Here is a 144,179-nt window from a genome sequence, read left to right on the forward strand (position 1 = left end):
AAGGAGAGGCGGTGGCCGGAGCTCGGAGGAGGCGGATCCAGCGCGGGAGGCGCGGCTCGCGGGCGCCGGAGCATGGCGCCGGTCGAGGCAACCTGCAACGGCGATGCGCCAGCGAGGCGACGGTGGAGGCAAGCCAGCGGCGGAGACAACAGACGGCGGCGGAGATCGAGCCGGGCGGCGCGGCTCGTGTGCTGGAGGCGCGGACGCACGGGCGCGCGGGCCGGCCGGGGGGCCTCCCGCGGGCTCGGGTGGGCCAGCGGCGGCGGGTGGCAGAGGGGCCAATGTGGCTCCCTCTGGTTGGTTGAGGGGGGCCGCGGACGCGTCCGGCCGGCGGCGGATGTGTCCGGCGGCGCAGAGGAGCGGGGCTAGGGTTTTGGACTGCGAATTTCGGAGGGGATCACCTATTTATAGATTCTGGGAGCTAGGAGAGTCCAAATGAGGTGCGGTTTTCGGCCACGCGATCGTGATCGAACGGCCGAGAAGATGGAGGGGGTTTGGATGGGTTTGGGGACACTTTGGAGGGGTGTTGGGCTGCAACACACACAAGGCCTTTACGGTACCCCGGTTAACCGTTGGAGTATCAAACGGACTCCAAATGGCGCGAAACTTGACAGGCGGTCTACCGGTGGTGTACCAAGGCCGCTTGGCAAATCTCGGTCCAATACGAGAACGTTTAACACCCGCACACGAAAGGAGACAAAAGGGGGCGCCGAAGGACGTAGGAGTGTCGGAATGCAAAATGGACAACGAGGAAAATGCTCGGATGCATGAGACGAACACGTATGCAAATGAGATGCACATGATGTATTGATATGCAATGCATGACATGGACAAAAAGCAAAACAAAGACAAAAGCCAACCATGAGGAGATCTCATAACTTAGAGCCAGAAATGGCAAGAGTTGGAGTACAAATATGGGAAGTTACATACGGGGCGTTACAACACTCCACCACTACGAAAGGATCTCGTCCCGAGATCTAGTACTAAAAGAACTCCAGATATTCAGAACGAAGGTGGTCCTCGTGTTCCTAGGTGCCTTCTCGGTCGGAATGATGTGACCACTTCACTTTTAGAAATTTGATAGACTTGTTGCGAGTCTTGCGCTCAGTTTCTTCAAGAATAGCAATGGGATGCTCAAGATAAGACAAGTCCTCTTGGAGATCAATCTCTTCGAAGTTGATGATGCGATCAGGAGTCTTGAAACACTTGCGAATCTGAGACACGTGGAACACATCATGCATGTTTGCAAAGTTGGATGGAAGCTCAAGTTGATAGGCGAGATCGCCTCTATTGCCCATGATCTTGAAAGGACCCACGTATCTAGGGGCAAGCTTCCCTTTGATACCGAAGCGACGAGTAACTTTCATTGGGGACACGCGGAGGTAGACATGGTCTCCGATCTCGAAAGCCAAGTCACGATTCTTGCTATCATAGTAACTCTTCTGGCGCGATTGCGCGGCTTTGAGATTTTCACGAATGACTTTGCACATTTCTTCAGCCTCTGTGATTAAGTCATTGCCAAGGAGTTGGCCTTCACCAGTCTCTGACCAATTAAGAGGAGTACGAGACTTTCTGCCATAGAGAATCTCGAATGGGGCCTTGCCCAAACTCGCTTGGAAGCTGTTGTTGTAGGAGAACTTGGCATATGGAAGACAATCTTCCCACTTCATACTGAAGGAAATGACACAAGCCCTGATCATATCTTCAAGAATTTGATTTACTCGCTCGACTTGTCCACTAGTTTGAGGATGAAAGGCTATGCTGAAGCGAATGTTGGTGCCCATGGCCTTCTGGAAGGAATCCCAGAACTTAGAAGTAAAGATGCTTCCACGATCTGAAGATATCAACTACGGAATGTCGTGTAAGGAGACAACCAGGAGGTATATAGCTCTGCCAACTGAGCTGCTGTGATAGATTCTTTGATAGGAAGAAAATGAGCCACTTTAGTAAGCTTGTCGATGACAACAAAGATAGCATCATTGCCACGCTTGGGCTTGGGAAATCCAGTCGCGAAGTCCATCTCAATATGGTCAAACTTCCATTCTGGAATGGCAAGAGGTTGGAGCAGACTAGCTGGCCGTTGGTGTTCTGCTTTCACTCTTCTGCAGACATCACATTCTTTCACGAACTGAGCAATCTTGCGCTTCATTCGAGTCCACCAATACGATTGCTTGAGGTCATGGTACATCTTTGTACATCCAGGATGAATAGATAGGAGTGGATTTTGAGCCTCGTTCATAATGACTTTACAAAGGTCACCTTTAGGAACAAAAATTCGATCCTTGAAGAATAGAGTATCTTTGTCATCAAGGCGATAGCACTTGTACTTGGGTTGGCTCTTGGCAATCCCATTCTTCACCTTCTTCACCATTGCATCAAGAAGTTGTGCCGCACGAATCTGATCTTCCAAAGTAGGAGAGACTTCGAGGTTGGCAAGGAATCCTTGAGGAACAACTTGGAGATTAAGTTTGCGGAAAGCTTCAAAAAGATCCGGTTGGAAAGGCTTGAGAATCAAACTGTTGCAGTAAGCCTTCCTGCTTAAAGCGTCTGCAATGACATTGGCCTTGCCTAGAGTATATTCAATACTCGGATTATACTCTTGAATCATTTCGACCCAACGAGTTTGCCTGAGGTTGAGGTTGGGTTGAGTGAAGATGTACTTGAGACTCTTATGATCAGTGAAGATGTCCACTTTCCTTCCCAACAAGAGATGTCTCCATGTTAAAAGAGCATGGACAACTGCCGCCAACTCGAGGTCATGAGTGGGGTAGTTCTTTTTGCTGGGCTTCAACTAGCGAGAGGTATAGGCCACAACTTTCTTCTCTTGCATCAACACATCACCGAGACCTTGCAGGGAAGCATCGCAGAAAACCTCAAATGATTTGGATTCATCGGGAGGATTCAGAACTGGAGCTGTGACTAACTTCTCTTGGAGGGTGTTGAAAGCGATGTCACATTCAGGAATCCAGACATACTTGACGTGCTTCTGGAGGAGGTTGGAAAGAGGCTTTGCAATCTTAGAGAAATTCTCAATGAATCTTCGACAATAGCTTGCAAGCCCAAGAAAGCTGTGGAGCTGCTTCACATTCTGAGGCGGTTCCCAATTCACAATTGCAGACACCTTCTTAGGATTAACAGCTATGCCCTTGGCAGAGATGATATGCCCAAGGTAGAGAACCTCATCGAGCCAAAACTCACACTTTGAAAACTTCGCATAGAACTGATGTTCTCTGAGTTTGTCCATTACCAATCTCAAATGCTTGGTATGATCCTCTTTGTTCTTGGAAAAGACCAAAATATCATCGAGATACACCAAGACGAAGTCATTTGTCTAAGGGTTGAAGATGAAGTTCATCATGCGAGAGAATGTTGGAGGAGCATTGACAAGGCCGAAAGACATGACAGTGTATTCAAAGGAACCATAGCTTGTTCTGAATGCTTTCTTGGGGATATCTTATTCACGAATGCGAATCTGATGATAGCCCATACAAAGGTCAAGCTTCGAGAATACTTGAGCACCTTTGAGTTGCTCGAAAAGCTCATTGATGTTGGGAAGTGGGTACTTGTTCTTTATGGTCTTCTTGCTCAATGGGCGGTAGTCGACACAAAGTCGGTCCGTGCCATCTTTCTTCTTGACAAAAAGAACACCACGACCCCATGGAGAAGAACTCGGTCGGATCAGACCCATACGCTCTTGTATATCGAGTTGTTTCTTCAGCTCCTTCAACTCTTCTGGTCCAAGCTTGTAAGGATGTTTGCAAATAGGTTCCGTGCCAGGCTCAAGATCGATGACGAATTCAACTGACCGGTGAGGAGGCATTCCTGGAAGCTCTTCTGGAAAGACATCTTGATATTCACAAACGACTGGAATCTGAGAGATGGCATTCAACTCGCCCTTCTCATTGAGAGAAAACAGTCGAATGGTATCCTCACGAGCGTCATAGATGATCACATCCTCAGACGAGTGTGTCAATTGAATCTGCCTGGAAGCACAATCAAGCTGAGCCTTGTGCTTAGAAAGCCAGTCCATGTCGAGAATTAGATCAATATATGATTCACCAAGAACAATAGGAGAAGACAGAAACTTATAGTCGCCCATCTTGATAGAAATATCCAGGACACAATTGTTAGATGTCATTTGCTTGCCCGGGGACACAATCTTCAACGGGAAAGGAATCTATTCGGTCACAAACTCATGCTTGGCAACAAAAGGTCTTGAAATGAAAGAAAGTGATGCACCAGTATCAAAAAGGACTTTTGTAGGAATATCATTAATAGGAAGATTACCCATGATCATTTATGAAGAGTTCTCTGCCTGAGCTGCGTTCATCATGTTGACCTTTGAAAACTTGGGATTATGCTTGACCACTGCATTGCTGGCAGATCTCACAGGAGGAGGAGGTGGAAGGTGCCTCTGGTTGAAGCATTTGTTTGCATAGTGACCCTTTTGCTGACACTTGTTGCACGTAACCTCTGAGAGTGGACGGTGATAAGGAGCACTTGACCTTGGAGCATGAGATGAAGCTTTGTTTTGATAGCCTGGGTTGGGTGGGTGGGAAGATCCATTGCCACCTTTACTCTTTTGCTGATAAGGCTGGCTGAACAGAGAAGGAGGAGGCAACCAGAACTTTTGCTGCTTAGCTGGCACTTGAGTTGAAGAAGAAGAAGAAGAAGGAGTTGCATCCCTGACTCTCTTATTGGAAGCATCGCACTTGAGCTGAGCGGCCTCTTGCTTTAGTGCCATGTTGTAGAAATCATCATACTTGGTCGGCTTAAAAAGCACGAGAGCTAGTTGCAGATCTTCTTTGAGGCCACCTCTGAATTGATAAATCATGCTCTTCTCATCAGGGACGTCTTGTTTGGCGAAGCGAGCGAGCCTCTGAAACATGATGTTGTATTGGTAAACAGACATACTGCCTTGCTTCAGATTACGGAACTCCTCATGCTTACTCTCAACAACACTTTGAGGAATGTCGTGAGCTTTGAAGTCTCGGGGGAAATCATCCCAGGTAATCACACGACCTCCTCTGGAATCTTTGTATTGTTCATACCACTCAGCAGCTTGGTCTTTGAGTTGGAACGAAACAAACTTGACAAAGTCCTCAGGCCTGACATTGCTACACTCAAAATGTTTGCAGATATCCATGAGCCAATCGTCAGCGTCTGTGGCCTCGACACAGTTACTGAAAGACTTTGGCTGGTTTGTGAGGAACTGGTTGAGGGTAGCAAACTGAGCTTGATTGTTGCCATGGCCTTGATTTCCTTGGTTGTGCTCTTGCAAGATTTGCATAAGCATCTGCGTGTTGGCGTTGGTGGCGGCCATGACAGCTTGCCATGCCTTCGGAAGTGGAGGTGGTGGCGGAGGTTCCGAATTCTGACGCGTTGGAGGAGCCATCCTGAAGAGGGTGACATCCATTAGCATCTTGAAAGACATATATTCAAGCTGAATCAAATGGATTGAAATTGCAACATATAGCCTTAACATTCGAACAAGAATGAATGAATGAATTCCAAATTAAATGATCACACTTCCATAAATTGAGAAGCCACTTAGATGGAGATAGATGCATAAAACAACAAGGTACGGATATGAACAAATAATTGGTAAGGATTACCCAATCACAAACCAAATATCTGCAGAAGAAATACTAGAGCTACAAGAATTCCCACCTATGAAACTCCCGAAATTTTCTGGTTATGCAATCAGGTGTTGGGGATACAAGGGAAGCATAATATCTCACCCAAAACTAGCAAATCCTACATCCAGTTGTATCCATCCTTCAACACATAACCAAGAAACCTTCGTAAATCATTTACCTCAACCTTCGAAAAGCATCCGTTATACGAGTTATGGCAATACTCCCGAACTCCCGCCGCAGTACTAGGTGGCATCGAGGTTATCTCACCAACAACTGCATAAAGGAGATTTTCGATGTCGGTGAACTCAGGTATTCCAGGACTGCAACGATAAAATTGTGATGACAACACCTCGGAGATCAACTCCCCGGGACACTGCCACAACCCCTAAATGTCAGGAGGCACCAAGAACAATGATCTTGTCACAAAACCATCGGAACGATTCCAAGATACCCGCGTGATCCTAAATTTTTTTAGTGAAATTTGAGAAGAGAAGAGTCAAAACTCTACGTCAGGAGGCCTCACCATTGCGACGAAGGGACTGTGGAGTAAAAATAATCCTACTCTCTGATATATATAATCCTATAAGACTCAAAACATTTTTCTAGACTCAACAATGCCAACGATTCTATCAAGAAGGGGGCTCCTAAGTCGGGGATGGCTGTGATTACCAACTTGTAACACCCACGATGCAGCTATATCTCCTATGTGTCAGAGCACGACTTAGAGGCATAGCCGCATAGTAGGCATGTCGCAAGAGGGGTAATCTTTACACATCCCGTGTACTGAATAAGAAAGAGATAAAGAGTTGGCTTACAATCGCCACTTCACACAATACATAAATATAGCATTACATCATCCAGAATACAATCAAGGTCCGACTACGGAACCAAAATAAAGACAACCCCAAATGCATAGATCCCCGATCGCCCCAACTTGGCTCCTCTACTGATCGTCTGGAAAGAAAACATAGTAACATCCTGAATCCTCGTTGAACTCCCACTTGAGTTCGGTCGCATCCCCTGGACTGGCATCATCGGCACCTGCATCTAGTTTTGGAAGTAATATGTGAGTCACGGGGACTCAGCAATCTCACACCCTCGCGATCAAGTCTATTTAAGCTTATGGGTAGGAAAAGGTAGTGAGGTGGAGCTGCAGCAAGCACTAGCATATATGGCGGCTAACTTACGCAAATGAGAGCGAGAAGAGAAGCAAAGCACGGTCAAGAAGCTACAAAGATCAAGAAGTGATCCTGAAACTACTTACGTTCAAGCATAACACGAGACCGTGTTCTCTTCCCGGACTCCGCCAAAAAGAGACCATCACGGCTACACACTCCGTTGATTCATTTTAATTAAGTTAAGTGTCAGGTTTTCTACAACCGGATATTAACAAATTCCCATCTGCCCATAACCGCGGGCACGGCTTTTGAAAGTTCAAAACCCTGTAGGGGTGTCCCAACTTAGCCTATCACAAGCTCTCACGGTCAACGAAGGATATTCCTTCACCCAGGACGGCCCGATCAGACTCAGAATCCCGGTTAAAAGACATTTCGACCATGGTAAAACAAGACCAGCAAAGCCGCCCGATGTGCCGACAAATCCTGATAGGAGCTGCACATATCTCGTTCTCAGGGCACACCGAATGAACACTACGTACAACTAAAACCAACCCTCATGTTTCCCTGAGGTGGCGCTGCAAGTGACTCTGTTTTCGATCAACACTTAGAGGAGCACTGGCCCGGGGGTTTAAAATAAAGATGACCCTTGAGTCCACTGATCCCAAGGGAAAAAGGCTTAGGTGGCAAATGGTAAAACGAAGGTTGGGCCTTCCTGGAGGAGTTTTATTCAAGGCAACCTGTCAAGGGGTTCCCATTATAACCCAACCGCGTAAGGAACGCAAAATCAAGGAACATAACACCGGTATGACGGAAACTAGGGCGGCAAGAGTGGAACAAAACACCAGGCATAAGGTCGAGCCTTCCACCCTTTACCAAGTATATAGGTGCATTAAAGTAAACAAGATATAATAATGATATCCCAATAATAATCATGTTCCAAACAAGGAACAAACTTCATCTCCACCTGCAACTAGCAACACTATAAGAGGGGCTGAGCAAGGCGGTAACATAGCCAAACAACGGTTTGCTAGGAAAGGTGGGTTAGAGGCTTGACATGGCAATATGGGAGGCATGATATAGCAAGTGGTAGGTATCGCGACATAGCAATAGAGCGAGCAACTAGCAAGCAAGGATAGAAGTGATTTCGAGGGTATGGTCATCTTGCCTGCAAAGTTCTCCGAGTTGACGTAAGCTTGATCCTCGCAAGCGTACTCAACGGGTTCCTCGATCACGTAATCGTCTCCCGGCACTACCCAAAGCAAGAACACAAGCAAAGGAAACCACAATCAACCATGGTGCAATGCGCAAACAACATGATGTGAAACATGGCATGATATGCGAGATGTGCTACGCAATGCATATGCGTGCTCCGGAAGAAAAAGATTGAACAAGGCCTCAACTTGGCAAACCAAGTGCGCCGCTGGAAAGATTAGTTGATTTCGGTCGAAATCAATATAAAGATCGCCGGAATCGGATGCACAGTTTTCAAATGGCAAGCAAAACAAGAATGGCACAATTCTGTGATTAACAGCACGATACCATCTAAAATGCAACAAGAAACTAAGCTACTGCACTCTAACATAGCAACAAAGCACATGGAAATGATCTACTCAAGATGCTTAACAAAAGATGAACACTGAGCTATGGCTAAATCACACAATAGAAGATCCAAACAAGCATGGCAAAAGTGCAAAAGATATCAGCTTCACAGACTTCGTGAAAATACTAACATGTCAGGAATTAACATCAGGAAGCAATGTTTAGAGCAAGATAACAACATGCTACAGGAACAGAACATAGCAAACAAAGGCATGACATGAATCTACTCAAGGCATATAACAAAAGTCCCTTACTGACCATAAGCCAAAAAGGACCAGAAAATAAGATGGCACCCATGTAAACATAGCAAGTTCCGTTAACAAATTCAGAATTAGCAGAAAAACTGGACATGGCATAAACAAAATTCTGAAGGCACGTTCGCGAGCTCGATGCACTCAACACAAGGCATTGCATGACAAACTAAGCATACTACCAGTAAGAAGACATGATCAAGAAGCTAACCATGGCAAGAACAATCTCATAGCATGCATGGATCTACTACAACAACCTTGGCAAAATTGATTAACACCCGAACAATCTGCCAGGAACATTTTTATAGCAAAAGTAGAGCAAGATTGAGTCATGCTAGTGTACTCCATAAATACAAACAAAGACATGGATGGATAAAGCACAACCATATGTCCAAATTATCCTTACTGAACATACTCAAAAGAAACCTGGATCTCTCTGTAGCGACATGAATACATGGCATTAAAATAACAGCAGGGAAATGACTTAGTGAAATTCTAAGTCCCTGAAATCAGCAATACTACGAGAGCTACTATGCATGCATGTGCTAGTCACCACATTGATCACAAAATTACATGTCATACACCCCTGTAAAGATGGCATTGCATAGCCCAAAACACATGTAGAGCTGAAGTCCATAGGAGGCACACAATAATCATGGCAAAAATGACAAATGCTCATAAACTGATAAGAATCAGGAACTAAAATTTATAGCACTCTTGCATCAGTCATTTGGGCATCAATGTGGACTCAAACTAGCATGGTGCAATGGAACAAAATAAAGAGGACATCCTGATGAACATTTTGGTATATGGCACGCTCAAAATGGAGCTACGGATGCGGAGTTATGGCATGATGAAAAGTGCTTTAGGATGTAGAAAAAAATGACTTAGAGATATTTCAAAGTCAACCTAGAGTTTCCAGATCCAGATCCGGGGAATGGACTTCCAGGTTCGCCAGATCTTCGCCGGGGACATGCCGGAGTGGAAGGAGAGGCGGTGGCCGGAGCTCGGAGGAGGCGGATCCGGCGCGGGAGGCGTAGCTCGCGGGCGCCGGAGCTCAGTGCGGCACGGCGCCGGTCGAGATGACCTGCAACGGCGACGCACCGGCGAGGCGACGGTGGAGGCGAGCCGGCGGCGAAGACAACGGAAGGCAGCGTTGATCAAGCCGGGCGGCGCTCCTCGCTGGCTGGAGGTGCGGACGCACGGGCGCTCGGGTGGGCCGGGGGGCCTCCCGCGGGCTCGGGCGGGCCGGCGGTGGATGGCAGTGAAGGGGCCCACGTGGCGCCCTTTGGTTGGTTGAGGGGGCCGGCGGACGCGTCCGGCCGGCGGCGGACGTGTCCGGCGGCGCGGAGGAGCGGGGCTAGGGTTTTGGACTGCGAATTTCGGAGGGGAGCACCTATTTATAGATTCTAGGAGCTTGGAGAGTCCAAATGAGGTGCGGTTTTCGGCCACGCGATCATGATCGAACGGCCGAGAGGATGGATGGGGTTTGGATGGGTTTTGGGCCACTTTGGAAGGGTGTTGGGCTGCAAGACACACGAGGCCTTTACGGTTCCCTGGTTAACCGTTGGAGTATCAAACGCACTCCAAATGGCACGAAACTTGATAGGCGGTCTACCGGTGGTGTACCAAGGCCGCTTGGCAAATCTCGGTCCAATCCAAGAACGTTTAACACCCGCACATGAAAGGAGACAAAAGGGGGCGCTGGAGGACGTAGGAGTGTCGGAATGCAAGTGGACAACAGGGAAAATGCTTGGATGCATGAGACGAACACGTATGCAAGTGAGATGCACATGATGACATGATATGCAATTCATGACATGGACAAAAAGCAAAACAAAGACAAAACCCAACCACGAGGAAATCTCATAACTTAGAGCCAGAAATGGAAGAGTCGGAGTACAAATACTGCAAGTTACATACGGGGCGTTACATTGTCCTCCCAAACCATCCAAGAAAAATGATGATGAGGATTTTGAGCGCTTTGCTGAAATGATTAGACCTATCTTTTTGCGTATGCGTTTGACTGATATGCTTAAAATGAACCCTCATGCTATGAAAGATATTGTTACTAATAAAATAAAGATACCGGAAGCTGAAATTTCCACCATGCTTGCTAATTACACTTTTAAAGGTGAAATACCAAAGAAACTAGGAGATCCAGGAGTACCAACTATACCATGCTCCATTAAAAGAAACTATGTTAAAACTTCTTTATGTGATCTTGGAGCAAGTGTTAGTGTTATGCCTCTCTCTTTATATCGTAGACTTGATTTGAATAAGTTGACATCTACTGAAATATCTTTGCAAATGGCCGATAAATCAACTGCTATACCTGTCGGTATTTGTGAGGATGTGCCCGTTGTGGTTGCAAACGTTACTATTTTAACGGACTTTGTTATTCTTGATATTCCCGAGGATGATAGTATGTCTATTATTCTTGGTAGACCCTTTTTGAATACTACAGGGGCTGTTATTAATTGCAACAAAGGCAATGTCACTTTTCATGTTAATGGTAATGAGCATACAGTACACTTTCCAAGGAAACAACCTCAAGTCCACAGTATCAATTCTATTGGAAAAAATCCAATGGTAACTATTGGAGGTTTTGAATTTCCTCTTCCTACTGTTAAGAAGAAATATGATATTCTTATTGTTGGGGACGTGCATATCCCGCTTGAGGTAACCTAGTGTTATTTGAAATTTCTCCAGTTTCATGCGAATCGGAATGAGTTTGTTAACAAGACTTCATCAACCTTGTTAGTGGATTCCTTTTGGTGAGCATGAGATGTATGAAATTAGAAAGCACAACTCTCTATACCCTCCTTTTACTTTCTGTTATTTAGATTAAATAAAGTAAAAATAGTATTTTCTGTCTGCTTTCTAAATTATCCTTGCAATAAAAAATACCCTGAAAATAAAAGTTCTCCAAATGCCCTAAAAATTTAATATGATTTTTTCTAGAATATTTAAGAATTATTGGCACTGAGAACACACCAGGGGGACCCACCATGTTCCCACGAGGGTGGAGGGCGTGCCCTACCCCCCTAGGCGCGCCCCTGCCTCGTGGACCCCACGTGGGCCCCCTCCACTTATTCTTGCACCCACACACTTCGTCTTCCTCCAGAAAAAATCATCCACCAGCTCAAATCCGTGTTCTAGCTCATCTTGCTGCCATTTTCGATCTCCTTGCTCAAAGCTTCATTCACAAAACTGCTTTGGGGGATTGTTCTTCAGTATGTGACTCCTCGAATGGTCCAATTAGTTTTTGTTCTAGTGCTTTATTTATCGAATTTTTTGCTGCTTAGGTGACCCTATTCTTGAGCTTGCATGTCAAATTTATGCGGTCAAAAGTAGTTTTAATGCATGATATAGCCTCTAGACACTTGTAGGAGTAGTTGCTATCAATTTTGTTGAGTTTGGTTCACTTTTATTTTAAGTTACTAAAAAATTCAGAAATTTTCAGGAAAAAGATGAAGAGATTTTTGAGGGGCTCATCGAGCCGAAGCTCGAAGGATAATCAAAGTGAAGAGAATAAGAAGCCCAGGTATAATCTCCCTCGTACCGCGAGGTTCGGCAGTGTGAATGGCCTTGTGATGAGTTCTTGAGAGAAGTTGGGATTTATGAAGATTTTTATTATTTGGCTGAGAATGCAGGCCTCACCGACTTCCTCCATGACCAGCGTGAACAGTATCTCCTACTCACTAATATTTTTGTGCAAAATTTTCATTTCCATGCTAGGAGGTCACCACCTTCAGTGGAATTTCATTTATATGATGAGGTTAAGGAGATGTCACTATATGATTTTTGCCGGGTGTGTAAGATACCCTTTGAGGGCAGCATAGAGGAACCACATCGTAGTGATGTGGAAGGATTTATTGATATGATTGCTATAGGGGAAACGAGGAAAGTTTCCAATGCAAGAATTACTAGCATACATTTTCCTGTTCTACGTTACTTCGCAATATTTGCTAGTAGATGCTTAATTGGTCGCGAGAACTGTGGAAATCTGAGTGCCCCTGATATTGTTATTTTGCGCCATGCTTTGTTTCATGATACCGTTAGTTTAGGCGCTATTGTTGCTAAACGGTTAAATCTGAACCGTACAAAGGTTCCCGTCTTAGGAGGCATCTTCACCTCGCGCCTTGCTGCACACTTTAACATACCTATTAGCATTATGAGAAATAGGAAAAGTTGCTGACTCATATTTTTCTAGATTATAAGAGTATGGTAGCACATGATTTTATTGTTAAGAATAAGAAGAAGATTCTTAACTATAGACTGATATTTGATAAGAACTACTTTGAGACTATTACCTTGCCTGCTCCCTCTTTGTTCAACAAATTTTCAGGCATGTACCTTGTTTTGTCGGAGGCCATTCAGGCATACCAGAGCCTGACATCAGCTCCAGAGCCGGAGCCACTATCTAATCCTCACCGTCAGTCTGTTTATCAGTGGGATCCGGAGGAGATCGCCAACCAGTGGCACCCCAAGGACCCTCCTCAGTACACCAGAGAGGGAAGTTTTGATCTGTGGCCATAGACAAACTTAGGCCAAAAGCCTAAGCTTGGGCGAGTACGTATTTCTCACCGACATTACATTCATGTTCACACACCCATGCCAGTTGTCGGTGCTCATACTTTTTATTGTATTATCCATGCTAGTTTATTTTCTTTTCTGGCATTCTTCTTGTGTGTTTGAAAAACCTTAAGAAAAAAACAAAAAAATAGTTGTAGCTTTTAGCTAGTTTACTTTCCATGCTTGTAGTAGTAGTAATAATTAACAGAAAACCCAAAAAGATTTCTCGTTCTTCTTTTGTTTGTTGGGAGCTTTCCCGTGTAAATAGTTTTTTCTTTTCTTTTCTTTGGGGGTCGAGAGGAGAAGACCTTGATGAGAATGTTGAGTGGCTGTCATATGCATTATTGTTGATCTAACAAAGAGCCCATATTACCTTGTCTTCTCCCTTGAATTGAATGCTTGCAGATTCCAGCTTAGTCCAATGCACGTGCACTATTATTATTATCCACACCGTTTGGTTGTGCAAGTGAAAGGCAATAATGACGATATATGATGAACTAATTGAGATGAGAAAAGCTGGTATGAACTCGACCTCTCTTGTTTTTGTAAATATGATTAGTTCATCATTCCTGATTCAGCCTATTATGAATGAAACATGTTTGCAATGACAATTAGAGATTATAGTTGCTCATGCCATGCTTAATTTGCTAGGAGATTATAATGGTTTACCTTGCGTACCAACATGCTATTAAAATGGTTGTGATGTGGTATGATAGGGTGGTATCCTCCTTTGAACGATTTGATTGGCTTGACTTGGCACATGTTCACGCATGTAGTTGAAACAAAATCAACATAGCCTCCAGGATATTTATGTTCATGGTGAATTATATCCTACTCATGCTTGCATTCAGTGTTGATTAATTTTAATGCATGTCCATGACTATTGTCGCTCTCTAGCTGGTCGCTTCCCAGTCTCTTTCTAGCCTTCACTTGTACTAAGCAAGAACACTGCTTGTGCATCCAACTCCATAAATCCCAAAATTTATTCCATATGAGTCCACCATACCTTCCTATATGTGGTATCTACCTGCCGTTCCAAGTAAATTTGTATGTGCCAAACTGTAAACCTTCAAATGAAATTTTTGTTTTGTATGCTTGAATAGCTCATGTATCAACTAGGGTTGTCTATATCTTCCATGCTAGGCGGGTTATTCTCAAGAGGAGTGGACTCCACTCCTCATGCATGAGAAAATGGTTGGTAACCGGGATGCCCAGTCCCATCCTCAAATCAAATCAAAATAATTGCAAACAAAACTCCCCTAGGATTGTTGTTATTTGGAGGCACCCGTTGTTCGGACAAGCCATGGATTGATGTTTATTGGTGGTAGGGGGAGTATAAACTTTACCATTCTGCTTGGGAACAACCTATAATGTGTGTAGCATGGAAGATATCAAGATCTCTCGGTTGTTATATTGACAATGAAAGTATACCACTCAAAATATTATTCATCTATATTTCAAAATCGAGCTCTGGCACCTCTACAAATCCATGCTTCCCTCTGTGAAGGGCCTATCTATTTACTTTTATGTTGAGTCATCATCCTCTTATTAAAAAGCACCAGTTGGAGAGCACCGCTGTCAATTGCATGCATTACTATTAGTTTATATTGAGTATGACTGTGACTGGATCTCCTTTACCATGAATTACAATTTCCAGTCAGCCCTTGATCTTCAGAGGTGCTCTGCATTTATGTTTTGCGGTCTCAGAAAGGGTTAGCGAGATGCCATCTTGTTATATCATATTATGACTGTTTTGAGAAAGCGTTTTCATCCGATATTTACTATTATTGATCGCTAGTTGATTATGTCATTGATATGAGTAAACATGGGACCTAAATGTTATTGTGAATATGGTTAGTTCATAATCTTTGCTGAAAATTTGAATGCTGGCTTTACATATTTACAACAACAAGAGCAAACAGAGTTTGTAAAAGTTTTTTCTTTATCACTTTCAGTTTGTCAACTGAATTGCTTGAGGACAAGCAAAGGTTTAAGCTTGGGGGAGTTGATACGTCTCCATCGTATCTACTTTTCCAAACACTTTTGCCCTTGTTTTGGACTCTAACTTGCATGATTTGAATGGAGCTAACCGGGACTGACGCTGTTTTCAGCAGAATTGACCTGAAATAAACGTTCTCAGAATGACCTGAAAATCAACGGAGAATATTTTTGGAATATATAAAAAATACTGGCGAAAGAATCAAGGCCAGGGGCCCACACCCTGTCCACGAGGGTGGGGGGAGCGCCTACCCTCCTGGGCGCGCCCCCTGCCTCGTGCCCCCCTGGTGCTCCACCGACCTCAACTCCAACTCTATATATTCATGTTCGGGGAGAAAAAAATCATAGAGAAGGATTCATCGCGTTTTACGATATGGAGCCGCCGCCAAGCCCTAATCTCTCTCGGGAGGGCTGATCTGGAGTCCGTTCGGGGCTTCGGAGAGGGGAATCCGTCGCCATCGTCATCATCAACCTTCCTCCATCACCAATTTGATGATGCTCACTGCCGTGCGTGAGTAATTCCATCATAGGCTTGCTGGACGGTGATGGGTTTGATGAGATTTATCATGTAATCAAGTTAGTTTTGTTAGGGTTTGATCCCTAGTATCCATTATGTTCTGAGATTGATGTTGCTATGACTTTGCTATGCTTAATGCTTGTCACTAGGGCACGAGTGCCATTATTTCATATCTGAACCTATTATGTTTTCCTGAATATATGTGAGTTCTTGATCCTATCTTGCAAGTCTATATTCACCTATTATGTGTTATGATCCGTTAACCCCGAAGTGACAATAATTGGGATACTTACCGGTGATGACCATAGTTTCAGGAGTTCATGTATTCACTAAGTGTTAATGCTTTGGTCCAGTACTCTATTAAAAGGAGGCCTTAATATCCCTTAGTTTCCAATAGGACCCCGCTGCCACGGGAGGGTAGGACAAAAGATGGCATACAAGTTCTTTTCCATAAGCACATATGACTATATTTGGAATACATGCCTACATTACATTGATGAACTGGAGCTAGTTCTGTGTCACCCTATGTTATAACTGTTGCATGAGGAATCGCATCCGACATAATTATCCATCACTGATCTGTTGCCTACGAGCTTTTAACATATTGTTCTTTGCTTAGTTACTTTTCCGTTGCCACTTTTACAATCACTACAAAACCAATACGGTTACTTTTGCCACCGTTATCATTACTATCATATTACTTTGCTACTAAATACTTTGCTGCAGTTATTAAGTCTTTCAGGTGCAGTTGAATTGGCAACTCAACTGTTAATACTTGAGAATATTCTTTGGCTCCCCTTATGTCGAATTAATAAATTTGGGTTGAATACTCTACCCTTGAAAACTGTTGCGATCCTCTATACTTGTGGGTTATCATTTCGTACCCTACAATAATCTCTTCGTTTGTTCTCCACTATTAGTGACTTTGGAGTGACTCTTTGTTGCATGTTGAGGGATAGTTATATGATCCAATTATGTTATTATTATTGAGAGAACTTGCACTAGTGAAAGTATGAACCCTAGGCCTTATTTCAACGCATTGCAATACCATTTTCGCTCACTTTTATCATTAGTTACCTTGTTGTTTTTATATTTTCAGATTACAAAAACCTTTATCTACCATCCATATTGCACTTGTATCACCATCTCTTCCCCGAACTAGTGCACCTGTACAATTTACCATTGTATTGGGTGTGTTGGGGACACAAGAGACTCTTTGCTATTTGCTTGCAGGGTTGTTTGAGAGAGACCATCTTCATCCTACGCCTCCCACGGATTGATAAACCTTAGGTCATCCACTTGAGGGAAATTTGCTACTGTCCTACAAACTCTGCACTTGGAGGCCCAAAAACATCTACAAGAAGAAGGTTGTGTAGTAGACATCACATCCTGAAGAATTGAACATCACATTTGTAGAATTGAACCAAACAGTTAACTGAAGATGACAACTAATTAACAAAATAGTTAATAAGTGAGCACCACACTGCACGACATATAGAACATATACACTAGAGGAACAGATTGCATGGTAAAATTAGATAGCAGAATTCACTAGAATTTGTGAAGGAAAGGCAGGAGTAGCACACACAACGGGTAAACCAAGCATGCTTAACCAGCGTAGCTAGCAAATGGCAAGGTGCTCCTCCAAGATTTGGGGTCGGCACGTATGGCAGCCATCGCGACCTCATCTGCATGTGCGGCCGCGATTTGCCTCTCCACTACCAAATGCTCATTGAGATCATGGCTATACTGCATGCACCATGGCTTAGGGCGGAGCTTATTTGGTGGAGGGGTCGGTTATTTGGGTGGAAGGTGTCGTGCCGGCGGTCGGGGCATGTGGTATGTGGAAGGAGGAGAAGGGTGGGGGCCGGGTGTGGTCTACCTGCCTGGACAGACGCGGCCGAGCAGCGTGAAGGAGGGTCGCCGGCGAGGGGGCGGCACTGCAAGCAAGGAGTGAAGGTTTCAACTTGGAAAGGAAGGCGGAAATAGGGGAAATGTGGCTTTTTGTAAGGGGGAGGGGGCGGGGAGGTAGATATTTCCACGGTAGCCGAAAATTTGGAATTGCTTCAGTGAAAAAACTGGCGTGCAAAGTGTCAGCAAACACGGTCCCTTATTCGGAACTTTGTATGATATGTGAACATCACAAACGATTCAAATAGCTTAACCCATGTGTGATGAGTTTGAACGTAAAAATTTTTGGTTCGAATTTCCCTGGTTACAGTGGTCATCCACGTCATTTCATAATTTGGCTACACAAAGGAGACTACAGCACACCCACACTTCTTAAGCGAGCAAGTTCAACAATTAAATAGAGCTAGCTGACCTAAACATTACTCTAACAAATTAAAGACTGGCGCTCTTAATTAAACAAAACAATCAGTACTACTACAGCAGGTGCTCGTCGATCTCCGCCGCTGCCTCTATGTCCAGCTCGCGCACGAGGGTCTCCTGGGGAAGGGGATCCATGGCATCCATCACACCATACTCGGCAAGCATCTTGCCATCTGCATCCGCCATCTCTTTGGAAAAGGCCGCCACGAGCTGGGCGTGTGCGGCCGTGATCTGGACTTGGACGGGCTCCATCGTCGCAAGGTACGCGGCAGAGGAACGGACGGCTGCTCGAACGCTCTCGGCGATTGCCAACTCTTCGGTTGTGGGTTGCCGACCATTGTCGGAGAAGCTTCGTTTGAATTGTGCGGTGACCACCACGAGCTGGGCGTGGGCGGCCTCGACATGGTCGTGGGCGGCCTCCATCAGGGCTAAGGCCGCCGCTGCGAAACGGACAGCTGTTGTGCCGCTCTCGCCAGTTGTTATCCCCGAGGCAGATGTTGCTTCCGCCACTTGGGAAGCAACAGCGACCGTTTGGGCTACCTTGGCCGCCCGGTCGCAGATTGCAGCTACGCTCATGCACCGTGTTAGCACGCGCATGGTGGCTGCGGCCGCCCTCTCGCTGGAGTGGGCCACCGAAGATGCCCTCAAGATGTGGGTCCATGTGCCCATCTTTCACAAGTGATGATTGAACAGTGAAATGATATTTGGGGAGCGAGCTAGTGTGCTTGAGATGCCGGTTGTGGACTGTAGCCGACGCACCTTCTCGCGTAAGCCATAGGTGTACTATACACCGACGGTGCTCCAGGATATTTTGTGATGCATCTCACACGGTTGGTGATAATAAACTGTGTGGAATCTACTTGATTTTTCATCTTGATTTGAATTACATAATGGGGTCACAGCGGCGATACACGGTGTTTGAATTGCTAGACCTTTTATCTGCGGTGAACATGCAACTATATGTGTGTCGTAAAAAAACTGGAATTATTCAGGGTTTGTTTTAACATTTTACACATTAAATTCTAGTAAATCCAAAGCTCGTCTAAAATTCATGAAACTTGGCATGCTGTCATGGAGCGACAGCAACATGCCTGGGTAATTTTTTGTCCCATTTGGGGAAGGTTTGGGGATATGCTTCTCACAAACCAGAGCTTCTCACAACAAGCCTGATGGTTTCGGTAGGGAATGTTTCACCTTTCTGGACAAAACGATATCCATTGCCTCTTCTTGATTTCAATTTTTTTCCTACTGTCAACATAGAACAACAGGAGTGTTGTGTCAATTTTTGGGATTTTTCGGAGTTCATTTGGACATTTTTATGCGTTAATTGAGTTTTCAATGCATTTATATGCATAATTCAAATTTGAACTAAATGCACATGCTTTAATGCATATAAATTGGTTGAAAATTCAAATATGTGTCCTTGGTTGCATGCTTTGGTCCTATGCAAGAAATGGGAATGAATGTCAAACACCCTACCACCGTCACTCGGCCAAAAAATTGACATACCTTGTTTTTAAGTTCTAGCAAATCCAAAACTCGTTTGAAATTCATGAAAATTGGCATGCTATCATGGAGCGGCATCAACATGTCGTGGTAAATTTTTTGTCCCATTTGTGGCAGGATTGGGTATATGCTTCTCACAAACCAGAGCTTCTAACAACAAGCCTGATGATTTCGGTAGGGAACGTCTCACCTTTCGGGATGAAATGATATCCATTGCCCCTTATTGCTTTCAAAAAAATTCTCATGTCAACTTAGAACAACAAGAGTATTGTGTCAATTTTTGTGATTTTTTGGGGTTCGTTTGGACATTTTTATGCATTAACTGAGTTTCAATGCATTCATGTGCATAATTAAAATTTGAACTACATGCACATGCTCTAATGCATATAAATTGGTTGAAACTTCAAATATGTGTTCTTTGTTGCATGCTTAGGTCCCATGCAAGAAATGAGAATGAATGTCAAACACCCTACCACCGTTACTAATCCGCAAACATTGAGATATCTGGTTTTAAATTCTTGTAAATCCAAAACTCATCTGAAATTCATGAAACTTGGCATGATATCATGGAGCAGCATCAACATGTCGTGGTAAATTTTTTGTCCCATTTGGGGCATGTTTGGGTATATGCTTCTCACAAACCAGAGCTTCTCACAACAAGCATGATGATTTCGGTAGGGAAGATCTCACCTTTGGGGACGAAACGATATCCATTGCCTCTTATTGATTTCAAAAAAATTCTCATGTCAACGTAGAACAACAGGAGTGTTGTGTCATTTTTTGTGATTTTGCGGGGTTCATTTGGACATTTGTATGCATTAACTGAGTTTTCAATGCATTCATGTGCATAATTCAAATTTGAACTACATGCACATGCTCTAATGCATATAAATTGGATGAAAATTCAAATCAGTGTTTTTGGTTGCATGCATAGGTCCCATGCAAGAAATGAGAATGAATGTCAAACACCCTACCACCGTCACTCGTCCGCAAACATTGAGATACCAGGTTTTTAAATTCTAGTAAATTGAAAGCTCATCTTAAATTCATGAAACTTGGCATGCTGTCATGGAGCGGCATCAACATGCCGTGGTAAAAATTTTGTCGCATTTCAGGCAGGTTTGGGTATATGCTTCTCACAAACCAGAGCATCTCACAACAAGCCTGTTGGTTTCGGTAGGGAACGTTTCACCTTTCTGGACGAAACGATATCCATTGCCTCTTCTCGATTTCAATTTTTTTCCTATTGTCAACATAGAACAACAACAGTGTTGTGTCAATTTTTGGGATTTTTAGAGGTTTGTTTGGACATTTTATGCATTAATTGAGTTTTCAATGCATTTATGTGCATAATTCAAATGTGAACTACATGCAAATGCTCTAATGCATATAAATTGGTTGAAAATTCAAATATGTGTCCTTGGTTGCATGCTTAGGTCCCATGCAAGAAAATAGGAATGAATGTCAAACACCCTACCACCATCACCCGGCCGCAAACATTCAGATACCTTGTTTTTAAATTCTAGTAAATCCAAAACTCGTCTTAAATTCATGAAACTTGGCATGCTATCATGGAGCGGCATCAACATGCTAGTAAACTTTTTGTCCATTTGGGGCAGGTTTGGGTATATGCTTCTCACAACAAGAATGATGGTTTCAGTAGGGAACATCCTACCTTTGGGGATGAAATGATATCCATTGCCTCTTATTACTTTCAAAAAATTTCTCGTGTCAACACAGAACAACATGAGTGTTGTGTCAATTTTTTTGATTTTTCAGGGTTCGTTTGGTCATTTTTGTGCATTAACTAAGTTTTCAATGCATTTATGTGCATAATTCAAATTTGAACTACATGCACATGCTCTGGTGCATATAAATTGGTTGAAAAATCAAATCTTTGTCCTTGGGTGCATGCTTAGGTCCAATGCAAGAAAGGGGAATGAATTTCAAACACTAGGGCACCGTTGATTGCCGGCAAAACATTGAGATACCTTGTTTTTAAATTCTAGTAAATCCAAAACTCGCCTGAAATTCATGAAACTTGGCATGCTATCATGGAATGGCACTCGACATGTTGTGGTATTTTTCGTGTCCATTTTGAGAGAAGGTGCACTTGAATAACAACAAACAAAGGCATTTTAAAAAATAGCTGCCACTTTAATATATCAAACGTTTGTATAATTCAAACCATGTGCGTTCTGTTAACCATTCACGTGACACCATGTGTCTTGGTTTTAATGGCTATAGGAGGTGCCGTGCGGACAATTGCTTGACCTTGACTGAACGGGAGGCGTGCGAGCGCAGTCCCATGCACAGGTTGACCCTGCAAGTTGTCCTCCAATGCGCAGGCTCAACAGGAAGCGTGCGAGCTGTACACTGTGCGGGCTCACCGGGAATCGAGCCCTTTGACTTCCATGGCCGCCCGCCTTCCTCTCCATTAATGGCACCCGAGCTGCTGCTTAATACGGGCGGCCTTTCTGTTTGCTTCACATTCCCCTCCCTCCCGCAGACCTCCACCAACACCATGGCGCAGAAGGATCATCTACCACTAGTCTTCAAGTTTGGTGAAGTCGACTCCGAGCCAGAGGAGATAGAAAATAAGGAGGAATGGGGCCTCATGGACATGGCCTAGAACGAGCTGGCCACGGCGGTTGCTGCCCCCACTCCCGTCCCAGCTCCCATCCCCGCGGCCGTGCCAGCGACCATCCCCGTAGCATTGACGGGCTGGTCGCCGAGAACTATTGCAGAGCTGGAAGCCACGGCGTCAGCGAGGTCTCCGCAGACCTACGCGATCTCGTGTACATGCCAGCGCCAGCGCCCGTGCCCGTGCGCGCCCCTCCACCCACCGCGGCGCCGGTCCCCATGCGTTTGGCTGCACCCGCCGCGCCCGTGCCTGCGCGCGTGCCCCCTCATCTGCATGGGACGCTGCCGTCGACTGCTACCTCTCAGCGCCACCAGCTTCCGCCCTCCCATGCCCCGCCCATCGATCGCACAACGACATGATGTTTGATTTACATGTGAAGAAAATTTTGTGCTGCATTGAAGACTTCAACAACGGCGTCCCGGAGGATGACAACGACAATGACGGTGCGGCACGCCGCCTCCACCGCTGTCGGAAGTAGTTTTTTTTTCTTGGGTTTAAAATTGTATCTCGATCATATGAATATAAATTCGCAGTATGACTAAACGAAAGATATGGTTTGAGCGAACTTGCATTTTTCTATCTTAATGTATAGACTTACCAAACGATTTTCTTTTGAAAAAACGTCAATGGTTTTTAAATATAAAACACTCATCGCAAACATTTTAGTTAGAACACCCGTATGCAAACCGTCAGCTTCCCCAGGAAGCCAAGGGAAAATGTGCCGAGTAGGATTTGTGCATCACTTGATCGCAGACATTTTAGATAGAACACCCCTATGCAAAGTGAGAGCAGGATTTGTGCAGCTCTTCAACGCAAACGGTTCTTTTGGATGACCCATGTGCAACCACTTACAAACAATTTGAGTATGTTGCCATTTGTCAAATAGGAAAGATTGGCATTTGTTGATCTAGTAATATTGCCATTTATCAACCTTGTAACACTGCGATTTGTCAAAATATGAAGCTAAAAATAACTAGCAGTATCTAATTTTTGCAATTAAAATTCAGTAATTAAGCATAGATTTCATTCATAGACTAAGGAGTCATTCTTAATTTATACAAACAGTTCAACTCGACAGCTGAACCGACCAAACTTTTCCTAAATTGTTGCCAACCACGTATTGAAATAGATAGTTCAAGTATATATACTAGCTAATTTTAAGTACGTTGTACAGTTCCACCACATCTATAGTTAGATGAACTGAACAAAATAGCCCCTAAATACTACTACTACTATACTACGGAGGGGCTTTATACTACTTCTGGCTGCCTCTCCTCTGCCGAGCTTGCTCAGTAAGAGGCAGAGGAGGAGGAGCCTACCGACGAGCTGGGCAACCGCAATACGGTGCCTGCCGCTACTGCAGATTCAGCGACGCTCACCTCGAACGCCCTCTGCCGCTCCAGACGACCCCTCTCGAAGCGGTGGTTCTCCTCGTAGATCTCCTGATTCCTCGCCTCTGAGGCAGCATGTGCTGCGGCCATGGCGATGGTAAGGCTCTTTGCGTGCTCGACGAGGCGCTCCTCCTCCTCCCGTAGGAACTTGGTGTAGCGCGCAGGGTCGGCGGAACACGTGCGGGCATCCATGTCCGCCTCCCGCCTTCGGGCGGTGGTGGCGCAGTGGGTGATGACCCTGGTGGTCGATGGTGGGCTGGCGGCCACAGCGGCCGATGATGGAGTGGCAGCCATGACCACCACCTCCCGCCTTCGGGCCGCGGTGGCGGAGCAGGTGATGGCCACGGTGGCCAGCAGTGGGGTGTCGGCCACGACGGCCACCTCCCGCCTTCGGGCCGCGACGATGGAGTGGGCTATGGCCTTGGCTTTCGACGCTGGTGTGGCGGCAATGGCGGCCGGCAACAGCTGCCGACGGGTAGCGGCGGCGGAGCATGTGGTGGCTGTTCCGCGCACGCCCAACAGGGACGCCACGCGCACTACACTACGCTAGGGACTACGTTGCCGCCGCAGTGTAGGCTGCCAGCTGGAGCTTTCCTCTGATGACGGCAGAGTGGTTGAGCGATGACGGCGGACCAGTGCCATTGCCGATTATGGGATAAGTAGACGAGATAAGCTACTAGGAGGGAGAGGAAAATGCAACGCAGGACTCGTCGGCCGTGAGGGTTTATATAGCAGGCCGGTAAGCATTGGGAATTTGGAGGATTTCACTGAGTCGGGCGGGAAGCTTGCGCGGGAACCTGCGAGGTTGCATGGGAACGAGCTCACCGATGATTCATTGGAACCACCGTTTGACCAAAATAACGCCCCTGCGCTCTGCACAAGTTTGCGCTGTAAGCTGTCAGCTGCAGCGGGGTTACAAGACGTGCAAGAGGAGGACAAAAGGCGTTTGTCAGCTGTACACATACGGTTAATACAAAAAACGTTTGCGGTTTAATTACCTACTATACCCATGTCCTGGTTTATAAGTAGGATTTAACTAATAAAATACAAATGCATGCCGCCAAAGATTATATAGTTGGATTCAGATTTGAACATAGTTTCCAATTATATAATTTTTATAACATGCATTAACATTTTGTTGGTTAAATTTAAGGGAAAAGTATGGCAGAGAAAATAAATGGGACTATAGACCAAGACAGAGGTAGTAGCACATGGCCGCTCTCTACGCAACGACGCAACTGTCGGCCGGCTTGTAGGCGACCATTTCCTACGTGTTCAACGGCTCTATGCATGTGGTTTCTTATGGTTGAGGCGGCCGCGTGGTGCTCTACTCGCACCACACCACGTGCGCTCTGCTCTCGCGTCTCTCCGGGTGCTCTGCCCTCATCCCTCCGCCCGCGCTGCCGGTGTTTGGGGCCGGCGCACGATCACGCACATTCGTGTGCATGCGGTTGCGGCGGGCGCGGCGCGACGATGTAGTTACCCGCTGCAAAAACTGCCATGCGGACGTGCTGAGAATCCATGCCGCCTGGCCCCCTTTTATTCCTATGGCCATTTACCTTCATCTATCATCTCACATGACACAATAAGCACACCCACGAGGACAAATACAGAGAGGACATCAAGCTATTCCAATGGCGCTCCACATGGCTCCTATGGCGCTCCCAGCGGCCGACAGCGAGAACGGCAGGCAGTTCACCATGCAACATGTCGTGGACACCCACGTGAGGGGGAAGGCTCTCTCGGTGGTGTACACGAACGATCCGGTCTCGGTGGAGAGCTCCATCCAAACTATGGAGCAGTTCCTTGCCGAGGACAAGTACCAAGTGGTCGGCTTCGACCTCGAGTACACCATGGGTTGTGCCAGGCACGATCAGAAGGTTGCGGTCGCCCAGTTGTGCATGCAACATGACGTCCTTGTCTACCACTACCACCTGGCCACAAGGCCTTGCGAGCGTTTCTCCAGGTTTGTCAATAGCTCCGACTATAGTTTCACTACGGTGGACACCACCAACGTTCTAAAAGCGCTAAAGGTTTCGGGCTTGAAATGCCCGAATCTTGTCAACATCCAGCACCACTACAAGGTCTGGGGGAGCGACAACAACAAACTGAACTCCCTGGTTGACCTCACCTCGGCCATCATCGACCCCTACTACGCAAAGATGAAGGAAGAGAGCAAGAAGGACAAGAACGCATGGCACAGTGTTTGGCATGAGAGACTGGATGAAGAACACGGCAAGTACACGGCCAAGGACGCGTACACAATCTACGAGATGTATAGGCAGGTCGTTGACATGAGGAACTGTCTTCTTCCTGCCCCAGACGAGGGATCGAGCCACATAGCAGTTGCAGGAGCGTCACAAGAAGTAGATGACTAGACGATTGTTTCTCCTACTTTAGAATGCATGCAATTGTTTATTGAGGTGTGTGCGAATGATCTGTATAGTCACTTATGTAATTGGATGTTTATTTCAGTTATATATATACATGTTATTCTTCTGTAGACGGAGCAAACCACACGGCTTATTAGTAGCAATCATATGTGTTATTATTGGTCTTCGCACACATATATGATTACGGACCTGTTTGCCGTGTATCACACACATCTTATTCAGTTGAACCGTTTCCATTGTGTTACCTAATCACACACACCGTTCATCCTAGTGAACCGTATGTTGCATATCGCACACACCTTCATCTGGTTGCCCGTTTCTTTTGTTCCTCCTCATCACAAACAGTTCATCCGAGTGAACCGTATGTTGTATATCGCACATGCCTTCATCTGGCTGCCCGTTTCTTTTGTTCCGTCTCATCACAAACAGTTCATTGAACGGAACCGTATGCCTTGCATCACACATGCAATTAAAATCATAACCATGTTTGATGCATCCGTCATCCCAAAAGTTTTGCACCTTTTTTGACGGTTTTTGTACACCACCGTTTGCGATTATGGCATCACACACAGTTTTGTCGAAGGGTCTCTGATCGTAATGTTGCGTTTGGACCATCTTGCAGTAGTGCATGATGCATGATCATGACATGCTAAGGTACCGAGTTCACCTAATGCAATAATTAACAATTTAATTGAAGTGGAGTTATTGGAAATATAACATTTCCAACTTCAAAACAAAAGAATAAATGTAATTTATATGTTTTGTCCTAAACAGTGGAGTCAACTTATTCAAACATGCGTGATCATGGCATAAGCAGATTCTTCATATTTTGTGATAATTTTTCACATATAAGTTATTTTATTTGCAGTTACGGTTGACTTATTATGAATTTTAGAAGTTTTGGCGATTTTGGGAATAAATAAATCATTTAATTTATCCAAATTCTAGAAAAACAATTATTCCATCTCGGTTGCGTCAACAAGTCAATAGGGTCAAACCTGACCGGTGGATCCCACTGGTCAGTGACCCATTGACTTAACATGTTTAACTAAACCCAATTCAAACTAAGTAGGGGCTTAATTAGCAGGGGGAGGGACCCAGTGTCAGTGACTTGGTGGGGAGGCAGATTAGTGGCTAAGTTAATTATGTGAAACAGGGGGCCCACATGGGAGTGACCCACCGGCGCTCAAGCATGGTGCCGCGCCGGCAGCGCACTTGGGACCTCGTTGGAAAAGTGCTGCCGGCATCAGTTTGACATGCGGGTGGTTGCGTTAGACCGCGTAGTGGCGCGTGTCGAACGATGCTGGTGGATGGCTTTGGGGTGGCCGGAGTCAGGCACGACGTTGACCGCGGCATTTTCCAAAGCACGGTGATGGCGCGGGCGGCCTCTACGGGGCACGAGAAGGTGAGCTAGGGGGTGTTTTCATCTTCTGCGATCATCCTGAGCACGATGCCATGCTCAGGTGCAAGCTACACATCTGTAGCCGCGGGGTGTCATGGTCGGCGGCATGGAGCTCTCGACTGACTCTGGCGAAAAGCACGTCTAGGGGATGCATACGACAATGAGAAGAGAGGGAAAGAAGGCGGGGCTCACAGCGATTCGGTCGAAGGGTTCAATGGGCTTGGGGACGACCTAGACAAAGGAAATCATTGCCAGCGAGCGGCGACATAGCCGATGAAGGCAGGGTCAATGCCGTCTACTAGATGCTCTTCCGGATGCGTTCTTCAATGTGAGATGAAGCGGAGCTTGACCGAACATCTGGACAAGCTGGCATGGCGAGGGGACGTCAGTGGCCATGTGGACGACGGCGGTGCACTCTGATGGCTCTCGGTGATGCTCAAAATCAGTAGGGGAAGAGGGATAGAGGAAGCAAAGAGGGAGGGAGAAGTTATAGGGGGTCTCGGGTGTCTCTAGGCACGGATCAGGGCGAGAGGAGGAAGTATGAGGTGGCGCGGGCAAGTGCGCATGTCACAGGCAGCAGCCTGCCTGCTCTGGCAGGAGGTAGAAGACGCATGTGCCCCAATGGGCTAGGCCGGCTACTATAGCAAGGTAAGCCTAGGTATAGTGCTTTCTCTTCTATTTCTGTTTCTGTTTTTCCTTTTATTTCTTTTGCCACTGTTTTGAATTCAAACCGAATTCAAACAAGTGCCAAATATTCTCTGAATATTTGTATGTTTTTCAATGGGCTTTTCCACAAGCACATAAAATATTTCATATTTATCTAGAATTATATTCTATATTATGCATATAATCCTCAAATACAATAGTGATTTAAATTCAAAGCCCAAAACAAATCTTAAAAATGTTCATAAATTTTGGTTTGATATATAGTTCCTGCGAAAATTCATAGAACTAATTTTAAGGCATTTTGGAATCATTGAATGCAATTTTAGGGTTATTTCCCTTTATTTAATATTTTTTGAGGCTTTTGAAAATTCCCTCAATTCAACTCCAGAAATTTAAATATGATGCGTGATGCTCACTGATGCAACTAATTACAACATTATTCTAGGATTGTGACAATGTGTTCCTAGAGAAAGAAAAGTTGAAATATGATGGAAGCAACTATGTGGACTGGGTTCGTAATATGAGGATTGAGGGAGTCCTGGATTAGGGGGTGTCCGGACAGCCGGACTATATCCTTTGGCCGGACTGTTGGACTATGGAGATACAAGACTGAAGACTTCGTCCCGTGTCCGGATGGGACTCTACTTGGCGTGGAAGGCAAGCTTGGCGATATGGATATGAAGATCTCCTACCATTGTAACCGACTTTGTGTAACCCTAGCCCTCTCCGGTGTCTATATAAACCGGAGGGTTTTAGTCCGTAAGACAACATACACATCAACAATCATACCATAGGTTAGCTTCTAGGGTTTAGCCTCTTCGATCTCATGATAGATCTACTCTTGTACTACCCATATCATCAATATTAATCAAGCAGGATGTAGGGTTTTACCTCCATCCAGAGGGCCCGAACCTGGTAAAACTCGTGTCCCTTGTCTCCTATTACCATCCGGCCTAGACGCACAGTTTGGGTCCCCCTACCTGAGATCCGCCGGTTTTGACACTGACATTGGTGCTTTCATTGAGAGTTCCTCTGTGTCGTCGCCATCAGGAAGGATGTCTCGCCCCGTCTTTAAAGACGACACTGTTGCTAAGGAAGCTTTGGCTGTCGGCCAAACCCTCCGGCTATGTGGTTTTCTTATGACCGCTTGTTTGGCTTCTGCGCCGACGATGACTTCTCGAGCCATCGAAAACAATCTTCATGTCAGCTCAGAACTCACCGAGCAGTTAGATCCGATGGAGCTCTCCTCCATAAACGACCTCTTGGATCGCTTCACCGCCCTGGGAGTCGCTACGGATTACGACCAGATTGGGCCTAAAACTGATCTGAGAGAGATTAACTCTCCCCAAGTCACCCATCACGTTGCAGTGGTAGAGGGACAGTGCGGCGACCCTTCATCTATCTTAAGGACTCGCTACGTCCGGATTCCCGATCCCTCCAAGCCGGATACCCGCGGAGGGGAGGATATCACTCAAGAGCTGAACTTAGGGTCAGGCGACGGGCTGGATTCATTAGACAACATCCAGGAATCCAAATTTTCGAGTTTTGAAATTCCTCGGCCTCTGAGCCTTAGATGGGATGAGGTTTTGGATTTAATTCCACCCACCCACCCCAACATAAGCGATCTATCCAAAATCAGGCAAAAGACCGATGAAACAGTACATCATTACTGGGCCGGATTCCTCCTGGTTAAGAACATGCTAAGGGACTGCCGTGAGGAAGACGCAATCTTAATCTTCTGCAATAATTGCACGGACAAGGGAATACTCAACGCCATAAGTCGTCGTGATATTACACACTTCACTGACTTGGCATCCATTGTACAAAAGTACTGTGCGATGGAAAGTGCCTGGAAAACCGAAATCAAATTTTGGGACAATCCAGCCCTGAATACAAACCCAGTCCGAAATAAAAGGGTGCATCATCGCCAGACACCTGGGTCAAGCACTAAAAAGCAAAAACCCTCTACAGGGCATGGAACCGTACTGGAAGGATGGCTTAATGGACCCTGTAAAATTCACAGTACAGAGGACGCCACACCAACTCACAGCCTTAGAGCATGTTGAATACTTCGGTAGGTGGCCTAAATTGGCGAAAATCTCCTAATTCCGGAGGCCACAGAAAGCCACCCCAGAGACACCAATATGGTATTAACAGTCCTCGAGACTTTCCCATCAAATAATATGTGAAAAAGGACACTCCGCAGCCTTGCCGAAATCTACCAAGTAGCAACAATAAACCCATGGAGTGACACGGCTATTACCTTTAACGCCAGTGATGAACCTAAATTCCGAACAGCCCGAGCACCAGCCGCATTGGTCCTCAGTCCAATAGTGGACGGATTTCGTCTTACCAAGGTACTCATGGACGGCGGCAGCGGATTGAACCTCATTTATGAGGAAACCCTTCAAAAAATGGAAATAGACTGGAACCGCATTGGGCGAAGCGGCACAACCTTTAGAGGAATAATCCCCAGTCGAGAAGCGTGCTGCACAGGAAAAATCACACTAGATGTGGTGTTCGGCATGCCGGATAATTACAGGACCGAAGAGGTCACGTTCCAGGTGGCTTCATTCAGCAGGGGTTATCACGCTCTGCTAGGGCGGGAAGCGTTTACAATCTTCAAGCAATACCCCATTACGGGTACATGAAGCTCAAGATGCCCGGGCCTAACGGGATCATCACTCTCGCTAGTGATCCGAACATAGCACTTCGTGCTGAAAACAAGACAGCCGCACTGGCCCTCGAGGCACTATCCGACGCCCTAGCGGCTGACGAACTGACTGCGCTGCGCTCTATGGTGAATAGGGACGATGTGGTACTCGACAAAAGATCCAAGTCCACCTCCTTTAAACCGGCGAACCAAATAGTCAAATTCCAAGTCCATCCAACGAACCCCAACAAAACAGCTTCCATCGGGGCACAGTTAAACCCTGATGTAGACGCTGCACTGCGAGAGTTCCTACAAGAGAACTGGGATATTTTCGACTGGCACCCTTCAGACATGCCAGGAATCCCATGCAGGCTGGCCGAGCACAGCTTAAATATCCAAACAGGATTCAAACCTGTCAAACAGGCTCTTCGGCGTTTCTCCGAACCTAAGAGACAGGCCATGGGAGAGGAGCTAACAAAGCTATTGGAGGCCAGATTCATCAGAGATATAAAACACCCAAACTGGCTAGCAAACCTGGTGATGGTACAAAAGAAGGACAAATCCTGGCGCCTGTGTGTTGATTTTAAAGCCTTAACAAGGCTTGCCCGAAGGATCCCTTCCCCCTCCCCCGCATCGATCAAATTATCGATGCTACCGCCGGACACGATTCGTTGTGTTTCCTCGACGCATATTCTAGCTACCATCAAATCAAGATGGCAGAACCAGACCAAGCCGCAACGGCATTTATCACACCATACGGCCCATTCTGCTTCAACACGATGCCCTTCGGGCTCAAAAACGCTGGCGCAACATATCAGTGCATGATTTAGACATGCCTGGCAAGCCAGATTGGCAAAACGGTGGAGGCATATGTGGATGATGTGGTCGTCAAAACAAGCCATGTTGAATCTCTAGTAGACGACTTGAGGCTCACATTTGATAACCTCCGAACATATGACATCAAGCTCAACCCGAGAAAATGCGTTTTCGGTGTTCCAGCCGGAAAACTCTTGGGCTTCATTGTATCCAGTAGAGGAATTGAAGCAAATCCAGCCAAGATCCAAGCTCTGTCGCAACTGGATATCCCAAAGGACCTCAAACAAATACAAAAGTTAATCGGATGTGTGGCGGCTCTAAGCCACTTCATCTCCCGCTTGGGAGAAAAGGCCCTACCCCTTTACCGCCTCCTTCGGCGCACCGAACACTTCAAATGGACGGATGCAGCCACGGCCGGACTCGACAAAATAAAAGCCATACTGGCAACAAACCCAGTCCTCGCCGTGCCAAACATTGGCGAACCAATGCTATTATACATTGCAGCAACACATCAGGTTGTAAGCGCAGTGCTCGTCGTCGAACGAGAAGCGGACGGACACAAATTCCCCCTTCAAAAGCCGGTCTATTATGTGTCCACTGTCCTCACTCCCTGCAAATCACGGTACCCGCATTATCAAAAGATGGCGTACGCGGTATTCATGGCATCCCGGAAGCTACGACACTACTTTCAAGAGTGTTAAATAACAGTAGCCTCAGAAGTACCACTTAACGATATCATAAACAACCGTGATGCAACAGGCTGGATTGCAAAATGGGCCATTGAGCTCCTCCCATTCGACATAACTTATAAGCCACGGTGAGCTATCAAGTCGCAAGTCTTGGCCGAATTCGTCGCAGAATGGACGGAAGCCGAACTCCCTAAAGAGTACGACACATATTCAAATTGGATCATGCATTTCGACGGCTCCAAGATGTTGGCCGGACTGGGGGCTGGCGTCGTCCTGATGTCCCCCACAGGAGACACAGTGCAATATGTACTCCAGATTATGTACACGGACTCCAACAATGCAGCCGAATATGAGGCCCTTTTACATGGCCTCCGGATGGCAGTATCCATGGGAATTCAACGCCTAGAGGTGCGCGGGGACTCAAACCTCGCAATATCCCAAATAAATGGTGACTTCGATGCCATGGATCCAAAAATGGCAGCTTACCACAACGCCGTCCTAAAAATGTCAGCTCGGTTTGAGGGGCTTGAATTTCACCATATAGCCCGAGAAAATAAACAGGCGGCAGATGTCCTGGCACGCATTGGTGCAAAACACGATGTAGTCCACCCCAACATCTTTTTGGAAAGGCTGTTCAAGCCATCCGTAGTATGGGAAGGGGAGCTGAACAATAGCAGCCCGGACTCAACCCCACTGCCCGACACCGAACATTCTGACACAATAGAAAGCTCTGCCAATGAAATAACACCTTCAGCCCACGTAATAATGGCCGTCATCGCCCCGTGGACAGAACCATTCCTCGCCTACCTTACTAGGCAGGAACTCCCCGAGGACCAAAATGAGGCACGCTGCATAGTGCGGCGATCCAAAGCCTACAGAGTCCACGAGGGAGAGCTTTATAAGAAAAGCACTACCGGAGTCCTTCAAAGGTGCATCTCCGAAGAGGAGGGGCGGAACCTCCTGGCTGAAATTCATGCCGGACTCGGCGGTCATCATGCTTCAGCTCGGTCCATTGTAAGCAATGCCTTCCGTACAGGCTTTTATTGGCCGACGGCCCGGGCAGACGTTTAGGACTTAGTCCAACGATGCACCGGTTGCCAGCTCTTTGCAAACCAAAGCCATATGCCACCCACCCCCCATCAAACTATCCCCATTACTTGGCCCTTCGTGGTCTGGGGGCTTGACATGGTTGGACCCCTTAAAGGCTGAACCCACAAGCAAAAATACTTACTAGTCATGGTGGATAAGTTCACAAAATGGATAGAAGCCAAGCCTGTTAAGACGGCCGAATCCGGACCGGTGATAGACTTTATATCCGGGGTTGTACATCATTACGACGTCCCCCACAGCATCATCACTGATAATGGCACGAACTTCATGGTCGACGAGGTAAAACTCTGGTGCAAAAACATGGGCATCAAGCTCGATTATGCTTCCGTCTATCACCCACAAACTAACGGCCAGGTCGAACGTGCAAATGGTCTTATCATGAGCGGCATCAAACCCAGATTAGTGCGGTCCCTCAAGGAATCTAACACGCACTGTGTAGAGGAGCTCGACTCCGTACTGTGGGGGCTGCGGACCATGCCGAATCGCACCACTGGATACACACCATTCTTTATTGTGTACGGGGCAAAGGCAGTTTTGCCTTGCGACATAATCCATGACTCACCTCGAGTGCGCATGTACGAAGAAAGAGAAGCCGAGCTCGATCGGCATGACAGCTTGGACGCATTGGAGGAGGAGAGTGACGTGGCAAAAGCCCGTTCCGCATTCTATCAACAACAGGCTCGAAGATACCAAAGCAGAGAAGTACGGGCTAAAAATTACAATGTTGGCGAATTAGTTCTAAGACTACCGGATAAGAAAAAGGACAAACTCAAGCCCAAGTCGGAAGGTCCCTTCATAATTGACCAAGTCCTGACTGGTGGAGCGTACCGCCTGTGGGATGCATCGGATAACCGACTCGAACCGAACCCATGGAATGCAGCCCGTCTCCGAAGATTCTATGCCTAGCACCGGACTCTGTGTTCGTCTCCTTCCTCTGTCCATTTTTTATATATTTTCTGTCTTACATTTCTCTTCTTCTCTCTCTATCTCTCCTATAACCTTTAAAGGCTTATAAAGTGACGCTCTATCCACGCTCATTAAACCTGGGGGCTTCTTTAAACAGAAGCTTATTCATACGGGCTTCATGCCCAATACATGTGTCACACTTCCGCATTAACCTTTTATTCACCATTATATGCATCGATATGACTTAAGTTTTGGCCAAGCTGGGTTGCCTGGCTCCTGTGCTTACCCCTACGTCCCCGATTGTTCGGCTAGGTGGTAAAGGGAGCACCTCTGCGATTGTTACTGCCGGGTCAGCCGGACGTGTACCTCAGACTAGGTGAAGCCGAAAGCTAGCGTTCTTAAGGGAATATTCGGTCGGTGAACTAAAGATGATCTTTTTTTATTTTTATCTATACGCCCCCAGATGTTTTTCCTGCGTTTCTTTTCGCAGCATGGACATGCACCTAAGGGAATGCCTCCCAGGGAAAGGAACCCCTAACGGAACTATTCTCCCTGGAAGATGTTTCTTACTAACCATGTAATATAACATAACTAGTCGAGCACTTGTCTGTTCAAGCACTAATGACCCCTACGCCTGGTCTCCATGCATTCCTCGGTTCCTATATAACCGCATGGGAATTCGGACACACTCCGGACCGTCAGGTCCCGAGGCTGAAGCAAAAAGGTCGGCCACGACAAATGATCGGCAATCCGACTAGAAGGCATTATAAATGTCAATTAAATTAAATAAGTCATTTTGACTGATTGTATTCCTCTTCAATACCATCTAACAGGCTGTCTAATTTACAGTCCTACTGGGAATACTTTGCAGCTAACTCTACTTGGTCGTATACTAAGCTTATAGGGATCTCCTTCCCATCGGGCCCTACAGGACCGACCTCGCCCATGTGGTTGGGGTCAGCCTTTGCGTACCGCGTCTTCACCATGGCCCAGGCCTCCCTAGCGCCTTGACGGCAAGCCGATATCTTCCACAATCGGAAGTGCCGCCGTGCTCCCTTTAGCTTCTCCGCAAGCTCTCCTAGACCTTTGGGCATGGAGATGGATGGCCACAGGGCCTGGGCGACGCCTTGCATCGCCTGCCGAACTCGATCGAGCAGTTGCGAGAGGTCGGGAAGAAGGTCACCCGTAGAACCGGGCATCTCCTCTGCAGAACGACCTGTTAGCACACCTACAGACATTGCTCTGTTAGTCGACTTCCCCGCCGAACTTTCTTTCAAAGGTTCGTTCAAGCACTTACTAAATATGCAGTGCCTAAGCCGCTGATTCTCCTTCACGGAGTCTGACAGCTGGGCACGAACATCTTTCAGCTCGATGCCCAGCTTGGTGTTGGCATCTTGGAGATCGTTCTTCTCCCGCCTCACCTTTGTCAGCACCTTCTCACCAGCCTTTAGCTGGCGTAGGAGGTGTTGCCTTTCCGGATTCAATCCAGCGCCATCTGCACTTTAATTTGTCAGATTCGCACCCATGTCGTGCTTCGCAAAATACTCATCTTTCGAAGTGTATGTTACCAGAGGGGGTCTCCTTGGGCTCCCCTGCCGCGGCTAGTGCGGCCTCTAGTTGGGCTTTGCACTCTTCTAGCTCCTTGGACGGTAGGGAATTCTTTTCTGTAAGAACCTGCATATCAAATGATCCTTAAATCAGTTATTCTAACTGTTTCAAGTCTCGGGGGCTACTGCTATATATATAATTACCAAAATTTTCTTACCCGTATGTCTTTTACATATTGCTCCATGGCTCTGGTAGACCATTTCGAGCGGCACAGAGGTACGCATCTCCCGAGTTGAAGGCATCTAACGCCCCTTGGGAGAAACAAGCATCGCAAAGAATTGTCCGGCGACGCCTGTGGTTCATGGAACTCTCCACCTCAGAGTTGGTGGCAGACAACCCATCCACATCCTCCGTCGGAGGAGCGTCTGGCGCGCGGCTTGCATTCGCCTCCGCCTCCAGACCAGGCTTTGGAGCCTGGCTGGTGGAGGCGCGATTGGCAGCCTCTCCGGGTATAGTCCGGTGAGGTCTCTTTGTCCTGAAGAGAGCACGAGTGTCAATGTGCCTCGAAGGTATAACACCTGGGATAAGGGGGCGCGCCATACCTTTGCGCTGACGCCTCGGTCCGGACTGCACTTCTTTTCGGCCCATGGGGCCCTACGGCCCCTCGTTGGCTTGTTGCCACAGGTTCGGCCTTTCGCCTTAAAAACCTCCCCTGCAAAGTTCGGTTGTAATCAGGAAACTGAAAACACGAGTGGGCGGACACCTATTCGGGGTACTGGGACTTCGATCTCAGTTACCTGGGGGATCAGGATTAGCCCTGGGTAATCGGCCGTAATGGCCACCAAGGCATTGTCCTTGCTCAATTGATGGAACACTCCATCAATCAGCTCCACAGATATGTCCGGATCCTCTTGAGAGGCCGGGTCCAGGGACCGTCCTGGGTCCTCGGGTTGTGGAGGAGGGCTGCTTATTTCCTTAACAGCCCGCGCAGTTCCTGCGTTGAAATCGTCAGAGTGAATATTTGACAATGGGAATACAAAACGGATGGGCAAGTAAATGCGACCGCTTACCCAGCTTGGGGGATTGTGCATAGAGAATCCACCCTATGGGTTGACGCAGAGAAATTCCTCCTCTTCTCCCTTATACAAAGTGGACAAGATCTTTAGTAGAATGGCAGCTGAATTCGGCCCCTTACGGCCGTAGCGGGTGGCGTCGTCCTCCCCGTTGAAGTCCCACATGGGGTGGCTTCCATACTGAAGCGGCTGCACCCCCCCGCATAATGGATTCGTCCATAACCCCGATCATGGTTAGTCCAGAATGGGCTAACAATCTTATTCGACCCATCAGGTAAATGATGTCCCTGTCACTTTCCCTCTGAGGGCTCCGCGGGTGCCAGCTTAGGCGCTTCTTTAAGGGAGCACTGTTGAATTCAAGGAGGTCAATCCGGACAGGATCCGGCAGCGGGACGTCTTCTATATAAAACCATTCCGAGGGCCAGTCTTCGGATGCCTTCTTTGGGGTTCCGGACAGATATCCGGTCCCAGCGATGCGCCACACTTCGGCTCCGCCCACTTGATACATTGACCTCTTCTTGGAATGGGGCACGAGGCAGAATAGCTCCTTCCACAGTCTGAAATGAGCTTCAACACCCAAGAACAGCTCGCAGAGGGCAACAAAGCCCGCGATATGCAATACTGAGGCAGGCGTGAGATGATGTAGCTAGAGGCCGTAGAACTCCAGCAACCCCCGGAGAAATGGGTGGATGGGAAATCCGAGCCCCCTTTCTCCTTTGGAGGGATTAGGGGCATTCTCTGCTTGCTCTCCGCCATTGTAGACGGCAAGACTGGCTCGAACCGGGACCATATAGGCCGGGGGGAGAAATCCCTTGGCCTGGAGCGTCACTAACTCGCTATGTGGGATGGAACATCTCTCCCAATATCCAGGCTTAGGGCTTGAAGGGCGAGGGGAGGAGTTGCGACGGCTGGCCATGGTGGAATGGACCTTTGTCAGATGCGCTCTCATGAACACTCGCGGAGGGGAGAAGGTGTGGATTGGATCTAAATCCTCGTCTCCTTAAATAGGGCAGCTCATTTATGCGGCTAGGGGTGTGAATGTAAAAACACTCAAAGATTTCATATTCGTTTGACACGTGGGAAGCGGCCATTATTGGGCGCAGAAGCCAAGGAGCGCAAACACCTACAAGAAACCGGACTTTATTCAACAGATACACGGAATTTGGAGGAGAACCCGCCTTGCAATGCCGAAGACAATCTGCGCACCGGACTCATCGTCATTGAAGCCTGGTTCGGGGGCTACTGAGGGAGTCCTGGATTAGGGGGTGTCCGGACAGCCAGACTATATCCTTTGGCCGGACTGTTGGACTATGGAGATACAAGATTGAAGACTTCGTCCCGTGTCCGGATGGGACTCTACTTGGCGTGGAAGGCAAGCTTGGCGATACGGATATGAAGATCTCCTACCATTGTAACCAACTTTGTGTAACCCTAGGCCTCTCCGGTGTTTATATAAACCGGAGGGTTTTAGTCCGTTGGACAACATACACATCAACAATCATACCATAGGCTAGCTTCTAGGGTTTAGCCTCTTCGATCTCTTGGTAGATCTACTCTTGTACTACCCATATCATCAATATTAATCAAACAGGACGTAGGGTTTTACCTCCATCGAGAGGGCCCGAACCTGGGTTAAACTTCGTGTCCCTTGTCTCCTGTTACCATCCGGCCTAGACGCACAGTTCGGGACCCCCTACCCGAGATCCGTCGGTTTTGACACCGACAAGGATTATCCTCACTACTGCATAGAAGGCTTATGTCCTTGATGCACGGCTAGGTGTGCCACCCGCTCCTGCCAATCTAGACGTTATGAATGTCTGATAGGCAAGAACTGACGACTACACGATAGTTCAGTGCGCCATACTTTACGACTTAGAACCAGGCCTCCAAAAGCGTTTTGAGCACCAAGGGGCATATGAGATGTTCCAAGAGCTAAAAATGATATTTCAGGCTCATGCTCATGTGGAGAGGTATGATGCCTCTGACAAGTTCTTTAGCTGTAAGATGGAGGAGAACAACTCCGTTAGCGAGCACTACTCAAATGTCTGGGTACTTCAACCGCTTGAATTAGTTGGGAATTAATCTTTCGGATGAAGTAGCGATTGACAGGGTTCTCCAGTCACTGCCACCAAGCTACAAGAGCTGAACTATAACATGCAAGGGATACTTAAGGCCACATAAGTGTTGATGGTAAAAAAGACCACCATTTTCAAGAAGGGCAAGGGAAAGAAAGGGAACTTCAAGAAGAATGGAATGCCAGTTGCCACTCTAGTGAACAAAATCCAAGCTAGAATCAGACCTGAGACTGAATGCTTCTATTGCAATGGGAATGGCCACTGAAAGTGGAACTGCCTCAAGTACTTGGCACATAGAAGGCTAGCAACGTCAACATAGGTATATTTGATATACATGTTATTAATGTGTACCTTACTAGTTCTCGTAGTAGTGCATGGGTATTTAATACTAATTCGGTTGCTAATATTTGTCACTAGAAATAGGAGCTGCGGAATAAACAGATGCTAGCTAAGGATGAGGTGACGATGCACATTAGAAATGGCTCCAAGGTTGATGTGATCGCTGTCGGCATGTCCCTCTACATTTACCTTTGGGATTAGTTTTAAAATTGAGTAATTATTATTTGGTGCCTACGTTGAGCATGAACATTATATCTGGATATTGTTTATTGAGGGATGGTTATTCATTTAAATCAAAGAATAATTATTGTTCAATTTATATGAATAATATCTTTTATGGTCATTGCTGCTTGAGAGCTGTGTTGGGATTTTCCCCAAAGAGGAGAGGAGATGCGACACTGTAGAGATAAGTATTTCCCTCAGTGAGGACCAAGGTATCAATCCAGTAGGAGAATCACGCAAAGCCCCATGAACAACACCTGCACACACAAAAGAAAATACTTGCACCCAACGCAGGAAAGATGGTCATCAATCCCCTTGAACTCGTTACATGCAAGGATCAAATCTCGTAGTGGTAGATAGGTAAATTGCAAAACAAAATAAAAGAAATGAAATTATAGCAAGATATTTTATGATTATATATATATATATATGATAAAAGTAGACTCGATGGCCATAGTTTTCACTAGAGGCTTCTCTCTTGAACACATAGCATACAGTGGGTGAACAAATTACTGTTGGGAAATTGATAGAAAATCACATAGTTATGACGATATTCAAGGCAATGATCATGTATATAGGCATCATGTCCAAGACAAGCAGATGAACTCCTACCTGTGTCTACTACTATTACTCCACCCATCGACCACTAGCTATCCAACATGCATCTAGGGTACTAAGTTAATAAAAACAAAGTAACACCTTAAGAAAAATGACATGATGTAGACAAAGTAAACTCAAGTAATATGAATAAACTCCATCATTTTACCCTTAATGGAAACAATACAAATACATGTATTTTTCCTTTCTGTCACTGCGATAGAGCACCCCAAGATTGAACCCATCACAAAGCACCTCTCCCATTGAAGAAAAATCAATCTAGTTGGCCAAACCAAACAGATATATTGGAAAGAAATACAAAGCTATAACAATCATGCATAATAAAGTTCAGAAAAGACTCAATTACTTCTCATGAATATTCAGATCATAAACCCACAATTCATCGGATCCCAACAAACACACCGCAAAAAACGATTACATCGGATAGAACTCCAAGAACATCAAGGAGAACATTGTATTAAAGATCAAAGAGAGAGAGAAGAAGCCATCTAGCTACTATTTATGGACCCATAGGTCTATGGTGAACTACTCGCGCATCATCGGAAGGCAGCAAGGATGATGTACAAGCCATCTGTGATCGATCCCCCCTCCGGTAGAGTACTGAGGGAGTCATGGATTAGGGGGTGTCCGGATGGCCGGACTATTCCTTCAGCCGGACTCCTGGACTATGAAGATGCAAGATTGAATACTTCATCCCGTGTCCGGAAGGGACTTTCCTTGGCGTGGAAGGCAAGCTTGGCGATACGGATATGTAGATCTCCTACCATTGTAACCGACTTTGTGTAACCCTAACCCTCTCCGGTGTCTATATAAACCGGAGGGTTTTAGTCTATAGGACAACATACAAAACGACAATCATACCATAGGCTAGCTTCTAGGGTTTAGCCTCTCCGATCTCGTGGTAGATCTACTCTTGTACTACCCATATCATCAATATTAATCAAGCAGGACGTAGGGTTTTACCTCCATCAAGAGGGCCCGAACCTGGGTAAAACTTCGTGTCCCTTGCCTCCTGTTACCATCTGGCCTAGATGCACAGTTCGAGACCCCCTACCCGAGATCCGCTGGTTTTGACACCGACATTGGTGCTTTCATTGAGAGTTCCTCTGTGTCGTCGCCGTCAGGCTTGATGGCTCCTACGATCATCAATAGCGATGCAGTCCAGGGTGAGACCTTCCTCCCCGGACAGATCTTCGTCTTTGGTGGCTTCGCACTGCGGGCCAATTCACTTGGCCATCTGGAGCAGATCGAAAGCTATGCCCCTGGCCGTAAGGTCAGATTTGGAAGTTTAAACTACACGGCTGACATCCGCGGGGACTTGATCCTCGACGGATTCGAGCCACTGCCGAGCATGCCGCACTGTCACGACGAGCATGATCTAGCTCTGCCGCCGAACAGTGCCCTGGAGGCCGCACCTGCATCGGCTTTGACCCTTAATTCGGAGCCAACTGCGCCGATCGAGGATGGGTGGTTGGACGCCGCCTTAGGGGCTGCGATCCCAACGGCGATCGAGCCGAACACCAGCCCCGCACTCCGGGAGACTCATGACTCCAAGGAGCCGGACTCCTCTCCGGACTCCAAACCCTCCGCGCCCCTGCCGATCGAATCCGATTGGGCGCCGATCATGGATTTCACTGCCGCAGACATCTTTCAGCACTCGCCTTTTGGCGATATTCTGACGACACTAAAGTCTCTCTTTATCAGGAGAGCCATGGCCAGACTACGGTTAGCAAGGTTGGGATAAGGACGATGAGGAAATTCAAAGCCCACCCACCACCCACTTTGTAGCCACTGTCAATGATTTAACCGACATGCTCGACTTCGACTCTGAAGACAACGACGGTATGGACGCCGCTGAAGGAGACAATGAAGAACCAGCGCCTACTGGGCCCTGGAAAGCCACCTCGTCATATGACGTATACATGGTGGACGCACCAAAAGATGATGACAAGGAGCGGAAGGACGCACCGAAGGCTTGTTCCCTCGAGAAGAAGTCAAAGCGGCGACGCAAGCGCCGCCCCAAATCCCGCCTCGACAGAAATAACGATCACACAGACCCAGCGCTGGAGCAGGGCGAACCGTTGCCGGACAGCGGCAATCCAGATAATCAAACCGAACAAACAAATTCTATCAAGGAAAATGGTCCAGACGATATAACGCCGGACAGGCACCCGGAGCAGCAGAATGCCCGTAAAAGGCTTGTTGCCACCGCGAGGAGTCTTAAAAAACAGAAGCAAAGGCTCAAGGCTGCGCAAGACACACTCCAAATCAGATGGAGTAAAATACTCAACATAGCAGCGAGGTACGGCGACAATCGCCCCTCCAAGAGCTACCCAAAGCGGAAGCTGCTACCTGAATTCGATGAGGAGGCCTCAGACCCCCCACAACCAAATATCAAAGCAGCCACCTGGCCGGATAAACGACCCCTCTACCAACACAGAGCGGCATACAACGCCACTCACAATACAACACGTGACCCATGCGAGGGCTCGCACCCAAAGGACGGTGCAGCAAGATCCATCTATGGACCACGCGAGCGCGCCCCAGCATACAATGCAACACAACAAACATCCAAACAACGCGGTACACCCAGCTACAGGGGTGCCGCACACCCCTTATGTTTCACCGATGAGGTGCTAGACCATGAATTTCCAGAGGGATTCAAACCCGTAAACATAGAGACATACGACGGAACAACAGACCCTGGGGTCTGGATTGAGGACTACATCCGTCATATCCATATGGCTCGAGGAGATGATCTCCACGCCATCAAGTACTTACCCCTCAAGCTCAAAGGGCCAGCTCGTCACTGGCTTAAAGGCCTCCCCGAAAGCTCCATTGGAAGTTGGGAAGAGCTCGAAGACGCCTTTCGGGCAAATTTTCAAGGGACTTATGTCCGACCTCCGGATGCGGACGATTTGAGTCATATAACTCAACAACCCGGAGAGTCAGCCCGAAAGCTTTGGAACATGTTTCTTACTAAAAAGAACCAGATTGTCGACAGTCTGGACGCCGAAGCCTTGGCAGCTTTTAAGCATAGCGTCCGTGACGAATGGCTCGCCAGACACCTTGGCCAAAATAAGCCGAGAACGATGGCCGCATTAACTAGCCTCATGACCTGCTTTTGCGCGGGTGAGGACATCTGGCTAGCCAGATGCAACACCAGCGACCCCAGTACATCTGAAGTTAGGGTTGGAAACGGGAAATCACGGTGCAACGATAACAAACGCCGGAATAAAGAAGACAGCACAAAGGGCATGGCAGTAAACGCCGGATTCAAAAACTCTCGGCCAGGTCAGCAAAATCCACCCTCTAAAGGCACCAGGGATGAACTGTCCAGCCTCAACAAAATTCTGGACCAAGTATGTTAGATCCATAGTACCCCTGGTAAACCGGCTAATCATACTCACAGAGAATGTTGGGTCTTCAAGCAGTCCAGCAAGCTCAACACTGTACACAAGGGGGAGGATACACCAGGTGAAGACGAGGATGAGCCTCCCAAGAAAGACACTGGGGAACAAAAGAAATTTCCACCAGAAGTCAAAACAGTAAACGTATTACACGTGATCAAGGGAAAAAACAACGCGGCACTCACAGGAAAATATACCCAAGTGCCTGTCACCGCGAAGTCCTGCCACTGGTCGTATCAACCGATCACTTTCGACCATCACGATTACTCAGCAAGTATCCGACAAGCAGGATGGGCCGCCCTGGTATTAGACCCTGTAATTGGAGGACATCACTTCACACGAGTCTTGATGGACGGTGGCAGCAGTCTAAACCTAATATATCATGATACAATCCGCGGGATGGGGTTAGACCCAACAAAAATTCGCCATAGCAATACTACCTTTAAAGGAGTAACGCCAGGCCCAGGGGCTCGTTGTACGGGCTCCCTCCTACTACAAGTTATATTCAGCTCCCCCAATAACTTCCGTCGCGAGCATTTAACCTTCCACATCGCTCCGTTCCAAAGTGGCTATCAAGCACTGCTCGGACGCGAAGCTTTCACTCGCTTTAATGCAATACCACACTACGCCTCCCTCACACTCAAGATGCCCGGTCCACGTGGCATCATTTCAGTGAAAGGAAATATCAAGCGATCTCTGCGCGCCGAAGAGAGTGCGGCTGCCTTGGCAGCCGCACACTAAAGGCGCCCGGACCAGCGAAAGCGTCCAATAGGCCGTCAAGACCTATTTGTCAATACAAGGGGCTCAACGCGCGCAGACAAGTGGCAATTTTTTCTCATCTTGAATTATACATGGTTTCTTTAAAAACTATCTTTTTGCACAACAACTTTTTCACCTAAATTCCTCTCTTTTACAGACGATCATCGTGCTACACCCGTCCAGGATACGGTACAACGGAGACACAGGCGCAGACGTGCACCAGGGACCCGCTCCAAGGATTCTTTTTAGATTAAGACCCTGCATAAACCTTTTTTACTGTCTCTTGTTGATACATATCCACCGTTGAGAAGGATGTTGACGTCTTGGCATGTGGCCATGCCAGAACAATGCACATACCTGGACACAAGGGGCTTCTTACAAAGGCCATTATTTAGGCCCGATTTATACCACAAAGACCGAATACCTTAGGGAGTGTTCGGCGTCGCGAGTTTGGCCATATATGGATCAGCTCCGAATCATTGTCTTTGGTCAAATGTTGGGTTTGCCCGGCTCCTGTGTTTTGGTGCCTTACGTTCCGCTTTACCGGCTAAGGCAGCACCAGGAGAACTACTGTGATTGTGCCCTGGTTCATCCGGACGAGCACCTCAGTAGAGAAAGCCGAAACTGACTGTCATGATATAGCGTGAGAGTGGTCAACCACTCGATGACCTGTTGGAATGTTAGAATTCCTCCGCCTTAACGAAGGGCCGTTTTACGGCCAGGCATGTACGCACCCCGGGATCGGGAGAGTGCGGAGCCACCAAGGGCTATCTAGTGGCCCCACTGTCAAACTCCTATGGCTAAGTGAAAGTGCTAAAGCATTATAGTCCGGTTGCCTCGCTCGGTCCGCTATCACCTCCTTAATAGGACCAAGACGTTGGGTTAATTGTGAACGCGTGTTTTTTGCGAGTACCTCCGCATTATATGCATGGGGGTTGAAGCCAACGGCTGCAATCTTTCAGGTTATACATATGTATACATAAACGGCCGCCCAGGAGGCATCATATGACTTTCAGGCTAAAGTATAAAAATAGCCTCATAAAAATTTATAAAAGCATTTCGCTTACAATGAGATTAAATATCACTCAAACATAATATTTTTTGAGCACTGGGTCTCTATCAAATGAGCACCCTCAAGAACTTCTTCAAAGTAGTGCTCAGCAGCCATTCGACCTATGGCCGAATCCCGCGCTGCAACAGTGGTAGCATCCATCTCCGCCCAGTATGCTTTAACACGGGCAAAGGCCATCCGTGAGCCCTCTATGCACGCCAACCTCTTCATCGCATTAATGTGCGGCACCACGTCAAGGAGCTGCTGCACCAAGCTGAAATAGAAGTTCGGTTTTGGCCTTTCCGGCCATAGCTGATCCACAACAGACCTCATGGCGAGTCCGGACAACCTACTCAGTTCGGCCCATTCGGCTAATTGGTCAGTTAATGAAAGCGGACGCTCGGGAGATTGGAATTGTGTCCAAAACAGCTGGTCCACTTCACAGTCTGTCTGACCCTGGAAGTACTTGGCCGCATCGGCAGCGCTCGCCGCCAAATCCATATACACATCCTCCGAACTCCACAGCCGATCCAAAGAAGCATACCGTGGATCTCTGAACTTCCTCCGCAACATAAAGGATTTCCCAGCTACAATATCCCCGGCTTCCCGCAGCTCCTCCTTCTTCGCCCTCATAGCAGAGCGGATGTCTTTTCTCGTCGCAGCAGCCTTCTCAAAGTCCGATGGCTTCGCTAGGTTTTCCTTTTCAAGAACCCAGCAACGGTCAGTGGTGGCTTTTAATTCTATGGCCATCTTGGCCATCTTATCTCAGATCTCTCCATGCGTGGCCTTCTCAGTTTTCAACTCTTCGGCCGCCTTCAAAGCAGCCGCATTACTAAACCTCGCTTGTTCCTTGGCTCGGGCAAGTTCTGCCCGCAAGGCTTCAACAGTGGCAGCTCCATCTGCAGTCACAACATATTAAAGATACTGGCATCATGCTGCTCTTACTATGCGGCATTTACCAGATAATGACACTTACCCTGCGCCTCGTCAAGCCTTTTGTTAACAAGCTCGATGTCGGCGTCTGCCGCATCGAACTGTCGTTTTAAATGGGCAAACTCGCTAGTCCGGCTAGCCACCGGAGCTTCCATCACCTGCACATAGAGGCAGTATGGTTATTACCTGGGAATATGATCCTCTGTTTGTCGTCATTTCCGACGACAACCAGAGTCTCAGGAGCTACTATCTACACAGGTCACACCTAGCATGTGCAGGACTATCATACGTTATTTTACGTACCTCAAAGCCTGTCAGTAGACTCATAAAAGCTTCATGCAATCCGCTTTCAGCGGACAAGATTCTCTCCATCACCGTATTCATCAGCACACGGTGTTCATCTGAGATGGCCGCTCACCCCACCAACTCCCTCAGAACATCCGATCGTACACCAGATGGTGCCGGACTCTTTTTTCCGCTCTCTTCAGGAGCCGGACACTGGGAGCTTCGGGAGTCAATGGGGTTATCTTCTGGCCTCACCGGACCCGGAAAGGCCCTCCGCGACGACACTTCGGGGTCGCCCGCTTCTGGAGCGTAGGAGTCCGGAGGGGGCGTTTCGCTCTCCATCATCTCTGGAAGAAGATCCCCCGAAGACGAGCTCATTTGAGAGGGGCTAAGGCCCGAACTGCAAAGATATATGCGGTGGTTATTTTCTCAAAAGAAAAAGATGGCATACCTGTACTATTAAAGTATTTCGGGTCACTTACGACTCGCTGGAGAATTGATCCCCCCGCAGACTTTGTGCGGCAAAAGCACCCCCCAAGGTAGGACCCTCTGTGGGAGACTTCTTCTCCCGTTTGGAAGCTTCGGCGTCCGAATCCCCGGGCGCAGTCCTTTTCCTCCTCCGGTCGTCTTCCTTCATGGAGACACTCACTCCCTCGGTTAGAATGGGCAGCGTTGGGGGCCCGCGTCCGCCCGTATTATCCTTCCCAGTATCTTCCTTCAAGGCCTCCGAGCAAGGTGCGACCTGGAGCATCTTTTCCAATACCGGATTGTCCAAACCCTCAAGGAGGGGGCCGAACACCGAATCAACTTCACCTTTCTTAGCCAGTCCTGGTCAAAAAGCAAACTCTCAGAAATAACTTCGTAACAAATGAGAGATAGTATGTTCGGCCGGAAGATTCCTTACCTGTTCGGCGGCGCGATTACTGCTCAAGCCCACATCCTCGGTGATTTCCGGACACTCTACTTGGGGTCCGAAGAATGACTTGTACATCTCCTCGTGTGTGAGGCCAAGGAAATTTTGGATGACATGCGGTCCCTCGGGATTGAACTCCCACAAGCGAAGGGGCTGGCGTTTGCAAGGCTGGACTTAACGAACCAGCATAACTTGTATTACCGCAACCAAACTAAAATCTCCATTGAAGAGATCTCGAATGCGGCTTTGCAGTATAGGCACGTCCTTGGCTGGACCCCAGCTCAGACCTCTGCTGATCCATGACATCAGTTGTGGAGGAGGTCCCGAGCGGAAAACAGGGGCGGCCGCCCACTTGGCACTTCTAGGAGCCGTGATGTAGAACCACTCCTGTTGCCACAATGCAGACACCTCTGGAATGGAACCTTTGGGCCACAGAGCTCCCGTCATCTTGCATATTGAGGCACCTCCACACGCTGCATGTTGCCCATCGATCATCTTCGGCTTTACTTCAAAGGTCTTGAGCCACAAGCCAAAGTGAGGGGTAACCCGGAGGAAGGCCTCCCACACGACAATAAATGTCGTGATATGAAGAAAGGAGTCCGGAGCTAGATCATGGAAGTCTAGCCCGTAATAAAACATCAAACCCCTGACGAAAAGATCCAGAGCAAGGCCTAGACCTCGGAGGAAGTGGGAGACGAACACGCCGCTCTCGTTGGGTTTGGGGGAGGGGACGGCCTGCCCTCGGGCAGGCAGCCGGTGCACAACCTCAGCGGTCAGATATCTGGCCTCCCTCAAATTTTTGATGTCTTCTTCCATAACGGAGGAAGGCATCCATTGGCCTTGAAGGCTAGATCCGGACATGATTGAAGGTTCGAAGCACCTGACCTGAACTTTGGGTGTTTGAGCTTGAGGTGGGGGAAGGATTCGATTGAGCACGGGAGGGAAAAAATAAAAGCCTTGTCCCTTTATAGAGAGGGTGAATATTAAGCGTCCTCTCCATGGCCGTTTGGACTTGCCTATAGTCTAGGAGTCCTAGAAGCGGTTTGGTTACCCACGCCCGTATTGATGAGAATCCCGGAATAAGGGGACACGATATCTGCTTTAACAAGACGTGCCAAGAAAACCGCCTCACATGACGCGCTAAGGTGGGATAATAAAATGATTCGAATAAAGGCTTGGCCGTGGTGCGATGTCACACTACGGAATACGTCAGCAGATTAGATTTGTGTAAATATTATTCTCTCTATGGCAATATGTGGAAACTTATTTTGCAGAGCCGGACACTTCTTTGTGTTCAAAATCTTCTATGATGTACTTGGAGGAGGAACCCGCCTTGCAATGCCGAAGACAAACTGCGCGCCGGACTCGTCGTCATTGAAGCCTAGTTCAGGGGCTACTGAGGGAGTCCTGGATTAGTGGGTGTCCGGATGGCCGGACTATTCCTTCAGCCGGACTCTTGGACTATGAAGATGCAAGATTGAAGACTTCGTCCCGTGTCCGGAAGGGACTTTCCTTGGCGTGGAAGGCAAGCTTGGCAATACGGATATGTAGATCTCCTACCATTGTAACCGACTTTGTGTAACCTTAACCCTCTCCGGTGTCTATATAAACCGAAGGGTTTTAGTCCATAGAACAACATACAGAACAACAATCATACCATAGGCTAGCTTCTAGGGTTTAGCCTCTCCGATCTCGTGGTAGATCTACTCTTGTACTACCCATATCATCAATATTAATCAAGCAGGACGTAGGGTTCTACCTCCATCAAGAGGGCCCGAACCTGGGTAAAACTTTGTGTCCCTTGCCTCCTGTTACCATCCGGCCTAGATGCACAGTTCGGGACCCCCTACCCGAGATCCGCCGGTTTTGACACCGACATTGGTGCTTTCATTGAGAGTTCCTCTGTGTCATCGCCGTCAGGCTTGATGGCTCCTACGATCATCAATAGCGATGCAGTCTAGGGTGAGACCTTCCTCCCCAGACAGATCTTTGTCTTTGGTGGCTTCACACTACGGGCCAATTCACTTGGCCATCTGGAGCAGATCGAAAGCTATGCCCCTGGCTGTCAGGTCAGATTTGGAAGTTTAAACTACACGGCTGACATCCGCGGGGACTTGATCCTCGACGGATTCGAGCCACTGCCGAGCGCGCCGCACTGTCACGACGAGCATGATCTACCGAGGGGATTGACAACCCCCTAGTTCGCGTTGGGTACAAGTATTTGCTTTTGTATGTGCTAGTGTTGTTCACGAGGCTTTGTGTGTTTCTCCTACTGGATTGATAACCTTGGTTCTTAGCTGAGGGAAATACTTATATCTACTATACTACATCATCCTCTCCTCTTCGAGGAAATACCAATGCAGCTCACAAGTAGCAGTTTCCTTAAGGAAGAGTTGTCGATCCTAAGGATGCTAATACGGTATGCAAGTTTCAATGGTCCATCTATGGACTGGTGCAAGCATCTCGGAGTTGGAATGTTCGCTTTGATTAGGTGATCAAAACTTTTGGTTTTATACAAACTTATGGAGAAGATTGTGTTTATAAGAAAGTGAGTGGAAGCTCTGTAGCATTTCTAATACTATATGTGGATGGCATGTTATTGATTGGAAATGACATAGAATTTCTGGAAAGCATAAAGGGTTATTTGAACAAGAGTTTTTCAATGAAATATCTGGGTGAGGCTGCTTACATATTGGGCATCAAGATCTATAGAGATCGATCAAGAGGCCTGGTAGGACTTTCACAGAGCACATTCCTTGACAAGATTTTGAAGAAGTTCAAAATGGCGAGTCAAAGAAGGGGTTCTTGCCTGTCTTGCAAGGTATGAAGTTGAGTAAGACTCAAAGCCTGACCACGACAGAAGAAAGAGAAAGGATGAAAATTGTCCCCTATGCTTGAGCCATATGCACTATTCAAGAATTCGTCCGATTAATCAGTTAATAGACGAGTTAATCGCTACTCATTGGGTGGCCGAATCGATTAACACATATTCGCCGTGTTAACTTGTCATACGATTAATTGGCATGTTAGACCGATTAATCAGTTGTTAGGCTGATTAATCATTGTTGGCCCATTAACCTATCAGCAAACAAAGCCAAAAATCTTGCCCCATAATCCCTGCCATTCCCCTCTAGCTCCTTAATAGCCCAGTATTGACCAAATAGTAGCATATTTTGATATAGTACATAGCTGAGAGCATGATAGTATGGTATAATACATAGAAACTAGATATATTTTGGCAAGTTCGTATTCAATATATTGATTAATGGTCGGCCGATTAATCTAATTAATAGGTTGATTTAGATTAATCTCTACTCCCAAGACAGTCGAGCAGCTACCAATTATCGATTTCTTGAACAATGGCCATAGGCTCTATAATGTATGCCATGTTGTGTACTAGACCTGATGTGTGCCTTGCCATAAGTCTTATACAGGTACTAGAGTGATCAAGGAGTGGATCACTAGACAACGGTAAAAAATATTCTTAAGTACCTAAAGAGGACTAAGGAAATGTTTCTTGTTTATGGAGGTGACAAAGAGCTCATCATAAAGGGTTACATTGATGCAAGCTTCCATACTGATCCAGATGACTTGAAGTCTCAAACCGGATACATATTTGTTTTCAATAGTGGAGTAGTCAGTTGGAGTAGCTCCAAATAGAGCATGTTAGCAGAATCTACATGTGAAGCGTGATACGTCTCCAACATATCTATAATTTTTGATTGTTCCATGCTCTATTATATTCTATTTTGGACATTATTGGGCTTTATTATACACTTTTATATTAGTTTTGGGACTAACCTATTAACCGGAGGCCCAGCCCAGAATTGTTGTTTTTTTGCCTATTTCAGAGTTTCGTAGAAAAAGAATATCCAACGGAGTCCAAACGGAATGAAACCTTCAGGAACGTGATTTTCGAAGTGAACGTGATCCAGAGGACTTGGACCCTACGTTAAGACATCAACCAGGAAGGCACGAGGTAGGGGCGCGCCTACCCCCCCCCCCCCCCCAGGCGCGCCCTCAACCCTCATGGGGCCCATGTTGCTCCATCGATGTACTTCTTCCTCCTATATATACCTACGTACCCCCAAACTACCAGATACAGAGCCAAAACCCTAATTCCACCGCTGCAACCTTCTGTACCCGTGAGATCCCATCTTGGGGCCTTTTCCGGAGCTCCGCCGGAGGGGGCATCGATCACGGAGGGCTTCTACATCAACACCATAGCCTCTCCGATGATGTGTGAGTAGTTTACTTCAGACCTTCGGGTCCATACACTACAAAAAAAGACACATCCGTGACATTTTGGGCCGAACGAAAAAAAATCTGTCATACATATGACACTTCTATGACGATAATTGTGACAAAACCCGGTATCATCATAGATGTGGTGGGCTCCTACTTCTATGACAAAAAATCATGACAGAAAATGGGCTTTTCGTCCTGGGCGGGCCAGAGACGCAGCTGCATGACATTCTTTGGGCCGTCCATGATGGAAAAAACCGTGGTAGAAGCGAGGGTGAGGAAAATTTCGGGGAGTTCTCGGTTACGGTGGGAGGTCGGGGCCGAGCGATGCGCGCTTCTCTCGTACACGTACGTGCGTGTGTGCGAGGCGTTGGCTCTAACTGAACCCAAGAGAGGCGTTGAGCTCTAACTGAACCCGAGCGATTTCACTGCAGGCTACGCGTTACTGAACCCGAGCGACCGATCGATGGCTGTTAACTGAACCCAATCGAGCGATTCATTCGCTACTGCTGCTAACTGAAGTCGATCGATGCTGCCTCTGGATGAACAGTGAGTGTTGCGGGGGGGTTTGGATGAACAGTTCCCGGTGGGGGTGGATGAACAGGACCCCATGGTGTTGCCTCTGGATGAACAGGACCCCGATCGATCGAGCCGGTTGGGGCAGGATGAACAGGACCCCGTGGAGGGCTGGATGAACAGGACCACCCCATGGAGGGCAGGATGAACAGTAGACGGTGGAGGGCAGGATGAACAGTAGCCCGCGGAGGGGTGGTTGAACAGGAGCCCGTGGAGAGGGCTGGTTGAACAGTAGCCGGTGGAGTAGCGCGCGGTGGAGGCTGGATGAACAGGAGCCCGTGGATGGACAGTCACAGGTGGAGGCTGGAGGAGGTCGACGGTGGATGAACAGTAGCTCGTGGAGGCTGGAGGGGGTCGACGGTGGAGATGAACAGTATCCCGTGGAGTCCCGTTTTGCGGTATGCCACACCCCTCCCGATGAACAGGACCCCCGTTTCGACTGTAGCGCTCCAACACAAGTCTGTTTCGTCCGTTTTGCGGTACGCCACACCCCTCTCGATCAATAGGACCCCCGTTTCAACCGTAGGAGGTCCGTTTCCTCCGTTTTGCGGTACGCCAGAACCCTCCGGATGAACAGGATCCTGTTTCGAACGTGACCGGTCGAACACAAGGCCGTTTCCTCCGTTCAGCGGTACGCCAGGCCTCATTTCCATCGCCTGTTCCGTCCAAGCCCCTCCCGATGAACACGACGCATTCCGTTGCCTCCCGATGAACACGACGCATTCCGTTGCCTCCCCATGAACACGACGCCTTCCGTTGCCTCCCCATGAACACGACGACGACACTGTTTCTCCGTTTCGACCCAGCCATGTACACGAGCCATGGCTGTACGTATGCGCGAGTAGGCATTTGAGACCCCGCCCATATGTACACATACGTGGACGTATTTTCTTTCTTGCACCCTGGCTGATGTACATACATGTACATGCTACGTGAGCGCCTCTACTACGACACGTGCGCAGCTCTACATCGACCAGTATATATGTACGTACACGTTCGCGACCAGAATGACAACGCTACGTACGCTTCGACCAGTTGGGTCCCGACTGTCAGGCACTTCCTTGCGTGAGAAGATGTAGCTGGTGGGTCCCAGCAGTCAGGGGCAAACGTTTTTTTCGTGAAATATGGTGGCCCATCCGGTGGGTCCCTGCTGTCAGGTGGAGGAATAATTATTTTGCGCGTAATAAGGAGGCACTTCCTTGTTGCGGCCGTGGACCCAGCTGTCAGCGTCTCCACACACAGTAATCTTCCGATGGAAGTCGGTCGTTAACCACATTGACCACGCCGCGCCGAGAGCACCACGGCGGTGGACGACGGCGAGGCCTAGGAAGGGGACGACGCGGAGCCGGGGAAGACGCGGTAGTGGAAGCCCGCGCGGAGAGGAGTACGAGGGTTCACTGGTTCGGCTGCGGTGTGAGGCTGCCGTCGCCGCAGGGCCTGGCTAGCGGTGGGAATAGTAGGGGGCGGTGAGGCCTCCGCGGCAGCACAGCCAGCCACAGGAGGCAGTAGCATGCGGCACGACCGGCGCTACTTCGGGCGGCTGGAGCAAGAAGGCCAGAGGTTGAAGAAGCACTATGGCCGTTGGATGGACATCGTACGGTCACTGGAGCTAGAATCGCTCATATTGACTAAGTTGACAAAGCCTTCGTCCCCATCAACTTAGTAGGCCCACAAGTCAGCCTCCCACCAAGGTGGGTCCCAGCTAGCCGAGGGAGTATTCTTTTTTTGTGCGTAATAAGGAGGCACTTCCGGTGGGTCCGAGCTGACGGCGGGGGGAACGTTTTTTTCATGAAATACGGTGGCCCGTCCGGTGGGTCCCAGCAGTCAGGGGGAAACCATTTCTTTCGCAAAATACTAGTGGCCCGTCCGGTGGGTCCCCGCTGTCAGCTGGAGGAATAATTATTTTTCGCGTAATAAGGAGGCACTTCCTTGCGGCTGCCGTGGACCCAGCTGTCAGCCTCTCCATGTATAGTACTCTTCCGATGGAAGTCGGTCGTTGACCACATTGACCATGCCGCGCCGAGAGCACCACGACGGTGGACGACGGCGAGGCATAGGAAGGGGACGACGCGGAGCTTGGGAATACGCGGCCATGGATGCCCACGCGGAGAGGAGTACGAGCGTTCACCGGTTTGGCTGTGCTATGAGGCTGCTGTCGCCGCAGAATAACAGGGGGTGTGGGTGAGTAGAGGGATGCCCTGGCCAGCGGTGGGTGTAGTAGGGGGCGCCGAGGCTTGCGCGGCAGCACAGCCGGCCACGGGAGGCGGGAGTAGGCGGTCCCGCCGACGCTGCTTTGGCGGCTGGAGCAAGAAGATCAGAGATTGACGAAACACGACAGCCATTGGATTGACATCCAATGGTTACGTCTGCTAGAATCGTTTGTTGATGTATATAATAACTAAAAAAATCTTGCATACGCGTCAACTAAACAGGCCCACAAGTCAGACCACTCCCTCTTTTTTTAATAATTTATATATAGCTCATGGCAACTTCTTATGCAATTTATTGTAGTCGTTTTTTTTGGTTGGCCAGGGCCAATTTCGCATATTTCTGTGGGTTTCAAACTATTTTTTATACCGAAATGTCCAGCTAGATTTAAAGTACTTTGAAGATATATTTAAATTAGGTTAATGCCCAGTGAAATAGGAATCTGAAAATGTAATAAAATTCAGAAATTATAAAGTAATTGCCAATTTGTCATCTGTTTTTATACTTGCAACCCATTTCATATTACTTTCAAGATTTGCATGCGTCTTGAAAGAGTTGCAGCCCATCAGGGCGTAGAAAAATAAGTAGGCCTAGATTGGGTATTCTTCAGAAAAAATAAACTGGGCTCATTTTCATAAAGAAAAAATAGGTGGGCTGGTCACATGGTGAACATAAAATATAAGCCTGGGCTAGACGGGCCACAGCCCAGTTCAAATCCTGCTCTGTCTCAACAATACCAAACAAAAAAAATACTGCTCGAGTGGCTACGTCCCAGGTGTCAGCCGATCTTGTGCTGTTCTCTTGTCTATTGACTATATACGCTCACAATGTCGTGGGTCCCAGATGTCTGGAAAACACTAGGAGGAAGCATTTTATTTTTCCATACGCTGACGTGGTGGGCCCCTACTGTCATCCTCTCCACGTACTTCTGCCGATTCCTGTTGTTTGTTGACCATGTTGACAACGCGAGAGGGCGGCGCCGCCGCGAGCGCGCTAAAGCGCGCGGAGGACGTCGGTGTTAACGATTTAGGAGACGGTGGGGCGGCGATGTGTGCGCTGACGCGCAGCTAGCCGTGGGAAGTGGAAGCAGGCGGCCCCGCCGGCGCTGGTTTGGTTTTGGCGGCTGGAGGAAGACAGGACTGAAGAAACACGACAGATTGTAAAAGCAGCAGGAGTACTTAACAACCTTAACTGAAACCAGCAGGGGCACTTAACAACCAAAGCTGAAAGCAGTATGAGTACTTATACAAGTTCAACCATACAAAGCACGCCTCGAACAGTGCTACTTTGCCTACAGTTAACCAAGGGTGAGGCCGGCAAGCCCCAGGACAAGGCCCAGGTGCCACCCCGCGCATACACAGCCTTCTGAAAGCGGCTTCATCTTGCAACATGGTCAATAAACAGGATATTCGCTTTAGAGCCATGGAAAATCATGAACATAATCTTCTGTCCTATTCTCCAAGATGGACGGGCCTTCATTATTTGAGACCACCCATGAATAAGTGTCTTTTCACCTCCAAGGGGAATTGAGTAGGTCGACATAAACATCATGTTGTGACCAAGCGCAAGTCTGACCTGACCATGGTCAGGCATCTATATAGGAACAATAGAACTCAGCAGTTCCTGTTTCAATAAGATCACAGCTATAAAACTATGTATAAGCAATAGTTTATGAACAACATATATAACAAAAAATAGCTCGTACCATAAGTTTCTCGACACAGTTGAACCTGTTCAACGAGTGCAGCAGTAGCACACATATCCCACGTGGCCTTCCACCATTGAAACGCCCCACAAGGACCTCAAGACAATCAATAAAGTGTAGGAACTTGTGGATGTCGATCCAGTCAACTTCAGTGCCATTAGTAACAGCCGAGTTATTACAGAGTAACAAACAAGCAGACTGCTTAACTCTAAAAAAACCTACACGTGCCACCAATTATAAGAAAATATTAGTTAGAAGTAGCATCTTCGTGAGAGATTCGTTGCTACTTCTAAAGTTAGATTGTGATTAGTTAGACAGAATAGGTGGATTAAGAAGTAATCGAGGCAACAAGCAAGAACCAGATACAAAACTAACATGGATGAACAATTGGAACGATGTCGGGGTGGAAGATCGCAGTGAAGATGAGACCAGGTTCTGCTATTTCCATCAACATTCGTGCGCCAACTTTCAGTCTGTAACACTTGAGAAAGTTTATCCAAGTTCGGCCATAAAAAAAGCAGCGATCTTCTTGGTTCATGAACCCAACTCGGAACTTATATCCATGGCTTGTCTTCACTGTGACCATTAAACTAGTGTATTCAGTTATGGCAAGGCCGAGCATCTTGAGTACATGTGTTCTGGCAGAGCAAATAATACACTGCAGGAAAAATAATATGAGAACACAGCATGTTCAAAAAAACCCCACCCTCCCGGATAGGAAAGAGGATTCTAGGAACATACTGTGCGTGTTTCGAAATGTTGTGTTAGGATGAGAAGGAACAAGTGTGGCGTCTCGCCGAGGGCGCAGAAACCTTTAGAGTACTCGCACTTTGGGCACTGCAAATGAAACACACTAGATTCAGTAGGAAGAAAAATGCATCAACGGCAGCGGCTGCCATCCTAGGATTACCTGCGACCAAGGGACTTGGGTTTATCGGGGATGGATGAAGAATTCATACCTGGTTCTCCATGAGTAAACCCTATGCAATCGCCAAGAGGGTGTTTGCTCTGAACAAGTAGACGAGGGAGAAGGGGATTCAGGTCCAGTGAAATATTGCCGCTTCGTCCGTCCAGCATACTGCTAAAGCTGGAAAGGGGGGTTGTGATTTGACGGCTCATTGGGCATTACTTCGGCGCTACGACCGGGGTGTGTCTACCGTGAAGTTGTGCACTCTAATTTGTGCATATGGCACGTGGACCCGGTTGTCGGTTGCCCCACATATCAGCGAAAGGAAGTAGAAAGACAGGAGTAACTAGTTACACATAAATATATTTTTTGACAGAGAGATACTCCCTCTGTAAAGAAATATACAAATATTTTATATCACAGGCTCACCTTGCCGAGAAATATACTCCCTCTGCAACGCACGGGCATTATGGGGGTTCAGCTTTTTTTATGGGGGTTCAGCTGAGAATATAATACTCAGATAGGCTCACGGTTCTGGACTTTGGGCCGCAGGCCGACCCTGCATGTTTGGGGGCCCATGTGTTCTACCTCAGCGCTTTTCATATTGCAAGCGATCGGTACGGCGCTGGTTTTAGATGCTGTCGCAAGGTGAATACACAAAATTGAATAAAGCACGATAGCTGTTGGAACGAAATCGAACGACAGTTCCTAACCAGCAATCAGAGTTGCAATTCTATCAACGATATACCATGTGATAAATAATATTGTCGTACTACTTATACACAGGACACTTGTTTCACCATGCCAGATTCTTACATCAAAATCTCTCGGAGGATAGATCAGTTCGGCAGTTGCGCGCTGCTACTGAAGAATTTCAAAGTTGATTTGGACCAGCTCTCCTTGCCAAGAAAGTTCGATTTTGACATCATCCCCTACCGCAGGATATGATTTAGATTTGAACCTTGACCATCCTTTAGCATCAATCATCATGCGACCATCCTTTGTACTTACGGTATATTGAGCAGGTTCATTCACACCAAGGCTGCGCATGGTAAGAGAAACTTGGCCGCAGTTGCCCAGATTGTTGAACGACTCCCTCGTTGCTCTAGAAATTCTCTGTTTGCAAACAAGAAGACATACCCAAACAGTTAGATCAACACAGTGAAGCATGTGAAACAACATGGAAAGAAAAAAGAATGAAGCACTTGGGCGGCCAATGCTTACCAAGAAGGTGGACATGTCGGTTTTAGTAAGGACTTTGGTATATGAAGTGCGAAGTGCAGCCCAGTCTGTTGCCGGTGCAACTGCATAGGCCGGAGCAGATGCAAGTGCAACTGTTGGTGCAGGTGCCAAAGCCGCTGCTGCTACCGGAGATGGTGCTCCTTGTAGAACCGGTACCGGTGTCGGAGCAGGTGCGGTGTCGATGCCCGATCCTCTGGTAGATCAGACTGATCCGCTGACGCGGTCGGTGACCAATCCTCAGCTGGATCAGACTGTGCTGTTGCCGCTGTCAGTGCTAGAGCAACTGCCGGTGCTCGATCTGTGCGAGACAGCGGCGATCATGTCTGGTCTGGTATGATCAGCTTTCTAACTTGACTAGGATCCATGACCATGAGCCAGTCTTTTTCTTCATTTCTTTTAAACATGAGAAGGACTAATTGTGGCGTTTTTGTTAAACCAAACTGCAGTCCATCATAGGGATTCAGCTTGTACTCAGACAACAGACTTATCCAATTTTTTCCAGTAATATAAGTGATGGACGGTGCCTTCGTTACTGACACGACATAAGAAGTGAAACCTGCAAAAATAGCCATCGTAGAGAAAACCAAACGGTTTATTCTGTGATGAATGTCACGTGGCAAAACCTGCATAGTAAAATTGCAGGAAAAGAAAGAAAACATGACATTAAATCAATAAGATTTAGATAGTAAATCAATAAGATTTACTTGATGTGACACGAGTGAATCCTTACCAGGAAATCACTATGTTGAAGTACTAAACAGAAGATTGATCGTCCAACTACGCGTGGCATGCAGGGGCCCCGCCTACTCCCACAAGCAGGACAGTCCAAAGGTCATGACAAATCGTATGGACCGAACATCCATGGGGCTGGAAATCCTGGTGGGTGCGATAAACCCTGCAATGCATACAGATATTGGAGTGTAACCATAATTGATAGACCGTCCTCACAAAAAATATGATATGGATACTTCAAAATATACAGACTGAATTGAGTGGACAAACATTAACATAGACCATTCTCAGGACTGACCACACACCAAAAGCGGCAGTACTAATAAACAATACAGGGTTCACAAACACAAATCAAGTACTGAACAATAGTACTTACTACAGACAAGCAAAGTTGCACTAACTAAACTCTGGAGACTATTTTTTGCCACCGACCTACGGGATGAACCCCGCATAACTGACTAGGCCATGGACTTCGTGTGAGATGTCTACATGCACCATCACCATCTTGTCAACCTTGGAGAACCTAACAGAGTGGTCTTTCCACTCATAAACATGATGATGAAGACAGGCCGCATCAGATTTGTTGGGAAGCTTTACAAGAACCACACCCTTCGTAATCGAAGGCACAGCCAGGAAATTGTCATGGTCAAGTACAGCCTCGAGAACACACCTGACAACCATGCTATAGGAAAACACTAGTTCAGGACACATGGCGACAAGGACACAGCAGCTGGATAGTTCAGCAGTAGAACTCATCATCAGGTCTTCCAGTTCACACGGCATGACTTTGAGAACTTCATCTCCACCGTGGACCTAGTTCTAATTCAAATAGAAACCATATTTTATTACTACCTCCGTTCAGAAATATAAGATGATTTTCGATATTATACTCCATATATGACTACATATACGCACAGAAATGAGTGAACAAAGACACTAGAACATGTCTTCAATGGCATGAGAGCAGAGGGATTACATGCAATATCCATAACACAAGTTACTGAGGCAAATATACCCTCTTAAAAGGTAGCGTTGATGTTCATAAAGTACTCCCTACCTCCCAAAATTCTTCTCTTAGATTTGTCTAGATACGGATGTATCAATTCACATTTTAGTATTAGATACATTCGTATCTAGACAAATCTAAGACAAGAAATTTGGGACAGAGGGAGTAGTTGAAAGTAATCTATAAGCAATCACTGTCAACCTCTCGCATGTTTTGGTTAAAAGAGGAATTTAGAACCGTCATTTGGCACACAAAAATCACATGCAAGATCACCCAGAAAGTTGTACTACTAGTACTGCATGTTAGATGAAAAAACACGATCAAGATCAAGAAAAAGATCGTCAAGAAGAGATATTACCTGGACTTGCTTAATGAGGGATCCCGGAGAGGGGGGCTTGGACAGGGCGATGGCTTTGAGCTTGTCTGGGGTAGTCTCGGCGGGGTGCTTGTGCTTCTTCGTACCATGAGCCTCGACGGTTTTGGCCGGAGCCATAGACATCACTTCGGCCGGTGCTCCAGTGTCCATCAAGAAACTGTCAAATAGAAATAAAAGAAAAGAAACCATAATCACAAACCCAAAAGAATAAAAGAGAGGGAGTTATAGGATCAGTCTCAGGGTTGCAAGACCGGGCCTTGGCCAGAATCAACACCATTGATGCACTCACCTTTCCTTCTTTGGGAGAGAAGAACAATGGCAGAAGCAGGTCAGGGTTTTCTTGAAGAAATGAGGAACAAGATGAGGCAGAAGTGATGGTTGGGTAGAGAGGAAGCTGAGAGAGAAGAGTGAAATGATGGTTGCTTCGTCCGTCCAACTTACTGCTGGAAAGGAGGGGGTTTTGTGATTTGACGGCTCATTGGGAATTACTGCGGCGCTTCGATCGGAGTAGTCTACCGTCACTCTACTAAGGAGTAATTTAGTGCATGGCTGCTGGACCCCGATGCTGGCTATCCCACACGTCGGCGAAAGTGAGTAATTTAGTGCATGGCTAGAGGAGGATCCGCACGGTAGAGCATCTCCAATGTTTTTCAGAAGAAAAAAATGATTACAGCAAGCGTTTCCACTCTTACGACGGAGGAGTGCGAAACATGGCAGCCACTTGAACATACACAGTGCTCCTACTACTAGGCATGTGCAGTGGTTCATGCGTCAGTACTACACAATCTTGTTGCTAGTGTAGTAAGATATGACGATAACAAATGATGTTGTGCACATGTCAACTACTCCTATATGTAACATAGTACCGCTTTTTCAACTGTCCAGTCGAGAATGAACGGTGAGATCAATGTTAACAGAACTAGGTCGATAGCGCACGGAGAGTATGGTGCTACAGTACTCCACGAAACATGAACCATATGAAGCACGAATAGTGTTTGGCAGGGTGTATGAAGGGTGCATGGGATGGGAGCAAAAGTTCCCTTCTCGACCCACTTTTGGGTGTTTGGCAGAGTGCATGAAGGGTGCATGAGTCCAGACCAGTAGGTTGACAAAAATACACGAAGAGGAAACAACTATATTGAGATGAGAATGCAACCAAACACACCCACACGCTTTGTGCTACAGTGACTGATATGCACCGTCTGAGTTTGATCCAACGGTCATGTTGCGTCGAGACATGGACATGCCAATGCAGAGGGCGCTGAAACACCACCGAAGTCCCACTGCTTCTCGAGGTGCACGACGTTGGTGATGCAGGGTGCAACCGCCCGCAGAGCCCACTCCCGGTCGACAGGAGCCAGCTCGTCAAAGACGGCGTCCAATGGCACGAATGGATTCCGGTGACGGAGCCCTGAAAGGATTCTCCTGGCAACGGCGACGGCAGCCCGCAACCCCTCCTTGTCCAGCTCAGCCCCCACCATCGCACGGAGACGGCTCAGCTCCTCGGAGATATAGGTGAAGAAGGAGACCAGGTCAGGAAGCTGCAGCTCGTTGAAGTCGACCGGGTGGTCGAACGGGTTTAGCCCGACGGCCGGCATCGTTGCGCTGGCACGACGGTAGGCATCGCGCAGCCGCAACACATGTGTGGCAACTTGGTTCACCAAGTGGCTGAGGCGATCCTGGACCTCGTCACGATCGGCCCGCTCGCGCTCCAGCCGGCTCCCCAGACGGCCTATCATATCTCCCACTTTCTGCAGAAACGCTGCCGACACCTCGAGCATCTTTGTGGTGGACGCCTGCCGCTTTTGAAGCTCCGTGAACTCCCGCCTCCTTGAACTCACGGAGCTCCACGTGCTTGAGCTCACAGAGCTCCACGTCCTTGGCACTGAGCTCCGCATCCTCTCCTCCTTGAGCTCACGGAGGAGCATGGCACTCCTCTCCTCCTTGAGCTCACGGAGCTCCACGTCCTTGGCCCTGAGCTCCGCATCCTTGGCATGGAGCTCCTGCGTCAGGAGCCTCACCTCGGACTCTGTGATCTGATGTGCCGCCATGGCACCAGGTAGAAGCAATGGGGAGAGGAAGAAAAGGGGGCGAAACAGCTGAAAGGCAATGCAATCTACAGGAAGGCGGAGGGAGCGGGGAATCTTTTGGTTTTCACCACGGTAAAACACCAGTCGACGACTTCTCACATCAGGGAGCAGTGGGTACAGGCGGAGTCATCATGACTAATTGCTGTCGCGCCTGCTCCCGTCAATCAAAAAATTAAAAATCCTGCCGCGCCTTCTCCCGTCAATCAAAAAATTAAAAATCATGCCGCACCCAAACACCAGAGCAACGCCACGGTGGATATTTAAATTTACCTGCCGGCAAGTAGATAAAAAAGGGGTGAAAAAACAAATGTGGCGGCGGCCTAGCTAATCGGTCAAACTAGCCCAACTAGCTAGCCACCATGCTTCACTGATGTACTCGGCGGGAAATGTGGTCTTTCATGATTTGACGACTCATTTACTTGCTTTGGCGCTACGACCGAGGAGGACCTAGAAAACGCGTGGTAGGGCGTCCCACGTCAAGAAGAATATATGCGTGCGCCACCTGGGAGGACCCCGAAACCGTGCGGTAGGGTGTGCCACGTCTCGGCACGGAGGAAAAATATGCGTGTAAAAATATACTGTGTCAGACTAGTACCTATGGTTCGACCTCGGGACCCTGCCAGTCGGTTCAAAACACCCCACTAGCCACACAGCTTCATCATGCAAACATGGCACGGAGGATAGATGTGGTTAGCTCCGTCTCGACCAGCCACAACGTCTCTTGTTCTAGGCGATTCTTCTATTTTCCATGTTTTTTAGTTGTAATAACACCACGGCATGCTAGCGCTGCTCTTCGTGTGTGCCCGTGCAAAGGTTAGACGATGGAGAGAAGAGAGATTGAGATCGCAGACCTGGGACCCACCAGTAAGTGAGATAACAGTCATGCACGTGTTGACGAGGCACTCCCTCTACTCTACTCAACGCAAGTACTGTATAAAATCAAGTTATGGGACAAAGCCAACAACCGTTCATTTTTTCAGGCTATCGCTTTGTAGTCCAGGTTGCCAGTTCGAATCTCGTATTTCAGATTTGTTAGTTTTGGGTCCAAATTTGATTAATGACAAGTAGGACCCCCGTGTGTTGTTCCGATATTTCATTGTAGGATGGTTTTTTTTGAACAAACACTTTGCACGGTTAGACAAGTAACGGCACGAGTTACACGTTTTTTGCAAGTTTACGAACAAAAATGACAGCGGCATAGAATATCATATCCACCCTGCAGCTTAGATACTATGGTGATGCGAGTTTTTACACCGTTGGAAGTGAGATCCAATGGCTTGGGAGTAGTCTTTGTAATTATGCACAATTTCCAAACTCTCCAAAGGTTTTTTTGCAAATAAAACATTCAGGCCTCGTGTGTGCCGCTGCATCTTCGATCCAACGGCTCCCCAGTGCTCATATTAGGTGCTCCCCGTAGCTTAATTACCCGCTACGGTCATTGGAGTAGTTGTGGGCCGAATGCTATGAAAATATAATCTAAACCGACCGGAATAAATGCCTACACAAATTAATCCAAGGTTGGAGTGCCCCTCGCAATGTAAATAGCTCCGGCTTTGCGAGGGATGGAGAGGTAGTAGCTTCAACGCGTGGAAGATACGGTGTGAGAAAGCAAGGTCAATCGAGAGACATATAGATAGAGAGACAAAGTGAGTGTGGTCCGACATTCATTGAACAAATATATATGCTCTAGAGAGATATTGTCCGATTGAGCTTTTTGGCAAGGGTGAGGGCTGTAAGATAGAGCATGAGAGATGATCCAGTCATAGATGTGTAGATATATTTTGTGCGTGGGAGGAAGCAAGGTCAACCGATCACATAGGGTCGCCGTGCGATCGAAAGAGTGAGACGGGTTGGAGAGAGTGATCTAGATAGACGATGTGCGTGAGAGAGTATACAATGTGAATAGGTCGAATTGGGCTCAAACATGGTGATATATCGTTTTTGTCCGAGAAAGAGCGAGGTCAATCGAGACATATGGAGGGAGAGAGAGAGATTGAGTGAGCGTGGCCCACCATGAGGTCGAAAGAGTGGTGGCGGATTGGATGGACTGACCCAGATAGACAATCTACGTGAGAGAGTATAGAGTGTGTCAATCGAGGCCCGAACAGGGAGATATATCATTTTGTGTGAAAGAAAACGAGGTTAAACAAGACTCGAATAAAGAGAGCGAGATTGAGCGAGTGTGTCCCGCCGTGCGGAAGAAAGAGTGAGACGGTCTCGAGGGAGTGACCTAGATATACAACGTGCGTGTGTGCGCATGCACGAGAGGTTGGGGGCTAGATAGGCAATGCATGTATTTAGCGCGAGAGGGTGAGAGGGAGAGGGGGGAGAGAGAGAGAGATCTCGGCATGGGGTGCAATGGCGGGTGTGTGAGGTAAATACATTTGGTAATAGAGTGGAAAAGGGGGTTGTGTAGTTGAGAGACTTAGAGATCGAAACATGGAGAGAAAGAATGAACGTGTGTTGGAAACCGATAGCTTCCTAAGGTGGTTAGGAGAGGAATATTGACCGATACAGGAAGTATGTAGCATTTGTGCGGGGGGGGGTGGGGGCTAAAAACAACATTTGAATGTACATAGTACGAGACTTAATATCGATGTTTCAATTCGGTGTACATTGTAAGATTTGAACCGAGGACCAGACATATGGGTAATTATTTCGAATTCGTGTCGTACTAAGTTTCGAAAAGTTGACATTGACTCAGTTTGTTGTGCTATTTTGTAGGTCATATGTTTGAATCCATCCAAAAAAATTCTCACTACCATGGTGTTCATCATATACATATGAATTTTTATTAAAAAAGTAGCATGGATACAGTGAACTGCGAAATCCATGTTAGAATTGGAGATCGCTACGTGTCACACACTCTAATTCAAATAACTAACTACGTGACACACACTCTAATTCAAATAACTAATTATGTGACACACACTCTAATTCACATTAGCGTGGGTACCGTTTCGATTTTTTTCAAATAACTCCTCATTAATTAATTTATAGTACTCCCTCTATTCACTTTTATAAGACCTTGAAGACATTTCAGACAATGTGCAAAACAGTTCATTTTAAGTTTTCTGAAACGACCTAAAAAAGTGAAGGGATGGAGTATCTCGTTTCGAATGACTAATTATTGCAAGGAAAACACGGGCATGGTAATACATACAGATTCGTTTGCAAATGAAAGAAGATTCGTTCGCATTCTCAAATGTAGGCGCACCAGGCAAACCAGGGTCGTGTCGGGGTGGACGCTGCTTCGGTGCCTTAAAGGCAACTGCCTTCGGGTCACTAACATGTGGGCCAGCCACCTGTTGGGCCCATATGTCATGGACACAAAGGCAGGTGCCTCACCGAAGCATAGTCCTGTCGGGGTGGTCGCGTGTGTCGGACGGACGCGTAGCACCCAGCCACCCACCCCCCTTCCCCCCAAAAAAAGGACGACGACAATATAAGTTCGCGCTTCCATGTTTCGGATTGAAATATTTGGCGGCCCCAATTCCAGCCCTGCAAAATCTCTCTTCTCCACCGTCCCCTTCCGCGCCCAGATTGCTCAAATCCCTAATTCACCGCCAACCCTCGAATCACCCCTCATCTCGTCTCTTTCCCCACCATTCCCCACCTCTGTGCCGGACGACGACGACGAAGACGACGGTCGTGCTTCACCACCGCACCGGAGCTACCTCATCTACGCCCTCGTCCACCGCACCGGGTGGTCCACCGACAATGTCGGCCACCGCAACTCACGTGCCTCACAGACACCGAGTTCCACCTCATCAGGTGCGCTTCACCGACGCCGTCTCCCAGCTCACCGAGGCTACTTCACCGAGCACATCGTCGCACCTCCGCCCCCTGAGGCCGTTGGGGCTTCACCAACGGTCTTGTCCACCGCATCGTAGCGCTCCGCTGCCACTCAAGATCTACATCCGTGCGCGGCCAGCCAATGCCAGCGCATCACCCTCAATGGCTCTGAAGTGACCTGCACTCTAGCTAGGCGAGCATGCCCAAACGCCGGCCCGAACTAGGTATCCACACATCACTCCCTTGTGCACTATTCCGACGATGTTTGGATATCCTTTCACTGGTCTCTTAGCTTACACGCCTATGCAACTCTGACCTTAACTCTTATTTCTTCTAGAGATATCATCTGAAACAAGCAAATCCATATTTTAGCGAAGCATGACGGCGCTACGGGATCTGGTACACATCCTGCACACCCGTATAACCTTGTAAGTATATGTCCTCCGGTACAACATCAAGGTCGATTCCTCTTATTTGATCAACCATCCGCCATGTCAAAAATGCAGAGGGGGATGCAAGGAGCACAAGGCCTGCACATCCAAGCAAGTGGTAACATGGACTTGTACATGGAACATCCCAAGCACAAGTAGAGCTGCAGTGAGCCTGTACAACGAGCTAGCGTAAGTCCCTGCATTTCATTTAGTTTGTACTGGCATTCGTGTATGATTTGTGTGTAGTGGCTGATCCACGAATTCAAGTTACCAGGGGCGAACATTTAACTTAAAAAATACGAAGGCACTTGCACTCTGGAAATCAACATAACTTGAGAAATGTGAAGCTACATGCACTTTGAAAACCAGCTAATGATCCAAAGTAGTTCAGATTATAAACACTAAATGATGCAAGCACCAAAAAACACAAAATGCAACATGGTTTACAAGGACTACAAACATGGTCTGTACATGCTTGAATTATTCATTCTCTGGCTAAAAATATCGAAGTGTAATTGCACGTATAACCAGTGCACAAACTACATATCAATATATCGATCCTGCACAAGTATGCCAATAGTTTCAAACAACATATTAGAAAAGTATTTATGCTATGTTGTCATGATACGGGGACTTTCTGGTAGATGGCCTTGACGTTTCCTCAAGCTATGAAAATGCACTATAATTTGCTTGTCATCAATGCCTGCAAATCTCTGTCTCTCTCAACATAGTAGATCATCATTAGACACTAAATCCTTCAATGAGCTTGCAAAATTCTTGCATTAGATCCCTCATTAGACACTATATGTTCATCACCAGGAGTATGTAAAATGTTTGCATCAAATCCTTCATTAGCAGTCTGTTCATTAGACACTTCAGGCTCAAGAACAAAATGAGCTTGTATGTTTGCACCGGAAACTTGATTAGATACATCAGATTCAGTCAGTTCAGTATTGATTGGGGGAGTTATAAAATAAGTAGAAATTGGTTTCATTTTCTCATAGATTCCCTACATACAAGAAGTTTTACAACACCGTCAGGTTTAACTATTAGCCAGAAATTGAAGAGTTGAATTAGATATAATCAGGGATGTGATGTACCTGCTCGTTGCGCATGCTACTCTTGCAAGCTGCGACTGTCCGTTTGCGCAAGCTCGATGCCATGCCCGTGCTGCCGCCGCTGCCTCCCACGCAGGCTACACCCAGGGTTGGATCTTCATGTTCTTGTACTTCCGTTCGCTTGAAGCCCGGCGACCGCCCTCCAACGAGGGCGCGAGGAAGTGCTGTCTCGGTCTGTCCAGCGGCGGCTAGGTTAGGAGCGAACCAGACTGGAGGCTGGAGCGAATGAATTGGGATTTTTCCTGGTGTCGATCGATATGGGAGGCGCTCGTTTGGGCCGCGAGCCTGCTATAGGGCCTGCCTTGCACTTATGTTATTGGCCCATCCAAATTGAAATATTTTTCTTCATTTTTTACTTTGCCTGCTCGTGCGTTGGGACAAAGAAAACTAGCATGGGCCAACCTGGACGACTCAAACTAGGTGCACACTTTCCAGCCACCTGAGGCGGCCGCCCATACCAGCCCCTATGGTGGCGTCGCCCCTTTTTGCGTGTATGATTGGATAGTGAAAAATATTCCAGTGGCGCTTTTGATTTACCCACAGAATGGTTGAATTGCTTGTTTCTATGAACTAAGTTCACCAATAATGTGATGGATGTCAGTCTTTTCATCCTATTGTAGATTGCTTAGATCTCGATATGCCAAAAGTAATCGCATGAAATATACAGTAAAAGCCAGTGTGATGTGTTTGGCTACAACTAGTCTGACTACACGTCCTCATATAACATATCAAGGACGCACCATCTTACCAGATTAACCATTCGACTTACCCATGCAGTGTGGGAAGAAAGAAGTATTGGGATTGCGTATCCAAGCAATTGATGCCATGGACTCCTTCATACAACCTTGTAAGCGAAAAAGAAGTTGCAGTGTGCCTGTACAAAGAACTAGCGTAAGTTCAGTTACCTGCTTCTCAGAATTTTAGTTAGCCACTTATTGCAAAATTGTTCAATTACGTTGCTTGGCTTAATTTAGTTTGCTACTGATTACATAATGGCACAGCCTGTTAATCATATTGTAGACAGCGCCTATCTATGTGTTTGATACTTACTGTTAAGAATTACATGTTTGCCTTAACTTAAATATCTACTTGTTTGTTTAACTGCTTTGCTGCTGCAGCAGCGGGTTACAATGATGTTAATAACTACTTTTCAGCATCCAATTGAAACTCTTTAATTCCTTGTTTGTTTAACTGGTTTGCTCTTATAACTCCTAGTTGAGATGTTTTGCTAACTTCAACTTTTCTGAATCCAATCAGAACTTTAATGGCAAAACAGGTTAGCCCAAGATCAAAGAGAGAGGTCCCCATGGACGTTGCATCATCCCACAGTAGTGGCACCGGCCCAATCGTGCATTATGAATTGCCAACTGCTGATGCTCTAGAGGCTAAACTAGTGGTAGAAAGAGATTCTGCTTCTGCACTTAGAGATGAAGTTGACCTGTTGAGGAAGCAAACAGCACAATCACAAGCAGTACTCAAGACAACCATTAAATATTTGGTGGATTTCAAAACAAAGCAAGGTGAGACTGACTAGATTGTTAAGGTCTTGAAGGAAAAAAGGAAATTAAATTCCTACTTGGTAAATCATAGGTGAAATGTTCTTTCCATAGTTGAATAACCTTTGTGTTGTCTATTCATGTAATCAATCAAACCATTTGTTTTAGAGATCATGTAATAATTGTTCTTTTGTTTTTTTTGTAATTTTATTTGAGCACAAGTCTGTATTAATTGATAAGACTCAGAGACATTTCATTTGGATTGCTGTGCCAGACCTACAAATATGCCAATCGGGCAGAATGTGCATTCAGCAATAGTAGTATAGATGGACCATAAGTGGCACGCATCGGAAAGGGCCAAGATGCTGGCTAAAAAAAGGATGTTGTTGTAGCAAAAAAAAGTACAGCAGCCTGGCTTATGTATGTTAGTTGATATTATTGATACATATACTCTATAAGTGTTTATATGTCTGTTAGTTCCGTACATTCTTGGTTGATTGACTCGGTATTTGAATCTTGATACATCGCTTGTGTACATATCTAAATGGGAGTACACATTATGTTGCGTGTGACATTTGAGTTGGACATGAAGTGTTCCAAATATTCGAATTCACCTTAAACTGGATTCTAGTTTCTGAATTTGAGTATCGGCACTTGTAAACCATATTCATATATGACAGTGGAATACATCTTTGTCGTCCTTTTGAAGATATATAAAAACACATAGAATGATTTATAAAGATTCATATAGGAATACAAAATGGATTCGAATTTAGTTGCCAGGGTAAACGTGGATGCTTATTGTCCCAAAATTCGAAAAAACAGCAAAATGTCCACTCCCACATCGGTTGCCCGAAGCCAAGTGTTTGGGAGATGGAAATTACTGTCTACCCATTACACGGACAATCCATCGGCCCGATTTCCACTGCTCTAAATAGGGGTAGGTTCGTAACTTCAATTAGACGTGACACGACTGCCTCTGAGCCCATTCCCACACGGTGGGCGTCAAACATGGGCGGCAAAACTCATTTGATTCAAGCTCGTCCGAAAGACCTCTGTTTCTCCCTCCATTCCCCATTCATACACGGTGGGTGTCGGAGTAAATAGCCATGGGTAGCCTAGCCGGCTCCCCCTGGCCCTTCTGAAAAATGTTGCGAGCCCGCCCGGCTCTCAAGAATCAAAGACGTGGGGCCGCCTTCCCCTCGCCGGCTGCCACCCGGGCCGGCTCTCGGAAGGCGGTCTGACTTTAGCCCTCATAAGAAGGCCGACTCCAAGAAGCCGTCCATGAGAAGGCCGACTCCAAGAAGCCGGCTCCCCATAAAGCGGTTCAGACCGTACCCACAGAAGTTTGCACCCACCTAACGGCGGTGCGACGGGGCGTGGCTGCAGTAGAGCCCGCCACCCCCGAATCCCGGAGCACGCCTGGCACAGTGCGCTGTACGGGGTAGGCGTGACCCGTCCGGCGCGGCACTGTTGCCATGTTGACTCTGGCATCACCCACGACGGGCCGCCAGCGTGGCCCACAGACGGTGGGCCCCTTTGAGCAGAGAGACGCCCGAAGGCGGCCACGCCACCAATTAGTCGGCCCAAGACCGAGCCGGCTCCCCGCAGCCGGCTTGCCGCCTTCCTCGAAGAGGACGACCCATTAAGGAGACAAGACGCGGTAAGGCTACAGCGATCGCCTGACAGGCGGCGGCATTGTAGCCGCGCTTTCCACGATGAAGCTCACGTCAACAAGATGAAGCCACAGTAACCAGCCGCCGACCAGGCCCTAGACCGCGGGGCCTGCCTGTCGACCAAGGGGCCGGCAGCCGGCGAGACCCACCAGTCGGCGGGCCCCAGCAGCCGGCGCAGAAGCCGTTGAGAGCAGTCGCAGATGGCTGGGCCCCGCGCCCAGCCGAATTACCATTATACCCCCGGGGGGTAGGCCTATATAAACCCCCCGGAGCACCCATGCAAAGGGTTCGACCCCTTACTAGTTCTAGACACCACATAAGGAGAGGAAGCAGGCTAGCCATGCCCTTCTTCCTCCTCCCATCAAACAGCTCAAGGAGCGTTGTATTGCTACTCGATTCATCTAGTGAACATGCGGAGACCCCACAGAGCAGCAGTAGGGGTGTTATCTCCACGGAGAGCCCCGAAGCTGGGTAAGATCTGCCGGCGTGCATGTCTTCGCCTTATCCCGTTTCCAGGCACCGGCGATGTCTTACTGGCTCCCACAATGATAAGCCACCCGTTGGCATATGTCGCACCTACCACCCGACAGTGGGCGGCAAAACACCCTCTCCTTGTCCGAAATAGATGTAGGCTAATATTTTAAATAGGGGCAAATGTGTAACTTCCATCAGACGTGACACAACCGCCCTACCTGTCAGCCCCGTTCATACACCGTGGGCGCCAACCGTGGGCGGCAAAACACCCTCTCCTCGCCCGAAATCGATGTAGGCTAATATTTTAAATAGGGGTAGATGTGTAACTTCCATCAGACGTGACACAACCGCCCTACATGTCAGCCCCGTTCATACACCGTGGGCGCCAACCGTGGGCGGCAAAACACCCTCTCCTCGCCCGAAATAGTTATCGGCAAATATTTGGCAGATGCGAGATTACCAGCCGATCCCCAACCGACGAGACGTCCAAATTTGAAACGGGGGATAAGTTCGTAACTTTCCCATATTTCAGACAGGCGCGTCCCAAAAACATGGTTTCCCGTACCTCTCCCTCCATTTTCCCATTCATACACCGTCCGCACTAGAACACCCCATTCCCACACCAGCCTTCGTCCACCACCCCATCCATCGCCACCATCCTCCACCACATCCATCGCCCCCGTCCTCCACCATGCCGGAGCGCCTACCAAGACTGCGTCGTCTGATAACCTAGAAGTATAGGGGATCGCAACAGTTTTCGATAAGTAAGAGTGTCGAACCCAACGAGGAGCTAAAGGTAGAACAAATATTCCCTCAAGTTCTATCGACCACCGATACAACTCTACGCACGCTTGAGTTCACTTTACCTAGAACAAGTATGAAACTAGAAGTACTTTGTAGGTGTTGTTGGATAGGTTTGCAAGATAATAAAGAGTACGTAAATAAAAAGTAGGGGTTGTTTAGATAAAGAAACAATAAAGTAAATATAGCGAGTGTGGAAAAGTGGTGGTAGGAGTTGCGAAATTGCCCCTAAGAAATTGACTACTTTACTAGACCGATAGCAAGTATTATGTGGGAGAGGCCACTGCTAGCATGCCATCCCTGACTTGGAATTCTATGCACTTATGATTGGAACTATTAGCAAGCATCTGCAACTACTAATGTTCATTAAGGTAAAACCCAACCATAGCATTAAGATATATTGGTCCCCCTTCAATCCCGTATGCATCACTTTCTATGCTAGGTTGAAGCTTCTGTCACTCTTGCCCTCCAATACATAGTCCTATCAACATACAACTAACCCTATGGTGTGATCCATGTGCGCAATCATATGATGGGCACCAAAGGACAGCAACATAACCACAAGCGAATTAAATCAATCATAGCAATTCATCAACCACCAATAGGACAACGAAAATCTACTTAGACATCATAGGATGGCAACACATCATTGGATAATAATATGAAGCATAAAGCACCATGTTCAAGTAGAGGGTACAGCGGGTTGCGGGAGAGTGGACCGCTGTATATAGAGGGGGGAAGGTGATGGAGATGTTGGTGAAGATGGCGGAGGTGTTGGTGTAGATCGCGGTGATGATGATGGCCCCCGGTGGCACTCCGGCGCCACCAGAAGCAAGGGGGAGAGAGCCCCCCTCCTTCTTATTCCTTGAGCTCCTCCCTAGATGGGAGAAGGGTTTCCCCTCTGGTCCATGTCCTCCATGCCACGGGAGGGGCGAGAGCCCCTCCGAGAGTTGATCTGTCTCTCTGTCTCTCTCTGTTTCTGCGTTCCCAAATTCTTCCCTTTAACGGTTTCTTATATTCCCGGAGATCCGTAACTCCGATTGGGCTGAAATTTTCACACGATCTCTATCCGGATATTAGCTTTCTTGCGGCGAAAGAAGGGCTCCAACCACCTTACGGGGTGGCCGCGAGGGTCAGGGGCGCGCCTGACACCCTGGGGCGCGCCCCCCTACCTCGTGCCCCCCTCGAGCACCGTCTCGCGATGATTCCACTTCCCAAAATACATAAATATTCCAAAATAAATCTCCGTCAGCTTTTATTCCGTTTGGACTCCATTTGGTATGGGTTTTCTGCGAAACAAAAAACATGCAACAAACAGGAACTGGCACTGGGCACTGGATCAATATGTTAGTCCCAAAAATAGTACAAAAAGTTGCCAAAAGTATATGAAAGTTGTAGAATATTGGCATGGAACAATCAAAAATTATAGATACGACGGAGACGTATCAGCATCCCCAAGCTTAATTCCTGCTCGTCCTCGAGTAGGTAAATGATAAAAAAGAAAATTTTTGATGTGGAATGCTACCTAACATAATCTTGATCGTATGTCTAATCATGGCATGAATATTAAGACACGGGTGATTCAAAGCAATAGTCTATGATTTGACATTAAGACAATAATACTTCAAGCATACTAATAAAGCAATCATGTCTTTTCAAAATAACATGGCCAAAGAAAGTTATCCCTACAAAATCATATAGCTTGGCTATGCTCCATCTTCACCACACAAAATATTCAAATCATGCACAACCCCGATGACAAGCCAAGAAATCGTTTCATACTTTTGACGTTCTCAAACCTTTTCAACTTTCATGGAGTACATGAGCGTGAGCCATGGACATAGCACTATAGGTGGAGTAGAATATGATGGTAGAGAAGACAAAAAGGAGAAGATAGTCTCACATCAACTAGGCGTATCAACGGGCTATGGAGATGCCCATCAATAGATATCAATGTGAGTGAGTAGGGATTTCCATGCAACAGATGCACTAAGAGCTATAAGTGTATGGAAGCTCAAACTGAAACTAAGTGGGTGTGCATCCAACTTGCTTGCTCATGAAGACCTAGGGCATTTGAGGAAGCCCGTCATTGGAATATACAAGCCAAGTTCTATAATGAAAATTCCCACTAGTATATGAAAGTAATAACTCAAGAGACTCTCTATATGAAGAACATGGTGCTACTTTGAAGCACAAGTGTGGAAAAAGGATAGTAGCACTGCCCCTTCTCTCTTTTTCTCTCATTTTTTTGTTTTTTTTATTTGTATTTTTTTTAATTTTTTGGTGGGCTTCTTTGGCCTCTTTTTTTTATTTGGGCTTCTTTGGCCTCTTTTATTTTTTTGTAAAGTCCGGAGTCTCATCTCGACTTATGGGGGAATCATAGTCTCCATCATCCTTTCCTCACTGGGGCAATGCTCTAATAATGATGATCATCACACTTTTATTTACTTACAACTCAATATTACAACTCAATGTCTAGAACAAAGTATGACTCTATATGGATGCCTCCGGCGGTGTACCGGGATGTGCAATGATCTAGCGTAGCAATGACATCAAAAAACGGACAAGCCATGAAAGCATCATGCTAGCTATCTTACAATCATGCAAAGCAATATGACAATGAATACTCAAGTCATGTATATGATGATTGAAGTTGCATGGCAATATATCTCGGAATGGCTATGGAAATGCCATAATAGGTAGGCATGGTGGCTGTTTTGAGGAAGGTATATGGTGGGTTTATGGTACCGGCGAAAGTTGCGCGGTACTAGAGAGGCTAGCAATAATGGAAGGGTGAGAGTGCGTATAATCCATGGACTCAACATTAGTCATAAAGAACTCACATACTTATTGAAAAAATCTATTAGTCATCGAAACAAAGTACTACACGCATGCTCCTAGGGGGATAGATTGGTAGGGAAATACCATCGCTCGTCCCCGACCGCCACTCATAAGGAAGACAATCAATAAATACCTCATGCTCTGACTTCGTTACATAACGGTTCACCATACATGCATGCTACGGGACTTGCAAACCTCAACACAAGTATTTCTCAATTTCACAATTACTCGACTAGCATGACTCTAATATCACCATCTTTATATCGCAAAACTATTGCAAGGAATCAAACATATCATATTCAGCGATCTACAAGTTTATGTAGGATTTTATGACTAACCATGTGAATGACCAGTTCATGTCATCTCTCTAAATAGATATAAGTGAAGCACGAGAGTTTAATTCTTTCTACAAAAGATATGCCCGTGCTCTAACAAATATAAGTGAAGCAAAAGAGCATTCTACAAATGGCGGTTGTCTATGTAAAGAGAAACAGGCAATCCAAGCTTCAAATGATATAAGTGAAGCACATGAAGAATTCTATAAGCCATACTCAAAAGATATAAGTGAAGTGCAAAGAGCATTCTATAAATCAACCAAGGACTATCTCATACCAGCATGGTGCATAAAAATAAAAATAAAAACCTAAATGCAAAAGACGCTCCAAGACTTGCACATATCGCATTAATGAAACGAATCCGAAAACATACCGATATTTGTTGAAGAAAGAGGGGATGCCTCCCCAGCATCCCCAAGCTTGAGCTCTTGCATCTCTTCCTTCTTCTCACATCGAGACCTTCTCAATCATCGAACACTTCATCCACACAAAACTTCAACAGAAAACTCGGTAAGATCCGTTAGTATAATAAAGCAAATCACCACTATAAGTACTGTTGCAAACCAATTCATATTTTGTTTTTGCATTGTGTCTACTGTAGTATAAATTTTTCATGGCTTAATCCACTGATATAAATTGATAGTTTCATCAAAACAAGCAAACTATGCATCAAAAACAGAATCTGTCTAAAGCAGAACAGTCTGTAATAATTTGAACATTCACCATACTTCTGATACTTTAAAAATTCTACCAAAATTAGGAAAAATAAACAATTTGTATAGGTAGACAGTGAAAAAAGAATCAGAAATATTTGATGTTCCAACTAAAAATGTAAAATCGCGCACTACAGCCAAAGTTTCTGTCCTGCACCGTACAAACCATCAAACAAATGTAAACGTCCTATAGGCAAACCTTGGCACATTATTTTTATAATACAATGGAATTGTACAAGGGGATAATTATTTTTGTTGAAAAGTTTCTGTAATCAAGATTCACAAAGTTTCCATGAGCATGAACAAAGTTCAAGGAGCTCTCCCACTTCAACAGTGCTTGTCTTTCTCACTTTCGCTTTCCTTTTTGAAAAGTTTTGGGTTTCCCTATTTATTTTTGTTGTTTTTAAACTATATGAAAGCACTCAACAGAAATAAATGACTCTCTAAAACTTCCGGGTTGTCTCCCTAGCAGAGCTTTCTTTAAAGCCATTAAGCTAGGCATATAGTGCTCAAGTAGTGAATCCACCCGGATCCCAAGGTATATCAAAGCCAATTTTAATTAACAATGATTTGTAATTTAGTAGTGAGCACAAAGCAACATATATCAAGCAATGAAGAATTCTAACTCTCTTCCTATGCATCGGCATGTCATAAAAGAACAATTCATGCACACCTAGTAAAGGCCAATGCATAGTATAAATAGTTTCTTTTAATTTTATCATGTTGGAAACATAGAGAGGTGGAGATATAGTTCCTCTCTCATAATAATTGCAAGTAGGAGCAGAAAGCACATGCATATTATATTTATCGAAATCATCATGTGCAACGGTAAAAGGCAACCCATCAATATAATCCTTAATAAGTGCAAACTTCTCCGATATAGTATAATCGGGAGAATTCAAAAAGATAATAGGACTATCATGTGTGGGTGCAATAGCAACAATTTCATGTTTAACATAAGGAACTATAGCAAGTTCATCACCATAAGCATCATTCATATTGGCATCTTGGCCACAAGCATAGCAAGCATCATCAAAAAGGGATATTTCAAAAGAATCATAGGGATCATAAAAGTCATCATAGCAATCATCCTTCGGTAAGCACGAAGGGGAATTAAACAATGTATGAGTTGAAGAGTTAATATCATTAGAAGGTGGGCACGGTGATCAATCCGCTCTTCCTCCTTTTGTTCTTCGCTCTCCTCCTCATCTTTTTCATCCAATGAGCTCACAGTTTCATCAATTTCTTCTTCCATAGACTCCTACAAAATATTAATCTCTTATTGGACAGCGGAGTAGTCCTCAATATATAGTTTAACATAAGCATTAGAAGCATAATTATCATAGCAATATTTAAGTATGGCAAAATTTTCAGATTTGTGAAAAGTAGCATCATACTTTTCAAGCAAAGAAGCTATTTCAGAAGCACCCCTAAAAGCAACAAATTCTTCAATTTGTTGAATATCATAGTAACTATAAACACCTTTAGCATAAGAAGATAAGATTCCATTATTACTAAACTCACATTGATAGGGAAGGTGTTTCTTAGGGTTTTCAGAACAACAAGTAAAATCATATATTTCACATAAATTCCAAGCATAGCATTGCAAACATTGAATTTGACCCCATAATAGTTTCCCTTTTTTAGATATATGGTGTCGCACATAACAAGCATGCTCATCTAAAGATTTGCCCTCAACTAAGCTAGTTGGGGTTTCAGCACGAGCACATAGGGATCGAAGATGATCCATGTAAAAAGCTTCAGCAGTGTGATAGATTTTGAGTGGTTCCTCAACCATTGGTTCAGTAGGTACAACTAATTTTTTTGGTATTTTGCGTTTCCTACCCATAACTAAAGGTAGAAAACAACTAAGAACAGCAAATAAAAATTACTTAGTGATAAAGCAAACAAGCACACACGAGAATATTCACCCCACGCTATTGCTCCCCGGCAACGGCGCCAGAAAAAGGTCTTGATAACCCACAAGTATAGGGGATCGCAACAGTTTTCGATAAGTAAGAGTGTCGAACCCAACGAGGAGCTAAAGGTAGAACAAATATTCCCTCAAGTTCTATCGACCACCGATACAACTCTACGCACGCTTAACGTTCACTTTACCTAGAACAAGTATGAAACTAGAAGTACTTTGTAGGTGTTGTTGGATAGGTTTGCAAGATAATAAAGAGTATGTAAATAAAAAGTAGGGGCTGTTTAGATAAAGAAACAATAAAGTAAATATAGCGAGTGGGGAAAAGTGGTGGTAGGAGTTGCGAAATTGCCCCTAAGCAATTGACTACTTTACTAGACCGATAGCAAGTATTATGTGGGAGAGGCCACTGCTAGCATGCCATCCCTGACTTGGAAATCTATGCACTTATGATTGGAACTATTAGCAAGCATCCGCAACTACTAATGTTCATTAAAGTAAAACCCAACCATAGCATTAAGATATATTGGTCCCCCTTCAATCCCGTATGCATCAATTTCTATGCTAGGTTGAAGCTTCTGTCACTCTTGCCCTCCAATACATAGTCCTATCAACATACAACTAACCCTATGGTGTGATCCACGCGTGCAATCATATGATGGGAACCAAAGGATAGCAACATAACCACAAGAAAATTAAAGCAATCATAGCAATTCATCAACCACCAATAGGACAACGAAAATCTACTCAGACATCATAGGATGGCAACACATCATTGGATAATAATATGAAGCATAAAGCACCATGTTCAAGTAGAGGGTACAGCGGGTTGCGGGAGAGTGGACCGCTGTAGATAGAGGGGGGAAGGTGATGGAGATGTTGGTGAAGATGGCGGAGGTGTTGGTGTAGATCGCGATGATGATGATGGCCCCCGGTGGCACTCCGGTGCCACCGGAAGCAAGGGGGAGAGAGCCCCCCTCCTTCTTCTTATTCCTTGACCTCCTCCCTAGATGGGAGAAGGGTTTCCCCTCTGGTCCATGGCCTCCATGGCACGGGAGGGGCGAGAGCCCCTCCGAGATTGGATCTGTCTCTTTGTCTCTCTCTATTTCTGCGTTCCTAGATTCTTCTCTTTCACCGTTTCTTATATTCCCGGAGATCCATAACTCCGATTGGGCTGAAATTTTAACACGATCTCTATCCGGATATTAGCTTTCTTGCGGTGAAAGAAGGGCTCGAACCGCCTTACGGGGTGGCCACGAGGGTCAGGGGTGCGCCCCCCTACCTCGTCCCCCCCTCGGGCACTGTCTCGCGATGATTTCACTTCCCAAAATTCATAAATATTCCAAAATAAATCTCCATCAGTTTTTATTCCGTTTGGACTCCGTTTGGTATGGGTTTTCTGCGAAACAAAAAACATGCAACAAACAGGAACTGGCACTAGGCACTGGATCAATATGTTAGTCCCAAAAATAGTATAAAAAGTTGCCAAAAAGTATATGAAAGTTGCATATTATTGGCATGGAACAATCAAAAATTATAGATACGACGGAGACGTATCATCTTCCAATGCTAGAGATGGACGTTTCTCATCCACGGCGACGGACCAATAGCCTTGCATCGCGTCCTCTCGCTTCATCGGTGCCATCGTCCTCTTTGCCAGGGCCGCTCACACGACCTTCTCTTCCACCGCAACGAGACTTATCCACCGATGCACCCGTCTACCGTCGCAGATCTGCTTCAACGCCACCACAGCCATCGCACCCCCGATGCCTACATGGCGCCGCAAGAGAGGTGGTACTTCATATCTCCTCAACTTTTTGATCTCAACCAGAAAATAGATCTTAACTTGGTTACTCTACTTTCTTTTCAGCTCTTAGAATTTAGTTCTTAGTTCGAAGCAAACAATGGATGCTAAATATCATTTCTCCGGTTTGCAGCTTCAAATCTGCCATGGCACAGCCATAATACGGTTTAATTGATCATGCTTAGGGTTTAACTGATCATGTTGGTTCCGTGGTGGTTTCTTTAATAGAAATCAGAGGGGAAACCCTCTTTTGCTAAAAAATATATGCTTAGAGTTTCCTCCTTTTATGATCACTATACGATTAGAATGCATGCTTCGTGTCATAATAACACTGCTCCACCCACCAAGCTAAACAAGCTTAGTTGTTCAAATACGAATCTGATATTATTAAAACAGAGTTGTTTAATTGGTCAGCTAAATGTTCCTAAATTAGTTTCGAAAATGCATGTTCGCCGCTCGGGTGTGTATCTCTGTGTGTGGTCTGGTCAGCATGGTTGGGGAGGTGAACTTTGCATATGCAGGGGTTTATAGGGAGACACTCTCCGAGTTGAAACCGCAATGCATTCCATAAATAATCTGACTACTTTTTATGTTTTCATGAATCTCAGATTCTGAACAGCATCATAATGATTATGAGCTTGCGCGCATGAAAAGAATAAAGCAGAACAATGCCATGGTTGTCAAACTTGGCATTAAGGGGCTGAAATCAAGTCTGGATGCAATGCAATGCAAACACTCTCCACCTACAGATTCATGCTCAGAATATGATCCTAACAGTGATTCTGAGCTAGAGGGAGACCTAAGTCAATGTAGCTCCCTAGTGGAGGAGTCAGAGGAAGATGCCCTATCTTATTCACCCATCAAGGTACTTGCTCTAACTTTCCAAGGTTACATTGCTCGCACATATCTTGCAACTGATGCTTTGCATTGCTTCTACTTTGTTGAACTGCCATTAGCTTAGTTTACACATCGTGTATGTGAATACGCCCTGCCTATCCATTTTCAGTACATATTCCATCTGTCATCATACCATATTTATCCATTCAAATGATGTTCTTGTGTATCAGACGTTCAAAAGGAAGAGGGCGATTGCTGATCGTGGAGGAGCACAAGCAAAGTATTTGGAAAAGGTAGTGGCACCTGATAAATCAAATAGCCCATTAGGTGTAGTTGCAATATCACCTGACGCACAAAATACCCCAACTCTAGCAGACTCTAGCCCTACTACACTGGTCATTTCTGATGCCACAACTCAGCAGACCCCAACTGCAGCAAACAGTATGATTATGCCAGTTGACATAGCACCAGTTGTACGACGCAAAACCCCCATTCCAGCAAAGAGTACACCAAATCCAGTTGCCAAATCCCTTTTCGAACCAGAGAGAGCCCCAATTGCAGCAAATAGGACCCCTGTTCCATTTCTTCCCAGTTTAGAAAGACGAAGCTTATGTTGTTGTCAGGAACTTTGTGCGCATCTTTCCTTCATGGAAAGATTATACCGCACACACAGAACAATTTCCAGTCTTCCTCCGCAACTTACGCTTATGTAATGTACTAATGTTATTCATGGTCATTACTGCATATGTTTCTGCTGACAGAAGACACAAGATTTCATTATTTTAAATAGGCGAGGCACAAACTGGATTGTGATGATGAGCAAGGGTTGGTTGCGCTTTTCAAGCACTTGTTGATGAAGTATCGTTCCTACCTGAGGCAAGCGCACTTCGATGGCAAGCCTCTGAACGAAATTTATGTAAAGTCTCTGGTGCTACATTTATCCGACGGTGACTGGAATAATATTGTTACACATTGGTCTCGGCTGCAGCGTAAGGTACTGTCTATGATATCACATCACAATTTGAACTACATTTCTGCATTTGCCTTAATGTCTCACTTGTATGAAAACTGTTAGCAGAAGAACATTCGTTCTCAAGGGACCACAGAATCTCGCAACTATACTTCACACTGTGTTGCTCCTGTGAGTAGCTCTTGCCCTGTATGACCATACTTTCTTTCATAACTGTTTGATTATGTAGCATCACTGCACATGTTAGCCTCGTAATCGTCCATTTCGTGGACATTATAAGATCCTTATGGACTCTTACATAAATTTAGAATCAACCCAATGCTTTTGAAGAGGTTTAGCTCTGCAGTCCTCTTGTAAGGACTGAACGTGGTCTATCACTGTACTTACATTAACAGCTACTCCCTCCGTCCCATAATATAAGAACGTTTTGTACAGTACACCAGTGTTCAAAACACTCTTGTATTATGGGAAGAGGGATTGGTTCATTTTGTAGCATTCTGCATCTTATCTCCCTAGCCCACCATTTACTAAAAAAGATCAGATCTATATTTAATCTTACCAACAAGTGGAATACATAGACAATGCCAGTGCAGAAGTGTAGCCCATTGCTCTTGGCAGTACATTTTGTCATGTAACGCTCGTACTTCCAGGGATTGGTAGTTGATTATGTAGTATCAATCTGCATCTTATCTTCATTATCCTCTATCCCTTCTAGTATTATCATATCTATAATTACTCTCTACAAAATGTAGAGTACATGCAATGCTTATGAAGAAGATTATGTGCTGAAATTCTTGAGTTATCCTTCCCTTTCCATGGAGAAGGGCATTATAAAGCCGGTGTTAACTGTTAATGTAAGTCAGTCCTTCTAAAGTCTTTATCCTCAACTGCTCTTTAATTTGCTCATACTCCCTATTGTTTACTGCTGTTTAGTTTGCTGTTTCTACCAAAATGCATGTTCGTAAGAACCGTAAGTTCTAAGTTTTACTTGTAAAACCAAATTCCTTATTCATACCATGCACATTACTTAATACTCCCTATATGTATGCTTGTTTTTGTGGATCTATAATCCAGTGTGTGGTGAAGCAGCCCACGTTTGCACCTTGTCATCTCTTGTTTTATCTTACTGATGTGGCTGATGATATGAACAACATGCCATGCACATTATCGAAAATAGATACAATGATTTTCTTTGCCCTTCATATATGCTTGTTATGTTGACATGTGTAGGATCGAAAGTATGTCTAGAGGGGGGGTGATTAGACTACTTGACAAAATAAAAATCTAGCCTTTTCCCAATTTTAGTACTTGGCAAATTTTAGCTATCTTAGCACAAGTCAAGCAATCTTCACACAATTCAAGCAAGCATGCAAAAGAGTATATGAGCAGCAGAAAGTAAAGCATGCAACTTGCAAGAATGTAAAGGGAAGGGTTTGGAGGATTCAAACGCAATTGGAGACACGGATGTTTTTGGCGTGGTTCCGATAGGTGGTGCTATCGTACATCCACGTTGATGGAGACTTCAACCCACGGAGGGTAACGGTTGCACGAGTCCATGGAGGGCTCCACCCACGAAGGGTCCACGAAGAAGCAACCTTGTCTATTCCATCACGGTCGTCGCCCACGAAGGACTTGCCTCACTAGCGGTAGATCTTCACGAAGTAGGCGATCTCCTTGCCCTTACAAACTCCTTGGTTCAACTCCACAATCTTGTCGGAGGCTCCCAAGTGACACCTAGCCAATCTAGGAGACACCACTCTCCAAGAAGTAACAAATGGTGTGTCGATGATGAACTCCTTGCTCTTGTGCTTCAAATGATAGTCTCCCCAACACTCAACTCTCTCTCACAGGATTTGGATTTGGTGGAAAGAAGATTTGAGTGGAAAGCAACTTGGGGAAGGCTAGAGATCAAGATTCATATGGTTGGAATGGAATATCTTGACCTCAACACAAGTGTAGGTAGTTCTCTCTCAGAAAATGTGTATTGGAAGTGTAGGTATGTTCTGATGGCTCTCTCCACGAATGGAGAGTGGGTGGAGGGGTATATATAGCCTCCACATAGAATCTAACCGTTACACACAATTTACCAAAATCGGTGGGATCGAATGGTTAAACTCGGTCGGACCGATTCAGCAAACCTAGTGACCGTTAGGATTTTCGGTGGGACTGAGATGCAACTCGGTAGGACCGATATGGTTAGGGTTAGCGCATAACGTAATCTCGGTGTGACCGATTACAAAAACTCGGTGGGACCAATTTTGGTAATAAGCTTACCAGAGAGTTGGTCAGGTAAACTTGGTGGGACCGATTCGCTCATCTCGGTAAGACCGAAATGTTACAAAAGGGAAACAGATAGTTTACATTGCAATCTCGGTGGGACCGATCGCTCATCTTGGTAAGACCGAAACGTTACGAAGGGAAACAAAGAGATTACAATCCCATCTCGGTGAGACCGAGATCCCTATCGGTGAAACCGAATTGCTAGGGTTTGTGGCAGTGGCTATGACATTTGAAACTCGGTGGCGCCAGATAGATAGAATCAATGGGGCCGAGTTTGACTTTTGGTTTAGGTCAAATGTGGATGTGGGAATGTAGTTGAGGGTTTTGGAGCATATCACTAAGCACTTTGAGCAAGCAAGCCATTAAGCAACACCTCATCCCTCCTTGATAGTATTGGCTTTCCCTATAGACTTAGTGTGATCTTGGATCACTAAAATATAAAATGTAGAGTCTTGATTTTGAAGCTTGAGCCAAAAAATTTGTCCTTAGAATTTTGAGGGATCCACTTTCCTCATCCATGCCATGCCATTCATTGAGCTTTTCCTGAAATATTAATCTTGGAATAATGTTAGCTCAATGAGCTATATGTTGTTAGGAATTACCAAAACCACCCAGGGATAGTTGCACTTTCAATCTCCCCCTTTTTGGTAATTGATGACAACATATAGATCAAAGCTTCGACAAATGATAATAAGAGTGAAAGATATTGTCGCTTTGAGAAGTATGTGAAAAGCAAGAGCTCCCCCTAAATTTGTGCATATCTTAAGATTTGCTTTGGACTGCAAATGCATAATGAGTTAGGATCATGGGTTACTCTTCCATGTCACATACATCTTGGTGGAGCGCTCAAAATGATACACTGGTAGAAAAAGGGCCTGTTGTCCCGGTTCGTAAGGGCCTGTTGTCCAGGTTCCTGAACCGGGACTAAAGGGTCGGTACTAATGCCCTGCCCCTTTAGTCCCGGTTCAATCCAGAACCGGGACTGATGGGCCTCCACGTGGCCTGTGCGCGGAGCCCAGGCAGGAGACCCTTTGGTCCCGGTTGGTGGCACCAACCGGGACCAATAGGCATCCACGCGTCAGCATTTCTGTGGCTGGGGTTTTTGTTTTTTTTTTGAAGGGGGGGGTTTGGGGGTTTTGGGGGGTTAATTTAGGTGTTTCATATATTGTGTTAGCTAGCTATAATTAATAGAGAGAAGTGTCCTCTCTTATGTCCGTGCTTGGTCGACGCTACGTACTATACATACGTATAGAGAGGACTAGACACGCTAGCTAGCTAGTAAGCAAACGAAGGAAACAGAAGATCGTCATGAACATATATGCATACAGAGAGAAGTGATATCGACCACCTCTCCTTCTCCGAGAGATTGGTCGAACAACAAGTTCTCGTATATCTATCCGACACTACCGGCTACATATATACAATAATTATCTCTTACAAATATAATCATACGGACTCATGGTCCACATAGTATTCTCCGTCTTCAAAGATCACGTGGTCAAGAAAGAATGCCGCCAATTCCTCTTGAATTGCTCGCATGCGAGCTGGTGCTAGGAGTTCATCCCGCTTCCGAAACATCTAATTTGAAGAAGGGGGTCAATACATATATATATGAATGAATGAAACTCAACACAAATGATGGTAATAAAATAAAATTGTGAATGTTGTTATTTACGTACTTCATATTGTTCGTCAGTGTAGCCCCGCTCACAGGTCGTGTGGCGGATGGACTCGCAAACGTAGTATCCCCAGAAATCATTCCCTTTTTCCTGCCACAACCACTTTACAAGAAATAGATGTCAATTAAACTGATAAGCAAGAATGCCAAATCAATAGGAGATGCGCGGAACATGCTACTATAGTACTTACTTTCGGGTGTCTAAATTGCAGCTTCTTCGGGAGTCCTGGAGCTTTTTTGGAGAATTTTTTCCAAACCCTGCCAGACAAAGAAAACAATTAGTTGATATATCAGGAAATGAACAAAGTTGCTGATATGGTGGATAATGATCGATTTAACTTACTTCTCGAGCATTTGAGTCATGTCCGCATAGTCCTAGGGATCTTTTCGTTTTGAGTCTAAGACAGTTACTAGTCCCTGCTCAAGCTTAATCTCTAGGAGAATATAGTGGTAACTACACACACATGCATAACTCATCAATTACATTACTATAACCTTGACTAATATATATATAACGGAAACCGAATACGCACAAGACAGTAACACTCACTTGAAGTTGTAAGGAAAGAGTATTATATCTTTGTTTTCATTTATTACCAACGATCGTAGCAAGTTGGCCTCGGTATCTGCGGCATGAAATTTAACCTGAGTTGCATCTATGAGATATGTGTTAATGAACCCAATATTTTCCTCCATGGGTTCATAATGTACATCGTCGGGCAGGTAATCTGCAAGATTGCTATAACCGGGCACCATCCTCGGATCATTAGCGATGTTGTCGCTAGGCACCTTGAGTGGGGGGCACGATTGCTTCGCTTGTTCACCGAGCTGGGCAATTTGTTTCCCAGCTCGTTGTTCTTTCAGCCTTTGATCACTGACAGTACTTCCCGACCGCTCCGCTTCGGCAAATTCCTTTCCAATAATGCGCTCATAGTTTCCTTTCGGCGGAGACTTGGGTGGTTTTGTTAGGGCAGCCAGAGTGCGCTTCGCTTTCACCGGATCTACCTTCTCCTCCGAAGGTGGATGTCTCTTTGCTTTCAACCCTTGAAACCAGTCATCCACTTCGGTTCGCGCGATCTCGGTGTTCTCCTTCGGGGTCCTCTCGTATGGTAACTTCTCTGGAGTCTTCAGAGAAGGACCAAATCTATATGTCCTCCTGCCTCTGGCTGTACTGCTAGATGCTGGCCGAGCAGACAGAGCGGTTGTCTTCTTTACTTGCTTACGAGGCGGAGGAGAAGGACTACGACGCGCCGAAGCAACCGGAGCGGTGGCAGGTCTCTTCCGCCCTTGCTAACGAGGCGGAGAAGGAGGAGGCTGGCTGCTCGGGCGCATCGGTGCAGGCGGAGAAGGAGGCGGAGTGCCGCCATGCGCTAGAGAAGGAGCCGGTCGAGTGCCCTGATCGTCACTCGCCGGAGGAGGAGGCGGTGTAGGAGGCGGAGTGCCCTGACTCGCCGGAGGAGGAGGCGGTGGAGGAGGCGGAGTGCCCTGACTTGCCGGAGGAGGAGGAGGAGGCGTCCAGTTCGGAAGGTTGATGAGCTCCTTCCGCCATAGGCATGGAGTCTTCAGAGCAGACCCCAGCCTAGTCTCCCCTTCACCGGTAGGATGGTCAAGCTGGAGGTCCTCAAATCCCTCCGTTATTTCATCCACCATCACCCTAGCATATCCTTCTGGAATCGGTCGGCAGTGAAAAGTTGCGCCGGGTTCAGTAGGATAAATAGAGCCAACAGCCGCCTTGACCTTCAAATTCATCCATTGCGTCATAAGGTGGCAATTTTGAGACTCCGTGATAGCATCCATGGGATAGCTGGCAAGAGCCGTCAAGGCATGCTCCGGCTGAAGCAGCTCGGTGGAAGCCACGCTGTTTCTCCGCTGAGATGGCGGGGTAGCTTCGGGGGAAGCTTCGGCAGTACGTTTGCTGCAATTTGCTTCTCGTTTCTCTATCGCTTGTACCCTTGCTTGCAGCATCTGCATTTGGGTCTGCTGCACTTTTTTCCTCCTCTCATGGGATTTGTAACCGCCTGCGTCCGGAAACCCAACCTTGCACGGAATGGAGCCTGGTGTGCCTCGTGTCCGTCCAGGGTGCTCAGGATTCCCGAGGGCCATTGTGAGCTCATCGTTCTCTCTGTCTAGAAAGAACATCCCTTGCTGCGCTGCTTCGATATACTGCTGAAGCTTCCTGACTGGTATGTCCATTTGATTGTTCGTCCAAATGCACTTCCCTGTTACAGGGTCCAAGGTACCGCCAGCCCCGAAGAACCAAGTACGGCAACGGTCTGGCTAGTTAATTGTCTCTGGTTCGATCCCTTTATCAACCAGATCATTCTCAGTCTTGGCCCACTTAGGCCGGGCTAAGAGGTAGCCACCTGACCCCGTGCGATGGTGATGCTTCTTCTTTGTAGCATTTTGCTTGTTTGTCGCCGACATCTTCTTACTCTTTTCTGATGTCTTGTGGGCCACAAATGCGGGCCAGTGATCTCTGATCTTCTCATATCTACCCTTGAATTCTGGTGTCTCATTATTTTCGACAAACTTATTCAGCTCTTTCTTCCACCTCCTGAATAGTTCTGCCATCCTCTTAAGAGCAAAAGACTTGATTAATTGCTCTTTAACTGGCTTCTCTGGATTATCCTCTGGCGGTAGGGTGAAATTTGACTTCAACGCAGTCCAAAGATCATTTTTCCGCATATCATTGACATAAGACACCTCAGGGTCTTCTGTAGCCGGCTTAAACCATTGCTGGATGCTGATCGGGATCTTGTCCCTAACCAAAACCCCGCACTGAGCGACAAATGCGCTCTTTGTCCCGAGGGGTTCAATCGGTTGGCCGTCGGGCGTGATTGCTATGATCTCAAACTTTTCATCCGAGCTCAACTTTTTCTTCGGGCCTCGTCTCTTTACCGAAGTTGTGCTCGATCCGGAGGGCTAGAAAAAAGAACAAAGACTTAATTATGTGTACATACCAAAACAATGAATGCATCAATGAGCTAGTCAGCAGAAGCTTAACTAATATATATACCTGGCCGGACTCGGTTCGGTCACCGGAGACGTCATCACGGTCTCCTTCTTGCACCGGCATTGGGTCACCGGAGCCGTCCTCGCAGTCTCCTTCTTGCACCGGCATTAGGTCACCGGAGCCATCATAATCATAGCCAGCTGCTTCCAGACCATCGGTGTCGTTGAGAAAAAACGAGCAGACTGCATCACTTCCTCATGCGATTATGTCCCCCAACAACTCTTCTTGTACTTCGTCTCGGGCGGTGTCCATAGTTTCTACAAATATTGACAACATGGCAATTATTATTCAAACATGACAGATGGATATATTAGTGGCAAACGTAGAACTAATATTAATTAGTGGCCTCGACGCTGCTTCTCTAGGGTTTGGGGTGTCCTCGACGCTGCTTCTCTAGGGTTTGGGGTGGCCTCGACAATGCTTCAAGGATAAAAAAAGAAGAGGAAGAAGAAAAAAAGAGGAGAAGAAAGAATAGAGGAGTTCTCTTTTTTTCTTCTTCTTCCTCTTTTTTTATCGGGAACGAGGGTCGTCGAGGGTCACCGAGTGGTAGAGGAAACCCTAAATAGCAAGTATCGTGGGTGTGAGATACATGTGGCCGTCGGTGTCGGACACTACATCCACGTGCCACAAGTGACGTGGGCGTCGAAGCCCGCGCCACTTGTGGGACGTGGATGTAGTGTCCGACACCGACGGTACATGTATCTCACACCGACGATACTTTCTATTTAGGGTTTCTCCTCTACCGCTCAGCGACCCTCGACGACCCTCGTTCCCGATAAAAAAAAGAGGAAGAAGAAGAAGAAAAAAAAGAGGAGAAGGAAGAATAGAGGAGATCTTCTCCTCTATTTTTTATTATTCCTCTTCTTTTTTTATCATCTTCTTCCTCTCATGTACGACGACCCTCGACCCCTCGGCGACCCTAGACCCCTCGAACCCTCGATGACCCTGGAACCCTCGACCCCTAGACGATCCTGGAACCCTCGACCCTCGATCCCTCGACCCTATAGAACCCTCGAACCCTCGACCCTCTACCCTAGTTCCCGATTCTATTTTCGCTTCTTCTCCACTATTCCTTTCTTCTTCTCCTCTTCTTTTTCTTATTTTTTCTTCTTCTTATTTATTTCTCCTTTTCTTCCTCTCCTCTTGTTCTTTCTTTCCTCTTCTTCTTTTCTTCTTTCCTATCCTTCTTTTCCTTCCTTTCTTAATATCACTTAGCAAATTTTGCAACGATAGGGAGGGGGTGCTCCCATGGTCTAAAATCTGTCTATGCACGATAGAAAATTCTGAAAAAATACATCTATTGTCCCTCAACGTCCCGCCTGATCATGAACAAAAAAAATCTGTGAATTAAAAAAACATCATGTTCTATGAATAAAAAAACATTATATTTCATCCACATTCGTGCATACATCATATATGGGATCATCTATGAAAAAAACATCATATTCTATAAAAAAATCATTACATATATATAAAAACAAGCATATATATATAAAACAAGCATCTATCTTTTGCATATATACATGAACATATATATACACAGAGAACATATATACATACAATCATATACTAACACATATACATATAATCTGAAAAAAAAACACCATATATACATGAAAAAACAGATTGGGGGGGCGGCGCCGGCCTGACAGGGCAGTGGCGGCTGGGCGGCGCGCGGCGCCAGTGCAGGGCAGGGGCGGCGCACGGCAGCCGCGCAGGGCAGGGGCGGCGGCGCGGCGACCACGCAGGACAGGGGCGCAGGGGCGCGGGACGGGAGGGGCTGTGCTCACAGGGGGTGGCGGCGACGGCGAAGGCGATCAGCCTGACGGCGTCGGTGGCGGCAGCGACGGTGAAGGCGAGCAGCCTGACGGCGTCGGTGGCGATGGCGACAAGGAGGAGCAGGGGCGTCGGGCGGCGACGGCGACGAGGAAGAGCAGGGGGCGTCGGGGGAGAAGTGGGTGATTTGGTCGAAAACTGCTAAGTGTTGTATATATAGCAAGAGCATTGGTCCCGGTTCGTGAAACCAACCGGGACTAATGCCCCTCTTTAGTCCCGGTTGGTGCCACCAACCGGGACCAAAGGCCAATTTTCAGCAGCCCAAAGGGCGGGAAGCGGCGGCCTTTGGTCCCGGTTTGTGGCACCAACCGGGACTAAAGGGGGCATTGGTCACGGTTGGTGGCACCAACCGTGACCAATGCCCCCTTTAGTCCCGGTTGGTGCCACCAACCGGGACCAAAGGCCTTGTGCTGCCCCACGCCCAAATGTTTAGTCCCACCTCGCTAGTTGAGAGGGAGCTGCACCTGTTTATAAGGTGCGGTGCGCCTTCCCTCTCGAGCTCCTCTCTAAAGCAGGCTTTCGGGCCTAACCATGCAATGTGTGCCTGTGGGCCCACTGGGCCTCCCGCGGGCCTGAATCCTGGCCCATGGTAGGGTTTCTAGTCGTATTCAGGCCGTGGGTGCCCAGTAGGTGGCACTTTTTTTGTTTTTTTGTTTTTTTTGTTTCTACTTACAACAAAATACTTATTGTTGCTATATTTAATTTTTTTTCTAGTTTTTTTGTTTTGTTTTCTGCATTATTTAATTTCTTTTGTTTTTTGCTTTATTTTTTAATTCTTTTTGCTTTTAGTTTTAGAAAAATTATAAACTTTCTGTTAGTGCCATTAGTTTTCAAATTTGAAAACACTTTTTTTGTTTTTTTGTTGCTTTATTTATTTTATTTTGTTTCTACTTACAACAAAATACTTATTGTTGCTATTTTTTCCAGTTTTTTTGTTTTGTTTTCTGTATTATTTATTTTCTTTTGTTTTTTGCTTTATTTTTTAATTCTTTTTGCTTTTAGGTCAGCAAAATTATAAACTTTCTGTTGCTTTATTTATTTTATTTTGTTTCTACTTACAACAAAATACTTATTGTTGCTATTTTTCCATTTTTTTGTTTTGTTTTCTGCATTATTTAATTTCTTTTGTTTTTTGCTTTATTTTTTTATTCTTTTTGCTTTTAGTTTTAGAAAAATTATAAACTTTCTGTTAGTACCATTAGTTTTCAAATTTGAAAACACTTTTTTAGTTTTTTTGTTTTCTTTGTTGCTTTATTTATTTTATTTTGTGATTAACTTTACTATAAAAATAGTTTTTTTCTTGTTTTTTTTATTTGTTTTTTGCATTATTTATTTTCTTTTGTTTTTTGCTTTAATTTTTAATTCTGTTTGCTTTTAGGTTAGCAAAATTATAAACTTTCTGTTAGTGCCATTAGTTTTAGAAAAACTATAAACTTTCTGTTAGTGCCATTAGTTTTCAAATTTGAATAGTTAAAATTTGAATTCTTTGAAAATTGTTTGAATCACAAGTTTGTGATTAACTTACTAAAAAATGAGAATAGATGCGCTTATAGAGAAAATTCAACCTAAATTCCTAGTAAATTTCTATGAATTTCAGAGAAATTCACTATGAATTTAGGTTAAACTTTTCTTTATTAGGGCATCTATTTTCACTTTGAGAGGAGCTCAACAAGGCAGAGAGGGAAGGGCTTATAAACTGGTGTGAGCCCCCTTCGGTTGGCGAGCTGGGACTAAACTCTACCCGCAACGAGGACCAACCCTTTAGTCCCGGTTTGTGGCACAAACCGGGACTAATGGTCATGGGCCAGGGGCGAGGAGCAAAATTATAAACTTTCTGTTAGTGCCATTAGTTTTAGAAAGTTGAAAGTTGAAAGTTGGCATGGGACAGGGACTAATGGTCATGGTATTACGAGGGTCGAACCATAAGACATGAAAGCATTTCAAATGAACTCTGAAAAGGTTAAAAGTTGGCATGGTATCATAATTTCACCCACATAGCATGTGCATGTACAAAACGGACAATGGTAGCATGTTCGTGTCTTACAAAGTTGGCATGGTATCATCATAATAGTTGCGGGAGAAAGTCTTCACTTTTTCTTCGCTTGTGTCATTTTCTTATTGCGCCGTAACCATGGATAATCTTCATTGTTTATCAGGATGCTTGGGTCAGCCTTGACATTGAAGGGAGGAATTTCATGAAACTTTTCATAATCTTCAGACATGTCTGTCTTGCCGTCCACTCCCAGGATGTCCCTTTTTCCTGAAAGAACTATGTGGCGCTTTGGCTCATCGTATGATGTATTCGCTTCCTTATCTTTTCTTTTTCTCGGTTTGGTAGACATGTCCTTCACATAGATAACTTGTGCCACATCATTGGCTAGGACGAACGGTTCGTCAGTGTACCCAAGATTTTTCAGATCCACTGTTGTCATTCCGTACTGTGGGTCTACCTGTACCCCGCCGCCTAATAGATTGACCCATTTGCACTTAAACAAAGGGACCTTAAAATCAGGTCCGTAGTCAAGTTCCCATATGTCCACTATGTAACCATAATATGTGTCCTTTCCGCTCTCGGTTGCTGCATCAAAGCGGACACCGCTGTTTTGGTTGGTGCTCTTTTGATCTTGGGCGATCGTGTAAAATGTATTCCCATTTATCTCGTATCCTTTGTAAGTCAATACAGTCAAAGATGGTCCCCTGTACAACAAGTACAACTCATCACAAACAGTGTTGTCACCTCTGAGACGTGTTTCCAACCAACTGCTGAAAGTCCTGATGTGTTCACATGTAATCCAGTTGTCGCACTGCTCCGGGTGTTTGGAGCGCAGACTGTTCTTGTGTTCATCGACATACGGGGTCACCAAGGTAGAGTTCTGTAGAACTGTGTAGTGTGCTTGAGACCAAGAATATCCGTCCCTGCATATTATTGAGTCTCTTCCAAGAGTGCCTTTTCCAGTCAGTCTCCCCTCATACCGTGATTTAGGGAGACCTATCTTCTTAAGGCCAGGAATGAAGTCAACACAAAACCCAATAACATCCTTTGTTTGATGGCCCATGGAGATGCTTCCTTCTGGCCTAGCGCGGTTACGGACATATTTCTTTAGGACTCCCATGAACCTCTCAAAGGGGAACATATTGTGCAGAAATACGGGCCCCAGGATGACAATCTCGTCGACTAGATGAACTAGGATGTGCGTCATGATATTGAAGAAGGATGGTGGGAACACCAGCTCGAAACTGACAAGACATTGCGCCACATCACTCCTTAGCCTTGGTACGATTTCTGGATCGATCACCTTCTGAGAGATTGCATTGAGGAATGCACATAGCTTCACAATGGCTAATCGGGCGTTTTCTGGTAGAAGCCCCCTCAATGCAACCGGAAGCAGTTGCATCATAATCACGTGGCAGTCATGAGACTTTAGGTTCTGAAACTTTTTCTCTGGCATATTTATTATTCCTTTTATATTCGACGAGAAGCCAGTCGTGACCTTCATACTGAGCAGGCATTCAAAGAAGATTTCTTTCTCTTCTTTCATAAGAGCGTAGCTGGCAGGACCTTTATACTGCTTCGGAGGCTTGCCGTCTTTTTCGTGCAAACGTTGCAGGTCCTCCCGTACCTCAGGTGTATCTTTTGTCTTCCCATACACGCCCAAGAAGCCTAGCATGTTCACGCAAAGGTTCTTCATCACGTGCATCACGTCGATTGAGGAGCGGACCTCTAGGTCTTTCCAGTAGGGTAGGTCCCAAAATATAGATTTCTTATTCCACATGGGTGCGTGTCCCTCAGCATCATTCGGAACAGCTAGTCCACCGGGACCCTTTCCAAACATTACGTAGTGTAAATCATTGACCATAGCAAGTACGTGATCACCGGTACGCATGGCGGGCTTCTTCCGGTGATCTGCCTCGCCTTTGAAATGCTTGCCTTTCTTTTGACATTGATGGTTGGTCAGAAGAAATCGACGATGGCCCAGGTACACATTCTTCCTGCATTTGTCCAGGTATATACTTTTAGTGTCATCTAAACAGTGCGTGCATGCGTGGTATCCTTTGTTTGTCTGCCCTGAAAGGTTACTGAGAGCGGGCCAAGAGTTGATGGTCACGAACAGCAACGCCTTAAGGTTAAATTCCTCCTGTTTGTGCTCATCCCACGTACGTACACCGTTTCCATTCCACAGCTGTAAAATTTCTTCAACTAATGGCCTTAGGTACACAATAATTTCGTTGCCGGGTTGCTTAGGGCCTTGGATGAGAACTGGCATCATAATGAACTTCCGCTTCATGCACATCCAAGGAGGAAGGTTATACATACATAGAGTCACGGGCCAGGTGCTGTGATTGCTGCTCTGCTCCCCGAAAGGATTAATGCCATCCGCGCTTAAAGCAAACCATACATTCCTTGGGTCCTTTGCAAACTCATCCCAGTACTTTCTCTCGATTTTTCTCCACTACGACCCGTCAGCGGGTGCTCTCAACTTCCCATCTTTCTTTTGGTTCTCACTGTGCCATCGCATCAACTTGGCATGCTCTTCGTTTCTGAACAGACATTTCAACCATGGTATTATAGGAGCATACCACATCACCTTCGCAGGAATCCTCTTCCTGGGGGGCTCGCCGTCAACATCACCAGGGTCATCTCGTCTGATCTTATACCGCAATGCACCGCATACCGGGCATGCGTTCAGATCCTTGTATGCACCGCGGTAGAGGATGCAGTCATTAGGGCATGCATGTATCTTCTCCACCTCCAATCCTAGAGGGCATACGACCTTCTTTGCTGTGTATGTACTGTCGGGCAATTCGTTATCCTTTGGAAGCTTCTTCTTCAATATTTTCAGTAGTTTCTCAAATCCTTTGTCAGCCACAGCATTCTCTGCCTTCCACTGCAACAATTCCAGTACGGTACCGAGCTTTGTGTTGCCATCTTCGCAATTAGGGTATAACCCTTTTTTGTGATCCTCTAACATGTGATCGAACTTCAGCTTCTCCTTTTGACTTTCGCATTGCGTCCTTGCATCGACAATGACCCGGCGGAGATCATCATCATCGGGCACATCGTCTGGTTCCTCTTGATCTTCAGCAGCTTCACCCGTTGCAGCATCATTGGGCACATAGTTGTCATCGTACTCTTCTTCTTCGCCGTCTTCCATCATAACCCCTATTTCTCCGTGCCTCGTCCAAACATTATAGTGTGGCATGAAACCCTTGTAAAGCAGGTGGGAGTGAAGGATTTTCCGGTTAGAGTAAGACCTCGTATTCCCACATTCAGTGCATGGACAACACATAAAACCATTCTGCTTGTTTGCCTCAGCCGCATCGAGAAACTCATGCACACCCTTAATGTACTCGCAGGTGTGTCTGTCACCGTACATGCATTGTCGGTTCATCTGCGTGCATTATATATAATTAAGTGTCCAAATTAATAGAAGTTCATCATCACATTAAAACCAAAGTGCATACATAGTTCTCATCTAACAACATATAGCTCTCCAGAGCATCTAATTAATTAAACCATACATTGAAACTATGTAAAACATTTCAATGCGAAAACAAATGCGATCATAATCGCAACCAAGGTAACAATTGATCCAACGGCATAATGATACCAAGCCTCGGTATGAATGGCATATTTTCTAATCTTTCTAATCTTCAAGTGCATTGCATCCATCTTGATCTTGTGATCATCGACGACATCCGCAACATGCAACTCCAATATCATCTTCTCCTCCTCAATTTTTTTATTTTTTCCTTCAACAAATTGATTTCTTCTTCAACTAAATTTAACCTCTCGACAATAGGGTCGGTTGGCATTTCCGATTCACATACATCCTACATAAATAAAATCTATCTCACGTTGGTCGGCATAATTTTCATAAACAATAAATGAACCAATAATTATAAAGATAATATATATACCACATCCGAATCATAGACAGGACGAGGGCCGACGAGGGCGGATACCAAAACCATTGCACTATATAAGATGCAATAATAAAAGTAAGAAAATAATACAAGTATCTATGTACACATACAAGTAAGAATATTTTTCCTTTTAGAAAGAAGATAAGAACAAGAGGCTCACCATGGTGGTGCCGGCGATGAGCTCGGCGCGGGTGATCGACGGCGGTGAAGACGGGGACGGGGCGTGACGGACCGCTAAACCTAGACAAATATTATGGAAAATGGAGCTTGGAGGTCGAGCTTGGAGAGGAGAAAGCTTAAGTAGTGTGGCTCGGGCATTCCATCGAACACCTTGTGTGCATAGGAGGTGAGCTAGAGCACCACCAAGCCCTCTCCCCCTCGGCCAGAGAAAAACAGAGCACTAGGGTGCTCTGCTCGCGAGCGAGGGGTATATATAGGCACCTCATTGGTCCCGGTTGGTGACATGAGCCGGGACTAAAGGAGAGCCTTTGGTCCCGGTTCAAGCCACCAACCGGGACCAATGGTGGTGGGCCAGGAGCGAGGTCCATTGGTCCCGGTTCATCCCACCAACCGGGACCAAAAGGTCTAGATGAACCGGGACCAATGGCCCACGTGGCCCGGCCGGCCCCCTGGGCTCACGAACCGGGACCAATGCCCACATTGGTCCCGGTTCTGGACTAAACCGGGACTAATGGGCTGACCCGGCCTGGACCAAAGCCCTATTTTCTACTAGTGATAAGAATTAAATACATGCACTCATCACCAAGCAAAGTGAATCATCATATAAGGATAAGTAAGATAATATCATCTAACAAGCATAAGTGTAGCTTATGATCAACCACATGATCATCAATGTCTCGCAGATAATAGCATAGTATCTCAAGCAATCAAAAGATAAACAAAGTTCAACCACCAAAGCAAGAGAGAATAAAAAGCAACGCTCTCTCTCGAAGCCTATGATCTATACATTTTCCCCCCCTTTGGCAACAAGTTACCAAAAAGTTCATAGAAGATGCATAGCACTAAAACGTCTCTCGGGCTTGGTCTTCAGGTGGTGATGTCCGGAGAACGCCAAGGACGAAGGCTTCAGTTGAAGTAGACGGAGCTGATGGGGTAGGTGCTGGAGCTGGTGGCACTGAAGCTGTAGCTGGTGTAGATGAAGTGACTCTAGTGTCTGGTACAGGCACTGCAGCAGATCTCTGAGCTCGAGGAACTCTGGCAAATGCATCAGTGGTTGTCTTGCCCTTCCTCTCATGCATGTCATCCTGTACCTGCTCCACAACAGATTGAATCTCAGTTACTTTGACATCTAAATCACAGAATTTTTGTTCCACGATTCTTTCCAGGCTCTCCTGGTTTTGAGTTAGGGTGGCCAACCCCTTCTCAATCCTCAGAGATGATGCTATCAAGTAACCAAGTTGGTCCTGCTTTCTTTTCAAAAAGTACTCAGATGCCTCCTCTTGAGTTGGCATCTTGGTAGCCTTATCCATCTTTGCCTTCTCCTTCTTTGCTTGTGCTTGCACTGAGGAGTGTTCATCTTCATTCATCACAACTTGGTTGTCCTCGAAGTCAGGATAGATAGGCAAGTGTTCCTTATCCAACAAGTATGTGCATGTGCCCATCTTTGAGTTTATCAACTCCTGGATCTGTGGGGCATATCCACAACTTCTTTTCTGGTCAGCTGTAGTCCTCTTGATAGTCTCAACTATAAGGCTCATGAACTTGAACTTTTGTGGCACATCAAATATATGTAGCAAGTTAATTGCATGGCCTCTGATCATTCTGTGATCACTAGACTTGGGCAAGAGAGTGTGCCTAAGGATCCAACTGATTGTAGGCAGCCCTGACAGCAAGTGTTTTACTGACCCAAACTGGTGAGTCTCAAGATCATCTTCAGGAATCTCCTAGTACATATTTGCCATAGAGTTGTGATCCATCTTCTTCTTGGCATAGACATCCAAGTCATCTTCTTTTTCCTTAGGAGCATTAATCAGATTTGCCCATTCCTTAGTCCTGAGTCTCTCTTGATCTTCATGTTCTCAGCCACAAGATGAGCATCATTGTGGTCTGGAATTTTTGGCTTCAATTTTCCCAGAACATGCTCTTCATCTTCTTCTTCAGCAACAGTCTCAGGCACTGGGGCCTTGTTCTTCTCAACAGCTGGTATATTTCTGGTATTTCTCTTTGGTGCAGTCTTGGGCTTGGAGGCAGCTTTGGGTGCTTCTTTGGGCTTTGATGATGCAGCCCCTGTCCTGATAGCATCACCCATAAGCTTCTGTGCCTTGGGTGCTGGTGCAGCAACCTCTTCTTCCTCTTCTTCTTCCATCATGCAAGCCTTTCCAATCACTCTGGCCATGGTCTTCTTGACCCTTTCCTTCCTTTTCTTTCCTTCTGCAGCAGGCTCTTTGGGTTTAGATTCCAAAGATGATTAAGAGGGTGCTCTGGCCTTAGACATTGGTTGTCTTCCTGCTGGCCTTTTGATCTTCATCCCTGGCTTAACTGCAGCTGAGCTATACTCCTTCTTAACCACTTTCTTCTTTGATGTGGCCTCATCCTTAGTGGCCACATAGTCTTCATCCTCAGACTCTGAAGTTTTCTTCTTGCTTGCTCTAGTGGCAGCCTTTGGCAAATTGCTTGGGGTGCTCCTGCTACCATCATCTGAACTCCTAGAGGGACTAGTGCCCTCACTCAGGTGAACCTGCTCCTCTGACCTGTTCTGGCTATCACTTTGGTCAGACATGTTGCAAACACTCATAGCAGACCCTGTGAATAGATATAGATGAGATAGAGTGGATGAGCATCAAAAAATACAGAGGTTTTTGCAAAATAATGAGTCAAGAACTTAGTTTTAGTTTTCCATAGAAAGCATTTCGGATCAACCGATTTGCAAACTCGGTGATACCGAAGCAGCTGTTGGAACCTAAACTAGTGAACTCAGCCAGACCGAGCCACAGTTCGGTGGCACCGAGACTGCTAGGGTTTCACAAAGTCCTGAACTCGGTCACACTGATTTGCAATTCTCGGTTAGACCGAGAACCACATGTGCAATGGCCTTGGCCGAATCGGTGGAACCGAGTTCGCAACCCGGTGGGTCCGAGATGGTTTCGGCGGAAACCTAACCCTAAATTTTCGATTCAACTCTAATCTATGGAGTGTTTTGACGGGATAGAAGCGTTTCAATCGTGGTAAGAATCGTAATGAACACAATGTGCTAGGAATCGGACGGGGATAGCACTGTGATCGAGTCCATACCCTAGTTCGGCGATGAACTCGCTACGGCGGCAACGGCGGGGAAGAATTCCGTTGACGGCGGCGGAGACCAGCGACAGGAGGCGGCTGGTGACGAGGAGAACGATCCAGAGACCCAGGAGGCAGAGCGAGCTATGCGCAGGCGAAGGGGTTTTGGAGAAATTTCCAAAATTTTGCCCGTGAGTATATATAGCCCGACCCTGTCGGTGTGACCGAGTGGAACAAATCGGTGGCATCGAGATGCATAACTATTGACAGTTACAACAACTCGGTGTGACCGAAAAGTTCAAATCGGTTGCACCGAGATTGAAAACCTAGATCGACTTAGTGATCTCGGTATGACCGAAATGGATGAATCGGTTAGACCGATACGCACAAGGAAGTTTTGGAAGTTTAAGTCTATGACGAATCGGGGACTCCGAGTGCTCCTCACACAGAGTGGTTCGAATCTGACTTGATCAAATTTTGTGATGTAGCATGAATAGAGTTTGAGACGAGAAAAGCATAGATAGCTAGAGAGGGTTCTTAGGAATTCTTGTCCATCCACTTGGCAAAAGAAAAGAAAACCAATCAATCAAAACAACAAGTGGATGTCCTCGAATGAGTAAAATATGCAATCACCGTGCTCACACAATAAAATGGCAATTGAAATATGTGGCAAAGCATGCACAACCAATTCTAGCATCTATCAAACAATTTGCAATGACTAGGTCATCTATATATGAGTATATTGACTTAGGAGTCAAATGAGAACATTTGATCATAGGTCATACTCATCATTTAAGCACAAGTGGGGTTACCACTTTTACATAAAGCATTGTTGTGTTCACACCATTAGAGTTGCTTTAGCTCAATTCTTAGAGTAAAGCTCCCCTAGATGTGAGATCCCCCCTAAGAGGGATGAACTAACCTTGGGTTTTGTCGATGATGACATCATGTAGATGTTGAAGATGTGGAAGCTCAATGTTGATGTAGATCATTTGGAGCTATCCATTGGAGTGAGTTGCACTTCCAATACCTACACGGGTTAGTCCCACAAGGAACAAACAAGGATATCCATAGACATAGAGTGATGCACACACAAGATGATGTCTATGAAAGCTTTTAGGTTACCTTGTCCCTTGTCTTACCAACAAGAGGGTTTGTGACTCCTTGAACTAGTGCAAGATGTGGAAGTTGATTGCACTTTTTCTTGCCAAGATGATTAGAGTGAAGTATGTTGGCGGAGTCACCCTCAAGAACTCTCTAGTTCTTCTTCTTCGGGATCCACACCATCTTGATGGGAATCCTCGGTATTGTAGTTGTACTTGATGAAGTGGAACTTGAAGTAGTCTTGGGAACCCACTTGACCAAGGCCTTAGGAGCTTCTTCAAATGCATCAATTTCCTCTTGAAGCTTGTCCTTGCCTTTTTGCTTGTGGTCTTGTGGTGGAAGATCATCTTAAGCTTGTGTCCCTTTGAGAGAAGTAGGATCATACTTCTCTTGTTGAGGAACAAACTTCGTCTTGGGGTATTGATCTTCTTCCCACTCAATTCCATTGGCATTGAACTTTCGTTCAAAACCAACACCTTGATTCTTCCGGTGCCTTCCTTGCTTGCGTACAATTTCCTCGAATTGCTTACTTCTGGCAAGGCTCTTGTAAACACCTTTCTCTATAATTCCCTTCAATAAGCTATTTTCTTGCTCAAGTGTAACTTGGCTAAGAGAATCATTAGTGGAATCAAGAGAACTACTAGAAGCAACAATATTGGATTTAGCATGATTATTGTTACTACTAGAGGAAGAATCTTTCTTGTTCTTGTTACTAGACTTGACTTGAGGCATGTAAGTGGATAAGAGTAAACGCTTGGCAATGTAAGAAGAACTTTTCTTGCGAAGATCATCATTGATTGCTTTTAAGAACTCATGATCTTGCTCAAGGTTGAGCTTTTCAAAGCGCAATTTCTCATGAGTCCTTAAAAGTTCTCGATGATCTCCTAAGATAGTTTCATGAACTAACTTAAGAGTGTTTAGTTCTTTAGTTAGAGACTCAATATTCTCCTTATCATTGTCATTTATTTTATCTTGATTAGCATGATTAATTTATGTTTCATCATAGTATTCATCACTAGAGTTGTCAACAAGTAAATCATCATCACCTAACAAGTCATCTTCATCACTATTGAAATCAACATACTCGGGGTGTGATACCTTTGGGCATTTTGCCATGAAGCATGTTCCAACTCCTTCATTTGGTGAGTCAAATATGTCGTAGGAGTTGGTTGTCACAAGTGCTAGACCGGCAACACCTTCATCTTGAGTATATTCGGAGTCGGAGTGATAGCTTCTCTCGGAGTGGTTGTCGGAGTCGGAGCCGGATACCCATTCACCAACATGAGCTTGATATCTTCGCTTTGTGTAGCTCCTTGATGACTTGTCCTTTCTTTCCGAATCCTTGCTTCTTCGTGAGGGTCTTCATTCATAACGATCATCTCTACTCCTTCTTTCTCTAGATGGTGATTCTTCTCTTCTACTTCTTCTCTTGGGAGAATCTTCTCTTCTCTTGTAGGGGGCTGTACACTCATTGGAATAGTGTCCGGGCCTTCCACAATTGTAGCAGTTTCGCTCTCGACTAGAAGATCTTTTGTCATTGTAGGACCTTGATTTGGAGCTTCTCTCTTTGCTTCTACTCTTGTAGAACTTGTTTAAGTTCTTCACCATTAAGCTCAATTCTTCATTGAAGATTTGTTTCTCACTCGATGATGTGGGGGCTTCACATGAGGCTTTGTAAGCACCACTTGATTTGTTGTGAAGTTCCTCTTTATCCTTGAGTGACATCTCATGAGCAACAATTCTTCTGATGACTTCCGTTGGCTTGAGATCTTTGTAATTGGGCATCATTTGGATCAATGTACACATGGTATCATATTTTCCATCCAAGGCTCTTGGGATCTTCTTGATGATGAATCAATCAGTCATCTCTTCACTCCCTAAGCCGGCAATCTCATTTGTGATAAGAGCAAGCATAGAGTACATTTCAGCGACACCTTCACCATCCTTCATTTTGAACTTGTCAAGTTGACATTGAAGCACATCCAACTTGGATTCCTTGACGGAGTCTGTACCTTCATGCATATCAATCAAAGTATCCCAAATTTCCTTTGCATTCTCAAGATGGCTGATTTTGTTGAATTCTTCGGGGCACAATCCGTTGAAGAGGATATCACAAGCTTGAGCGTTGTATTGTAGCATCTTCAACTCATCCGTGGTAGCTTCACGATTTGGTTCTTTCCCATCAAAGAATTCACCTTGCAAGCCAACACACACAATAGCCCAAACGGCAGGGTTATGTCCAAGAATATGGATTTTCATCTTATGCTTCCATCTAGCAAAATTAGTACCATCAAAGTAAGGACCTCTACGGTGATAATTTCCCTCGCTAGACGCCATACTCTCCTAGGTTGCGAAACCAAGGCTATGACCACCAAAAGCTATGGAAATCAAAGCAAATGGAGACCAAAGCTCTGATACCACTTGTAGGATCGAAAGTATGTCTAGAGGGGGGGTGATTAGACTACTTGACCAAATAAAAATCTAGCCTTTTCCCAATTTTAGTTCTTGGCAGATTTTAGCTATCTTAGCACAAGTCAAGCAATCTTCATACAATTCAAGCAAGCATGCAAAAGAGTATATGAGCAGCGGAAAGTAAAGCATGCAACTTGCAAGAATGTAAAGGGAAGGGTTTGGAGGATTCAAACGCAATTGGAGACACGGATGTTTTTGGCGTGGTTCCGGTAGGTGGTGCTATCGTACATCCACGTTGATGGAGACTTCAACCCACGGAGGGTAACGGTTGCGCGAGTCCACTGAGAGCTCCACCCACGAAGGGTCCACGAAGAAGCAACCTTGTCTATTCCATCATGGCCGTCGCCCACGAAGGACATGCCTCACTAGCGGTAGATCTTCATGAAGTAGGCTATCTCCTTGCCCTTACAAACTCCTTGGTTCAACTCCACAATCTTGTCGGAGGCTCCCAAGTGACACCTAGCCAATCTAGGAGACACCACTCTCCAAGAAGTAACAAAAGGTGTGTTGATGATGAACTCCTTGCTCTTGTGCTTCAAATGATAGTCTCCCCAACACTCAACTCTCTCTCACAGGATTTGGATTTGGTGGAAAGAAGATTTGAGTGGAAAGCAACTTGGGGAAGGCTAGAGATCAAGATTCATATGGTTGGAATGGAATATCTTGACCTCAACACAAATGTAGGTGGTTCTCTCTCAGAAAATGTGTATTGGAAGTGTAGGTATGTTCTGATGGCTCTCTCCACGAATGAAGAGTGGGTGGAGGGGTATATATAGCCTCCACACAGAATCTAACTGTTACACACAATTTACCAAACTCGGTGGGACCGAATGGTTAAACTCGGTCGGACCGATTCAGCAAACCTAGTGACCGTTAGGATTTTCGGTGGGACTGAGATGCAACTCGGTAGGACCGATATGGTTAGGGTTAGGGCATAACGTAATCTTGGTGTGACCGATTACACAAATTCGGTGGGACCGATTTTGGTAATAAGCTAACCAGAGAGTTGGTCAGGTAAACTCGGTGGGACCGATTCGCTCATCTCGGTAAGACCGAAATGTTACAAAAGGGAAACAGAGAGTTTACATTGCAATCTCGGTGGGACCGATCGCTCATCTCGGTAAGACCGAAACGTTACAAAGGGAAGCAGAGAGATTATAATCCCATCTCAGTGAGACCGAGATCCCTATCGGTGAAACCGAATTGCTAGGGTTTGTGGCAGTGGCTATGACATTTGAAACTCGGTGGCGCCGGATAGATAGAATCGGTGGGGCCGAGTTTGACTTTTGGTTTAGGTCAAATGTGGATGTGGGAAGGTAGTTGAGGGTTTTGGAGCATATCACTAAGCACTTTGAGCAAGCAAGCCATTAAGCAACACCTCATCCTCCTTGATAGTATTGGCTTTTCCTATAGACTCAATGTGATCTTGGATCACTAAAATATAAAATGTAGAATCTTGATTTTGAAGCTTGAGCCAAACTTTTTGTCCTTAGAATTTTGAGGGGTCCACTTTCCTCATCCATGCCATGCCATGCCATTCATTGAGCTTTTCCTGAAATATTAATCTTGGAATAATGTTAGCTCAATGAGCTATATGTTGTTAGGAATTACCAAAACCACCCAGGGATAGTTGCACTTTCAACATGGTAATCTAGTAGTGTGGTGAAACTCCCTGCATCATGAACAATGCCAAATTATGTTATTGATATTTTGACCATACTTTTTATTTTCTAATTTGAAATCGGATAGAATTGACATAACAGTTATCATCTTTGTTTATACACGTGCAAAACCTGTCATCTCTCTGCTTTGTTTCAGGGTGATATGCCTGATGGCATGACAAGTCTGCTGAAGGCTGTGAGACAAACCCAACATATATTGCACCAAATAAGGCAAAACATCTTGAAGATAGCGAGACAACCCCAAAGTCTTGTCTTGATGCAGTGTTCAAGTTACTTGAGACTAACAGTCGGACAAGCTCACAGAATTCGTTGTCTGAATCAGTTCGATTTCTTCAATCCCAAGTTCTACTAGAAAGGCATTCTGCAACTCAACTTCGACTTGAAGTCCTATCTCTAAGAAAGATTGCAGAGAACACCAATGAGAATCTCATCGCTAAACAGCTACACCTGGAAGCTATGACCGACATGCTAGGCCGGTCTCACAGCCTTGCTCAGCAGCTTGCGCAGCAGTTCCCCCGCAAGGCTAACCTTTCTTGAACTGTCTTGGAAGTGGTCTCGGTTCAGTATTATTTTGTTACGCTGCAATGGTGCCCAGTTTTTGTAATCTACTTCTTCGTTGCGCTTTATGATCACTGGTGGCGAACTTTGATGCCCAGTGGATGTAATATACCTTAAATCCTTTATTGTGTAGTGTAGGTTTATTCTTAGTTACTATGCCGTAATTTCTTTATTGTATAGAGTAGGTTTGTTCTTAATTCCTACTGGTTACGCAGCAGCCCGAAATGAACCCCAGCCCATGATTGTGCGAATCAAATCACGGGCTTTTAACAGGACAAAATTGTCTGGGTCCTTGTTTGGCCCAATCAGATATCGGCTGCGAGCAGGCCGGATGCAAACCGGGCCGTAGTTAGGCCCAACGATATGACAGGCTTTGAACAGGACGAAATTAATATAGGGCTGAAATGTTAAACGGGCCCTTAACAGGCCAAAACTAATATCAGGCCGAATTACTAAGTGGGCCTTTAGCAAGTGGGCCCAAAAGCATAGTGTCCAGTTGACGGGCCGAATCTGATATGGGCCATAATTGAGCCCAAAGCCTCTTAAAGCGCCGGACCTGATCTGGGCCGTAATTTGGCCCAGAACGTGGTAGGCTTTTAACGGGCCGGATCTCATATGGGCCACTATTAGGCCCGGAGTGTGGCAGGCCATTAATAGACCGGATCAAATATGGGCCAACATTTGGCCCAAAACATGGCAGCCAGTTAATGGGCCGGCCTACTAGGTCCTCAAAATCTTGTGGGCCTACAGCTGGGCTGGCCCATTAATGTCGGCGAAATCTCGTGGGCCTTTAGCTGGGCCGGCCCATTATGACCCGCAAGAATCTTGTGGGCCTTTACTTGGACCGGCCCATTATGGCACACAAAAATCTTGTGGGCCTTTACTTGGGCCGGCCCATTATGGCCCGCAAAAATCTTGTGGGCCTTTAGCTGGGCTAGCCCATTATGGTCCGCAAAATCTCGTGGGCCTTTAGCTGGGCCGGCCAATTATGGTCCGCAAAATCTTGTGGGCCTTTAGTTGGGCCGGCCCATTTAAACTTGTTGGGTCGTGCCACGTGTCGACGTATTATAGGCGCCTTCTATCCAGTGAGTGGATGACATCTATCCCGACGATGAGCCGACACGTGTTTTCTCTAGCCAATGATGATTTTACACGTGAAAAATCCCCATTGGTCAGGGCTGTTAACGGGTTATCGGATCCAAAACCCGACCCGATAGCTTAACGGCGTTCCGTTACAGTGGATGCCATGTGTCGGTCACCCTTGACGAAAGCACTTCTGTGACGCGCGATTTATTGTCATGGAAGTGGACACTTCCGTGATGATAATTTTGGTAATGTCATGGAACACTTCTACGACAGCACATGTATGACTATCTTGATTCTGTCATAAATTTGTCATGGATGTACATGCATGACAAAAAAAAGCGACCTATTGTGACAAACATGTATCATCACGGAAGTGTATTTTTTTGTAGTGATAGTTATTAGCTAGATGGCTTCTTCTCTCTTTTTGGATCTCAATACAATGTTCTCCCTTCTCTTGTGGAGACCTATTCGATGTAATCTTCTTTTGCGGTGTGTTTGTTGAGACCGATGAATTGTGGGTTTATGATCAAGTTTATCTATGAACAATATTTGAATCTTCTCTGAATTCTTTTATGTATGATTGGTTATCTTTGCAAGTCTCTTCGAATTATCGGTTTGGTTTGGCCTACTAGATTGATCTTTCGTGCAATGGGAGAAGTTCTTAGCTTTGGGTTCAATCCTGCGGTGTCCTTTCCTAGTGACAGCAGGGGCAGCAAGGCACGTATTGTATTGTTTCCATCGAGGATGAAAAGATGGGGTTTATATCATATTGCTTGAGTTTATCCCTCTACATCATGTCATCTTGCCTAATGCGTTACTCTGTTCTTATGAACTTAATACTCTAGATGCATGCTGGATAGCGGTCGATGTGTGGAGTAATAGTAGTAGATGCAGGCAAGAGTCGGTCTACTTGTCTCGGACATGATGCCTATATACATGATCATACCTAGATATTCTCATAACTATGCTCGGTTCTGTCAATTGCTCAATAGTAATTTGTTTACGCACCGTAATACTTATGCTCTCGAGAGAAGCCACTAGTGAAACCTATGGCCCCGGGTCTATTTTCCATCATATTAATCTCCCATTAACAAGCTATTTCTTTTTTCGTTTTTATCTTGCTTTATTTACTTTGCATCTTTATCATAAAAATACCAAAAATATTATCTTATCATATCTATCATATCTCACTTTGGTAATTGACCATGAAGGGATTGACAACCCCTTTATTGCGTTGGTTGAGAGGATTTTATTTGTTTGTGTAGGTGCGAGGGACTCGTGCGTGGCCTCCTACTAGATTGATACCTTGGTTCTCAAAAAATGAGGGAAATACTTACGCTACTTTGCTGCATCACCCTTTCCTCTTCAAGGGAAAACCAACACAGTGCTCAAGAGGTAGCCAGAAGGATTTCTGGCGCCATTGCCCGGGAGTCTACGCAAAATTCAACATACCAAGTACCCATCACAAACCCTTATCTCCCGCATTACATTATTTTCCATTTGCCTCTCGTTTTCCTCTCCCCCACTTCACCCTTGCCGTTTTATTTGCCCTCTCTCTCCGTCCTCCTTCTCTTTTCCTATTTTGCCTCTTTTTGCCCGTCTCTTGTTTGCTTGTGTGTTGGATTGCTTGCCTGTCACGATGTCTCAAGATACTACCAAATTGTGTGACTTTATTAGTACCAACAACAATGATTTTATTAGCACTCCGATTGCTCCTCTTACCGATGCTGAATCTTGTGAAATTAATGTTGCTTTGTTGAATCTTGTCACGAAAGATCTGTTTTCCGGCCTTCCTAGTGAAGATGCCGCTACCCATCTAAACAACGTTGTTGATTTGTGTGATATGCAAAATAAGAAAGATGTGGATAATGATATTGTTAAATTGAAGCTATTCTCGTTTTCGCTTAGAGATCGTGCTAAAGCTTGGTTTTCGTCTTTGCCTAAAAATAGTATTGATTCACGGAATAAGTGCAAAGATGCTTTTATCTCTAAGTATTTTCCTCCTGCTAAGATCATCTCTCTTAGAAACTATATTATGAATTTTAAGCAACTTGATCATGAACATGTTGCACAATCTTGGGAGAGGATGAAATTAATGATACGTAATTGCCCTACACATGGTTTGAATCTTTGGATGATTATACAAAACTTTTATGCCGAATTGAATTTTGCTTCTAGAAATCTTTTAGATTCAGGCGCGGGAGGCACTTTTATGGAAATCACTTTAGGAGAAGCTACTAAACTCCTAGATAATATTATGGTTAATTATTATCAATGGTACACTGAAAGAACTACTAATAAAAAAGTGCATGCAATTGAAGAGATTAATGTTTGGAGTGAAAACATGGATGAACTTATGAAATCGTTTGCTAATAAGAGTGCTCCTACTGATCCTAATGATATGCCTTTGTCTACTTTGATTGAGAATAATAATGAATCTATGGATGTGAATTTTGTTGGTAGGAACAATTTTGGTAATAACGCGTATAGAAGAAACTTTAATCCTAGGTTGTATCCTAGTGATTCCTCTAATAATTATGGTAATTCCTACAACAATTTTTATGGAAATTTTAATAAGATGCCCTCTAAATTTGAGACTAGTGTTAAGGAGTTTATGAATTCGCAAAAGAATTTCAATGCTTTGCTTGAAGAAAAATTGCATAAATTTGATGAATTGGCTAGGAACGTTGATAGAATTTCTTTTGATGTTGATTCTTTGAAACTTAGATCTATTCCACCTAAGCATGATATCAATGAGTCTCTCAAATCCATGAGAATTTCCATTGATGAGTGCAAAGAAAGAACCGCTAGGATGCGTGCTAAGAAAGATTGTTTTGTGAAAGTGTGTTCTTCTAATTTCTATGGAAATAAAGATGAAGATCTAAAAGTTATTGATGTGTCCCCTATTAAATCTTTGTTTTGCAATATGAATCTTGATAATGATGGGACTGAATATGATCCACCTTTACCTAGAAGTCGTTCCAAAAATTCAGAGTCTTTAGATCTTGATGCTAAAATTGTTAAAAGTGGGATTGAAGAGGTCAAAACTTTAAATATCAATGAACCCAATATTTTGGATTTCAAGGAATTTAATTATGATAATTTCTCTCTGATAGATTGTATTTCCTTGTTGGAATCCGTGCTAAATTCTCCTCATGCTTATAGTCAAAATAAAGCTTTTACTAAACATATCGTTGATGCTTTGATGCAATCTTATGAAGAAAAACATGAGTTGGAAGTTTCTATCCCTAGAAAACTTTATGATGAGTGGGAACCTATAATAAAAATTAAAATTAAAGATCGTGAGTGCTATGCTTTGTGTGATTTGGGTGCTAGTGTTTCCACGATTCCAAAGACTTTGTGTGATTTGCTAGGTTTCCGCGATTTTGATGGTTGCTCTTTAAACTTGCACCTTGTGGATTCCACTATTAAGAAACCTATGGGAAGAATTAATGATGTTCTTATTGTTGCAAATAGGAATTATGTGCCCGTAGATTTTATTTTTCTTGATATAGATTGCAATCCTTCATGTCCTATTATTCTTGGTAGACCTTTCTTTAGAACGATTGGTGCAATTATTGATATGAAGGAAGGGAATATTAGATTCCAATTTTTGTTAAGGAAAGGCATGGAACACTTCCCTAGAAAGAATTAAAATTACCTTATGAATCTATTATGAGAGCCACTTATGGATTGTCAACCAAAGATGGCAATACCTAGATCTATCTTTGCTATTATGCCTAGCTAGGGACGTTAAATGATAGCGTTTGTTGGGAGGCAACCCAATTTTATTTTTATTCCTTGCTTTTTTATCCTGTTTAGTAATAAATAATTTATCTAGCCTCTGTTTTGGTTGTGTTTTTTGTTTTTAATTAGTGTTTGTGTGCCAAGTAGAACCGTTGGGAAGACTTGGGGAAAGTCTTTTTAATCTTGCTGTAAAAAACAGAAACTTTAGCGCTCACGAGAACTGCTGCCATTTTTATTTAGAAGGTGCTATTTAGTTAATTATTTTTTAAGATGATTAATAGATAAATTACTCACGTCCATCAATTTATTTTAGAATTTTTAGGGTTCCAGAACTTGTGTTAGCTACAGATTACTACAGACTGTTCTGTTTTTGACAGATTCTGTTTTTCGTGTGTTGTTTGGTTATTTTGATGAATCTATGGCTAGTAAAAGAGTTTATAAACCATAGAAAAGTTGTAATACAGTAGGTTTAACACCAATATAAATAAAGAATGAGTTCATTACAGTACCTTGAAGTGGTGTTTTGTTTTCTTTCGCTAACGGAGCTCACGGGATTTTCTATTTTGAGTTTTGTGTTGTGAAGTTTTCAAGTTTTGGGTAAAAGATTTGATGGATTATGGAACAAGGAGTGGCAAGAGCCTAAGCTTGGGGATGCCCATGGCACCCCAAGATAATCTAAGGACACCTAAAATCCAAAGCTTGGGGATGCCCCGGAACACATCCCCTCTTTCGTCTACTTCCATCGGTAACTTTACTTGGAGCTATATTTTTATTCACCACATGATATGTGTTTTGCTTGGAGCATCTTGTATTATTTGAATCTTTTCTTTTTAGTTTACCACAATCATCCTTGCTGTACACACCTTTTGAGAGAGACTCACATGATTTGAAAATTATTAGAATACTCTATGTGCTTCACTTATATCTTTTGACTTATATAGTTTTTGCTCTAGTGCATCACTTATATTTTTTTGAGCACAGTGGTGGATTTGTTTTATAGAAACAATTTTTCTCTCATGTTTCACTTAGATTATTTTGAGAGTCCTACAAAACAGCATGGTAATTTTCTTTAATTATGATAGGCATTCAAGATTAGTTTAAAAAAATTCTTATGAGTGTGTTGAATACTATGAGAAGTTTGATACTTGATAATTGTTTTGAGATATGGAGATGGTGATATGAGAGTCATGCTAGTTGAGTAGTTGTGAATTTGAGAAATACTTGTGTTGAAGTTTGTGATTCCCGTAGCATGCACGTATGGTGAACCGTTATGTGATGAAGTCAGAGCAAGATGTATTTATTGATTGTCTTCCTTATGAGTGGCGGTCGGGGACGAGCGATGGTCTTTTCCTACCAATATACCCCCTAGGAGCATGCGCGTAATACTTTGTTTTGATAACTTGTAGATCTTTGCAATAAGTATGTGAGTTCTTTATGACTAATGTTGAGTACATGGATTATACGCACTTTCTTCCTTCCACCATTCCTAGCCTCTCTAATACCGCGCACTTTTTGCCGGGATCATACACCCACCATATACCTTCCTCAAAACAGCCACCATACCTACCTATTATGGCATTTCCATAGCCATTCTGAGATATATTGCCATGCAACTTTCCACCGTCCGTTTACTATGACATGCTCCATCGTTGTCATATTGCTTTGCATGATCATGTAGTTGACATTGTATTTGTGGCAAAGCCACCATTCATAATTCTTTCACACATTTCACTCTTGATTCATTGCATATCCCGGTATACCACCGGAGGCACTCACATAGTCATATTTTGTTCTAAGTATCGAGTTGTAATTGTTGAGTTGTAAGTAAATAAAAGTGTGATGATCATCATTTTTAGAGCATTGTCCCAAGTGAGGAAATGATGATGGAGACTATGATTCCCCCACAAGTCGGGATGAGACTCTGGACTAAAAAAGAGGACATAAAAAGGCCCAAATAAAAAATGAGAGAAAAAGAGAGAAGGCACAATGCTACTATCCGTTTACCACACTTGTGCTTCAAAGTAACACCATGATCTTCATGACAGAGAGTCTCCTATGTCATCACTTTCATATACTAGTGGGAATTTTCTTTCATTACAGAACTTGGATTGTATATTCCAATGATGGGTTTCCTCAAAAATGCCCTAGGTCTTCGTGAGCAAGCGAGCTGGATGCACACCCACTTAGTTCCTTTTGTTGAGCTTTCATATACTTATAGCTCTAGTGCATCCGTTGCATGGCAATGCCTACTCACTCACATTGATATCTATTAATGGGAATCTCCATAGCCCGTTGATACGCCTAGTTGATGTGAAACTATCTTCTCCTTTTTTGTCCTCTCCACAACCACCATTCTATTCCACATATAGTTCTATGTCCATGGCTCACGCTCATGTATTGCGTGAAGATTGAAAAGGTTTGAGGACACCAAAAGTATGAAACAATTGCTTGGCTTGTCATCGGGGTTGTGCATGATTTAAATACTTTGTGTGGTGAAGATAGAGCATAGCCAGACTATATGATTTTGTTGGGATAACTTTCTTTGGCCATGTTATTTTGAGAAGACATAATTGCTTAGTTAGTATGCTTGAAGTATTATTATTTTTATGTCAATATTAAACTTTTGTCTTGAATCTTGCGGATCTGAATATTCATACCACAATTAAGAGAATTACATTGAAATTATGCCAAGTAGAATTCCACATCAAAAATTCTGTTTTTTATCATTTACCTACTCGAGGACGAGCATAAATTAAGCTTGGGGATGCTTGATACGTCTCCAACGTATCTATAATTTTTGATTGTTCCATGCTATATTATATTCTGTTTTGGACATTATTGGGCTTTATTATACACTTTTATATTATTTTTGGGACTAACCTATTAACCGGAGGCCCAGCCCAGAATTGTTGTTTTTTGCCTATTTCAGAGTTTCGCAGAAAAATAATATCAAACGGAGTCCAAACGGAATGAAACCTTCGGGAACATGATTTTCGGAACGAACGTGATCTAGAGGACTTGGACCCTACGTCAAGACATCAACCAGGAAGGCATGAGGTAGGGGGGCGTGCCTACCCCCCCCTCCCAGGCGCGCCCTCCACCCTCATGGGGACCATGTTGCTCCACGGACGTACTTCTTCCTCCTATATATACCTACGTACCCCCAAACTACCAGATACAGAGCTAAAACCCTAATTCCACCGCCGCATCCTTCTGTACCCGTGAGATCCCATCTTGGGGCCTTTTCTGGAGCTCCGCCGGAGGGGGCATCGATCATAGAGGGCTTCTACATCAACACCATAGCCTCTCCGATGATGTGTGAGTAGTTTAGTTCAGACCTTCGGGTCCATAGTTATTAGCTAGATGGCTTCTTCTCTCTTTTTGGATCTCAATACAATGTTCTCCCCCTCTCTTGTGGAGATCTATTCGATGTAATCTTCTTTTGCGGTGTGTTTGTTGAGACCGATGAATTGTGGGTTTATGATCAAGTTTATCTATGAACAATATTTGAATCTTCTCTGAATTCTTTTATGTATGATTGGTTATCTTTGCAAGTCTCTTCGAATTATCGGTTTGGTTTGGCTTACTAGATTGATCTTTCTTGCAATGGGAGAAGTGCTTAGCTTTGGGTTCAATCTTGCGGTGTCCTTTCCTAGTGACAGTAGGGGCAGCAAGGCACGTATTGTATTGTTGCCATCGAGGATAACAAGATGGGGTTTATATCATATTGCATGAGTTTACCCCTCTACATCATGTCATCTTGCTTAAAGCGTTACTCTGTTCTTTTGAACTTAATACTCTAGATGCATGCTGGATAGCGGTCGATGTGTGGAGTAATAGTAGTAGATGCAGGCAGGAGTCGGTCTACTTGTCTCGGACGTGATGCCTATATACATGATCATACCTAGATATTCTCATAACTATGCTCAATTCTGTCAATTGCTCAACAGTAATTTGTTTACCCACCATAATACTTATGCTCTCGAGAGAAGCCACTAGTGAAACCTATGCCCCCCGGGTCTATTTACCATCATATTAATCTCCCATCAACAAGCTATTTCTTTTGTCGTTTTTATCTTGCTTTATTTACTTTGCATCTTTATCATAAAAATACCAAAAATATTATCTTACCATATCTATCAGATCTCACTTTCGTAAGTGGCCGTGAAGGGATTGACAACCCCTTTATTGCGTTGGTTGCGAGGATTTTATTTGTTTGTGTAGGTGCGAGGGATTCGTGCGTGTCCTCCTACTGGATTGATACCTTGGTTCTCAAAAACTGAGGGAAATACTTACGCTACTTTGCTGCATCACCCTTTCCTCTTCAAGGGAAACCAACGCAATGGTCAAGAGATAGCAAAGCGGATTTCTGGCCAAGGAACCAAGGTTTCGTAAGAAAACAAAGCACATCAAACGCCGCTTCAACTCCATCCACGATTACATCAAGGAGGGAGACATAAAACTTTGCAAAGTACATATATATCAGAATATTGCAGACCCGTTGACTAAACCTCTTCCATGAGAGAAACATGATCTGCACCAGAACTCTATCGGTGTTAGGTTCATTATGATGTAAACTAGATTATTAACTCTAGTGCAAGCAGGAGAATGTTGGAAATATGCCCTAGATGCAATAATAAAGATGTTATTACCATATTTCCCAGGTCATGATAAATGTTTATTATCCATTATAGAATTGTATTGACCGGAAACTTAAATACATGTGTGGATCATAAACAACACCGTGCCCTAGTGATCCTCTACTAGACTAGCTCATTGATCAAAGATGGGTAAGGTTTCTTAACCATAGACACGAGTTATCATTTGATAACGGATCACATCTTTAGGAGAATGATGTGATGGACATACCTAACCGTAAGCTTAGCATAAGATTGTATCACTTAGTTTATTTGCTACAACTTTCTTCGTGTCAAGTATCAATTCCTTAGACCGTGAGATCATGCCACTATCGAATACCATAAGAATGCTTTGTGGGTTATCAAACGTCACTTCATAACCGGGTGATCATAAAGGTGCTCTACAGGTATCTCGGAAAGTGTTTGTTGGGTTGCATGGATCGAGACTGGGATTTGTCGCTCCGTGTGACGGAGAGATATCTCTAGGCCCTCTCGGTAATAAAACACCATGAATGGCTTGCAAGAATGTGAACAATGAGTTTGGTCATGGGGATATTGTATTACAGAATGAGTAAATAGACTTGCCAGTAACAAGATTGAACAAGGTATGGCGATACCGACGATCGAATCTCGGACAAGTAATATATCGCCGGACAAAGGGAATTGTATATCGGATTAACTAAATCATCGGCATCGTGGTACAACCGATAAAGATCTTCATTGAATATGTGGCAATCAATATGGGCATCCATGTCCCAATATTGATTATTGATCGGAGAGGTGTCTCGGTCATGTCTGCATGATTCTCGAACCCGTAGGGTCACACACTTAACGTTCGGTAATGCTTGGATAGTGAAGTCTATGGGTTCAATGAAGAAGTTTATTTGCCAAGGAGCGCCTACAAATGTTCAACAAGGTCATCACGAAGTTGTTCATGCCCCACGTGGTTTTCAATATGTTATGCATTTCAAGAAATTTCTGGAGTCATTGTTCATCCCTCTCTGGATGAATAGACAGTATATAAATTTTGTTTCCCTCATTCTTATAGTGAAAGTATTCGGGCTATTCCTGCTTCTCCTCTATGATCATGTCATGTAGGATCACACATGTGGTCATGATGCGCCATAAATTCTATTGGTGTCAGAATCTTGCATGGCCACAAACAATGGGAAAGCGATCTTGCAGAACCCCAAATGCCTGCTCAACATCCTTTCTACATGCTTCTTGATGCCTCACAAAGTGAACTCTCTTGTTACCTTGAGGGTTTGATATTGTCTTGACAAAAGTAGATCATGAAGAATATATGATACCCATTGACTTTGAAGTTCACCGGTAGTGCCTCCCCACCAACAAGCCTTGAAAATAGAAGAGATCTTTGCAAAACATTCAGGTCACTGTGAGATCCTAGCAAACCAAAATACGAATGCCAAATGCAAAGGTCATTTGGTGCCACAACTTTATGAATGATGGTTGCATCTTTACAATGTCATTTGAATTGTTCATGCAAGGCTGTACGGAAAAAATTGACTGCCAATGCATGCTCAATGTTTTCAATCATACCGAGGAAACCCTTTGATACACCCATCTCAAGAAGTCTTGCAGTGTCCTACACCTATATTTTGCCTGTAAGAAGACAGTATGAAGCTAAAGAATTTTGGAGACTTAACATTTTGTAGGTACAACCAAATACATCACATGCTCATTGTTAAACAAGTTATGATATTGTTTGTATAAAAATATAACTCTTACTATGTCACATGCACAAATGATAAAAAAAAAGTGCCTCTAGCTCCAACATAGAGGGTCAAAAGACAAATATCATGTTGTGTGTAAGCTTATAGACAAGATAAAATTCTTCATATTCATCTCAGATGAATATAATAAAGAGATATGCACGAAATAAAGAGTAATTGATACATGAAATACTAACACCAAAACATTGTTGATGTCATTTCACATTGAATATTCTACAGAGTAGAGGAAACAACATCATTAGCACATAGCATTTAGAGTATGGACTTTACATTTCAAGTATTTAAGGAAAATAATGATCTTAAATAACTTATTAAACCTCTGAAAGAAAATAAACATAGAGAAATCATTCATCCAGATCAGAAAATCACAGTCTTGGTGAGGCATTAGAATGAACATGATGTGGATGAGCATGTAGCACAAATATGCAATGCCCTTGTTTGAATGCTGCAGCCACCCTACAGTTAGGGTTAATCATTTCCTCGGTAGAAAGAGATCTAATCCCTGAAAATGGTATGCATGTAATAATGTAAAAATGTAACTAATCCTTGATAAACAAGTCAAACCAGGATGCTATAAATGATTTCTTTCTACCACCATGTCATGAAGAACGTGTGTAGCCGTCGTCAATGCTACTTTATGACGAATGCTACAAATCCCCCGACGACCCACATAAGCCCATCATAACGTATCCCAATTGCCCATACTCCCACCTCCTCCTCAAAGTACACCACAAAGAACCAAAAAGGGAGGAAATGAAAACCCAAAAAGGGAAACAAGCCGGAAACGACAAATAACCGATTCCAAACAAAGGAAAGCGCCATGAGCTGCCACAACTAGGCTCACCCTGACTTTCACACGGAACTTCAAAGCCACACTAAATCTCGCACTCAGTTGCTGGTTTTCCGCAGCACCCGCCGCATCTGACCGACAGCCTAGGACAAACGTCTAATATCAAGTGGAGTAACCAACATCCAAGATTCCTGGGAGGAATAGAGTTTGGAGGGATTCATAATTGCAAGTGGCACATAAAATAAACAATGCACATTATGTCACAACGTTGCCGTGATTAGCATTTATTTCCATGAATTACTAGGACTATTTTTCACGGCAATTGACCTTGGATTTACACGCATTTTGAGCATAGTGAACCACATGCAATTTTCTCTCATAACTATACCAATTTCTGAATTAAACCACGGAACATCATATATTACGCCCTAGAAATATCTAATCGACCACAAAATATATTTATTTCTTGCGGAAAACCACAAAATATATTAGAAATAGCAGATTCATCAACATATCTACAAAATAAAAGATTTTTGCTCATGATTGAGGGACAACATCACTGGATTGCGGCAGAATAAGTTGCTCATTAGAAACGTAAATATCTTCCCACTGATTTCTTGCAGGAAGAAATACCTAGACCGTTGATTTTTAGTGAGCACTACATTGCCCAAACAATTCTCACCAAAAACTTCACAAAAGGATCGATTGGTTCCATACAAAATGTTGGTTCATAAATGGTATCACTGTAATGCTACGTGCTAAAAAAAGGGTCCAACCCTTGACCCGTGCTTACGTATTCCTTTGAAACAAAGGCATTAATTACTGCAGTTATTAAACACAAAAAGTGGTCGTGGCGGAGTGGTTATCGGGCATGACTAGAAATCATGTGGGCTTTGCCCGCGCAGGTTCGAATTCTGCCGACCACGTTTTTTCCATTTTTACCAAAACATCCCCTGCATTGACTATTTTTTCCCTGGCATTTCCATTTTCCACGGTTGTAACGCTGGTCAGCGGCCCGGCCAAAACTTTACAACCTGTAATCTAAAACGGACGAGGATCATAAATGTACTCCTTTAATTTGCTCTATGCAAATGATATATCGTGGAAGTAACCAAGGATAGATATCGTCCCTGGTCAATTAATGTTGAATAAAATCGACCCAATTGAAAAATCACTCTTAACACCACCCCCAAAAGCATTGTATAAAGGGCCCCAAACTGTGCAACGAGTGGCAACATCAGGAGGAGTACTGAAGTGAGAAGCCGAGTTCCATCTGCTTTGATCTTCGTTTACGGGGGTTGAGTACTCCTGAATCCTGATGGCGCAGCAGCGGGGTGGCTCCAGCAGCGGGCAACCAAGCCGTGCATCGTGCGTACATCACTAGCCCTCACACACCAGAGGATCACAGTGTGTTTGTCTCTAATTCTGTTTTCGTTATCCTTTTTGACGAGGAAGGCCGTAAGATCACTGTTTTTTGTGTGAATCTCGTCATCTTTGTCGATCACAGTGTTTTGTCTCTAAATTCTGTTTTCGTTATTCTCTGGAGGAAGGCCGTAAGATCACTGCTCTTTATTTATATTTTGTGCATTTCGTTATCTTTGTGAGAGGAAGGCACGATTCGCAGTTCTACTCGCTATAGATGCATATTGCGTGCTCAGATCTGTTTATTCCGGATGGTTTTGATGGTGATCGTGCGCGCGTTTGATGCAGGAACGCGCTCGCGGGGGGCGCTGACAGGACGCGCTCGTGTTACGGGTGGGCGTTCGATTGCCTGCACCTGTGGATGCAGCCCGCCGTGGTGCCGCCGCCGCCGGCTGCGGCGGCCGCGGATGAGAGGCCGCGCTGCTGGTCTTCTCCCAAGGCCGCGGCGTTAGGGTTCGCGAGGATTTTATGCCTCTGCGCCCCGGCGTGCTCCTACGAGGCCGTCCTCCTGGGCGTCCACGTCGACGTTGCGCCGCCCGTGCCGAGGAGGAGGGGGAGGAGGAGGAGGTATGCTGGCGGTATGCCTGCTTCGGCGCCGCCGTCGTACAGAGGGTCGGTGGTGCGGCACGCGCTGGTGCGGCGGCTCATGCTGGAGGAGCTGGCCACGCGCCAGCGCGAGCGGATGGAGGCGGTGCACGTCGGGTTCCTACGCTCCAAAGAGATGTGGCAGGCGCCAGGGTGCAGCCGGCTTCGACGGATGTCACTGCCAACAGATGCCGCTAACTGAAGACGGAGCAGGGGCAAATGGTTTCAAGACGAAGCCGGAGTACTTCGCTACATCAAATTTAGTCTTTCTGTTTCTTGGTCGCGACCAGTAAGTGACCAACTATGCGGTTTTTTTCAAAAAAAAAACTTCCGATCTATTCATTTTTAATCATAACTGTACAATGAACATCAGAAATAATAAAAATTGTTATGGTTGCGATATCCAGTTCAAGATGAGAAGTTTAGAAACAAAATGTGAGCAACGCCAAACAAAGTGTTATCGACGTCCTAGAATATTTGGTTTGCGATGCACTGAACCAGCCGTTACAAGGGTTGAGAGATCTACTTTGATGTTAATTATTGCTGAAGAAATTTTTCAAAAAAGAAATTTGTCCTGTTAGAGGTATAAAATATTATATATAATGTCTGTTATTGCATAACGAAACCGGGAGTAACGGCTGGTACATATTTAAGGGTTGAATCGAGAGCTGGATCGAGATGGAATGGCGGGTGACTCATCATCTTGGGATGTCATATTTAGTTCATGCCAATTAGTGAACTATAAAACATAAATTATACTAACACATTAATTTTTTGTTGTGCCATCCTTTTATATTTGATAAAAGTGGTGATCATATTGACAAAAACAATAAGTGTGTCCAGTGTGATTTTCGCATTAAGCATCTAGAACAGAACATGTTGGATGGAGGACTGCTTAATTAGTATTGAAATGAATCCACCATGTAGAAGAGGGGATAATGTTGATGGCTTGAATACCATCGTGTAAAAGTTGTAGTAGCTGCTCATCCAATTTTTGGGCAATATCTCCAGTAGCCCCTAGCATTATGTTCACTTGCCTAAGCGTTTTCCTCCTCCATGAGAGACTGCCCAAGCGACTATGATTTCCCTGCCTCCTGCCGGTGCTGCCATTGATTTGCCTAATCTCCTATGGCCTTAGAACCATGGAGGCGCAGTGGACCCCGACCCTTACCGGCGGGAGGGCTCCTGCTCCCTTTTGTAGGGAACGTGATATTTCAAAAATTTCCTACGATCACGCAAGATCTATCTAGGGATGCATAGCAACGAGAGGGGAGAGTGTGTCTACGTACCCTCGTAGACCGAAAGCGAAAGAGTTAAGTAACGCGGTTGATGTAGTCGAACGTCTTCGCGATCCAACTGATCAAGTACCAAACGCACGGCACCTCCGCGACCTGCACACGTTCAGCTCGGTGGTGTCCCTCGAACTCTAGATCCAGCTGAGGCCGAGGGAGAGATTTGTCAGCACGACGGCGTGTTAACGGTGATGATGAAGTTACTGACCCAGGGCTTCGCCTAAGCACTACGACAATATGACCGAGGTGAAAATCTGTGGAGGGGGGCACCGCACACGGCTAAGAGATCAACTTGTGTGTCTATGGGGTGCCCCCTCCCCCGTATATAAAGGAGTGGAGGAGGGGAGGGCCGGCCTCCTATGGCGCGCCCCAAGGGGGGGGATTCCTACTCCCAGTAGGAGTAGATTTCCCCCCTTCCCTAGTTGGAGTAGGAGAAGAAGGAAGAGGGAGAGGGAGAGAAGGAAAGGGGGGCCGGCCCCCCTCCCAATTCGGATTGGGCTTGGGGGCACGCGCCTCCCACTTGGCCGCCTCCTCCTCTCTCCCACCATGGCCCATTAAAGGCCCATTAACTCCCCGGGGGGTTCCGGTAACCCTCCGGTACTCCGGAAAATGCCCGAACCTATCCGAAACCTTTGCGGTGTCCAAACATAGCCTTCCAATATATCAATCTTTATGTCTCGACCATTTCGAGACTCCTCGTCATGTCCGTGGTCACATCCGAGACTCCGAACTATCTTCGATACATCAAATCACATAACCCATAATACATATCATCATCGAACGTTAAGCGTGCGGACCCTACGGGTTCGAGAACTATATAGACATGGCCGAGACTCATCTCCGGTCAATAACCAATAGCGGAACCTGGATGCTCATATTGGTTCCTACATATTCTATGAAGATCATTATTGGTCAGACCGGATAACAACATACGTTTGTTCCCTTTGTCATCAGCATGTTACTTGCCCGAGATTCGATCGTCGTTATCATCATACCTAGTTCAATCTCGTTACCGGCAAGTCTCTTTACTCGTTCCGTAATGCAACATCCCGCAAGTAACTCATTAGTCACATTGCTTGCAAGGCTTATAGTGATGTGCATTACCGAGAGGGCCGAGAGATACCTCTTCGACAATCGGAGTGACAAATCCTAATCTCGATCTATGCCAACTCAACAAACACCATCGGAGACACCTGTAGAACATCTTTATAATCACCCAGTTACGTTGTGATGTTTGATAGCACACTAAGTGTTCCTATGATATTCGGGAGTTGCATAATCTCATAGTCATAGGAACATGTATAAGTTATGGAGAAAGCAATAGCAATAAACTAAACAATCATAGTGCTAAGCTAATGGATGGGTCAAGTCAATCACATCATTCTTTAATGATGTGATCCTGTTCATCAAATGACAACTCATGTCTATGGCTAGGAAACTTAACCATCTTTGATTAACGAGTTAGTCAAGTAGAGGCATACTAGTGACACTCTGTTTGTCTATGTATTCACACATGTACTAAGTTTCCGGTTAATACAATTCTAGCATGAATAATAAACATTTATCATGATATAAGGAAATATAAATAACAACTTTATTATTGCCTCTAGGGCATATTTCCTTCAGTCTCGCACTTGCACTGGAGTCAATAATCTAGATTACATTGTAACGATTCTAACACCCATGGAGTCTTGGTGCTGATCATGTTTTGCTCGTGAGAGAGGCTTAGTCAACGGGTCTACAACATTCAGATCCGTATGTATTTTGCAAATATCTATGTCTCCCTCCTTGACTTGATTATGGATGGAATTGAAGCGTCTCTTGATGTGCTTGGTTCTCTTGTGAAATCTGGATTCCTTTGCCAAGGCAATTGCACCAGTATTGTCACAAAAGATTTTCATTGGACCCGATGCACTAGGTATGGCATCTAGATCGTGTAAGAACTCCTTCATCCACACTCCTTCATTTGCTGCTTCCGAAGCAACTATGTATTCCGCTTCACACGTAGATCCCGCCACGATGCTTTGCTTAGAACTGCACCAACTGATAGCTCCACCATTCAATAAAAATACGTATCCGTTTTGTGACTTAGAGTCATCCAGATCAGTGTCAAAGCTTGCATCGACGTAACCGTTTACGATGAGCTCTTTGTCACCTCCATAAACAAGAAACATATCCTTAGTCCTTTTCAGGTATTTCAGGATATTGTTAACCGTTGTCCAGTGATCCACTCCTGGATTACTTTGGTACCTCCCTGCTAAACTAATAGCAAGGCACACATCAGGTCTGGCACACAACATTGCATACATGATAGAACCTATGGCTGAAGCATAGGGAATGACTTTCATTTTCTCTCTATCTTCTGCAGTGGTCGGCATTGAGTCTGACTCAACTTCACACCCTGTAACACAGGCGAGAACCCTTTCTTTGCTTGATCCATTTTGAACTTCTTCAAAATTTTATCAAGGTATGTGCTTTGTGAAAGTCCAATTAAACGTCTTGATCTATCTCTATAGATCTTGATGCCCAATATATAAGCAGCTTCATCGAGGTCTTTCATTGGAAAATTCTTATTCAAGTATCCTTTTATGCTATTCAGAAATTCAGTATCATTTCCAATCAACAATATGTCATCCACATATAATATTAGAAATGCTACAGAGCTCCCACTCACTTTCTTGTAAATACAGGCTTCTCCAAAAGTCTGTATAAAACCATATGCTTTGATCACACTATCAAAGCGTATATTCCAACTCCGAGATGCTTGCACCAGTCCATAAATGGATCGCTGGAGATTACACACTTTGTTAGCACCTTTTGGATCGACAAAACCTTCTGGTTGCATCATATACAACTCTTCTTTAAGATATCCATTAAGGAATGTAGTTTTGACATCCATTTGCCAAATTTATAATCAGAAAATGCGGCAATTGCTAACATGATTCGGACGGACTTAAGCATCACTACGGGTGATAAGGTCTCATCGTAATCAACTCCTTGAACTTGTCAAAAACCTTTTGCAACAAGTCGAGCTTTGTAGACAGTAACATTACCATCAGTGTCAGTCTTCTTCTTGAATATCCATTTATTCTCTATGGCTTGCCGATCATCAGGCAAGTCAACCAAAGTCCACACTTTGTTCTCATACATGGATCCCATCTCAGATTTCATGGCCTCAAGCCATTTCGCGGAATCTGGGCTCATCATCGCTTCCTTATAGTTTGTAGGTTCGTCATGGTCAAGTAACATGACCTCCAGAACAGGATTACTGTACCACTCTGGTGCGAATCTTACTCTGGTTGACCTATGAGGTTCGGTACTAACTTGATCAGAAGTTTCATGATCATCATCATTAGCTTCCTCACTAATTGGTGTAGGAATCACTAGAACTGATTTCTGTGATGAACTACTTTCCAATAAAGGAGCATGTACAGTTACCTCATCAAGTTCTACTTTCCTCCCACTCACTTCTTTCGAGAGAAACTCCTTTTCTAGAAAGGATCCATTCTTAGCAACGAATATCTTGCCTTCGGATATGTGATAGAAGGTGTACCCAACAGTCTCCTTTGGGTATCCTATGAAGACACATTTCTCTGATTTGGGTTTGAGCTTATTAGGTTGAAGCATTTTCACATAAGCATCGTAGCCCCAAACTTTAAGAAACGACAACTTGGGTTTCTTGCCAAACCACAGTTCATATGGTGTCGTCTCAACGGATTTCATTGGTGCCCTATTTAATGTGAATGCGGCAGTCTCTAAAGCATAACCCCAAAATGATAGTGGTAAATCAGTAAGAGACATCATAGATTGCACCATATCTAATAAAGTGCGGTTACGATGTTCGGACACACCATTACGCTGTGGTGTTCCAGGTGGCGTGAGTTGCGAAACTATTCCGCATTGTTTCAAATGAAGACCAAACCCATAACTCAAATATTCACCTCCACGATCAGATCGTAGAAACTTAATTTTCTTGTTACGATGATTTTCAACTTCACTCTGAAATTCTTTGAACTTTTCAAATGTTTCAGACTTATGTTTCATCAAGTAGATATACCCATATCTGTTCAAATGATCTGTGAAGGTCAGAAAATAACGGTACCCACCACGAGCATCAACACTCATCGGACCGCATACATCAGTATGTATTATTTCCAATAAGTCTGTTGCTCGTTCCATTGTTCTGGAGAACGGAGTTTTAGTCATCTTGCCCATGAGGCATGGTTCGCAAGCATCAAGTTATTCATAATCAAGTGATTCCAAAAGCCCATCAGCATGGAGTTTCTTCATGCGCTTTACACCAATATGACCTAAACAGCAATGCCACAAATAAGTTGCACTATCATTTTTAAACTTATATCTTTTGGCTTCAACACTATGAATATGTGTATCACTACTATCAAGATTTAGTAAAAATAGACCACTCATCAAGGGTGCATGGCCATAAAAGATATTACTCATATAAATAGAACAACCATTATTCTCCGATTTAAATGAATAACCATCTCGCATCAAACAAGATCCAGATATAATGTTCATGCTTAACGATGGCACCAAATTACAATTATCCAGGTCTAAAACTAATCCCGAAGGTAGATGTAGAGGTAGCGTGCCAACGACGATCACATCGACTTTGGAATCATTTCCCATGCGCATCGTCACCTTGTCCTTAGCCAATCTTCGCTTAATCCGTAGCCCCTATTTCGAGTTGCAAATTTTAGCAACAGAACCAGTATCAAATACCTAGGCGCTACTGCGAGCATTAGTAAGGTACACATCAATAACATGTATATCAAATATACCTTTCACTTTGCCATCCTTCTTATCCGTCAAATACTTGGGGCAGTTCCGCTTCCAGTGACCAGTTCCTTTGAAGTAGAAGCACTCAGTCTCAGGCTTAGGTCCAGGCTTGGTCTTCTTCACTTGAGCAGAAACTTGCTTGCCGTTCTTCTTGAAATTCCCCTTCTTCCCCTTTGCCCTTCTTCCTAAAACTGGTGGTCTTGTTGGCCATCAACACTTGATGCCCCTTCTTGATTTCTACCTCCGCAGCCTTTAGCATCGCGAAGAGCTCGGGAATTGTCTTATCCATCCCTTGCATATTATAGTTCATCATGAAGCTTTTGTAGCTTGGTGGCAGTGATTGAAGAAATCTGTCAATGACACTATCAACCGGAAGATTAACTCCCAGCTGAGTCAGGTGATTGTGGTACCCAGACATTCTGAGTATGTGTTCACTGACAGAACTATTCTCCTCCATTTTGCAGCTGTAGAACTTATTGGAGACTTCATATCTCTCAATTCGGGCATTTTCTTGAAATATTAACTTCAACTCCTGGAACATCTCATATGCTCCATGACGTTCAAAACATCATTGAAGTCCCGGTTCTAAGTCGTAAAGCATGGCACACTGAACTATCGAGTAGTCATCGACTTTGCTCTGTCAGGTATTCATAACATCTGGAGTTGCTCCTGCAGAGGGTTTGGCACCTTGCGGCGCTTCCAGGACGTAATTCTTCTGTGCAGCAATGAGAATAATCCTCAAGTTATGGACCCAGCCTGTGTTGTTGCTACCATCATCTTTCAACTTAGCTTTCTCTATGAACTCATTAAAATTCAATGGAACAACAACACGAGCCATTTATCTACAACAACATAGACATGCAATAATACTATCAGGTACTAAGCTCATGATAAATTAAAGTTCAATTAATCATATTACTTAAGAACTCCCACTTAGATAGACATCCCTCTAATCATCTAAGTGATCACTTGATCCATATCAACTAAACCAGGTCTGATAATCACATGAGATAGAGTAGTTTTCAATGGTGAACATCACTATGTTGATCATACCTACTATATGATTCACGCTCGACCTTTCGGTCTCAGAGTTCCGAGGCCATATCTGCATATGCTAGGCTTGTCAAGTTTAACCCGAGTATTCTGCTTGTGCAAAACTGGCTTGCACCCATTGTATGTGAACATAGAGCTTATCACACCCGATCATCACATGGTGTCTCGGCACGACGAACTGTAGCAACGGTGCATACTCAGAGAGAACACTTATACCTTGATATTTAGTGAGAGATCATCTTATAATGCTACTGCTGTACTAAGCAAAATAAGATGCATAAAGGATAAACATCACATGCAATCAATATAAGTGATATGAAATGGCCATCATCATCTTGTGCCTTTGATCTCCATCTCCAAAGCACCGTCATGATCACCATCGTCACCGGCTTGACACCTTGATCTCCATCATAGCATCGTTCTTGTCTCGCCAACTATTGCTTCTACGACTATCGCTACTGCTTAGTGATAAAGTAAAGCAATTACATGGCGATTGCATTTCATACAATAAAGCGACAACCATATGGCTCCTGCCAGTTGCCGATAACTGTGTTACAAAACATGATCATCTCATAAAACAATTTATATAATCATGTATTGACCATATCACATCACAACATGCCCTGCAAAAACAAGTTAGATGTCCTCTACTTTGTTGTTGTTGCAAGTTTTACGTGGCTGCTACGAGCTTAGCAAGAACCGTTCTTACGTATGCATCAAAAAACACAACATGGTATAGTGATTGCTTTTTGATCTTCAGAAAGAACCCTGTTCATTGAATCCAATTCAACTAAAGTTGGAGAAACTGACACCCGCCAGCCACCTGTGTGCAAAGCACGTTGGTAGAACCAGTCTCATGAACGCGGTCATGTAATGTCGGTCCGGGCCGCTTCATTCAACAATACCGCCGAATCAATAAACAACTAGTGACGGCAAGCAATATGTATATACCCACGCCCACAACTCCTTTTTGTTCTACTCAGGCATATAACATCTACGCATAGACCTGGCTCGGATGCCACTGTAGGGAACGCAATATTTCAAAAAAAATTCCTACGATCATGCAAGATCTATCTAGGGATGCATAGCAATGAGAGGGGAGAGTGTGTCAACGTACTCTCATAGACCGAAAGCGGAAGCGTTAAGTAACGCGGTTGATGTAGTCGAACGTCTGCGCTATCCAACTGATCAAGTACTGAGCGCACGGCACCTCCGTGATCTGCACACGTTCAGCTCGGTGATGTCCCTCGAACTCTAGATCCAGCTGAGGCAGAGGGAGAGTTTCGTCAGCACGACGGCGTGTTGACGGTGATGATGAAGTTACCGACACAGGGCTTCACCTAAGCACTACGACAATATGACTGAGGTGGAAATCTGTAGAGGGGGGCACCGCACACGGCTAAGAGATCAACTTGTGTGCCTATGGGGTGCCCCCTCCCCCGTATATAAAGGAGTGGAGGAGGGTAGGGCCGGCCTCCTATGGCACGCCCCAAGGGGGGTATTCCTACTCCTAGTAGGAGTAGGTTTCCCCCTTCCCTAGTTGGAGTAGGAGAAGAAGGAAGAGGGAGAGGGAGAGAAGGAAAGGGGGGCAGGCCCCCCTCCCAATTCGGATTGGGCTTGGGGGGGGGGCTCCCACTTGGCCGTTTTCGTCCTCTCTCCCACCATGGCCCATTAAGGCCCATTAACTCCCCGGGGGTTCGGTAACCCCCTGGTACTCCGGAAAATGCCCGAACCTATCCAAATCCTTTCCGGTGTCCAAACATAGCCTTCCAATATATCAATCTTTATGTCTCGACAATTTCGAGACTCCTCGTAATGTCCGTGATCACATCCGGGACTCCGAGCTATCTTTAGCACATCAAATCACATAACTCATAATACATATCATCATCGAACGTTAAGCGTGCGGACCCTACGGGTTCGAGAACTATGTAGACATGGCCGAGACTCATCTCCGGTCAATAACCAATAGCGGGACCTGGATGCTCATATTAGTTCCTACATATTCTATGAAGATCTTTATCGGTCAAACCGCATAACCACATACATTTGTTCCCTTTGTCATCGGTATGTTACTTGCCCGAGATTCGATCGTCGGTATCATCATACCTAGTTTAATCTCGTTACTGGCAAGTCTCTTTACTCATTCTGTAATGCAAAATCCTACAACTAACTCATTAGTCACATTGCTTGCAAGGCTTATAGTGATGTGCATTACCGAGAGGGCCCAGAGATACCTCTCCAACAATCGGAGTGACAAATCCTAATCTCGATCTATGCCAACTCAACAAACACCATCGGAGACACCTGTAGAGCATCCTTATAATCACCCAGTTACGTTGTGATTTTTGATAGCACACTATGTGTTCCTCCGGTATTCGGGAGTTGCATAATCTCATAGTCATAGGAACATATAAGTTATGGAGAAAGCAATAGCAATAAACTAAACGATCATAGTGCTAAGCTAATGGATGGGTCAAGTCAGTCACGTCATTCTCTAATGATGTGATCCCGTTCATCAAATGACAACTCATGTCTATGGATAGGAAACTTAACCATCTTTGATTAACGAGCTAGTCAAGTAGAGGCATACTAGTGACACTCTGTTTGTCTATGTATTCACACATGTACTAAGTTTCCGGTTAACACAATTCTAGCATGAATATTAAACATTTATCATGATATAAGGAAATATAAATATCAAATTTATTATTTCCTCTAGGGCATATTTCCTTCACCTTTTTAGGTGTTTTTTGAGTTTATTTAGGGTTTTTGTCCTGCTCAGAAAGATGATGCGGTGGCGTCTCCCTAAAGATGGAATATGGTTATTCCCGCCTAGCCCCCGTCGCGACAGTGCATTTATAATCATCAGAGGGCGTGTGAAGACGTGTCTCCGGTGGATCTTGAGGGATTGAACCGGTGTTTGTCTTTGGTAGATCTGCTTGGATCCGATCTTCGTTCATCTGCGTTGGAGTGCCTACATGTTGGATCCTTCTGCTCTACGCTTCACTTCATCATTGATGTTTGTTGTTATGGTGCATGGGTTCTTTGGGGCTTAGCACGATGACTTCCCGACTTTCTACTATGACAAAGTTTGCTCGTCCCCGGTGAAGGAGGGGCGATGACGGTGGCGTGCCTTTGGCTCTCTCTCGTACTTGTAGTCATCACTAGGTGGTCTACGAACGTGGATGCAATTTATATTTCTTATTGTGTTATTGTACTATTGTGATGTTTAATGAATAGATTGGAAGCCTTCCTCCGCCTCAAAAGAAAGAAGAAGAGAATAAATTATGCAACATTGATTGGTGTAGACATGGTTTAAGATGATGATGTAAGTGACTAACTCTTGACGATGCGTGACAATCCATCTGAAGGACATATGCATCTCTTTGGGAGGTTATTTGATATTTTTGTTTGGTAAGTACCTCACATGGGGAGAAGGGGGAGTGTTAGTGTTTGTGATGTTGGGCAGAATAGGGCTTGAGAGGATATATGTGTTATCGTTGATGATGTGGGGTATTTGAGTGATGTAGAAGAGAATTTTGAGTCAGTAGCTAGTGTTCCAAGGGTTGAAGGTACGAATTATGCATTACGAAGGTTGGGTATCATTTTTGACGTGAATTACTTTGAAGGAAAATGTGAGCAAAGTTAAACATGTTATTTTATATGGTTCGAATATTTGGTGCACTGTTTGCAATTTCCAACAAAAATAACTAGTAATTAACCAAACATTACAAGGCTTGAGATAAGAATCTCTCTCTCTACTAGAGATTCTTGTTAGATTCAAACTTTTCCTTATTAGGGTTATGAGATGCTTAGTGCGATATCAATCATTCATAAAGAAACCGCAAGTAATGGTCCATATATGTTTTTAGGATTTAATTGTTGGTTTGATACCAATAGTTGTGCATTCGAATGGTGGGTGACTCATCATTTAGGGTTTCCATGTTTAGTGGCATGATAATTATGTATTGTGGAATGGGAAAATAAAAAATAAATTATTGCAATACATAATCTTTATCACATAACATGTGTAACATTGAATTCTCGTTGTGCATTTTTTATTGATATAAGTGGTGGCCATATTAGCAAAAATAGTAAGTGAGTTCATTGTGATTTATGCATCTAAGCATCTAGAATCGAAGAGGCTGGACTTGGATGGCAGCCTGCTAAACCATATCGGAGTGAATTCAATATGGAAAATAAAGTAAGTGGTAGCCTAAAAAACCATCAACAAAGTAGAGATTGGGTCTAGACATGTTTGAAGATGATGATGTAAGTGACTAATTTTTTAAGAAGTGTGGTAGTCCTTCTGAGGGATATATAAATCCAACTAACATGTTATTTGGCAATTGGCATAGTAAGTAGCTCACATGGAGAGGAGGACGTGCAATGTTTGTAATACAGTTGAGAATATGGGTTGAAAGAGTACAGTGAATTGGAGCAAATATATATGTGGTGGTGGTAATATGGGTGTATGAAACTGATTAAGAAGAGCTTTTTGAGTTAGCAGCTAGTGTTCCAAGGGTCTAAGTTATGGACTATGCTACAGGGTTGGGATATCAAGTTGGCGTTGCTAGTTAGAAAGAAAATGTGAGTAACAACAAACAAGGTGTTTTAATAGGGTTGAAATATTTTTTGCCGTGTTAGGGTTTTGAAATAATTGCGAGTAAGGAGCAAACTGCTAGGAATGGGAGATGTCAAGTTAGATCTCAATTAATATTGAAGGAATTTTCCAAAAAGAAACATTTATTATAGTTATGAGATATTAAGTCCATTCTCAATTATTGCTGAAGGAAACGCGAGTAATGGTCCTTATATGTTGTTAGGGTTGAATTGTTGGCTAGATACCAATTGCCATGCTACTGAATTCTGGGCGACTCATCATGTAAGATTGATATACTTCATTTCATGCCAATTTCAGCTTTGAAATGAAGCAACACAACAAAAACTATATAAACCAATATGTAATTGTTACAACATAACTTGTGATGTTAAAAATTCTTGAAGTGCCTTAAATTTATTGATATAGATGGGAACCATATTGGAAAAACAATGAGTTCAATTAGTTTATGCGTCTTAGCATCTAGAAACATGTCGGATGGTAGCTTGCTAAATCACATATGAGTGCATCCAATATGAAGATGGCATGAGGTGATGGCTTGAAAAGACGTCAGGATTAAAAGATGCAATGCATGTTGGTCTAGAAATGTTTGAAGACAATGACTGAAGTGACTAACTCTAGAGGAAATAAGGAAGTTCATCCAAAGGACATATGAATCCCTTGGCAAAGTATTTGCTATTAGATCTTGGTAAGTAGCTTACAAGGAGAGGTGGTGGTGCTATTCGCAATATAGTGGAGAGTACGTGGTGAGGGTAGATGGAACTTGAGAAAGTAGATGTGTGGAAGGGGGTTTATGTGGGGTATTGGGGTGATAAATAAGATGGTTTTGAATTACTAGCCAACGTTTCAAGGTTCTAAGTTATAAAGTATGTGCTCCTAGGGACAGGATATTCTTGATTTTAGTTATTAGGAAACAAAATGCGAGCAATGAAAAACAAACACTAGTGCATGAAACGCTAGTGGTGGTGTTACAAAAACCACCATGGCGGTGTGTCGACCCCATGCCACCAATATGGTGCCACTGATAAAAAATAGTGATGGCAATGCACAACCCACACTAGCACTAATACATATACTAATGGAATTCCACATAAGCGCATGCCACCAGTGGTACTTATATAGGTGGCATTCAAAATATTAAACTCCACGAGTGGCTTGGAACATTACTGGCATGCCCCTCCTCGACACCACATTAACATAGTTGAAGGGAGCGGGAAAATGTTTCCATGATGGTGTTGTTCAGTTGCGGTGGTAGGTATTTTCTACGGCCTTCAAACTATGTTAATGGAATAACATTAATTAACACACAATGACGACAACTATATAACTGAGTAGTTAATTAAGATAGGTAGGCAATCTTGGAATAATTTTAGCACACAATTATAATGTAACCTCGATTATATATACAAATGAACCCCAACATCGTCACCGCTGGCTAGCTGCAATGTCTATAGCGCGCCCGCGGCCACCTTACGGATTGTGTCGTGATACGTCTCCGTCGTATCTATAATTTTTGACTGTTTCATGCAAATATTCTACAACTCTCATATACTTTTGTCAACTTTTTATACTATTTTTGGGACTAACATATTGATCCAGTGCCCAGTGCCAGTTCCCGTTTTTGCATGTTTTTAGTTTCACCGAAAATCCATATCAAATGAAGTCCAAATGGGATAAAAACTTACGAAGATTTTTTTTAGAATATATGTGAATTTTGGGAAGTGGAATCAACACGAGACGATGCCCAAGGCGGCGACAAGGCAGGGGGGCATGCCCTAGGGGTAGGGCACGCCCTGGACCCTTGTGGCCACCCCTTAAGGCGGTTGGTTCCCTTCTTCTGGCGCAAGAAAGCTAATATCTGGATAAAAATCGTGTTAAAATTTCAGCCCAATCGGAGTTACGGATCTCCGGGTATTTAAAAAACGACGAAAGGACAGAAACAGGGAGCGTAGAAACAGAAGGAAACAGAGAGAGAGAGAGAGATCCAATCTCAGAGGGGCTCCCGCTCCTCCGCCACCATGGAGGCCATGGACCAGAGGGGAAATCCTTCTCCCATCTAGGGGGAAGGTCAAGTAAGATGAAGAAGGAGGGGGGCTCTCTCCCCCTCTCTCCCGGTGGCGCCGGAACATCGCCGGGGCCATCATCGTGTCGGTGATGTACACCAACAACTTCGCCTCCGTCACCACCAACTCTCCCCTCTTTATGCAGCGATGTAACACCCCTTCTCCCTGATGTAATATCTACTTAAACATGGTGCTCAACCCTATATATTATTTCCCAATGATGTATGGCTATCCTATGATGTTTGAGTAGATCCGTTTTGTCCTATGGGTTGATTGATGATCGTGATTGGTTTGAGTTGCATGTTGGTGCTGTCCTATGGTGCTCTCCGTGTCGCGCAAGCGTGAGGGATCCCTGCTGTAGGGTTTGTAATATGTTCATGATTTTCTTATGGTGGCTGGCGTGAGTGATAGAAACACAGACCCGAGGAAGTAGGTTGTTTGAGTATGGGAGTAAAGAGGACTTGATACCTTATAATGCTATGGTTGGGTTCTACCTCAGTGATCTTTAGTAGTTACATATGTTTGCTAGAGTTCCAATCATCAGTGCATATGATCCAAGTAGATAAAGTATGCTAGCTTATGCCTCTCCCTCATATAAAATTGCAATAATGATTACTGGTGTAGTTATCGATTGCCTAGGGACAAATAAGTTTCTTGTGACAGAAAAATCTCTACTAAAACTGATGTAATTGTTTCTTTATCTAAACAACCCTTAGTTTTTATTTACGTGTTCTTTATTATCTTGCAAACCTATCCTATCACACCTACAAAGTACTTCTAGTTTCATACTTGTTCTAGGTAAAGCGAACGTAAAGTGTGCATAGAGTTGTATCAGTGGTCGATAGAACTTTTGGAATGTTTGTTCTACCTTTGGCTCCTTTTTGGGTTCGACACTCTTATTTATCGAAGAAGGCTACAATTGATTCCCTATACGTGTGGGTTATCATGTCGGAACTTGAAAATATTCCACTCCAGTTCAGAAATCATAGTCCATTTTGCGTGGGCCTCAAATAAATCTCTATGAAGGAACTTGTTTTTGGCCCCGGATTTGCAAGCTCACAAATTCTTGGAGAGGTTGGTGCTTGCATAGTTTTTTTACCAGATTCTTTTTCAAGATCTAGGTTGACATACTCATTTGGGAACTTGTATCTTTTGTTCATCTTTCTTAGTAGGAGATTTCACTCATTCTCATTGCCAGGATCCCATATGTTGATGTCGTTGATCCTGTAGACTTCTCGAAGGATGGCACCTAGGGCTTTGCCAAGGTGCAACATAGACTTCCTCACACAAATAGCCTCTTGGTCCCCATGCCTTCATATACCTCCGAAAACCTTCAGAAATTTGTGACCATAATTTTTCTGCCACCACACACCTTTGTTGCGTCAAGATCCAATCTGGAGGCCTTCTACGGTACTATAGTGGAGGGGAAAATATTCATTGTGTCCATCTCCATCAACTTGAAGGCCATCATGATCGCTCATGAGTAATTTCCTTTGGACTATGTGTTCTTATTAGTATCTAGTTGGTTTTATCTCCCGTATTTCTCAATACAAAGATCACAGGAGCTGCCCTACATGATCGTGATCCATCTAATGTAATTCTTGTAGTGTGTTTGTTTGGATACGATGAATTGCCACTTTATGATAAGGGTATGCATGAATTCTCTTGAGATCTATTTGGTTTCTTCTTAGCATAATTCTTATTCATATATGCTCTCCAATCTATTCTTCTTTCTCTGGCCAAGTTGGGGGGTTTGATCTTCTAGAGGGAGTTATGCATGATAGTTGGGCTAACTCTTGCAAGTACCACAATGACACAAAGTGAAAAAGGTTTGCATTGTGTTGTTGCTGCTAGGGATAGAAATAGGATTGTGTGTTTGTCATTTCAATGTAGGATGAAGACAATATATCATCGACTTCGTGTCACTACTTAATGCAATAGTCTGTTTTATTTAATACTATGAGATGCATGCTGGATACGTGTGTTGGGGTGGAGTATTAGCTACAGATGTTGCTGGATGGTCACCTATAGATATTGGGACATGATTCTCATATGCTAATTGTCCCATGGACACTGAATTCATAAATATTGCAATTTAACCGATGCTCGACTGTAGTTTGTTCACCACACCATTGCTCCCTTTTGGAGGGAAACCACTAGTGAATCTACATATCCAGGTCCATCTTATTCTATAACTTTCCAATCAAAATTTACGTTATCTTTTACTTTCTTGCTACAATCAAATCTTCCATACACTTGTGATTTTAATTCCTTTGTAACTAGCAAATCTAGTGAGATTGACAACCTCACTAGTATAGTTGGGGACACAAGGATGTTTCATTTTGTGTAGGCACAAATAATTAATTATAAACACTTAGCTCTTATGGATTCAATAAATGTAAGTTCATCTAGTGCCCCTTAGTGATTTTGGTGTATTGGTGACTTAGACGTTAATGGACTAATGTGTTTGTGAGTGTACATATGTTCTATAAGTCTATGAGGAGTTTGACATTTACAATGAAAGTCGACCCCTAAAAATGAATGTCTTCAGTTGAAGACTTTGAAAGTGAGGAAATCGGTGTGACCTTGAAGACTCCGATATTGATGTGAGGATTATGAAGCATGAAGACTTTTGTTTTCGTAGTTTCATTTTCTCTTTCTTGAGTCATAGGAAACACCGTATTGTTAAAGGGGGTCGAGGTAATAAAACTAAGGAAAAGTTTCCAAGTGATGCTCATCTCAAAATCCTACACCTACCCAATCCTTTCGAGTAAATCCATTGGAAATCTCATATAGTTCAGTCAATTTCTTCAGTGATAGAGACAAAGATCTTCCGGTCTCTGAGGAATTTGTTCTGACTGAGGAGTTAGGAATTCTCCAATGTGGATTGCCTACAAGTGAAGAACATGATAGCCCTGAGGAATTTGAGAGCTCAAATTTTCGAACATTGTTGTGCTATGCACCAGCTGTCCCAAAATATCTTATCCACTTAACGGTCATATCATTGAAGGGCATTTATGTCTTATCATGTCGGGCTGCTCCCTAGGCTATAAATAGCCGCCCCCTACAATCACTAGTTGGTTGGCTGCTCTGAGAGAAACTGACACTTGTCATTGAGAGCATCCCATCCTCCGAGGACTTTGAGCGAAAATCATCAGTGAGGGAAAACCCAAACCCAAACTCCTAGAAACCCAAAGTGATTGAGCATCACTGAAGAGATTGTTCATGTGTGGAACTGACGCTTGTTACCTTTGAGGACTGTGCATCCTCTAGACGGTTAGGCGTCATGGTATAGAGCATCCAAGACGAATTGTGGATCGCCGAGTGACCGAGTCTGTGAAGGTTTGGAAGTCACCTGAAGACTTACCATGAGTGATTGGGCGAGGTCTATGTGATCCTAGCTCAAGGAGAATACGGTGAGGACTGTGTGTTCGGGACTGTGTTTCCTTAGGTTTAAATACCTAGGCGCTCCAACCAGACATACTACTGTCATAGTAGTTGGAACTGGTCTACCAAATCATTGTCTTCACCAAGCTACTGGTTCTATTTCCTCAACCCTTTCATGTCCTCATTCATGTGTTGATGAACTTGACTGTTACTTTTTGAAGACTTTGATTGAAGACTTTCTCAATTTCCTCAATCCTAATTCTTCAGTCACTTTGTCTTCAGCCTGGTTATCCTATTTACACGCTACATGTGCTGTATCTTTAATTTCATCGTGATGACTATGCTACTGCTTTGTTATGCATGCACCTGAGTACTTATTCCACTGCTTGTAGTTCTTTGCTTACAAAAATCCTCAAGTTGAATTTCCTCTGTGACGAATTTGTAAAAATTGCCTATTCACCCCCTCTAGTCGATATAACGCACTTTCAATTGGTATCAGAGCAAGGTACTCCCTTGTTCTATGTGATTTTGGTTTAACCACCTGGAGTTTTAGTTATGTCGACTGCAGGCATGATCAAGGTCTCGGCTGGGTGTCCTACTTTTGATGGGATGGACTACCCCTACTGGAAGAATAAGATGCGCATGCATCTTGAGGCAATTGACAACGATCTCTGGTACGTTGTGGAAAATGGCGTTCCCTCCATCACTCCTTTCGTGAACGCTGCTGATGTGAAGAGATTCAAGCAACTCGACTCTCAAGCAAAGAATATCATATGTGGCCATCTGAGCAAAGGACAGTAGGACAGAGTGAGTGCTTTAGAGACTGCAAAGCTTATCTGGGATAGGTTGTCCAAGGTAAACGAAGGAGTCTCAACTCAGCATGACTCTTGAGTTGACGTTTTTCGCAATCTCTTCAACCGCTTTAAAAGACTCGACACTGAAAATGTTCAGGAAACCTTCGATCGCCTCACTGACATCTCAAACGAGCTTCAAGCACTTGGTGCCACTAACATCACCGATCATGAGGTGGTGAAGAAATTGCTGAGATCGCTTGATTCCTCATTCGACACACTTGCACTAATGATTCAAGAACGTGGAGACTACAAGTCAGTTGATCCTGCTGATATACTTGAGGTGCTAAATACTCATGAGTTCCAACTTGCTGAGAAGAGAGACCTCTACAGACCAAGCTATGGAAGATCACGTGCACTGAAGGCCAAGGCAGTTTCTGAATCTAAAGGAGAAGATTCTGATAGCAGCCTTGGCGATCCTGAAGAACTAAGCCAGGAGCTAGCAATGCTCGTGAGAAAATTCCAGAAGTTCTCAAGACGTGGTCGCTTTGGAAAATCTTCAAGAAATGATGACATGAGATCAGATTCCTCATCCCGCGATTACAAGAAGAGGACTTGCCACAAATGCAAGAAACCTAGGCACTACATTACTGGTTGTCCTTAGTGGGCGAAGGAATCAAAGAAGAAGAAGAACAAGGATGGTAGTTCTAATGACTCGAAGAAGAATAAGAAATCTTCAAAGTCCTCATCATCAAAATCTTCAAAGTCTTCATGTCACAAGAAGAGCAGTTCCAAAAAGGCGCGGACATTTATTGGCAAGGAAATGGATCTGAAGCTGAATATGAGGAAAATGAGGAAGAGGAGGAATCTGAGGAGTCATACTCTGGTGTGGCTAGCCTAGCCCTTGCTACTGCTTCCGTGAGCAAGTCCATCTTCAACACTGAGGAAAATGTCTTCCCCAACACTGCTAACAACGACGACGATGACTACGGTCCCACCTATTGCTTCATGGCAAAAGGTGCCAAGGTACTCAAATATCCCTCCTCTGAATCAAGTGAGGATGAATCTGATGAAACACGCAAACCTAGCTATTCCAAACTTGCCAAGATTGCCGTCAAACAGCAAAAGACTTTTGAAAACACTACAAAAAAATACACTTCCGTGATGATACGTGTTTGTCACAGTAGGTCGCATTTTCTGTCGTGCATGTACATCCATGACGATTTTATGACAGAATCAAGATAGTCATACCTGTGCTGTCGTAGAAGTGTTCCATGACATTACCAAAATTACCATCATGGAAGTGTCCACTTCCATGATGATAAATCCCGCGTCACAGAAGTGCTTTCGTCAAGGGTGACCGACACGTGGCATCCACCGTAACGGAACGCCATTAAGCTATCGGGTCGGGTTTTGTATCCGATAACCCGTTAAAAGCCCCGACCAATGGGGTTTTTCCACGTGTAAAATCATCATTGGCTGGAGGAAACACGTGTCGGCTCATCGTTGGGACAGATGTCATCCACTCATTGGACAGAAGGCGCCTATGATATGTCGACACGTGGCACGGCCCAACAGAGGCCCATTCCTGTGAAAAGGCCGGCCCGTTTGACTTGGTCAAAAGGTGGCGGGCCGACCCATGTAAAGCCTGTTAACATCATGTTCGCATATAGCCCATTTACAGCCCGCTAACCCAAGGCTCGTTACGCCCTATCCGAATTAGGCCCAGTAGCATCATCTAGGCCACCCAATATGATTCCAGCCCATTTTCACTTCTGGCCTATGTATGGCCCATGACCTCTTTCGGCCCATATGAGGCCCTATGTAACTCTTGGCCTATTAACGGCCCATGGTGAAACTGGCCCGTAATGAACAGTGTATCACTTTACACCCATTAACGGCCCGTGGTGAAACTGGCCCGTAATGAATAGTGTATCACTTTATACCCATTAATGGCCTGTTATTCTGTTGGGCCATTTCCAGCCCATGTTATCTTTTGGCCTTCTCAGAGCCCATTTATTCTTGGGCTCATTTCCAGCATTCGTTTACTTACGGCCCGTTACTGTCATTTTCTGCTTGTGGGCCAAATTCAGCCCGTGGTTACAGTCGGCCCGTTTGTGGCCCGTTAATACGTTGGGCCGTTTTCATAGCGTCACCAAATACGGCCTATTAACGATGGCCCGTTATGGTCGGCCCATAAATGGACGATTCCAACTCTAGCCCGTTTACGGCCATAATGCGGCCTGTTATTGGCCCATGTTTGGCCAATCGATCATACTGCCCGTATAAGGCCCATTAATGATAGGGCCCGTAGAAGGCCCATTGTTTCTATGGCCCGTAGAAGGCCCATTGTTTCTACGGCCCGTAGAAGGCCAACTGTTTCTACGGCCCGTAGGAGGCCCAGTGTCACTACAGTAAATATTAGCCCATGGTTATTGTGGCCTAGTTTTAAAAAATAGGTTATTGCAGCCACTAGCAAACCGCGGAAAAAGAACTGCAATGACTACAAGAAAACAAATAAACAAGACAACAAGGAAATAAATAAGCAAGCAACTTACGGTGGGCTATCACGACTATCACACATATTACATCCATTGGGCATCAAAGTTCGTCACCAATGCAAATAAACGTGCCGACAAAAGAATATACAAAACTGAGAGCACTTCTGGAGGCACTAGGCCTAGCCAGGCCGGCCCCCCAAACAGCTGAAGAAGCTGAGTAGACCTCATTTGTGTCAACGATAGATGCATCAACACTAGATTTAAGGCATGATGGTGCGCACGGCAGTCCTCTGACATCTTCATTGCATCTTTGACTTCAAGTCGGAGCTGAGCGGAAGCAAGCCTTTCCGCTTTAAGTTTAGACTGAAGAAGTCGAACTGATTGAGGCAGCGACTGCACAGAGGTTGTCTCACACCTGCTGGTGAGTAGCTTCAACTCACTGTCTTCATCAAGACAGGACCTTGGGGTCATCTCGCTGTCCCCAAGATGGTTTGGCTCACTATCTTCCCTAAAGTTCTGCCTGGCGTAAGAGATATGAGTCTGAAAGAGAAACAAGGAGACACGTAAACAGGTTTCACCATTATATAAGCAAATAAATGGATCTGTTCTGCATAAGGAACATGTTTTTACAACTACAATTTGAAACGGGTAGTTGTTGCAAACATCCAATTAGATGTAAATAGTAAAGCAAATAGAAGTGGAGGAAATGATGCCTATCCAAATCTATACTAGAACGAAGTTTGAAGGCTTGAGAAGGATGAACTTAGATTACATGTTAACACAGGCTGGACAAAGCCCTTCTCCATGTTGATGGAAGGATAGTTCAATAAATTCCCCAAAGAAAATTCTTTATAAGCGTTGCCAATATTCTACATTTTGCAAAGAGTAAATATAGATCAAATAATATTGGAAGAAACAGAAAATAATGAAGCTCAGGTGCAGACTGATGATACATAATCAAATAGCAATTAATTAAGTACAGCGTTACAAGGCAAAAGGGAGAGAGGTACTGAAAAGAGCAATGCAGAGCCCATTATTGTTTTGAGATCATATGATCCTTTGAGCAAGGAGATTCATCTGAAATTAGTTTTCATACAAGAGAGAAGGTAAGGCACAAGAAGAAATTTAGGAGTTCAAATTTTGAATTGATATCATAGACAGTACCTGACGCTGGGCTCCCAGCAGTTCTAATAGGGGTTTGGCCACTGGAGTAGGGGTAAAGTGTGGTACAGTTGGGCATGTGTTTTCTGTGGCTGCTGATCTATCTGATTTAAAAGGTATCACTACCTTTTCCAAATACCTAGTTTGTACTCCTTGAGGATATGCACTCACCCTCTTCCTTTTGGACATCTACTACGAAAGAACAACATTTGACTGGAAAAACATAGTGTGACGATACATGGAATAGGTACAGAAAATGGATAGGTATGGCATATACTCATATATGATGCTTAAACTAAGCAAATGGTGTAACAAAGTAGAAGTAATGCAAGAGGTCAGATGCAAAATATGTGCGACCAATACAACTTTGCAAAGTTAGAGCAAGCACCTTGATGGGTGAATAAGATAGGCCATCCTCCACCATGCCAAGTTTGTTAGCCAGTGGATCGTTCCGCAATATTCCTCTCGTGCGCCCATTCTCATATTCATTTTGATAATGTTCAATATCTGACATGCATGAAAACATAAAAACAAGTGAGATTTTCTTTGTAATGCAGAAGTGATTCTAATCCAATACTGCCTCCCAGTAAACCCCTTTGGGCTATCTCTGCAATTCTTTTAAAAGATGCCATGCATGCTGTAATTTGTTGTGTGCATTAATATAATGTGGCCTACTACTCAAAATATGAGAGCTTCAGAAGTGATGACACTTCGCAGATGATAGCTTCAACATATAGTAAAGAAAAGTTGACCTGACCTGACAGATTCAAAATATACTAAGGGAGAACAACTCGACCTGACCAGTCGACTGCAAGAGAAGAGTATCATCTTAAAGAAGAGTAGAAGAGCAAGCAAATTGAAGATATTACAAGTCTTTCAATACAATGTCGGTTGGCCACCCATGATGAACCAGAGCGCACAGAGAAATACTATTCTTTCCGGTCTCTCCATATGTGGCTCACATGCATTTCGAAACTAAAGTAGGAACATTTAGCTAACCAATTAAACATCTCCCAGTTTTACTAATATCAGCAATAATATCAGATATGAATTTGTACAACTAAGCTTGTTTAGCTCGATGGGTAGAGCAGTGCTATTATGACACGAACCACATAGGCTGATTGTGGTCATCATAAAATGGGGAAAACATAAGCATGATGAGTACAGTGTTGACCGTGGCAGTGAGATGGCAGATCTGAAGCTGGAAACCGCACAAAGGGTAGTTAGCAAACGATGTTTGCTTTGAAGTAACAACTAAGATTTGGTATGGACAAGAAAGTACGGTCAACAAGTGACAAAGAAATGCAATTATGCTGTCTCTCTATATGTCGCGACATGCATTTGGAAACTCAAGTGGGACCTTTAGCTAACCTATTAAACGTGTTGTTTAACTAATATCAGTATCACATCATAATCATATTTGAACAACTAAGCTTTTGAATTCTGAGTGTTGTGTTGTTTAGCTTGAAGGGTGGAGTAATGCTAGTACGACAGAAAGCACCTACGCAGATCATAGTAGAGTAGATAAAAGGGGAAAACCCTAAGCATCAAGAGAAAAATCAAGAAAGTGGAACTAGCTGGACCAGTGGGTGGTGCACATGCTTTTCAAAATGAATATAGGAACATTAGGTGACCAATTAAACGTTCTCTGTTTTAGTGATATGAGCATCATATCAGATTCGTATTTCAACACGTAAGCTTTGGGTTGAGGTCTTGAGGAGCAGTGCTAGCACGACATGAAGCACCTACGATGTTGGTAGTGAATATAAAGGGGGGAAACCATAAGCTTTACGAGTATAGTGCCCGTGCCATGGCGGATCTAAAGGTGCAAACCGGACAAAGCTACTTCGCAACCAATGTTTTCTTTCAACTAGCCACTACGATTTGGTACAGACAAGAAAAGTACAGTAAGCAAATTATGATCTATTTTCCGGGTGAGATCAATAACTTAAGCACATATGGAAGAGTACCACCTCTCTTGCGACGCCGTGTAGGCCTATGCTGATACATTGAGGGTGCTACGGGTGCGATGGCTGTCGGTGGCGGGGAAGAAGACTTTAGATGGCAGACGGCCTGTCCGGGGATATATCCTGTTGCCGTGGACGAGGCGGTCGTAGGAGCGGCAACGGCAAGGTGGACGACGACGCTGATGAAGCGAGAGGAGGCGATGAAAGGATCCTGGTCCAGCGCCGTGGATGAGAGACGTCCATCTCTTGCAGTGGACGATGGGGTAGGGGTAGCGGCTCCGGCAAGGTGGAGGATGGGGTGGCGGACGGAGGAGGCTGGCCACAGTGCGGAGGTTGTCGTGCCGCCGATGGTGTATGAATGGGGAAATGGAGGGGAGATGGGGATCTCAAACTTTGGGACGCGCTTCTCTGAAATTGGGAAAGTTACAAACTTATCCCCTGTTATTTCGGACATCGCATCGGTTGGGGATAGGACGGTAATCTCGCATCTCCGAAATATTTGCCGGTAACTATATCGGGTGAGGAGAGGGTGTTTTGCCGCCAACGGTTGGCGCCCATGGTGTATGAACGGGGCTAACAGGTAGGGTGGTTGTGTCATGTCTGATGGAAGTTACACATCTGCCCCTATTTAAAATATTAGCCTACATTGATTTCGGACAAGGAGAGTTTGTTTTGCCGCCCACCGTGTATGAATGGGGAAATGGAGGAAGAGACACATGTCTTTCGGACGAGCTTGAATCAAATGTGTTTTGTCGCCCACGTTTGGCGCCCACCGTGTCTGAATGGGCTCAGAGGCTGTCGTGTCACGTCTGATTGAAGTTACTAGTCTACCCCTATCGACATTAGTGTAAATCCGGTCGATAAGGATGTCAAGTGTCAGGGGTAGACAGTAATTTCCATCTCGCAAACACTTGCATCGGGCAGCCCACAAATTATAGTGGGTGTTTAGCCGCTTCGTTCAAAACTTTGGAGAATTAGCATTCATGTTTGCCCTGG

General features: G+C 44.9%; 1 protein-coding gene and 1 non-coding gene across 2 annotated transcripts; both read left to right on the forward strand.

Moving 5' to 3' along the window:
- Positions 1 to 25,734: 25,734 nt before the first annotated feature.
- Positions 25,735 to 119,873, forward strand: LOC147965361 (uncharacterized). Its single transcript, XM_087530426.1, has 2 exons — positions 25,735 to 25,847; positions 119,248 to 119,873. The coding sequence occupies exons 1-2, from the start codon at positions 25,735 to 25,737 to the stop codon at positions 119,744 to 119,746; spliced, it is 612 nt and encodes a 203-aa protein (XP_087386552.1). The 3' UTR covers positions 119,747 to 119,873.
- TRNAS-AGA (transfer RNA serine (anticodon AGA)) lies at positions 118,382 to 118,463 on the forward strand. Its single transcript has one exon. It is a non-coding gene; the product is annotated as a tRNA-Ser (tRNA).
- Positions 119,874 to 144,179: the final 24,306 nt, after the last annotated feature.

The sequence above is a fragment of the Triticum urartu genome, chromosome 6A (genome assembly GCF_056163025.1).
Source record: "Triticum urartu cultivar PI428250 chromosome 6A, HENAU_Tu73, whole genome shotgun sequence".
Classification (NCBI taxonomy): Eukaryota; Viridiplantae; Streptophyta; class Magnoliopsida; order Poales; family Poaceae; genus Triticum; species Triticum urartu.

Bases quoted from the DNA above. Each gene is read 5' to 3' on its own strand.
- LOC147965361 (XM_087530426.1), top strand. From the start codon at position 25,735: ATGAAGGAAGAGAGCAAGAAGGACAAGAACGCATGGCACAGTGTTTGG. The intron at 25,848-119,247 runs GTATAGGCAGGT...CGTTTGATGCAG, and splicing joins GCGTACACAATCTACGAGAT to GAACGCGCTCGCGGGGGGCG.